This window comes from Carex rostrata, chromosome 25 (assembly GCF_964058835.1).
Source record: "Carex rostrata chromosome 25, lpCarRost1.2, whole genome shotgun sequence".
NCBI classification, from domain to species: domain Eukaryota; kingdom Viridiplantae; phylum Streptophyta; class Magnoliopsida; order Poales; family Cyperaceae; genus Carex; species Carex rostrata.
Genome location: NC_135942.1, coordinates 7641063 through 7785241, shown reverse-complemented (window position 1 = coordinate 7785241; position 144179 = coordinate 7641063). Strand labels below are relative to the sequence as shown.

Here is a 144179-nt window from a genome sequence, read left to right as displayed (position 1 = left end):
ATATGTTTGATTTTATAAGATAAGTTAATACCATATCTTATAATATTTTTTTAAAAGACTCATATGTTGAAAATAATCTACATATACACTAATACTATACTTTCTGATCTTAGCAAATAAAATTTCACACTTAATTTTTTATTTCATATCATTTATACACATAAAAAATAAAAGTTATTCAAAAATTAAATAAAATTACAATTGTATATTTTACATAAACAAATAATAAATGAGAGTAAACAAGAAGAAGGAAGAGGGAGGGAGAGAGAGAGAGGGAACAAGTGGAGTCCACAAGAACATTTTGTTAAAGATTTTAAAGAAAAGTATTTTGTTCTATGTTTTAAAAAATAATGATATTTTGTAAAATTTTCCCTTTAAACACCCCCAGACCAATTATTTGAACAATTTTCTAAATTAATAGGACAATTATTCCAGACCATTTTGGTATTTTCTAAATTATTGCAAACCATTTTGGTATTTTCTAAATTATTCAAAACCATTTTGATATTTTTTAAATTATTCTAGAGCATTTTGGTATTTTCTACATTATTCTAAACCATTTTGGTATTCTAAATTATTCTACACCATTTTGGTATTTTCTAAATTATTCTACACTATTTTGGTATTTTCTAAATTATTCTACACAATTTTCTAAAATTCTAAATTATTTGGACATTATTCTAAACCATTTAAAATTAAATAAATATATTATAAATATAATTTTAATTTAAAAAAAAAACCTGGAAGAGGGATGTGAGTGAGGAGAGGAGACCGGGTGGGGAAGAAGAAGGACTCCGGGTCTTTATGTAGGGCATCTCTGAGTCCAGAAAAAAAAAATTCCGGTTTTGGGACCTTAGTTCGGAAAAAAAAATTCCGGATTTGGAGATCGGAAAAATTTTATCTGGATTTTGAATTTAATTTCCGAAAAAAAAAATTCCGGTGTTAGAGGTTGAATCCGGAAAAAAAAATTCCAGTTTGGGTACTTTTCGAATTACAACGCCGAATTGATTATTTTTTTAATATAAATAAAAAAAATCGGAGGATGTGATGTAATTAAAGACATGCTGCTAATGCAATGGGCTTTATGCTTTTTTTTTTCAAAAAAGAAACAAAAACAAATTGTTAAGACTTTTTATAGAGATAATATTTGAAACTTTAATATTGAAGATTACGTCATATACATAATTAATATATTTTTATTGAAGCATAAGTATCTTACTAAATTGTTCTTAACTTGTGATTGATAAAATTCTTATAATTGTGACAACCAGGAAGATGAAATTTTATACTGAATAAACTAGATAGAATGTCATATGTTAAAAATATTTATATGTTTGATTTTATAAGATAAGTTAATACCACATCTTATAATATTTTTTTTAAAAGACTCATATGTTGAAAATAATCTACATATACACTAATACTATACTTTCTGATCTTAGCAAATAAAATTTCACACTTAATTTTTTATTTTAAATCATTTATACACATAAAAAATAAAAGTTATTCAAAACTTAAATAAAATTACAATTGTATATTTTACATAAACAAATAATAAATGAGAGTAAACAAGAAGAAGGAAGAGGGAGAGAGAGAACAAGTGGAGTCCACAAGAACATTTTGTTAAAATTTTAAAGAAAATTATTTTGTTCTATGTTTTAAAAAATAATGATATTTTGTAAAATTTTCCCATTAAACATCTCCCCCCCCCCCCCCCCCCCCCCCGAGCTATGCCTGATTCTAAAAAGCTTAGCTCAGAGTCTTACAAACCATAAGCCAATGATTGAACTTTAACAAATAATTGTGCACAACGCGCCTAATAATACTCATTTTCATTCCTTGTATTCAGAGAGAACCTTTCCATCATAAAGAAACATAACTAATCCAGATTAGAGAGCTCTTTGAAATAGACATTAACTCCTATTGTTATGTTATTTCACCCAGATATTAATTTAACCCCGCTATCAAGCCAAACACACCCCTTGATTATTTTAAGCTGTTTGATCCTACAAATCTACCATACGGGCAACCAAACGTTCAAATTGTGGTACTTATCAGCTGTGCGTATTTTATTACTGAAGAAAATACGTGAAGATACCGTGGAACCAACTAAGATGTGTGCCAATTTCCATGATGGTATGAGGTCATTCTCTGCTATTTGTTTACAAAAGTGTAAATTATGACCAGTTTAACTACCACTGATACTGGTAACAGTGGTTTACTTACTGCACATTGGATGGATCAAGAATAGCACTATTCTTTTGAGCTATTCGATGATTGGATAGAGCAAAAATAACACTAATCCACTATTCTTTGTTTGTCTTATATGGGTTAGCTCACTATTCTACTAACCCAACCAAAAATTGGATTAGCTACTATTCTCAAATTTGAGATTAGCTCTATTCTTGCTCTATTCCTTGTTTCATCGAAACGTGAAAAGAAGAAATGTATCAGCATAGGCATTCAAACTCAACACACCATGTAAACCTGTTTCCAACTTTCTGCTACACAGAAATAACAACTCTTCAAGAGAAGACCGAGTTCAAAAAACAACACTTTTCATGGTTCAACGGAAAGAAATGTTATGATTCATTACAAACTATTAGCCTCATTTTGACAATCGTCAAAAACAAAATTCAAACATCCAATCTTTATTATGATCCATTTGGTCATATGACATGCATACAATAAATGATAAGATTTATTGCACCTTTTACCATTTATCAAAATTCAAACAGAGTTGAACTTTCAATAATCAAAATTTAAGGACCCTTTATGCTTATTAAGCTACACATGAATTGCATGAAGTTTGATAAAAAAAAAAAGGGCCATCTAATGTCAACAACACATACAAATTATTTTGGCAGATTTTGGAAAAAACTGTCAAACTCATAAAATAATTCCACTGTTCAATGAATGAGCCAAAAATATGGCATATCCATAATTATAACTTTTATGCAGTTCCCACAGTGTATTTGTATTTGAATTCATGAACACTGGAATTAGTACATAAAAGAAAGGAAAAACAAAGAACTGAAGATAAAAAATCCTACAAAAAGCATGTTTTTTGCATTCACAGATGCAACTAGATAAATTTGTTTTCAGTACACTTCACTGACATATGACATACCATTTCATGAACAGAAGTTGAGCTTTTTTATAACCTTGGCATAAGCTGCATGAACAATTGCTGGCCGGCGGAGCCTTCTCTTTGCCGACTTTGACTGTAGATTTATTTATAACAATATAATTTCAATCAAACAAATGCAATTATAGTCAAAACAAGCACACCACAAAAAATGATAATGAAAAGAAAATTCAAATCTGCTTAGTAATGTTCCTTGGTGGGTCTTTCAACTTTGAACTTTGAAGAGGTAAGATCCAAACAGTGTAGTACATAAACATTTGAGCACTCTGCTTGCCACATTTACCTGGACTTTTGTTTTTTTGTTTTTTATTCCTTTTTTAAAGTGCTTTAATTCAGGTTTAATTCCTAGTTGTCAGAAAATAAAATCCTATAGACTAAACTGGGTCTTATCAGAACGAATCAACCTCCACAAGGTGCATGATTGATGTTTATTTCTTTTTCATCTTGGTTCTAATTGGTAATAGTGATGCAATACCAATGTGAACCATTTAGAGGCTTGACATGAGAAATCCTGATTGATCGCATAGTTGATCCAATATCTTATAATCTGCTTGCACAGCTCATGTCTACATAGCTTATTTTAGCAAATCTTAAATGGTTTAATATTTCAGAACCTGACTATGTCAAATAAGTTATTAAAATCAAATAAGCTGCTACAAAAATACCATGCATTTGGTTCTACAGTGGGAGATGATCATGAGTGAGATAGTTTTATAAAGACTAAATTCAACAACATAACTAAGCAAAACCTGTCCAACCAAATTCCAAAAGAGCGCCTAATTCCCTTATTCCATAGCCAATGCAACAAGCATAGTTGTAAATTAAAAGTTACGCACCTTTAAGTGAGCATTGTGACGCTTTCCAGCCCTCCAACGCCTGATCTGGCCATCTTTCATTGTCCTAAATCTGAACTTGAAGGACCTAATACCCAACCAAAAAATGAAATGAAATGTACATAATGACTGCACTGCACTGCACTGAATAACAATTGGAATAATAAAAAAAATAAAAAAATCAAACCTACGAGGGAGCCTTGAGTTTGTATTTCTTGACTTTAGATGTAGTGGGGGTAAGAGGAGCCCTGGATCTGTCTTTGGACTTCCCTGCATAGTCCCTCACTTGCATCCACTGATTCCAATTTCAATAAGTAATAATTAAAAGTTGATCTAATCGATTCCCAAATACCAAGTTCCATTCAATTTCAGGAAAATATAATATTTACGTTAATGAAACAATGAGATGGACGGGAAAAGCCTGCACACGGGAGCTGGAGCTGGAGCTGTCGATTGGACATGAAACAACGAGTCGAACCGGGCAGTATTTTGGGAGAAATCACGGGAAATGCCCCCGAGTAGACGTGTCCAACGTGCGACGCATCGAGAGCCAAACGGGAAGAGGAAAAGAAACGGCGGCCGAGACTGGCGCTCCATCGTTGCATCCTCTCTTTGCTCCGCTTATCTCCGTTTCTTCTTCTTTTCCAAGTTTTTTTGTTTCTAGGGTTTTGTTTTGAGTGTTGATACCAGTTGATAGTTAAGATACATGGGCTAAGACCGAATTAGATCAACGGATCAACATCGTGGGCTTTATAAGGCCTTTCATGTGGTCCACTTACCAATTTGAGATTTGGGAGTCCACGTTGGATACCAATTATAGTCAGAAGCCCAATATGATTGAATATTCATTTAAATGGAGATATTCATTTTTGGACAAATCTGCCCATTTCTTTTAAATGGAGATATTAATTTAAATTAGCAATATGATTGAATAGAAGTCTACAACAAGGTTCCCAAAAAATGAAGAAAATTGCTAACTACCAATTTTGATTTCATTAAGGACCTGTTCAGCAGCCCAATAAGGAATAGGAATTGAAAATTTTGAACTGGATTTTACTGTTCACGTGGGAAAAAAAAATTCAGTCTGAGTGAATTTTTTTTTCCCACGTAAACATTAACTTTCGAGATTACTGCCGAACAGGGCCTAACTGAGAATAAGGAGGAAACTGAGGGGACACATTGCTTGATTAGAGGACACGACAAACTGGGCTCGAATATCAGGTCGGTCAGCCCAAAGCAACTCTTGGCTTGTACCAAAACATCAGTTTGAAGATAGAAGAGATCCTCAACCAGAATTTTTTTAGGTTAATTTAAAGGAGGTTAATAGAAGTACCTGCACTACAGTACCCGCACTGTATCTGCAGGGACCACTGAAAATTAAATGTTGAAAGATAATTTTTTGTGGGGATCGCAAAAACTTCACAATTCGAATTTTTCCTAAAGTATTAATACCAATGCACAGAAGTATTTATACCTAAGTACGAAAATATTTATAGCTATGAGGTGAATAATTATTTATTGTGCGAGTACTGTAGCGTGAAGATAATAGTACCTGCAGTACTGTACCCGCACTGTACCCACACTGTACCCACGGGGGATCACTGAAAATTAAATGAAAAAGATAACTTCCTGTAGGAACTGCAAAATCTCCATAATTTTAATTTTTCTTTCAAATGAGATCCATGATGATCTACTTTCAGACTTGTCATCGCGCAAGTATTTATACATCGTCGTACAAGTATTTATACCTATATTTACAAGTATCTTTTACATATGATACTGAAAGTATTAATATCTAAGTATTGAAAGTATTTATACTTATACACTGAAGTATTTATACGTATGAGAACTATTTTCGTTTGAGGAAAGCTGACGCGAGGATGATTAGAGAACTCGAAGTATTAATATCATAACAACTTATGCATCAAGGTATTAATATTTTTTTTAAGTGTTAATATCTTATTTTCTAAGTATTTATAACTACAAAGGTATAAATATCTAAGTGTTTTTTTTACATATGACACTGAAAGTATTAATTCTAAGTACTGAAAGTATTTATATCTATGCACTGAAGTATTTATTCCTATAAAGTCAACTATTTTTGTTAGAGAAATGGTGATGCGAAAACGAGTGTGGAGACTATAAAAGAGAAACTATATAATTAGTGGTGACCATAGAAAAATTGTGTTGCTAGAATTTTAGAATAATAATTAGTTGAGACTAATATTTTTTAGAATAATAATTAGTAGACACAATATAATTAGTGGAGACCATAATGCATTATTTCTCTAAGTGCGGGTACCTTAGCATGGGTACAGTGTGGGTATTGATGTATTGTAGCGCGGGTATTGAAATAATTATTATAATTTTAAATACTCAAGTAGAGTTAATTAAAAATCCATACTTCTCCATCTGTTTCAATTTAATTGATTAGGAAATTTGAAATGCATTGTCTCATGTAATGCATTGTACGAGGATTTGCTTTTAGTGAGATTCACTTGATACTGATATTCAATGCATATTCGGTGTTGTAAAAAATGACCGTTTAGACTTTAGACCGAATTGGCTGATTAGTCGTTAGTGGCAAACAAATTGCTATGAATTTTCTCGACTAATCGATCGATTATTCCTAATTAATCACTTGGTGATATCATATCTGTCTAATAAACGCATACCGTTATTTACAACACCGTACATACTAGTTAATGCAGGATTTACTTTTACTTGAATTCACTGGATACTGGTATGTATTACATACTCGCTATTTGATTTTTTTTTTTTGCTTTACTATAGCCCGTAGGCCTGCTATTTGAGTTAAGTGTCGCCCAAAGGCTTCTCTCTCAAAGGAAAAAAGAAATGATGCAATAATTAAAGCTGTCCTTTCTCCATTAATTAAAAACAAATCAACACCAATAGAGAGAGAAAAGGATATATTTATTTAAAAAGAGAGAGAGAGAGAGGAGGTATAATTATAATTGAAATCCATTGTCAGTTATTTCTAAAAAAAGAGAGAGAGAGAGATGAGTATAAATTATGGGAAATTTTATATAATGCCATTATTTTTCAAAATTTAGAACAAAATATCTCTGTGCACCCCACTTTTTCCCTCCCTTCCCCTTCTCTCCCACTTCTCCATGTTTACTTCATGATGATTGTCATTAATTGTCCCACGATCAATGCACCCACAAGACTAATCAAGCTGCTGCCATAATTTAAGCTACATGGGAGATAAGGGTAAATGGGTCAGACTTGCAAAAATTCAAGACCAAAACTGAATTAATGCATGGCCGGCTACGAGAGTGGCACTGTCAAAATTTTGGGGAAGTAGAGAGGCAGCTCCTTAATTGCAAGCAAATCTTGATGTTTTTTGACCGAATTGAAGAACACAGGTGTTTAGAGGGGTATGAAAGGAAATTCAGAATAATGATCAGAGAAAGGGCATATTACTTAGCATGCATTATTGAGACTCGTTGGCATCAAAGATCTCGATGTAAGTGGCTGTAGGTGAGGGATAAGAACACTCGTTATTTTCATGCGGTGGCTTCTTCGTGTCACAGGAGAAATTAGGTAATTAACTTCTATAATACACCAAGATCAGTTACTTACAAATGATGTGAGGATCAGAGATGTTTTTAGATCTTAAATGGAAAGCTTACTGGGAGTTGAGAACTATGTCATTCCTTTTAATTCAGCCAGGTTGTATCCTTCAAACTCGAACCTAAATTTTTTGCAAGACCCTTTCACAGTGTGTGAGATTGAGGTGGCAGTTAGACATTTAGCAATAAATAAGGCATCGGGGTCTGATGGGGTTCCGAATTAGTTTCTTCATATACAATGTCCGAATGTGAAGGAGGAAGTGATTAATATTTTGCAAGGTTTCTATGATCATTCAATTGATTTAACTAGCCTCAACCAAGCAAATATTATCATGATTCCTAAAAAGGACATACCCGAGAAGGTTGGGGATTATAGTGTAGGGTTTTCGGATACCACTTTTGGGGTTTCGCGGTAACCAAAACCCGTTTAAGCTTAAGGTGCGGAATGACCGTAGAACAAAAATTTCTACAGCCAACTTAAGCTCAGGATTAAACGGGGTATGTCAGGAAACTTTCCAAGGCGGTCCACCTTCAGTATTCCTTTGGCATCAAAACCCAATTTAATCCTTTTACAGATCTACTCCATGATTGATTTCTAAAACTTTAATCTACTTACAAATTAAATAGATTAATATAACATATTTATACCTTGTTTCCAAATCACAGTTGGAATGCAGACCGAGCGAGTAGAGCCTCACCAGGGAAGGAATCGACTCGAAACGGAGCATCAGACGTCTGATGCCTCTATCGGTTGTCCACCAGGAATAACCGGAGAGCGGTTTATTTCTTCTGCCAGAAGTACCGTAAACCGCGGAATTCTGCAAAAACACTATTCACGGGGAAAAGACGAAAACCCGTAAACACGAATTTTCGGTTGCTCAGTTTCATCAATATGCAAAACTGACATACCGCGAAATTCGGTAAAACACTATTCATCGATCCCGTAAATATTCTCCACAACAACCCGCAAGATTATACGTTAACTACGTATAACTTTCTTTTCTCAACCGAAACACTATTTGGGAGAGAAACCGAGAAATAGAGAAAATACCGATCCGATTCTGCACGAAACGGTATGTGTGAATTGGTGAATTTCTCTCTACCCCTCCACCCCTATTTATAGGGTTTAGGGTCGGTTGCCAAAGGACCAAAATGCCCTCCAAGTTCAGCCTATTTACAGGATATGCCATTGAATGGATAAGGATGACATGTCATGTGGATAAGATCGATGACGTGTCATCTGGATAGGATCGATGACATGTCATGCGGATAAGCACGAATCTGAAAAGACCCGAATGCCCTCGGCCCGAACACAAATAATATTCGTATAATTATTCTGAACAATTATATATATATTTTTCTTTCGGTTATTTGTTTCGGTATCGATGACATGTCATCTGGATAGAATCAATGACGTGTCATGCGGATAAGCTCGAATCTGAAAAGATCCGAATGCCCTCGGCCCGAACACAAATAATATTCGTATAATTATTCTGAATAATTATATATATTTTTCTTGCGGTTGTTGTTTCGGCAATTTATACAATGTGTCCTGCACATTTATAAATTAACCGGTTAACTTTTATACAACGTGTCAAACACGTTTATAAATTAACCAATGTTTTTGCTTGTTATTTTTACATAACATTTATAATTTAATTATAACACGTATAATTAATTATAACCATCTTATCATTGATCATAACCAATTTATAATCAATCAAAATAAGATTCTCCGATTAACTCCTATATGGTGTGACCCAATAGGATCTGTGTTATGTTGGTAAACAGAGTTAAAACTGTTTTAACTTCTGTTAGTCATGGGTGGCGTCTGGCAACACATCATGACCATCCAATTACACAGATGATGCTGTACTGTACAATATCACGATCCAGTAAACAATTTACTTGTGTCTGTTCTTCTGTCTCATAGCTATCAGATCAGTTTCAAGGTAGATGTGTGTCATCCTTGCTAACTGAATCTTTTCTTGATCTTGAGCAGATTATCAAATATGATTACTCTTGTAATCATACCGCGCGCTGATAATCTTACTCTATCAAGGGGCCCAGTGATGCTATAACTCGTATAGAGATACGAGGGACAAGTAGTACTTTTGGTAGACTATCACTTCCTCAGCTAAGCTATATATATCAAAAAGTTACCGTTATGACTGCTTTTTACGGACAGTGTTAGATAGCAATCACACATATATATTTCTTAGTGGGAACGATAAATACCTCATACTTTAGAACTTTGACACTGAATGAAAAACATAAATGACACGAACACAATTCTATTTAATGTTTTCATTCGGGGTCTGTCAAATACCATGTTCCTAGAACATGTATCTATGTGATTAAAATGACATCTCGTGTCAAATGGTTTGTAAAACTTAACCATCTTTTAATCCACATACTAACCTTATAGCGGTAATCAGTGTTCCTGCTAATTACCTTGGTTAGTGACCTTTTAAGATTAAGAGTATATATCATCTATATTATGGAGTTTCACAATTTCAGTCATGAACTCGAAATGATCCATAAATTCAATAATACTCAAGGCAACAAAATGATATTAATCATCCAATTCATGAACAAAGCTTTATGATAAATTATCGTATTATTGACTGCTAGATTATTACAAACTAACAATCTCCCACTTAAGCTAGGAGTCAATCATCGTAGACCCTACTTATATACAAAACTCTATATTCTCTAAGATCTCGCAGATCCTGAGAAAATCTCACAGCCAATCTTCTATGTGTTCCAAACTCATAGAAGCATTAAGCATCTAGTGCTTGGCTTGAGGAAGAGATTTTGTGAGTGGATCAGCTGTGTTGCTGACTGTGTCAATTCTACTTATCTTTACATCACCTTTATATTAATTATATCTTTTATAATTAATTATAAACATCTTATGATGTTTATGATCTTTCGTATTAGGTGATAACGTTGTAGACGAGAAACATATCCTTAGTTCTTCTCAAGAACTTAAGGACATTCTTTACTGCATTCCAGTGCTTTATGCCTGGATTAGCCTGATATCTACTCGTCACACTCAAAGCGTACGAGACATCAGGGTGAGTGCACAACATGGTGTTTATGATAGAGCCAATAGCCGAAGCGTATGGTACTCTACTCATAGTGCTTTGCTCATCAGTTGTCGAAAGACACTGAGTCTTGCTAAGCTGTGCACCATGATTCATTGGCAGGAATTCTCTCTTAGAATCCTGCATGCTGAACCGATTCAGCACTTTGTCAATGTACGTGCTTTGACTTAATCCTATAAGTCTCTTTGATCTACCTCGGTAGATCTTTATGCCTAGTATATAGACATCCTCGCCCAAGTCCTTCATCGAGAAAACTTTTCTTTAATGAAGACTTGGCTAATTGCAATAGAGGAATATCGTTTCCTATTAAGAGTATGTTATCTACATATAAGATTAAGAAAGGCGATGACACTCCCACTAGTTTTTCTTTACACATAAGATTCTTCTTCGCATTTGATGAAGTCAAGCTTTTGACTTCTTCGCCAAATCGAAGATTCCAACTCCGTGATGCATGCTTCAATCCATAAATGGATTCAAGAAGCTTGCATACCTTCCCAGCATTCTCTGGATCTTCAAAACCCGTAGGCTGTGTCATGTACACATCCTCTTCTTAAATTTCCATTTAAGAAGGCGGTTTTGACATCCATTTGCCATATTTCATCATCATGAAATGCAGCAATTGCTAGGAATATCCGAATTGACTTAAACATAGCCACGGGTGGAAAAAGTTTCATCAATTCTCAGAATTTGTTTGAAACCTTTTCGCTACTAGCCGTGCTTTGTAAATAGTCATATTGTCATCCATGTCTGTTTTCCTTTGAAAACCCACTTGTTAGCTATGGGCTTCACCCATCAAGTGGTACAACTAGGTTCCAAACCGTGTTGTCATACATGGACTGTATTTCGGATCTCATGGCCTCCAGCTATTTATCAGAGTTAGGCCTATCCATTGCTTCCGCATAGGTCAGAGGATCTTCAGTTTCAAAAACTGAGATCTCGTGCAGTCCCAAGTACCTCTCGGGTGCATGGACTGTTCTTATTGACCTACGTAGCACTTGTTCTTCAGGCTGTCGAACTTGATCCACAACTGTCTGCGGATCCAGTTCTACTTCAACTTGCGTTGAAGCACTTGAGCTCGAGACTAGAACCTTATCCACAGCTACTTGTGGACTTGGTACTTCCAGATGCTCATCAGCCAAAAATCAAGAGGTGGGTTAATCTGATCTAGTTCAGATATTGTATTGTGTGATGTATCTTGAATTTTTTCAAGTATTACATTACTCCCACTACTTCCTTTTGCGAGAAACTCGTTCTCCAAAAGTATACCATGACGAGCAACAACTAATTTGTTCTCGGACTGGTAATAGAAGTAATATCCTTTCGTTTCCTTAGGATACTCTACGAAAAAGCACTTGTCAGATTTGGGATCAAGTTTGTCAGACGTCAGGCGTTTGTCAAATACTTCGCAACCCCATTTTTAAGATAAGACATATTTGGGATTTCCCAAACCATAACTCGTATGGAGTCTTTTCAACTGACTTGGATGGAACCATATTTATAGTTAGTGCGGCAGTATCTAGTGCGTGTCCCCAAAATGATTTTGGAAGGGTGGCGTCACTCATCATGGAACGAATCATGTCCAGCATGGTTTGTTTCATTTTCTTGGCAACACTGTAACATTGCAGTGTTCCTAGAGGTGTAAGTTATGAGACTATCTCACATTCCTTTAAGTACATTTTGAAAACCATAACTCAAGTATTCGCCTCCACGGTCCTACCGTAATGCCTTAATACTTTTGTTCAGTTGATTTTCTACTTTAGTCTTAAATTCCTTGAACTCGTCAAAGAATTCAGACTTATGTCTCATGTAAGTCAATACTTTCATGAAACGTTTTGAGTCTTTTGTTATTGATGTTAAACACGGGGTTTTCCATTTCTAGCATATAAAGACCATTTAACAAGTAAGATGGTCCATAATATGTCTCATTTTTATAAATAGAACATCTATTGTCCTTTTATAACAAACGAGAAACCATTCATCTCTAAACACGAGATTGATATGATATTTCTAGAAATGGTAGGAACAAAATAGACATTTTCTAGTTCCAGAATAAACCCGCTAAGCAAGTACAATTCTATCCTACCGACTGTAACGGCTGCAACTTGTGCTCCGTTTCCAACTCGGAGTTGTACTTCCTTATTGCGTAACTTCCTCTTAGTGCGTGCATATTCGTGCAAATATGAGCACATGATCCAGTAGCCAGTACCCAATCATTAACAGAGGTCGCAACATTAATTTCAATAACATAAATACTTGAGACTGAGACTTTTGAGACATTCTCAAAATTCATATCTCCAAGACACTCCGGGCAGTTTCTCTTCCAGTGACATTTGCTATTGCTAAAATAGCAGTCAGAGTTAGCAGAAACATTTATCTTGGGAGAGTTCGTTCCTGGAACCAACTTCCCTTTGCCTTTGTACTTAATCGCCGTTTTTCCCTTTTGCTTTCTTGATCTTCCTCCCACCTTCTTGGATCATGAGGACATGAGAGCTATTCTCAATGTCTTTATCAGTGATCCTCAGCATCCCTTGGAGCTCCTGCAAGCTCTTATCCAACTCTTGCTTATGGGAGTTCACAATGAACTCCGAATAGCTGGGAGGAAATGAGTTCAGGATAACTTCCGTGGCCAACTCGTGGCTCCACGGACAGTTAAGCTTCTCCAGTTTCTCATCATCGCTTGTCATACGAAGCGTGTGAGTACTGACAGAGCTGCTCTCTACTATTTCAGCAGGGACCGGTGTATTTAGGATATATTCCCTTTTCTCACGCATGTCTACTTTTTCGAGTAAGGAGCGTAAAGAAAAAGACGTTTCTTTAGCCATATTTCTACAACGTTTAAAGTAAAGATTTTAGCTTTGTTCATGTAATGTTTTATTCAATGAATAAAACTCCCACTGCAAATTTGTTCTATTCCCGTTTGCAGTAGGACCAAGATCCATGTTTTCACCAATAACCAAGGCAGTGTATGCATATCATGGCTATCAGTTATCTTAGGTAAGCAAACATGCTAATCACATCTCTTTGTGATTCTTAGTTTCGTTAAAACATCACGTGTATTTAACGAAGACTTTGCCCCGAGCCTAAAACTCTTTTAGAAATCATCGGTAAGTAACCTCACTCTATTTTGTTTTGTTATGTCTCACATAACCCTCGACCACCAAAGGTAAAAGGCGATGCCCACTGAGCAGGTTAATCATCAACCAATGAACAATAGTTTGAGGAGGATAGAGTGGGAAGGGCATACTACTTAATATTTAATGGGTTGGTGTTTATGCTTAACAGTGCCAGCAATATTTAAAAGGAGGTTTGCCAGAAAGAACGACTAATGTGATTTTATTCATATCTAAAGAGACCTCTTTCATATGCTTCATTAAGCAGTCGTGGAAAGGAAGTCTAGAAAGAATACCGAATGTGATCCCCATTACTTTCTATCCTTAGCAATACCATTTCGCCAGAAAGAACGACTAATGTGATTCTATTCGTATTTAAAGAGACCTCTTTCATATGCTTCATTAAGCAGTCGTGGAAAGGAAGTCTAGAAAGAATACTGAATATGATCCCCATTACTTTCTATTCTTAGCAGTACCTTTTCCATATGCTTTGACTTGATTAAGCAGTCAGTTCTTGTAACTAACTTTAGCTACCGTCTATCTTGTAGAGGTAGTTTTTATGGTTTCTTATAAAAATGATAGATCTAATCTATACGTTTTTATATGATAGCAGTAAATCTAATTTACCTATATATGTGACCGAGTCACGTATATTTCTTTCAGTTCGTAATGTTGACCTTGGTCAGCGTTACGGACACGTGAAAGTTGCTTGTCAGAAAAAATACCGATTGTGATCCACTTCCTATCTTCCTCAAAGACCTCTTTCATATGCTTCAGTAAGCAGTCGTGGAAAGGAAGTCAGACAGAAAGAATAGTGAATACGATCTCATTTACATTTTCCTAAAAGACCTCTTTCATATGCTTCAGTAAGCAGTCGTGGAAAGGAAGTCAGAAAGAAACAATGTCAAATGTGATCTCACATTCATATTTTTCTTCAAAGAAAATTTTCTTTCACGGTTCCCTGGAAAGATGGTAAATCTAGTTTTACCCATTTTCATTTTAAAGCAGTAAATCTAATTTACTCTAAGCTGTAAATCTAATTTACTTATATACAGGACCAAGTCGGGTATATAATATATCAGTTACCAATTCTTTGTTTTGCAGCTATGCTCAGTTCTTATTTATACCATTTAAAGCACATAAACAATTTATATGTTTTAAAATCAGATATTCTTTTCGGTCCATAAAGCAATTTGGTAATGTGACAAAGTTCCTTTTGGGCCAGCCATTAGGACACGTGAAAGGGGCTCCCAGGAAAGATCGGGGTCACAAGGACCGCTAAGACTCAATCTTTCCTAGACAGAACCATCTCTTTCTTGTGTGGAAATGACAGCTCTTACTCAGGTACTTTATTGCTTCATCACATTCTTCGATGAACTTTACTTATCCGAAGTTGAAAGTTTTGAAAACGAAAACATAAAGAAAGCATAAAATCCTATTTTATCTTTCTCGGTCGGAAAACCGATCCAAGAAATGTAAAAGTTTACATTTCATAAGAAAGCATAAAGAAAGCTTAAATCTAATTTAACTTTCTTAGTCGGTAGAACCGATCCAAGAAAATCTCATTTCTAATCGGTTTTGGACTTAAGCTGCAAATGTAAGAATTAAACTGATATACGGTATATGCACCTAATTTGCATAAGTTATAACTTTTAGAAAATCAATCAGCGGGAGAGCCTTGTGCTCTGATACCACTGTAGGGTTTTCGGATACCACTTTTGGGGTTTCGCGGTAACCAAAACCCGTTTAAGCTTAAGGTGCGGAATGACCGTAGAACAAAAATTTCTACAGCCAACTTAAGCTCAGGATTAAACGGGGTATGTCAGGAAACTTTCCAAGGCGGTCCACCTTCAGTATTCCTTTGGCATCAAAACCCAATTTAATCCTTTTACAGATCTACTCCATGATTGATTTCTAAAACTTTAATCTACTTACAAATTAAATAGATTAATATAACATATTTATACCTTGTTTCCAAATCACAGTTGGAATGCAGACCGAGCGAGTAGAGCCTCACCAGGGAAGGAATCGACTCGAAACGGAGCATCAGACGTCTGATGCCTCTATCGGTTGTCCACCAGGAATAACCGGAGAGCGGTTTATTTCTTCTGCCAGAAGTACCGTAAACCGCGGAATTCTGCAAAAACACTATTCACGGGGAAAAGACGAAAACCCGTAAACACGAATTTTCGGTTGCTCAGTTTCATCAATATGCAAAACTGACATACCGCGAAATTCGGTAAAACACTATTCATCGATCCCGTAAATATTCTCCACAACAACCCGCAAGATTATACGTTAACTACGTATAACTTTCTTTTCTCAACCGAAACACTATTTGGGAGAGAAACCGAGAAATAGAGAAAATACCGATCCGATTCTGCACGAAACGGTATGTGTGAATTGGTGAATTTCTCTCTACCCCTCCACCCCTATTTATAGGGTTTAGGGTCGGTTGCCAAAGGACCAAAATGCCCTCCAAGTTCAGCCTATTTACAGGATATGCCATTGAATGGATAAGGATGACATGTCATGTGGATAAGATCGATGACGTGTCATCTGGATAGGATCGATGACATGTCATGCGGATAAGCACGAATCTGAAAAGACCCGAATGCCCTCGGCCCGAACACAAATAATATTCGTATAATTATTCTGAACAATTATATATATATTTTTCTTTCGGTTATTTGTTTCGGTATCGATGACATGTCATCTGGATAGAATCAATGACGTGTCATGCGGATAAGCTCGAATCTGAAAAGATCCGAATGCCCTCGGCCCGAACACAAATAATATTCGTATAATTATTCTGAATAATTATATATATTTTTCTTGCGGTTGTTGTTTCGGCAATTTATACAATGTGTCCTGCACATTTATAAATTAACCGGTTAACTTTTATACAACGTGTCAAACACGTTTATAAATTAACCAATGTTTTTGCTTGTTATTTTTACATAACATTTATAATTTAATTATAACACGTATAATTAATTATAACCATCTTATCATTGATCATAACCAATTTATAATCAATCAAAATAAGATTCTCCGATTAACTCCTATATGGTGTGACCCAATAGGATCTGTGTTATGTTGGTAAACAGAGTTAAAACTGTTTTAACTTCTGTTAGTCATGGGTGGCGTCTGGCAACACATCATGACCATCCAATTACACAGATGATGCTGTACTGTACAATATCACGATCCAGTAAACAATTTACTTGTGTCTGTTCTTCTGTCTCATAGCTATCAGATCAGTTTCAAGGTAGATGTGTGTCATCCTTGCTAACTGAATCTTTTCTTGATCTTGAGCAGATTATCAAATATGATTACTCTTGTAATCATACCGCGCGCTGATAATCTTACTCTATCAAGGGGCCCAGTGATGCTATAACTCGTATAGAGATACGAGGGACAAGTAGTACTTTTGGTAGACTATCACTTCCTCAGCTAAGCTATATATATCAAAAAGTTACCGTTATGACTGCTTTTTACGGACAGTGTTAGATAGCAATCACACATATATATTTCTTAGTGGGAACGATAAATACCTCATACTTTAGAACTTTGACACTGAATGAAAAACATAAATGACACGAACACAATTCTATTTAATGTTTTCATTCGGGGTCTGTCAAATACCATGTTCCTAGAACATGTATCTATGTGATTAAAATGACATCTCGTGTCAAATGGTTTGTAAAACTTAACCATCTTTTAATCCACATACTAACCTTATAGCGGTAATCAGTGTTCCTGCTAATTACCTTGGTTAGTGACCTTTTAAGATTAAGAGTATATATCATCTATATTATGGAGTTTCACAATTTCAGTCATGAACTCGAAATGATCCATAAATTCAATAATACTCAAGGCAACAAAATGATATTAATCATCCAATTCATGAACAAAGCTTTATGATAAATTATCGTATTATTGACTGCTAGATTATTACAAACTAACATATAGACCTATCAGTGTCATGAATGTTGTGCCAAAGTTAACCTCTAAATTATTATCCACTCGGCTGGCGAGTGTTTTGCCATAATTGATCTCTACTAGCCAGCCTTTGTTAGAGGCCGTCAAATAACTGAAAATTTTAACGCAACTCGTGAAATCTTACATCATATCTCTACTTGTGAAAAACCAGCTTGCTTTATTAAAATTGATTTTGCTAAAGCTTTCGATTCGGTGAATTGGAAATATTTGTTGAAAATCATGCTCTCAAGGGGATTTCCTTCAAAATAGGTGAGGTGGATTGAACAGCTTCGTCTCCTTCAAAATGGGTGAGTCAGATTTTTTTCTTGCATGAGAAAGGATTGAGACAAGGAGATCCGTTATCACCCATGTTATTTGATATAGCAGTGGATGTGCTACAGCGGATGTTTGAGGTATTTAATTCTTCGGTACAGTCTAGAATTTTGAAAAAAATGAAGAAGGGCATAATTATTCATCAATACGCGGATGACACTGTGTTCATTGCAAACACATATTACACCACTCTAGTGTCTCTTAAGATTATTTTGAGACTCTTTGCGGCTGTCTCCGGGTTAGAAATCAATTATGACAAGAGCTCATGGATTCCCCTAAATATATGCCCAACTCAATTGCCGATTATTTCAGCAATTCTTGGATGCTCTCAAACTGACTTACCGATTGTGTATTTGGGTTTGTCACTCACTATTTCACAGCTGAATAAGGCACTTTTTCTCCCTCTGATTGAAAAGGTGGAGTCACGGCTAGAAGGCTGGAAAGGTAGATTTATCTCGAGAGGAGGTAGACTCGTTCTAATGGATTCCATTTTAAGCTCGATACTGATTTATTTCATGTCTGCATTTTTGTTGTCAAAATGGGTACTAAACATAATTGATAAAATTCGTAGATGGTTTTTATGGGAACATTTGAAAATTAGAAAAGGTATCTCACTGCTTAATTGGTATGAGGTATGCCTTCCTAAAAAGAATGGTGGAATGGGAGGGGCTAATTTACAAATTAGAAATTGGTCTCTTCTGCTTTCGTTGGTGGTGGCGGTTGTACTGAGTTCCTAACTCGCTATGGGCTCTAACTGCCAAGGCAATAAGGTCAGTGAATGGGGAACAACAACCACACCGAATTTGGATGATTAACGGTTCCTTTTTTTAGAATCAGTTAGTCAAACTAAGGCCTTTGTTTGATTGGAGCACTACATGGAGTGTGGCTAGAGGCAGCAATATTTCGTACTGATTTGATTCATAGATGTATCCAGTTATGTATTCCTCTTATTTGCTCCTTTGACTTCTAATCGAAACTGGTCTTTACAACAAGCTACAAGCAATGGCCTCCCTCACAACACACCTCTTTTGGGGTCAGGTTCGGATCACCTGATGTGGAGATGGAGTGCAAATTATGAGTACTCGGCTCAATCCTTCTATGAAGTGGTAAGTAATGGAGGTAAAACAAGTTGGATATTTTATTATACTCGGCAACTAAAAAACCCTCCTTCTATCAAGGTTTTTGTGTTGCTATTTTTAAAGGGTAAAATCCTTACACATGAGGTATTGGCTATTAGGGGTTTTCAATGTGAATTAAGATGCGAGATATGTCGATGTTATTCTTTGGAGACTGCAATGCATCTGTTCTTTGAATGCATATATGCGAATGAAGTTTGGAGAAGGTTAAGCAGGTTAGTTGGATATGATATACTGCATAGGGGATCATCGGTACAAAACACTGTGTACCGGTCTTGGCATAATTGTAACAGGAGAATATCTAGGAAGACATGGGGTGCTTATTTCTTCTCAACAGTATGAATGCTGTGGAAATAACGAAACAACAAATTTTTTGAAAGAAGCATGCTGAATTCTAAATCGGTTGCGGAATCTGCTTGGAGAGAAGCGGTTTTATGGCTAAAGCATTGTTGATGAGAGGCTGCTGTTTTAGATTGTTTTGATATGAGGTTGTTTTTTTTAATTTTTTTAAAATTACTGTAATTACTGATAGCTTCTATCAGTTTTTCAAAAAAAAAGAAAAAAAGAAAGAATTTTCTTAATAAATTTGCAGCAGATGATGACAAAAATTGACTAACGGACTCAAGAGATCGCCACATTTCTCTAATTTTCCAAGTCTGTCACTTGAAATCTAGCTTTTTTAATGACCGAGATGAAGAAGAAAAATGGCAATTATATTACATGTTAACTCTCATGTTAACTTAATTCATTTGATTAATCAATTTCATTGAGAATTAAGTTAGTTAACTAATGGTATTTGTTGTAAATTAATAATAAATTAATTTTATCCGTAGTGAAATTAATTTACTGCTAAGTGAATTTGCAAAAAAAAGAAACTACTTTGTTGTTAAATTGTATAAATAATTTATGTACTTGCTGTAAATTTGATAGTGCATTTGCTTATTTTATAAGGAGAATAATTTTATCTTTTTGTTAGTATATACATGACAGTATTTTTTTAATACAACAATTATAAGTTAAACTTTTACAGTATTTTCTTAGAGCGGAATAGATTATACTATGAATTTGTTTATTCCATGTTAAAACAGTTACAATGTATTGGTACCAAATACCAATGTATGGCTCAAGTATTGCTCAGTTCAGATTATAGAGGGTTTCTGATCTCCTTTTAAATTCCTCTTTGTATTGTGCTCATTTTTCTTTGTATTGTGCTCATTATTCGAAAACGACAACCAATCAATTTATTTATTATATTTATTATACAGCAAGGTAGGGTAGGGTGTACTGGTTTACTACTTTACTCTGGTGTACCCTTTGAAAGCGAAACTTAGCTGAATATTAATTAATTAGTACACAGACACAGCGTTAAATTATTAACATTTAAGAAATAAAAATATAATAAAGATATTTGATAATTTGAATCCTTCACATCTTAGAATATCATTTTAAAATAAAATAAAATAAAATATGATAAAAACATGAAAAGATGGAGACATTTACATCCTCCTTTTCTTTTCTTTTATTAAAATAAATATTATATATTTGCAGCTGGGTAATCCGGAATGTGTTCGGAGTAGGTCCGTACTTTGGTTCGATCGGTGTAGTGACCATCCGATTACATCAAGATTCGTGCACTTCGTATCAAAATCAGTGCGTGTCTGTATCAATTTCCGTGCGCACAGATCGTAATGGTAATCGTACGGTGTTAGAGCGACTATTAGTCAACACCTACCCCGGCCTTACACGAAAAGTCAGGATCTGACCTGACCGGCTGACCCCACTCTTTTTGAGTATTGCCAAGACAATAATTTCCATTCCCCTTTCGAGTTAGACAATATTAGAACTTAGAACACAGGCAAGGCAAGAGATACTGGAGTCTGGAGGGGAGCGCCATGGAGAGAGAAGAAGATCACAGGCCTCTACTCGATGGGGTTGCGTTGCAAGCTTCTAAATTTCTCATTTCTCCCTTTTATTTTATTTTCATTTCAAACACAATAAATATCTTTTCTATAAACCAATTCGGACCTTCTCCTTCTCCTCCTCCTCCTTCTCGCAAAACATATTTTTTAATTAAACAAATAAATAAAGAAAAAAGATACCTAAAACCCATGCCATGATATTGATAGTGATAGATCTCTTTTCTATCCTTGGATCAGCAGGGGTAGCATTTGGCTCAGTTTTGGTCACTTTTAACAAATTCCTCTTTCAATTGAACAAAACAGAAACCATTATATCTAACTTCTTCTGTAGTGGGGTTGTTGCATTTCTTGTATGATTATTTCAATTGCCCAGTTCATGCTTGCCAGAATAAGAGACCGCTTTCCGTGAAAGTATCCTTATAGCCTTCTAAAGATTGTCTGTACACTGTTCTTCAAACATATTGATTTTTGGCTTTTTATGTTTTGTGTTTTTCTCGAGTTGGCCATTAATTTTAAATTTTTAATACTTCTTATTATTTAATTTTTTTAAAACATAGAGTCCTTCATGGAGTTACCATGATAATAACACCTCGGTGGAGGAAGGTAACGCACTTCGCTGGCGCTTAAGAAAAAAGCCTTTTGACTGGAAAGCTCCAGCAATCATCTTAGGTATGTTTATGGGACCCTCTTTTGTATTGAATATGTAACAGAAAAATAGGCATTATGCTTCAATTGAAAGCCACTTTCACACTGAAAAGAGAGAAACCTCAAGTAAGAAAGTAGAGCTCTAGAATTTCACTATTTGCAACAAGAATATTACATACAACTTTTTGAGGAAAATGTTGATAAAATATCACCTTTATATGACCCAGATATAAGGACTCAATTTCCATGGTTTGAGGTTACCATTACCACAGGAATCCTGGTTTAGAGCCCAGTAAATTTTTGAAGGACCTGACATAAAAAATTTCGAGGTGCAAGTGTAAAAATAGAATTCCTGGCAAATTCAAATAACTTTCTACTCATGCAAAGCCCGTTAGAGAATTAAGGAAAGCTAAGAAGTTACTTAGTTTGATTAAACTGTAAGGACCATATTTGCATTTTTTTTAGGGTCCCAACAGCAAACTCTAGTTTTGAAGATGTTATAAACTTTTATTTATGCTGTTTGTTTAGGCAAATTATAGTGTACAGATGTAACTCTTTCAACTATTAAACCTTACATATCCTCTAATATAAGAGAACCATTCCCCCGCCTCTCTAGAGAGAGAGTGTGCGAGGGAGCGAGAATGGAGGAAAAGTTGATGTATATCAGATAAAACAGAAGCCTTTGAACTTGAAAGCACCTGCAATAATTTTACTATGTGACTATTTTGTCCCTGCACATAACAATGGGTGCAATATGTGGGAGTTTCCTTTTTTTCTCCTTTTCTTTTATTAAATTTTCAGTGTATGGAGTGTTTAGTTATGTTCATTAGTACTAAACCAAACCAGTGTGCCTGACCACAAGCTATTGTATCCTGCAACTTTGTCCGTTTTCGAGGTTAAAACGCAAAATCACTCAAAAAATAAAATAATCCCCTAATAAACTCCTGTTTTGTGACTTCATGTAGGATTTGAATTCTTGGAGAGTATAGCATTTGCCGGTATTTCTCTGAACTTGGTGATATATCTCGCTAACGTTCTACATGGGAGTACTGCCTCGAATGCTGCAAATGTGGATACATGGAATGGTACCACTTTTCTGGCACCGGTGCTTGGTGCCTTCTTGGCTGACTCGTACTTGGGAAAATACAAGACCATCTTCATTTCTGTTATCCTATATCTTCTCGTACGTCAAATCACAACTATCATATAATAAAAAATAAAATAAAAAAATAGAGTAAAAAGATCATAACTATTCACCTTTTGTTTACTTAAATCAACTTGTGTGCTGTAACTATGCTACTGGTACATGTCAAATCTCTATTTGATAAACTGGTAACTGTACCACACAAGAATACTGGTACGAGAAAATAGCTATCATTCTGCTCGCACTTGTTTATTAACTATATAAATTAATTACTGCCGTAACAACCCTTGCAATTTTATGCTATATCACTGTAACCTCTTCAATTTTGTACCACTGAACAGGGAATGCTAACAATAACTGCATCAGCAATGATCCCCTCTCTCCAACCCACCACGTGCACGGGCATGTCATGTCCTGCAGCAACCGAATTCCAGTATGCTGTATTCTTCATCGCATTGTATCTCATTGCCATTGGAACTGGAGGTGTCAAGTCTGCCTTGATGCCTTTTGGGGCAGATCAATACGACGAAGCAAACCCAGATGAGGCCCAAATGAAGCAATCATTTTTTAGTCTATTTTTTGTGGCAGTAAATCTTGGGGTTTTCATTGCGGGCACTGTTGTGGTGTGGATACAACAAAACATTGCATGGGCCCTGGGCTTTGGTATATCTTTGGCTTCCTTGGTGGTTGCTGCAGTTGGGTTTTTTGTGGGCACACCTATTTACCGGGTCCAGATGCCAACCGGTAGCCCGTTAAAAAGTGTTGTGCGGGTATTGATTGTGGCTTTCAAGAAGAGGCATTTGGAGTTGCCGAAGGATAGTGCACTCTTGTATGAAGGAGAGATGGGGCTGGGAATGGAGAGGGAATACAAGCTAGAACATACAGATGGGTTCAGGTAGTTTCCAAGTCGTTAACAGTTTTATAGCTTTATTTTAGAAAAGAGCCACATTTTTTGGTATTAGTCGTGCAATAAGAATAGTTAATATCCGCTATTAAGTTTATCTGAATAAGTTTAATTGAATTACATTACCATGCTAGTCAGTTCATACCATTTCAGTACAGTAATGTGGAGTGTCGACCTACATGGCAAACAAAAAAGGTAAAAAAAAAAAAAAAACTATATAAAATGTTGAGAAAGGGTCTCCATATCATATTACAAAAGAATCAATATATATTGGATTGAATAAATAAAAATGAGCAAACTAAAAGACCATGGTTCTCTAATCCCCCTCCTTCTATTGCAGTTGCTTAGACAAGGCTGTGATAATGGCCGAGCCATACTCGACAGACCCTGTCCCTGCAACAACCTGGCTCTCTTGCACCGTTACCCAGGTCGAAGAGGTCAAGATCCTCCTCCGCATGGTCCCGATTTGGCTCACATGCATCTTATACTCAGCCTCCATGTGCCAAACAACAACCACCTTCCTCCAACAAGGCGTCCTGATGAACTCCATGGTTGGCTCCCTCTCCATCCCGGCCGCCTCTCTCAACTCAATCGAAGTCATTTTCATGATGATCTTTGTGGTTATCCAGGACAAGATCATCATCCCTATCTGTCGAAGACATTTCCAGAATCCATCTGGGCTTACTCAGCTTCAGCGCATGGGCATTGGTAGATTCCTAATTATCTTCTCCATGGTTGCCGCTGCCTGCTTAGAGGCCTGGCGCTTGTCCTGTTATAAGGACAAAAAAAGCTTGAGCATTCTCTGGCAGGTGCCACAGTACTTGATTCTTGCTTGGTCTGACGTATTTTGTGGGATTGCACAACTTGAGTTCTTCTATGGGGAGGCTCCTCAGAGCATGACAAGCGTGTGTTCTGCTTTTTCATTTTTGGCAATTTCTCTTGGGTATTACTTGAATTCTTTCCTGGTCACTTTTGTTGCATCTGTTACTAAGGTGGGTGGTGGTGGGGGGTGGCTCCCAACTGATCTGAACATGGGGCATCTGGATTATTATTTCTTGCTTTGGGCTGGGATCAGTGTCCTCAATTTTGTGGTGTATGTTGCTCTTTCGAGGAAGTATACTCACAAAAAGACTGCGTTTCAGTGAATTGGGAATAAAGTAGGGTCTTAGTTAGGCACAATTAAACAATATTTGATTGAATTTGAGACGTTGTTTTACTGAATAAGCAGAAATATCCCCATCCTTTTATTCTACTCTGGTGTAGCATGAAAACTGATACTACAGTACAGTTGTATTATGGTTATCATAGTGTATAATATAAAGTTTGTGATGCTTATTGCTGGAACTCACCCATGTATACTGGTAAATAGAATGCCGAGAATTACATTGATGCCACTGAAAGAAACTACTATTCCAGGATATTATAAGGGAAAAACCCACAGACAACACCTAGCATTATCTGACAGTATAATATTACAAAATTACCTCTACTCCAGGATTATGATTGTGAAAACAAATCCAAAGTCTCCTGATAAACTCTACACTGATGGGAATGAGTATCGGTACAAGAATAAAAGGTAAAAGTAGAAGCCCCTCCACCTTTTCATCTGCGGTACAATTTAGTGAAGACTCCTATCTGGCAATGCAAACTGTATAAAAACCCCAATTTCCAATAAAAAAATTTAAGCACTGTAGCGTACTCTTATAAGGAATTATATTTTCAATAACATTCAAAAGAGACTCGATCGATCGAGTGACAACCATCAATTTTTTTTTTTTTTTTTGAAATGAAGGCTGTATAAGCCAGATTACCATAATCTAAGAATGTTTACAAACTCGCGTTATTTCTCTGATAAATAAAAAACCCATTGCCAAAAAATTCTCTAGTGATATCCAATATGCCTCGGTTACACACACCTGCATTCTTAACTAGCAATTAGGCAAAACCAACTGTTACCATTGGATCTGCAGTTGCAAAGTTTCAACACACATTACCTCATCAGCAACACATATATCTCTAAAACACAAAATCCTACCCAAAAGAGAAAACACTAGTGCTAGTTTTACCAGACATATGTTGACAAAACCAAACCATAAGCATCAATGCATCACAATGAATCAGCACACATGCTGTCAATTTATTAAAGCAACTAAACAAAAGTATTAAAACAACTATTGTAGTTTGTAAACTCAGTCTTTTGTCAATAGTGGTACCACTGGTACACTGGTATGGTCCATCATTCCTTCTGGTAATGCTCTAGCAGGAGATAAGTTCTGAAGAGGGATCATGTCAAGGTTCTATGGCATTCACCTGAAAAAGCATGTTTTAACTTGCTCTTTCAGCGCTCTCATGCAGCCATGCTTCCACCTATAAAATGGCTTTCGGAGGAGCTTGAACAACATGATAGGATGAACAAAAATCACGAGAAAGGAGAGTGGCCCACAAGGCAGGGTCCTGCTAAGAACCTTTCGCTTGACAAAATATGTAGGGAATCTAAGAACGGTTCCTGAAGATATTAATTTTGGGTCTTAACTCTTAACCCATTGAAACCATCATCTAATAATTTGTTTCTTCCTTGGCAGCCCAAAATAGCAAGCGCCAAGCGGCCTGTAGTGTGTGCTATTTTCTCTTCTTTCTTCTAAAAATACAATCTGACCCGGTCCGTCAGATACAGATTGGATCTGTCCCCAATTTCCTCATCTCCTTGTCTCGTCTGTCCCCATTTCTCCTCATCTCATGTTCTCATCTCGATCCCTTCACAAAAATCACAACCAATTCACCAGCGCCAACGCCTGACAAGTTCCTGACTCGAAGTTTCTATCCGATAAGGACTTCCGATTTTTCCTAAATAGAAAAAAAATAGAAAAAAAAAGGTTTCAATTTTCAACGGCTCACGAACAATTATCTGTTTCCTTTGCTGTTCCTGCAGTCAAAATAAATAGATCCAATCCAATCCAATCATCCTTTCTGTGATCATTTTTTGTCGGGTTTAGATCTAAAGGCGCTCAATTTAGAGGCCAGTTTGAAGGTTGACTTCCATTGCTATGGATCGCGCTGAGCTCACAACAGAACAGGTCGGTCATCTGTTTCAATTTTCTTTTGGATTACATTTTTTCTGACAAATTTTGTTGGAGGAAAATATCCGCTAAATGTGTTTTTCTATTTTATGAACATAGTAGCATACTGATAGTCTGATACAATAAGTGGAGGTGATGCCACTAGTTAGTTCCTTCTGAATATACACATGTACATTCATCTGGAGACAATATATTAGATTCATTAAATTACTAAAAAAATATATTTGGGGTTGTTAGTAGCTTTTTCAATGCTTGCATTTGCATTTATTGTTTTGTTTTATGCAATTGCAACTACTGTAGGGGTAAAAAATAATAAATTTGGATTGTCATGATTAAAATTAAATCAATAAATTAGAATTGTTTTCGGATTGTGATATCACTATCTTTAAGTGTATTCCGTCTCTGTTGTGCAAGACTCGTGGAATTGCTGCTTCTTATGGCACCACCATGGAAGTGACTGATGATAATTCCATTAATATCCAGCAGTAACTTATCAGAACTAATAATTGGGTTGGATATATGTTGAAGAACAAATTGGATAGATAATGGGAAGAGGAATTAAAAGTGCAAGTGTTGGGAAGTAATTTGTAAGCCAAATAATGAAGTTTTGGCTGTGACAGAACTCTTGCTATGTGCGAGAGTATGTGTAGGAGTGAATCAATTGCCAAAGTGTAAATAGTATTTATAAGTTCATAACAGCCAGTCGGTTCTCTAGGTTCTTGACATGCCAACTTATTCTAGCGTGCATACTCCAGTGAAAAGGTACCAATCAAATAATCAGATAAGTATCATTGGCCTCAACTGTCTCCAACTGTACAAGATGTTAATAACTGGAATTTACAATTTAACCCTGAGAGTTCAAAATATTATGAATAGGTTCAAATGATTAAAAATAAATATAAGTAATTCAAACAAATTATGTAATTGTCAATCAAAGGGAGATAATTAAAAAATGAATTGAAATAGAAATTTTGAGTTTTCTAATTTAAGTTTCAATTCCCTGTCCAGTTTGTGTAATCTAGTAAATACCAGCATCCCATAAAATTTCCATTGGCACCAGTCTGTTCCATTTGAAGATGATCGTCTTGGGTTTTTGCTACGTATCACCTGTTTTTTTTGGTGCTCGAAGCCTTCCTTTTGAATTTCATGCTAACATGTAACTGGTGCCTTCACCAATGCCAGATTGTCTATCACAAATAAATAATTAAAGCACTTTGGCATTAGCTACTTTTTCCTTGGGTTAATTTCCTCATAATGTTTGTCAGTACTATTTTGACTGTTAATTAGTATTTCCTTTTGGATTTTTGAAGGTGCTGAAGAGGGACATACCATGGGAGACATACATGTCAACAAAGCTCATCACTAGCACATGTCTCCAGTTGCTTCGCCGATACGACAAAAGACCTGAAAGCCAGAGAGCTTCTTTGCTTGAGGATGTGAGTTTTTTTTTCTGCTGAGGTTCATTTAGGTCATGACACATTGTTTTTGCTTAAGGTCAAATTGAGTCTTGATTGAGCTTAATCACACAATATAGTTTAACGACAAAAGTTGGCTTAAAGTCTTGTTCAGTTATAGAAATGAGGGTCAATTTGAGCTTAAATACAAATGTACTGTAGATGAGAATCCAGGGCGATTAAATAGGGCAAAAATGTGGCGAATAAATTCTTACTCCATAGGTACATAAGTGTTAATTTTTAACTCAATATTTTCAGGATGGACCTGCATATGTTAGAGTTTTTGTGAACATCCTAAGAAATATTTCTAAGGAAGAGACTGTGGAGTACGTGCTAGCACTCATTGATGACATGCTCGCAGGTGATTACTAATGCTAAGGCCAAATGGACTATTTTACAGTATTGAATATTGCTTTTTGACCCATCAACGGAAACTTAAGTTAGTTGTCTGAATTCCAGTTAGGTTCTTGAGATTTTGAAATTCAAATTTTGCCCAAAAAATTGTAAAATACTGTCAGAATAAGTGCACAATTCTTATACTGTTCACCACTGGCACTCTACATGGCTACTTACTATAGCATGGTACCTGTTTAAATAATTTGTTTCAACTGGTCTTATGTTTTTTTTCCAAAACAAAACTCGAGTAAGTGGTCTTGCTCTTTCCTGGACTGCAACAAGTACTGATCTTGTGCCTACGGGTTTACTAAATAGCAAGGTTGTTGTAAATTTGCTTATCTAATTTCTTTTTTTTTAAATTTTTTTAGCAAACCCTAAGCGAGCCAGATTGTTTCACGATAAATCCCTCTCAGATGAAGATACATACGACCCTTTCCTAAGGTGCCCTTTTTCTCTGTCTTTTTTTTTTTTTTTTTTTTTTTTTTAATTCAGTTCTTTCAAGTGATTGATGCCAATTTTTTTCAAAATTGGTGGTTTAAGTTATTCTGATACCAGTCCATACATTGGATGTAGTAATGGAAAGATGATTTTTTAAAACTGTAGCAATAAATAACTCCAGGAGCTATACTTATTTCTTATTTTAATTATGCGTGATACATCATAGGTTTATAAGATGCATTGATGATAAACTATTGTATATAATGATTTTATTGAATAATTTCTTTGATAATATTTACAGGTTATTATGGAAAGGTAATTGGTTCATACAGGAAAAGAGTTGTAAAATTCTGTCAACAATAGTGAGGTAATAACATATTTTTCTCTTCTATTCCGCCCTTTGTAGCTTCTACCTCTCTACATTTACTCTCCGGAGCGCCTTAATTTCACTTACTTTTTTGTTAACTTTCACATTTCAGCATGCGCCCAAAAGTTCAAAATGGTATGATGCCGAATGGGGAATCTTCAGATTCAAAAAGCAAACTCACCACAATTCATGATGTGCTAAGGGGTCTTGTAGACTGGCTTTGCTCTCAGGTTAGATGTTTCTCTTTTTAGTTTCAAGTTCCTATATGCATCTTCTGTAAGCATGCTATTTGGAGTATCTTTTCTTTTTCTTTTTCTTTTTTTCCTTTTTGCTAACTATGTCAAGCTGTACATTGTGGGGTATGGGCAAAATGCAAAACATGATGCTAGCAACTATAATGTCATGTCCACCTGTATCAGCCGAGACGATATCCTATACCTGTTCTTATACAACAACAACAACAACAACAACCAAGCCTTTAGTCCCAAACAAGTTGGGGTCTATACCTGTTCTTATGGTTTACTCAAAACATGCCAAATACCTCCTTGTTCCTACCTGTCTGTCTTCTACATGAGTGTGAAGAAAAATGCGAGTTTGTTTTAAAAAAATGTTATAGGAGGGTCGTTAGTGGTGTGTTTCTGTTTTTGTTGCAGCAGATATGAATATTTTTCTTGCTTTAAACAGTTGAGGAACCCATCACATCCCACACGCTCTGTACCTATTGCAATAAACTGTCTCGCAACTCTTCTAAGAGAGGCATCGGTTCGTTCTCTGTTTGTGCAAGCTGACGGCGTGAAGTTGCTGATTCCTCTGATCTCTCCTGCCTCTAATCAGCAGTCTATTCAGGTGCAATTAATACAGACTTCGCCTTTTTTTCAGTCTTTTGAGGTTCTCTGGTTTATCTACAAGGAAAATAATCAATTGCCAGTCATAGTTTAAGTCAACTTCATGATTTTATATAACACTTCTGTATAAGTTCACTACATCTTGCTGACCAGGATGTAAAAGTCACAGTTGTATGCTCTTTTTTTATGCAGCTTCTTTATGAAACATGCTTATGCATCTGGCTGTTGTCATTCTTTGAACCAGCCATTGACTACCTGTCAACTACTCGGGTCACACCGAGGCTTGTGGATGTGGTCAAGGGATCCACTAAAGAGAAGGTGAGACATCTTGTTTAGTCAATTGTCTACTAATAACTAGTAGTTGGATAAGAGAACCAATTTAATTACTGACCTGATCTGGGTCCTTTCTTTCTGCTTTTCTTAGCCTTTTGTCTTCTTGTTATTACTAAATGATCAATATTTAAGGCTTAAGCATGTCTGACTGAAGCTTGACATACAGTTATAACAAAATGGTTTAGTTGAAACTTAAAATGAAATGTAGTTGTGACATCTTTTGTGCTTAAGATGCATAGAACAAAAGTTGGGATGCTAATCATTGGTTCAGCACCTACTTTATACTGTCAATACGGTGAATCTTGGTTCACATCAGGTCCAATTTTCACCAAACCAGATGCATCGGTACTTTGATCTGCTTCATTAATGAACAAGTAATGCAATGGGATTTTAAATAGATTATGTTTTCACTTTGAAGGTTGTTAGAGTCGTTGTGCTAACCTTCAGAAATCTAATTCCAAAGAGTGCATTTGCGGCCCAAATGATTGACCTCGGCTTGCCCCAAATTGTCCAAAGCCTTAAAGCACAGGCTTGGAGTGATGAGGTAACTACTAATCTTCTACTTGAAATCCTTTTTAATTCACTTGTTCAAGCCCAGCTGCCTAGCAAATCTGAATTTTTTTTACCGCCTACTGCCTTTTCAATCTCCCTTACTCAATGGATGAGTGGCAAATGAGGGCTGTGTCAGTTGGAAATAGGGAAAACTGGAAAAGGATGAAGCATCTGGGGGGTTTAGAGTGGGAACACCCTTATGTAGGCAGTTTGATTGTGTGTATTCAGTTTTGTTGTTGGATTAAGGTTTTTTAGCTGTCAAAAAGTTTGTTTTTTCATTAGACTTCCCTATTTATATTTGCATTCAAAACTTCGTTCTTTTTTAAGTCAACCAGTCAGCTAAAGCTCAAGGTGCACAATCAAATTGTCATAGATAGAGTTCTTTCTTTGATTCTGGATTTGAGAGATCATTTTAAATGTTTGCAGATATACATGGGACATTCCTTTTGTTATACAGGGTTATAATTAGAATTTTCAAATGAATTTGATGGCTTCAATACACCTATAAATTTCTGGAACGCAGGATTTGTTGGAAGCACTTAATCAGCTAGAGGTAGGGCTTAAAGACAACATCAAACGTCTAAGCTCCTTCGACAAGTACAAGCAACAAGTCCTTTTAGGGCACCTTGACTGGTCTGCAATGCACAAAGACCCAGGATTTTGGCGTGAGAATATTAGTAATTTTGAAGAGAATGATTTCCAGGTATTACAATGGCAATTTGTCGGGCCTCAGTTGCAAAATCTCTCTTATTTTCTTTCATTTGTATTTTTATTCTTTTGGTGCCCTATTCTTTAGTGACATCTTATACACTATTATAAGCTGAGGTATAATATTCGAGCTCCACCTAGATTAAAAACAAAAGCCTTCTCCAATTTATTAGTTTCCCTGTTAGGCCAGAAACACTAATATATAACCCTTAGCTTTGGATCATGATGAGAAAAAAGAATGACAAAGATTATGTTTGGTGTTCATGTAGTACCAAAGCAAACATTAATGTATGTGCCGGTGCAAGTATAAAGCATACAATGATGAGAAAAAAAATGACAGAATGATGATGATTTTTTCTGTACATCGGTACAAAGCATACAAGGATGCTTTACCAATATACCTTTTTGTATAATACAGACCATGGTATTTGCTTATATATCTTCTCATGTGAGACTACACGATGATCATGAACTGTCTTGATGGTGCTTCTTTTCAAGGTTCAGTGTGGCTCTAGTGCGTCAACCCCTGATTGCCCATGTATATATTTTGGTGCATGTACCTAACTGTTTGATAGTTTTTTTTGTTTGAACCGCAGCTACTTATGAGTCTCTGTTTCTGAAATATTAGATTATTTCATTAACAATTACAAAGTTCCGCCTACACATAACAATCTGCAGGAGTTAACTTTATTTTATTTATGAATGAATTATACTCAGGTTCTGCGGGTTTTAATGACAATCCTGGACACCTCATCCGACCCAACAGCATTGGCTGTGGCCTGTTACGACCTTTCGCAGTTCATCCAGTATCACCCAGGTGGGCGCATTGTGGCATCAAACCTAAAGGCAAAGGAACGAGTGATGAAGCTCATGAACCATGACAATGGTGAGGTGAGAAAGAATGCTCTCGTCTGTGTGCAGAGGCTATTTCTTGGTGCCAAGTATGCCAGCTTCCTGCAGGCTTAATAAAAACAAGCTCATGTTATTTATATGTATATGTGACATGTCTTTGTCCAATAATAATGCTTAATTTTGATTAAGAAGCGCTGTGTTGCATATTTTTTTGCTTGTATTTCATTGGCGTTCCCTTGTGTTATGTTTTGTTAATGGTCCGATCTGGGAATGAACAGGAACTTCAGAGAATTTCTCATTTTTTGTTCTTTAATTCATGATAGATATGCGTACGGATGGATGATAACTTGCTATATTCCTCCTTCGGCATGTAATAAAATCTTACAATTTTATTAGAATTTAATTAATGTGGTTGTGCTAATATAATTTATGCTATCTATTTCGAGATTGCAAGACATAATTTGTTGTTTCTTTGTAGTTCGCTTGGTTCGATTGTTTGCGCCTTTTACACCATTGTCCGTATTATGATTAGCAGTTGCCTACTACTGCTAAGATGTCCCTGCTATTCCAATCAGGACGGTCCATCCTAAATTGGATCAAATCGGATGGTGTAGATTTAAATAAGATCTCTCTCTCATAATTACCGATTTTTTTATTAATAGAAAATAAATTATTAAAAGATATCGTGAAATGGGTTTGTTTTGGAAATTTTTCGATATGTAGTTAGACTGGGAATAATTATCTCATTCAAGAGACGGGACAAATTATACCGTCCGGATTACTAAATGAGCTAATCACCCACTTAGCACTTAGCGGTGAGAAAAAAAAAAGAAAAAAAAAGGGCCCTGGTCAGGGGTGCAAACGGGTCGGATATTACCCGTCTGAATCCGGATCCGTATTTGAATTTTTGTGGATTCGGATATTCGGATACGAATAGTTGCGGATTCGGATACGGATACGGGTTGAGTTTCGGAATTGGATACGAATACGGATAATTATCCGGATCCGGATATTTTAATTTTTCGGATATCCGGATATGTTAAGATTTGAGAAAAAAAATTTGTGTCTATTTATCTTTTGTATTAGAATATATTTAAAGAATATCTTTTGTGTTGGTATTTTTAATTAAAGTTATAGTTATGTTGATAAATTTTAGTTAATCAAATATATATTTTGTAATGGTGTAACAAGTTAATTAGATATATATTTTGAATTAGAAATCCGAATTATATCCGTATCTGTATTCGTATCCAAAAATATCCGATCTGTATCTGTATCTATTTAATATTCGATCCATATCCGTATCCGATTATTATCCGATCCGTATCCGTATCAGAAAAAAAATACAGATATGGATACGGGTTGAGCACTATCCGATCCGTTTGCACCCCTGTAACGGGTTGCTTTATACCGACCAGGCGGTATAGGATAATTAATTAATATTAGTTTTTATCATTGTGTGGCTGACTGGCACTGGCTGGTAACTCTGCTACGTTGTTAGACTTAGACGCTGGCTGTTCTACTTTTAGTCTAAATGTAAATATTAGTCATCGGCTCTTTGCCAAAACGAATATATTGAACTTGACCTCGTTTTCAAACGGATGGATGATCTGCATGCGCCTTCCACGTGGTGCCATTGGGTTTACATGAAGCGGTAGTGTGGATCTACTGTAGCACGAGGGCAGCTGTCCTCTATGGATTTCGATTTTTTTTTTTTTTGAGAAAAGTGGCAGAAGCTGTCACCTGATGGATTTCGAATTTTAGTGGTGATTTATTGATATCGATTGACTTTGACTCTCTCTGAAATTTTTTTTGCCCCTCTCAATGTTTAATTTATAATCCTGGTTAAATTTAATGTTAAAATCAAAATAAATTTCTTGAATTATAATTGATAATGTTAATTATAAGTTATAGAATCATAAATTATAAATCAGGGTATTGAAAAATATAAGTCAAAACATAATTTCTTTTTATCGAGTACTCAATTAGTTAATGGGTTTAAATCCGATAAACTATTTAAACTCGATTCAACATTTTTTTGTACCTCGACGAAAATCCCAGGTCTGCCCCTGTCACACCCCAAACCAGGAATTCTGGATTAAGGTGTGATCAATCTCATCTTGTGCTTAATTAATCATTAAGCACACAAGGCTAATCATAAGCAAAGTAATAAAGCAGCGGAAGCATAATAATATAAGTATCATAAGCAAAGTAACATCGCAAATAAATAAACATACATATCATACAATATGATCCGTCTCGGATCCAAAATAACATCATATAATAAAAGGGGATACATGATCTATCGAGCCCGTATATATAAGACAAGAAATACGGGACTCGTAAACCTAATCAAAGTCTAACCCTAGCTAAGTCAAGCGGCGTGGCCATCGGGGACAGCTCCTGGCAACTCCTGCTGCGGATCACCAGATGCTGTACCTAAAACCCACGAAATAACTTGTGGGTGAGCGACTAATCGCCCAGTATGTGACACAGAATTATCCCCTCAGGGATCCTCTATGGTCAAAACACTTTAATTTATAAATCGCGTTCAGTTATGAATATAATTTAAAATATGCACAAGTGTGAACCTATATCAATATCTAAAAAAATTTACAATACTTAATTAATGTCATGATGCAGTTAATCTATTATGCCAACATGCGAAATAAACCCAAAGTCAAAATACAACATCAGATAGAAATCAAGTCGGTATCCAGTCCTCCTCCTCCTCCTTTCAATATGGAGATCACATCTAACAGTTCAGATCGATCGTTTGGATTTTCAAAATAAAAATATGGCGGCGTGGAGCACCAACTTATTTTACTCCATGGAGTAGCGTAGCCCATCCCATATATATATATATATATAGAGTTAGGCTGGGGTGCTATGGATAGCATAGTGGCCTCCCGTGCTACGGCTCAATATTCAAGTTTTCAAAATCCAAACGGTCGATCCGAACCGTTCATCTTATTCTCCATATTAATATCTGCTTGGAGACCAAATTTTATAATTTTCTGAATTTTTTTACTATTTATTAAGCCACTTTGAAAATCGCTAATCCAACGGTTTTACTGTTTTGTGCAGCCACCGTTGGATCAACAATTTTGTAAAATACTTAATAAATAGTAAAAAAATTCAGAAAAATGTAAAATTTGGTCTCCAAGCAGATATTAATATGGAGAATAAGATGAACGGTTCGGATCGACTGTTTGGATTTTGAAAACTCGAATATTGAGCCGTAGCATAGAGGCCTCTATGCTATCCATAGCACCCCAGCCTAACTATATATATATATATATATATATATATATATATATATATATATATATATATATATATATATATATATTATAAAAAAATGAGTTTATAAAAAAAAAACCCAAACGACGTTTATAAACAAAATACCGATCGTTGTAAGCCTACCGTTTGCTCGGAGATAGGCAAACGAACACAATAAATAGTAAATGCATTTTAAAATAATAATATGAATAATTCTTGAATAATCTTAGGCTTTTGACTAAACAAAATACCGATCGTTGTATGTCTACCGTCGAACAAAAACTTAAACTGGATTTTTGAGGCCCTAAACGATTTTTTTTGAAATTCTGATGCTTCAAATATTCTAGGATGATCCCCGAGGTGATATTCGAATCTGTCTTGTCTCCCCTTTCCGAAAAGTCATCATATGTACAAATCCGACTTTCCTAGCCAAAGTTATTGCTGTTTAAAGTTTTTTCGAAAGCTAAACTTCAGAAATTCAAAACTACCTGTAGAAAAATTCAAATAAATTGAAATTTGTGTTAATTCTGTATATTTTTGAATACTCTACATGTTGGTATAAATCACTTTTGCAGTTTGATCCCTATATCAATCCATACTTGCTGATTTACCAGCAAAGGTCAAATTTGATGTTTTTAGTGCGTTGCACTATACCAGCGGTCTTTGCCTAGTGCTTGGTTGCTGAGTTTGGACTTGGTACCATACCAGAGGTCTAGGGTGCTATAGCGCGCTATTGTGCGTTATTGCGCCGCTATAGTGCGCTATTTAGAACCTTGTTTTAGGCATACAATGATCGGTATTTTGTTTATAAACGTCGTTTGGGTTTTTTTTTATAACTCATTTTTTTATAATATATGTATATATAATATAATACATGTATATATGATATAATACATGTATATATGTATATGTATAGTAAATGAGTTTATAAAAAAAAGGAAAATCTCATTTTCGGAATTTTTTTTTTCTGATTTTGGGACCAAAAACCAGAAAAAAAAATTTCCGGATCCAAAACTGAAATTTTTTTATCCGGTTTTAGATTTGAGTTTCCGTAAAAAAAATTTCGGTTTTGGATGTTGAAACCGGAAATTTTTTTTTCCGGTTTGGATAGTTTTAGAAAAACATAACCGAATTGGTTATTTTTTATAATTTTATTTATTTTTTAGATATAAATAAAAAAATCAAAATCTAATTACTTCTCATATTCAAAAAAATAAATCTAACATATTTTTTAACCTATTAAAAATAAATCCGAATTTAAAAAATAAAATCTAACATATTCAAAAAAATAAATCTAACCTATTTTTTTAACCTATTAAAAATAAATCAACCTATTCGAAACAAATATAATTACTTCACATATTCAAAAAAAAAATCTAACCTATTTTTTTAAACTATTAAAAATAAATCCGAATTTAAAAAATAAAATCTAACATATTCAAAACAAATCTAATTACTTCACATATTAAAAAAAATCTAACCTATTTTTTTAACCTATTAAAAATAAATCCGAATTTCAAAACAAATATAATTACTTTACATCTAACAAATCTAACATAAACTAAATAAATCTAACATATTCAATAAATCTAACAAATCTAACATAAAATAAATATAACAAATCTAACAAATCTAATTACTTAACATTCAATAAATCTAGCATAAACTAAATCTAACATTCAATATTTCAATCTAACAAAATTTAATCTAACCAAATTTAATCTAACAAAATTTAATCTAGCAAAATTTAATCTAACAAAATTTAATGTAACATGAAATAAATGTAACCTTTAATCTCACGGGAAAATCTTCGAGAATACCTTCGTAATTCTGTTTGCGTTTGCGTATTTGTAAAATGAATTAAATTAACAACTATATTTTTTTTAACAATAAAATTAAAATTGGAGAATAATGAAAATATTGATATTGAGATTGAGAGAATGAGAGATGAAAATATTGAGATAGAGATGTGAAAATTTGTGAGGGATTGGGGGTTTATTATAGAGTTTTGTTTGAAGGGATTGAAAATTTGAAATTTGAATTAAAAAAAAAACTGAAAAAAAAGGGTCAAATCGGGTATGGGGCCAGGTAGGGGTCCGGTTGGGGGTGGGGGGAAATGTTTAAAATTTGAATTTAAAAATAAATAAAAAGGGTGTCACGGGCACGGGTACAACGGGCACAGGCATAGTCACAGGTGTAGTTCGGTCCGGATTATCACGGGTTCAATGAAAAAAACCCGGGTCCGGCCCTTCTCATATCCATATCCATGCCCATGTACCTGTGCATACTCGGGGCACAGGTACAGTCTGGTCGGGTAACGGGCACGAGCAGACCGGACTTGGTTCGGCCCCTGGGGTATTAGCAAACAACTAGTTTAAAGAATCGAAGGAAGAAATTTACAGACCAATCTGAAGAGGGAGGCAGAAAGAATTTTTAGAAGTCAAAAGTTCATCCAATTAGAGCAAGAGATAAAATAAATGAAAATATATGGTCTTTCGTTGGGTCCTGGGCTCCAATTGATATTGATAAATTTCTAAATTAAAATTCCAAAATTTCCCATTATATTACATATTAATCATAAGTCTGTCATTTATTTATTTAAATGTTAATTTAAAATAATTATATTCCCATTAATTTAACGGGACTTGTAACTAATTTTCAATTTACGAATCTTTCGAATAATTAGAACTAGTTTATAATTTGTCACGTAGCGAATTCATGATCAGATTCAAATTTTTGAGTCAACGTAACTTTTAGTATGCATAAATTTTATTAATAAATTTCATTTACCTCTAATTAATATCATCACAATTATTTAAGTTTCAAATCTTATATATATATATTTTATTTTGAAAATCGCTGATCCAACGGTGGCTTCTGATTTTACTGTTTTGTTAAGCCACCGTTGTATCAACGATTTTCAAAGTGGCTTAATAAATAGTAAAAAAATTCAAAAAAAAATGTAAAATTTGGTCTCCAAGCACAATTTAATATGGAGATCAGCTTGAATGGTTTGGATCGACGTTTTGAACTTTGAAAATTGAAAAACAAATTGGTAGTACCAAAGCTCAGGAACTACCACTTTGATCTTAGCCAACCTCATATATATATTATTTATACATGTTCATAATTTCTAAATAAATAGTTAATATCAAATTTTTAGAATTTCGTGAATAATTACACAATTATTATTTTTTTTGAAAAATTGGTAGTAGCTACCAAGGTTCGTGAGGGGGAATCGAACTCTCGACCTTTGGGTATAACAACTCTAGGACATTTTCCTAGCCAATTGTGCTACCTCCCATTTCTCAATTACACAATTATTATTGGTTCCATAAATTGTTTTACTTCTAACTCCTATAATTCGAATGTACATGATTTATAGTTTGTTTATATTTTGAAATTTTAGATTCAATTAAAATTAATTAGACAATCTGATCGATCATTAATTTGGATAGAAATTTTTTATTTAGTATAAAAACCAATTTAGCAATAAATCACGTTTTTAAAATTTCAGAATATAATAGCCCTGCACCGCTTTATTCAGAAACGTCATTGTTGATATGGAGGACATTAATTAAATAGCCTCACAGGTCACAGCTAAGCCTGCTAGTACGTACAATAGTATCAGAAAAGAGGCCGAAATCAGTCCAAAATTCACAAAATTAATGTGTTCTAACTTCTAAGCAAACAGAGATCTATTCGTCTCGATCTCTCTTTATTCAAACAGATAGATGCTATTGTTATCATATCCAATTTAAAACCTTTGGAAACATATAACTTTTCAATTCTAAGACAACATACAAAACTACCTTGAGTCGAGAGAGAGAATACAGTTGAGTTGAGAGATGTACAAATAAACATTTTTCCCATGAAAATCCTTAATTTCTATCTAAGATTAATTGTGGCTTGTGCACCCTTTTTCTTTCCCAAGAAGCTTTGATGCCCATTTTTCTTCTTTTTACAGATTCAACCCGGCACATGAAAACCTCTTTTAGTATTGTTTCCTACTCAGCAAGTGTCACTGAATTCTTTTTTTTTTTTTTTTTTTTTTGGTTTCTAGTGTCACTGAATTCTGCCTGTCGAAATTTTACATTGTCGGATGAGCAGTAAGACATGAACCAAGTGTCATCATTCTTAATAGACATCAACTTTATATCATTTAAACCACATTAAAAGGTTGGATTGTGTACTTTGAATTTATTTATGCTGATTGTTGACATTGTGAAGTTACTTTTATTGTCAATGGATTCTAATCTTTATTTACTTTTTTTTGCTGTATTTTTTGCTTACTCATTTTTAATTAAGCCACCGTACTATTTATCTTGTGCAACAGGACCAATAGCCATAAATAAATTCAGGCAAGAAGAAGCTAAATATTATCCAATATGCAATGCCAATTAGCTTTTGGAAGCTGATAACAGTACCAGCAGGGGGGACCACCGAACATTAAATGTGAAAAAATAACTTTTTGTGGAGATTGAAAAAATTCTAAAATTCGAATTTTTTTTCCTAAAGTATTAATATCTATGCATGGAAGTATTTATACCTATGTACAGAAGTATTTATAGCTATGAGGTGAATAATTATTTATTGTGCGGGTACTGTAACGCGAAGATAATAGTACCCACAGCACTGTACCCGTGGGGGGACCACCAAAAATTAAATGAAGAAAAATAACTTTCTGCAGGGACTGCAAAATCTCCACAATTTTTATTTATTTTTCCATATTTTAAATACCTACGCAATTTTTTCTTTCAAATGAGATCAATGATGACGTACTTTCAAACTCGTCGTCGCGCAAGTATTTATACCTCGCCGTACAATTATTTATACCTATACTTGCAAGTACTTTTACATATGACACTAATATCTAAGTATTGAAAGTATTTATACTTATACACTGAAGTATTTATACGTATGAGGTCAACTATTTTTGTTAGACAAAGGCTGATGCGAGCATGATTGGAGAACTCCAAAGGGATAATCATAACAAGTCATGCATCAAAAGTATTAATATTTTTTTAACTACTAATATCTTATCTTCTAAGTATTTATAACTACAAATGTATACATATCTAAGTATTTTGTACATATGATACTAAAAGTATTAATATCTAAATACATAAAGTATTTATATCTATGCATTGAAGTATTTATTCCTATGGAGTCAACTATTTTTGTTAGAGAAATGTTTGACGCGAGAACGAGTGCAGGGATTGTAAAAGGCAAACTATATAATTAGTGGGGATCATATATAATACATTATTTCTCTAAGTGCGGATACTGTAGCGCGGGTACTAAAATAATTATTCATTAGCTTTTAGATAGTTATCTGCATATTTTGTAGCTATATTCTCAATTAACAAATTAAAGTTCGAGCGAGGAAGTGCAAAAAGAAATTAAAAAAAAATTCTGGATGTGCATGTCATAATTAGTCAAAATAAAATAGTTCTATTTTTCAACATTTTCCTAGAAATTGATAGCATTACTGCACTTTCAAGCCGATCTGTTCTCTCCTTTGACTCTTGCATTCGCTTATGCTGGCGGACTAAATGCTTGCTCACGCTCTCATTCAATGACTCCACTTCTTCGGCCAACTGTTCAACCTTTCTGTAATTAAGGAAAATCACTAACTGTCAATAGAGGTAACAAAAACTTTCATTCCCAACTATCCCACAGTTTCATATAAGGTCTCATTTCAAGACTTAGGCCACTTCTCTAGTGAAGATAACTAGTCAAAAGGAAATGGAGTATAGTTATTGTAGTCGTGGAAACTACACCCTTTAGGCCTATTCGGTTGGGAATGAATAGAAGAATTGATTGGAATAAATCTTCTATTTCAGCTGATGCGGCTATGTTTTCAAGGCCCTTTAAATGTCAACATAGGCCATGAATAAGGTCAGAATTCGGACCTCGTTAAAAGGCGAGTCCGGGATAAGAATAAAAAGCCTATGTTGAAGCCTAAATTATGAAGGCCTTATACTACCCGAAGCATATGGGCGGAATTAACAGTCTGCTTGGCTTCGGGTAGCACCATAGTAACATGATTCGCGTTTAATTCACGAATAAAACATGAATAAAACGTATTTTAGAGGTTACCGAATTGAACAACGAATAAAATTATTGACCGAACTTTTTATCGATTTATTTGCAAATAAAACACAAATAAAATGTTTTTAAAGAATTTTTCACATTTTATTCAAAAAATTCGTCGCTAAATTCTCTTGATGGCGCATGAGGAGAGGAAAATTTGGTCTGCGTGTTTTTTTCACTTGCCATCCTCCTTTGAGTTAATAACGTGGGTTAGTACTTAGAGTGGGGACCACTTCACACTTTAATATGGCACATTGAATGAGAAACACATTTAGATCTTGTATTGCTTGAATTATGTATTTATTGATGTGTGCATTGTTTCATAAGCACATAATCCACTTCATATTTTCATAGTTCATACTTCACGAGTTCATATGTATCGTAATTTGCTATTTTTTGTTTTTGCAATTCTTGTAAATCAAGATCTCTGATTTAGATTCAATGTATAATTCTGAATCATTCCCGAATTATACCAAAAATTATACCCGAATCATTAATTTTTTATCATACCGAACATTTCTCGTATTATTGAGTTGTCACTATGGAGCACAACACCGCCTTTAGGCAACATAACCGCTCACGAAGTTGGTTATAACTATTCCATAATCCCACAATCTCATAACCATCCTTTAAACTTGCTCAATGGGGTGCGCATGGAACGGCTCAGAGGATGAAGGTGGTTATATAAAGCCCCTCATTCGACAGAAAATGGGCCAACTTCAAGCTATTCACACTTACACTGAGAGATATCACACATATCAGGGTACGATATCTCTGAGATCACCACCAAGTTTCCGAGATCCCTTCACACCTTGGCCTGCAACCTCGAGCAGGACAAGTCCAATTCGAAGCCTTTTCAAGCATACAACTTACTCCCCAGAGTTACCCTGTATCAACCACATTGGGACCCTAAGCCTTACCAGAGAGCAAGATGAAGTCGAAGGAGAAACATCGCAAGTTAGTTACCATTGCTTCGGACCTTGCTCGCAAAGCTGCGACAATTGCGCAATTGCCCGGCTTCACCACCGATGACACCCTGTCGCCTTCCGGGGTTGCCAACAAACAGATAGACGGCACCAACCCTAACATTTCGTTGGACACCAACGGATGAATCTATTGACTCCTGATCTGGCCTTAGGAAATTCAACAACGGATGAATCTATCGACCCCGCAACGAACCTCGGAGGGAAAACCACCAAACCTCCAGACAGAACGGTTGACCTAAGGGCAACAAATCTAGTCAACGCAACGAAGCCTACCTCAAGGAGGGAGAAAAGGCAACCTAAGACAACAGCGGAGACGAAAGCAGAGACAGTTCACATCGAAAACCGACAGTTCGAAGCCTGAAAAATAGTCCAAGTCGCTTTTGACAACTCCGCAGGGAACCTCATGTTTTCTCCATCAGGAATCGCCGCAAGCCCAAATGATGGTGGACATGGCATTTGGGATTTGGTCAGAAATAGAGTAGCCCGAGAACTGGCCGAGATGGACATGGGAAAGAACAAATCACGTAATCAGTTGATTAATATTCATGATGGGCCGTTATCTAAATGCATTTACAGAACGTCGATGGCGGACTTCAAATTTCCAGCTACTATGTCGAACTTCCGGGGTAGTGGAGACGCTCAGGATCATCATAACTTCAAAAACGGAAAAAAAGAAGACTGGTGACACACACACACACTACCATGTCCCTTTCCCAAGAAAGAGACCGGTCACACGCCAATTTGAATGAGAAGACCGACACAAATTCTAAGCATTTAATGAACAAGATTTTTAATCATGAAAACTGCCCCTAGTTTACTCAACACAAGTGTCAATCCTCTCCATTTGAACACAAAATATACAAAACCCCGGAGAGGTATACTAGAAGTAAAGAAAAAAAAATAAAGAGCACCACTACCTATAATTAATATATATTCCAGACACTTTCTTAATTAGAAGTTATTTGGTTTACTCTTTTGACCGTTTAACTACTTTAATTAACATCTACATTCCAGACACTTTCTGTTTATAAACTAGTACGTAGCTGTGTTTTTCAAAATAATAATTGAAATAAACTGCGCAGCCAACTAGTTAAGCCACACCACACAATTGGGTGCACTACCAACTAGTTAAGCCAAAAAAAATATGAACAAGAGTTATGCCAAGCTACTTTAAAAAAGTCCAATTTGTTCCTTAAAGCAAATATGTCACGTGTTAAGTCATATCACATCACAAGTAAAAAACATAAACAAGAGCCATGCCAAGCAAATATGTGACCCACAATAAGTCATGTCACATCACAAGTCAAATGAATATGTAAATTAATGTATTAAAAGGATTTCTTAAATTCTCATATAGAGTTTTTCCCTTATGAAGGCGTGGCCCATAATAAGTGCCATGTTATGCAAAAATAGCTAAGACAACCTCTCCTCCGTAACATATGGAGCAACTGGCCGGTCGACGTGTAATTAACAACAAAAATTAATTTATATATTTGAAGGATTATATAATAATAGTGAATTAGTTATAATTAAATACTTTTGTATTTTTTTTCAAACAAAATCAACATTCTATTTGTGTGCTTAGGAGGCAACCCAAGGGTTTCTCTTTCCCTTATGTTTTACTTTTACTCTTTTACCATTTTTCTTACAATTAGTTAAAATTAAGTCGAAACATAATAGAACTTACAATTTAGAAGGTTAAATTAGATATGCAGGAAGTAGAGAAGAAGCATCAACTGATTGGAACTCTAAATCTCAAAAAATTTGATCAGGCAATTATGTTAAAAATTCGACAGAAACTAGCCACACCGTGTACGGTTTAGGTCCCATCCGCATGCTATTGAGTGAACTTCAAAAAATCAATGTCTCCCTATAAATAAGAAGCAGATCTCACTCGCACACGGATGATCCAGCCGCACATGGATCTTAATAAGCATAACCCCCTTCGAAAGACCAAAATTCTTCAGCCGTGTGAATCACCCAAGAAACGCATGCGACCAAAGATCTTCTCGTTGATTGATGCCCTGAAAACTAGTTAATACCAAAACGCACACGATTCCCCTCAATCGCATGCTAGCTCTGAAAAGGTAAAACCAGTCACACACGACTATCTCAACCTCACATTGGCTTTGAAGAAGGTAAATCCAATAGCATACGGTTTAGCCGCCAAACCGCACATGATTTTGGTAAATGTGCGGATTGAGAGGGAAAATTCAGAAAATTTCTTAGTACTGAAATATTACACTAATGTTTTATTCAGTAACTGCACGAAGTTATTACAGGAATTTGAAGACACTTGGAGGAAGGATTAATTATGAAATAACCACATTTGAGAAATTATTTGAAAACTCTCAATTTTTAGGGAAAATAACCAACTATTATCCAATAATCGCCACTCCACTACTTCACTTTCTTACTCTATTAATCCTTATAAATATTCTGATCAAATCTTCTGGAATTCTCCCATTCTATCAATACTTAACAAATTTTTTGAAATTTCCTCTAAGTCTTCCAATTTCAGAAATTCTGCAAGTCTGCCAACACCAGAGTCAATAGCACATGGCTTGAGTCAAACCGCACGGCCATCCGTACGAATCGCATGAAGTTCAAAAATGACCGGCAACCCTGATTGGAACCTAAGTATGGCACCATGGAATGCACTAATAGAAGGAGGACTCAATTTCACATCCGACCTCCGACAAAAATGCTATTAAAGAAAGTAAGGACCTTGTTGGCCAACATCCACATATGGGGGTTAGCCGATAAGTTACGATGCGAGAAATCTTACATTTGCCTTACTTTTGAGTTTCTTTCAACCATCCATGTGGAAGGAAGAGTCACATCATTCGCCATCTACAACAAGGGCTACAACATGCTTGATCTCAACGAAGCACTAGGCACCCCTAAAAGTGGACATACTGACTATGGGCCATGCATGGTGAGGCAAGCCTTTTGGGAAGAGATTTCCATGAAGGTCGATAACCAACATCCAAAGAATGCAAATCACATCATGGAGGCACCCCTACGGTACGCCCAAATCATTGTGGCCAATTCTATCTTTGCCACAGGAGAGGCCAACAACGAGGTAACAGAACGCGATATTTTTCTCCTACAACAAATGAAAAATGACTCTTGAATGTGGAAACCGAACATCGGATACTTTGTTCGATAGTACTTGAGCGCGCTAGCCATCGACATATGCATGGACCGAGTCATTGCAGTGGGAGGAATCATCACCATGATATGCGAACTGGCACATCACACGATATGGGTAATGATGCTCAATGATAACGCTAAAACATATAGTGAAAATCACTACTTTTTAGTACGAAAAATGATGAAAAAGCGTATGCAAAGTATCCATTTCCCCGAATTATTCACCGCAAACGTGTTTTTAGGCTATTTTGGCAGGTTTTGGAGAAAGTTGTGTATTTATGACAAAAACAGAGCAAAAATGTCATATTTAGGCGATTTCTGAAGACGACGTCTAGATCAGGCATTTCATAAAGCATGCAACACCTCCCACGAAGTGTATAACATGCAACAAGCCATGCAACATAGAGTAGAAGAGCTAAGGATCAGCTAAATCCAGGAGACTAGGTGAGGTGTGGCACATGTAGTAGCACGGCCAAGCCATGAAGTTTAATAAAGTCCCTCACTTTGTATGAACTTCAAGGTATCCTACACACCAATTCCAGAATTTAGAAGTAGAATAAGAGCGTAAATTTGGGAGAAGAGAAGGGCGGCTCTCATGGTCTAAGGCGAGAGAAGAAGGCGTCATCTAAGGAAGAGATCTCTATTTTAGGGTGATTTTAGGTTATGTCTTTCTTATTTAATTCATTTTATTTTGTTATGGCTTTGAGAAGCTAATCTTCTCATCTCTAGGGTTTAGGTGTATCGAATTATTTATTATGTTTTAGTATAATTTATATTTTGTTTATGTTGATTTGAGATTTCTTTATTTCTTGAATTGCCTTTAATAAATATCTTTGCATACATAGTTTCGTCTACTAAATGCCAAAGTAATCTACATGCCATAATGTTGCATAGTCGTTTCGTCCTTGTGTGTGGGATACACATGTAAGTAATAGCACCTAAACTAACGATTCATGGCATTGGTTCAAAGACTAGGGTTAGAAATCGGAAAACCCTTCAAATCACATAAAACATAAATCACAAGGAGTCTGCGGGTAGTGACAGTACCGTATGCGAGTTACCTTGCGGAATAATCTATATCGCAAGCGGCAGTGACAGTGCCGTATGCGAAGTAGATAAATGTCAAAATTATACTTAATTAATTTAGAAGGAGATTACCTAAACCCTAGAATTAATTATACTAGCACCTCTACCCATCAATCTGCTAGAATAAACTGTAAAATTGTTATAACTTTACTGCTTATTTTGATTAATTAATTATTACATATAAACTCCCATAAATCGAAGAACCTAGACTAGTGCTAAATTATTAAACTACTAAGATCTATCTCTGTGGATCGACACTCGACACTACTACACGGTAGGATTATGCACTTGTAATCCGACAGAGTAACATTAGGGTAACTAAGTATATATTTATATGTACTAAAAGTTAGCAGTACTCATTTATAGTCATCAATGATCAAAAGTGCACAAGTGGCACACGGGCTAGCCATACACTCCTTTCGTTAAGAACTCGTGACGGCAGCTTACACAGTATCTAATTTAACATCGCTTTGTAAGGCTCTCATTTTACCGTGTAATCTTCGAGCTTCTGAAGTTCATTGCTGAAGTAACTAACTCCACTCCGATGGTGACCTACACGATAATCATGGAGACTACACCACTTCTCTCCGAATGCTGGATACTTTTGTTGATCCAGAATGCCCCAATTTGGAGTCCAATTATGCAAGGGACGGTGACAGCCAGTTGGTAAACTAGACCAACACCAATGTTGTAGAAGCACAGTCGGCCCTGACATAAGCTTTGTTTTACGCTGACCGCAACACAAAGGCTTCTATAGAGATATGCTAGAACAGCCCCAGCCCAGTTATATTGATCCGGTGAATCAAGATTTTGTAGAAATTGTAAATACATTGCCGAAATCGAATCACCCGACGAATCAGCAAAAAACATAGACCCAGACAAGTCGAGTACATATGCCCTTATGTAGTGGCGTACTTGCTCCTATATAAGCTCATCCGACTGCGTGTTTGGCATTGCAATAAATCAATTACGCAAATCCTTCAATTTATAGCATACCCAGAAGTCATTCGAACCTCATTCTCGTCGTTTGGCCCTGATCTCTTCTTCTTTTTAAGCACCGCATTTGCATCCCCATCTCTAAGAAGCTAATTGTTTGCGTGAAAGCGCAACGCAAGTTTCGGTACGCTTGGGAGCGTACCTTTTAAAACCGCGGTTACACCTTCCGATTAGGGTTGCAAGTGCACAACCCTATCGAGGAGTATAATCGGGTATCGATCCACAGGGACGGTTCCTTTATCTAGATATTTACTTATCTCGACTAAAGACTAGAAGTGAGAAAGAGGGAGTTTTGGTACTTAATTTTCCTAAAGAATCAACTCAAGCAATCAAACAATGCAATAGAATAGTAAATGTGCAAGGAAAAGTATAAACTGTGTTTTGATTTGGGATAAAAGATGTTTCAAGGGTTTCAGACTTCATCTCTGATTTGCCTCTAGTGGTACGGGTCTTACCAAGTTGGTACGGCTAGGCCGCACCAACCTGGTCCGACCAAGCCGAGTGGAGCTTGGTACGGGTAGGCCGCACCACTCTTGTAAGACCCGTACTGATGTACCAGTACAGAGCTTACAAGTTCGAGTTGATGCATTTCTTGCTGGTACCTCGTATTAAACTCTTCAGAAAGGTTCAATTGACCATACCTAAGGTTCCTAAACCTCAACTCTCGTTTGTTGGCTCAAGATCTAGGTTTTGGAGTCAATTCTTCACCTTCTAGGGTTTCTAAACCTCAACTCTCGTGTTTTGGTCCAGATCCTCTAGTTGATTGATTGGAGATCTAAGGTATCCTCTAATCTGTCAATTAGGGGAGAATTCAACCTTTCGGCTTCAATTCGAACAAGTCTACCTAAAGGGATTGGTTTGGTTGAGAGAAAGCAATGGTCACATGACCTTGTTAGGGTTGATTTACCACTATAGGCACACCATATGCAATCACAGAGAGACAAAGCAATCAAGACAAGCAAATACACAATCAATTCAATCAAAAGAGTTCATACAAAATCCAAATCAAGAAAAGCAACACAAATCAAGAAAATCCATCTACAAACCCTAGAAACAATGATCTACTACTCACAAGTCATGGATCTGTCTAGAAATACAAGTAAAGAGATAAAAAGAGGCATGATAGAACTAGATCGAAGATCGGATGTGGAGAAGAGGTTGATCCGTCGATTTTCGCCTCTTCTTCTCCATTCTTCTTCTCTCCTTGCTCCTTTGCTCTCTTTCTCTCTTTCTCTGAGCTCTCAATCTGGAATGGAAATGGAATCCTCGAAAATGGAGAGATCCCTCGCTTTAAATAGCCTCTGCCAAGATTTGAATTCTGTCAGGCGGCATCTATGTACGGCCCGTACCAAGGTGGTACGGCCAGGCCGTACAAGATGGGAAAGAGGCTGGATCGGCTAAGTCTGGCAAGGGCCGTACCAAGTCTGGTAAGGGCCGTACCAAGTCTGGTAAGGGCCGTACCAAGTCTGGTAAGGGCCGTACCAAGTCTGGTAAGGGCCGTACCAAGTCTGGTAAGGGCCGTACCAAGTCTGGTAAGGGCCGTACCAAGTCTGGTAAGGGCCGTACCAAGCCTGGTAAGGGTAGGCCGTACCAAGTCTGGTAAGGGCCGTACCAAGCCTGGTAAGGGCCGTACCAAGGTGGTACGGCTAGGCCGTACCAAGGTGGTACGGCTAGGCCGTACCAAGGTGGTACGGCTAGGCCGTACCAAGGTGGTACGGCTAGGCCGTACCAAGCCTGGTAAGGGTCGTACCAGGGAGTCCAAAAACGCCGTTTCTTCGTGTATTTTGCTCCAATCCTGCAGAAAACAAACAAACTCTCAGCAGTACCAAATTCTAAGGATATATCAATGAAATGCACATGATTTTGACAATTTAGAACGTGAATTTGGTACGAAATCAAGTCAAATATAGGCTAAATATGCGAGGTATCAAATTCTCCCAAGCTGAACTCTTGCTTGTCCTCAAGCAAAGATCTGTTCTTTGTTACCGGGTTGAACTCTAAATGCAAGTTAAGTTCCTAAATGTGAAAATTTACATGAATTGCTTAAATCAAGAACCTCGAGAATCTTTATGGTATGATTTGGACTTTCCTTGATCAATTTTGATTCACCCCACAAATTGACTAATCAAACTTCAAGTTCTAGAATGTTTTAATACTTGCAAAGCTGAATACTCGAATTGATCAATCTATCATTCTTTTACTAAAATCAAGCTCTCATTTGTGGAGATTTTCCCTTTTTCTCCCCCAAGCTTGGAACAAGCTTAGGTTAGCAAGTCACGGACTTCGTGTGTTGATATATGCAAAAGTTATTTTTCTTTTCTAAAATTGGGAGACGAGCTCAAAGGCGCCCAATAGGACTTATTGCCAGTACTCTTATTTTCTCCATCTTTTCTTTCTTTCTTTCTTTCTCTTTTTTTTTTTTTTTTTTTTAAAATTTGGGAGACGAGCTCAAAGGCGCCCAATAGGACTTATTGCCAGTACTCTTATTTTCTCCATCTTTTTATTTTTTATTCTTTTGCTTTTGCACATACCATGAATACACACATCCATTGGTATTCATTCATACCAATGAATATCCAAATCTTTCTTTATTTAAAATCCCCATTTTCCTATTTAAAAGGCACAGTTCAGTTTCAAAAAAATTGATTTTTGATACAATTCAAGTTTCCATCCTTTCAAGTTCTCAAAACATCCCTTCCTAATCAGTTCTTTGATCGATTATGAGGTTAGTTCTAATTTTTCAAAGTCATCCAAATCACAACCAAAATTGTTCAAACAAGTCCTCAACTCAAGTAATCACACAAATTTATCACCTAAAAATGCAAATTTTGGAAAAATAAACATGACCTAAATGCAGATACAGTTTTCTTCTATTCACTCCCCCAAGCTTGAATGAAGCATTGTCCTCAATGCTTGAATTCACACAAGAAAAAGTAAGTAGAAGAAAATATGGAAACTAACCAGACATGGAGTGAGGGGTGAGGCGGGGGCGTCTCACAGGTTGGTGGAAGGTGGATCAGGCGGCACTGGGGGAAGCACCCACTTCTGTGGTACACGGACCATGCGATCAAACCCTTGCATCAGGAGAATCCACAAGATTTCTTTCAAGGTCATGATAGAGCACCTGATCGCGCCTGTGTTAGCTTTCAATTTCTCCAAGTGCGTGGCAGTCCGATCGGGTTTGAGATCTGCACTTATGATCACAAGACAAGATTTATCTGGGACTAGGAACTCATACCTGAAGTTAAAGTCAGCTTGGAGAGTCTTGAGTTCAGAAGTCGGCGCCTCTGGTTGGGCTTTGACGCAACCCGCGTCTGGTGCAATCGGCTCGCGTGCGGACCCCGCGTGGGTTTCATCCAACCCGCTTCCTCTGGTCTCCAGGTCTTCAGGTCGTGACACGCGACTCGCGTGAGATTCATGCGGCTCGCGTCCAGGTTCCCCCAGGTCAACAGTTGTCACCTGTGCTCCATACACTGGTTTTAACTCGTTTGTTTCAACCTGCAACTCATCAGGGTCATCTTTAACTGAACTCTCATATCCCTTGCGGAGTTGTCCCTTAACCAATTGATCCATTAGCGTATTTATAATCTTGCTTCGAGAAGCTAATTAGGCATTGATCGCTTGCATCTGCTCGAGCATCATCTGATTCATCTTCCTTTGCTGGTGCATGAAGTCACTCACAGCGGGATCAATGTACGGCTCGGGTGGATCGGATTGGAATGAGCAGTTGTTTGAGTTGTCGAATGGTGCATTATTGTAGAAGTTGCGACTGTAGTTGCTGAGATGGTTGACCAGTTCGGGTTCCTCATCCCATTCCGCCAGTGGGCAATACTCGTAAGAGTGCCTCCTATCCCCACATATGACACATGGCTGTGGTTGATGGTTACCGACTGCCTTCATGCTCATTTTGATTAAAGCTTCCTCCAGCTCGGCAGCTCTAGCAGATAGAGCTGCGATCTGATCAACCCTGTATCGACCGCCTCCTCCTCCTCGAGAATTGTCGTGGCCGGACCACTGTTGGTATGTTGCCATAGCGTCTTGAGCTTCTCTGTCTCTTCCACGCGAGTCGCGTCGGTCGTGATGCGGGGCGTGTCGAGAGGTGGTTGTGCAGGAAGAGCTGTGTTCCTGTGGTAAGAGAAAAATAAAAGAAAAAGATACAAATTAAAATCTAGATTAGCTAAGATAAGCAAAAATCCAGAAAATGGTAGCCGTCCCCGGCAACGGCGCCAAAAACTTGTTCGCGTGAAAGCGCAATGCAAGTTTCGGTACGCTTGGGAGCGTACCTTTTAAAACCGCGGTTACACCTTCCGATTAGGGTTGCAAGTGCACAACCCTATCGAGGAGTATAATCGGGTATCGATCCACAGGGGCGGTTCCTTTATCTAGATATTTACTTATCTCGACTAAAGACTAGAAGTGAGAAAGAGGGAGTTTTGGTACTTAATTTTCCTAAAGAATCAACTCAAGCAATCAAACAATGCAATAGAATAGTAAATGTGCAAGGAAAATTATAAACTGTGTTTTGATTTGGGATAAAAGATGTTTCAAGGGTTTCAGACTTCATCTCTGATTTGCCTCTAGTGGTACGGGTCTTACCAAGTTGGTACGGCTAGGCCGCACCAACCTGGTCCGACCAAGCCGAGTGGAGCTTGGTACGGGTAGGCCGCACCACTCTTGTAAGACCCGTACTGATGTACCAGTACAGAGCTTACAAGTTCGAGTTGATGCATTTCTTGCTGGTACCTCGTATTAAACTCTTCAGAAAGGTTCAATTGACCATACCTAAGGTTCCTAAACCTCAACTCTCGTTTGTTGGCTCAAGATCTAGGTTTTGGAGTCAATTCTTCACCTTCTAGGGTTTCTAAACCTCAACTCTCGTGTTTTGGTCCAGATCCTCTAGTTGATTGATTGGAGATCTAAGGTATCCTTTAATCTGTCAATTAGGGGAGAATTCAACCTTTCGGCTTCAATTCGAACAAGTCTACCTAAAGGGATTGGTTTGGTTGAGAGAAAGCAATGGTCACATGACCTTGTTAGGGTTGATCTACCACTATAGGCACACCATATGCAATCACAGAGAGACAAAGCAATCAAGACAAGCAAATACACAATCAATTCAATCAAAAGAGTTCATACAAGATCCAAATCAAGAAAAGCAACACAAATCAAGAAAATCCATCTACAAACCCTAGAAACAATGATCTACTACTCACAAGTCATGGATCTGTCCAGAAATACAAGTAAAGAGATAAAAAGAGGCATGATAGAACTAGATCGAAGATCGGATGTGGAGAAGAGGTTGATCCGTCGATTTTCGCCTCTTCTTCTCCCTTCTTCTTCTCTCCTTGCTCCTTTGCTCTCTTTCTCTCTTTCTCTGAGCTCTCAATCTGGAATGGAAATGGAATCCTCGAAAATGGAGAGATCCCTCGCTTTAAATAGCCTCTGCCAAGATTTGAATTCTGTCAGGCGGCATCTATGTACGGCCCGTACCAAGGTGGTACGGCCAGGCCGTACAAGATGGGAAAGAGGCTGGATCGGCTAAGTCTGGCAAGGGCCGTACCAAATCTGGGAAGGGCCGTACCAAGTCTGGTAAGGGCCGTACCAAGTCTGGTAAGGGCCGTACCAAATCTGGTAAGGGCCGTACCAAATCTGGTAAGGGCCGTACCAAGCCTGGTAAGGGCCGTACCAGGGAGTCCAAAAATGCCGTTTCTTCGTGTATTTTGCTCCAATCCTGCAGAAAACAAACAAACTCTCAGCAGTACCAAATTCTAAGGATATATCAATGAAATGCACATGATTTTGACAATTTAGAACGTGAATTTGGTACGAAATCAAGTCAAATATAGGCTAAATATGCGAGGTATCACTAATCCACTAAGATAGACCAAGTACCGTCTAAAGGGCCTATCACCAGTAACTCTATGATCGGCAGCACCGAGAGACAAGAAACATATTGCAGCGTAATTGCCATTTCTCCTACGAGAAGATCAAAATTGTAGGTCTCTAGTCTCTATCGCTCCACGAGACCAACAAGGAGTGATGAGTCAATATTTATGTTATCCATTCGAGAAACCTGATACAAACTGAGCATCAGCAAGAATGGTTCGCAAAGGTTGTGGTACGCAATCCTAGTCCAGAGATGTCGATGATCCACTCCTATATCTCTGTAATGCTGTTAATGTTATACAAATTGATTAAAAAAAATATTATAATGCAAACATTTATATCATTTTATATAAAAAAATATATTATATGATTTATGGAGTAACTTACATTATTATGGATTTGTGAGACCTTATGTTGGCCATCCGGCATCCATAATAAATTGGTAAAATTATTTGCTGACAATGTTGGATAAAAACAACGTCATCATATGCAGCTGCAGCATTTGCAGGGCCACACGGACCACGACTGCTTGACATTCTGCATGCATAACATTTTGAAAGAATTATATATAACTCTAGAATTAATAAGAATCTAAATTTACTGACCACTCACATGATTAAATAAATTACTAAATTAAACAACATGTGAACTCTAAAACTCACATGAATAAATAAATTAATAAATAAATAAAATAAGAGATGAATAAATTATCTAATTTACCACTTCTTGCAAAATACACTTAACAAACTAATAAAATAAAATCTAATTAATTCAATTTATTTTCATAATAGATTAAGAAAATAAGAACCTACATTACCTAAATTACTTGCATTACCAGAAATCCAAAATGGATGAACTATCTACTTTTATTTTGTTTGAAGAGCTTTAGACTAAAATAGTGTCAAATAATACTATGAATTATTCATATCTAATAAATTGCAACTAATAATTGAGAGTAGATAATTAATCTCAACAATAATTAAAAGAATGCTATCAATACTCTCAATTATATGCTATGGACTAATTAAAATTAATTATACCATATCAAATGAGCCGAATTTTTTATTAATATCCAAATTTTATATTAAATTTTAAAAAATATCCGAATCGGTTGTTGTTTTCGAAATCTACCCATTCCGGAAAAAATATTTCCGGAATTAAACTCTAAATCCGGAAAAAAAAATTTCGGAAACTCGGTTCTAACTCCAAAATTTTTTTTTCCGGATTTAGGATTTTTTTTTTTGCTAAATCCGGAAAAAAAATTTCCGGATTTAGGAATTTTTTTTTTTTTAGGAAATTTTTTTTTTCAGTTTTGATTTATAATTTATTTATTTTTTGTATTGAAGTATTACAAATATTTAATATATTTTTAAAAAAATAGATGGAATACTATATAATTTGATTTATTCGAAAGACTACTACAAATAATCCGGATCAACATTTTTCATGCCGGATTTTTTACGGCCGTAAAAAAAAATAATATAATATAATATATGTATATGTATATGTGCTGTGGCTAATTTGCTGCCGGCAGCATTTCTGCCGGCGGTGCTGCCACTGTTTTTTCTATTTTTTGATGTTCAAACGACAAATCTAAACCGTTAGATGTTTAATCTATATTATAATCTACTTGGAGACCAAATTTTACATTTTTTGGAATTTTTTTACTATATATTAAGCTGGTTTGAAAACCGCTGATTTCAATGCTGCAGAAATTTACTGAAATCAGCGGTTTTCAAACCAGCTTAATATATAGTAAAAAAATTCCAAAAAATGTAAAATTTGGTCTCCAAGTAGATTATAATATAGATTAAACATCTAACGGTTTGGATTTGTTGTTTGGACATCACACGGCTAAATATAGCCCCGGCAGCACCTCTGCCGAAATGCTGCCAGCAGCAATTTAGACAGACCCTATGTATATGTATATATAATATAATATAATATATGTATATGTATATGTATATATAATATAATGGGTCTGTCTAAATTGCTGCTGGCAGCATTTCGGCAGAGGTGCTGCCGGGGCTATATTTAGCCGTGTGATGTCCAAACAACAAATCCAAACCGTTAGATGTTTAATCTATATTATAATCTACTTGGAGACCAAATTTTACATTTTTTGGAATTTTTTTACTATATATTAAGCTGGTTTGAAAACCGCTGATTTCAGTAAATTTCTGCAGCATTGAAATCAGCGGTTTTCAAACCAGCTTAATATATAGTAAAAAAATTCCAAAAAATGTAAAATTTGGTCTCCAAGTAGATTATAATATAGATTAAACATCTAACGGTTTGGATTTGTTGTTTGGACATCACACGGCTAAATATAGCCCCGGCAGCACCTCTGCCGAAATGCTGCCAGCAGCAATTTAGACAGACCCATTATATTATATATACATATACATATACATATATTATATTATATTATATATACATATACATAGGGTCTGTCTAAATTGCTGCTGGCAGCATTTCGGCAGAGGTGCTGCCGGGGCTATATTTAGCCGTGTGATGTCCAAACAACAAATCCAAACCGTTAGATGTTTAATCTATATTATAATCTACTTGGAGACCAAATTTTACATTTTTTGGAATTTTTTTACTATATATTAAGCTGGTTTGAAAACCGCTGATTTCAGTAAATTTCTGCAGCATTGAAATCAGCGGTTTTCAAACCAGCTTAATATATAGTAAAAAAATTCCAAAAAATGTAAAATTTGGTCTCCAAGTAGATTATAATATAGATTAAACATCTAACGGTTTAGATTTGTCGTTTGAACATCAAAAAATAGAAAAAACAGTGGCAGCACCGCCGGCAGAAATGCTGCCGGCAGCAAATTAGCCACAGCCATAATATAATATATGTATATGTATATATATGTATATATAATGAGGAGGGATCGAGTTACAACACTCTTGAGTTACAACAAAGTTACAACATCTATTTTTTTCATTTTCAAAGTCCAAATCATCGATCCAAACCGTTAGATATTCAATCTATATTAAAATGTACTTGGAGACCAAATTTTACATTTTTTGGAATTTTTTTACTATATATTAAGATGGGTACAAAATCGCTGTTTTTTAATGGTGCAGAATTTTAATAAAAACAACAATTTTGTACCCATGTTAATAAATAGCAAAAAAATTCCAAAAAATGTAAAATTTGGTCTCCAAGCACATTTTAATATAGATTGAATATCTAACGGTTTGGATCGATGATTTGGACTTTGAAAATGAAAAAAATAGATGTTGTAACTTTGTTGTAACTCAAGAGTGTTGTAACTCGATCCCTCCTCATATATAATATAATATATATGAAAATGAAGATATAAAATATGAGGTATTGGAACCCTCGGTTAGTGCCTCAAAAATTCAGTTTAAGTTTTCGTTTAACGGTAGGCATTCAACGATCGGTATTTTCAAAGTTTTCAAAGTCCAAACAGATCGTTGAATGCCTACCGTTGAAACGAAAACTTAAACTGAATTTTTGAGGCACTAACCGAGGGTTCCAATACCTTATATTTTTTATACCTCATCATACCTCATATTTTTTATACCTCATCATACCTCATATTTTATATCTTCATTTTCATATATATTATATTATATATATGTTGGGGTTTTACGGTGCTAACCAAAAATCCGTTTAGGCTTAAGTTGCGGAATGACCGTAGAACAAAAATTTCTACGGCCAACTTAAGCTCAGGATTAAACGGGGTATGTCAGGAAACTTTCCAAGGCGGTCCACCTTCAGTATTCCTTTGGCATCAAAACCCAATTTAATCCTTTTACAGATCTACTCCATGATTGATTTCTAAAACTTTAATCTACTTACCAATTAAATAGATTAATATAACATATTTATACCTTGTTTCCAAATCACAGTTGGAATGCAGACCGAGCGAGTAGAGCCTCACCAGGGAAGGAATCGACTCGGAGTATCACACGTGTGATACCTCTATCGGTTATCCACCAGGACTAACCGGAGAGCGGTTTATTTCTTCTGCCAGAAATATCGTAAACCGCAGAATTCTGCAAAAACACTATTCATGGGAAAAAGACGAAAACCCGTAAACATGAATTTTCGGTTGCTCAGTTTCATCAATATGCAAAACTGACATACCGCGAAATTCGATAAAACACTATTCATTGATCCCGTAAATATACCTCAAAACAACTCGCAAGATTATACGTCAACTACGTATAACTTTCTTTTCTCAACCGAAACACTATTTGGGAGAGAAACCGAGAAAGAGAGAAAATACTGATCCGTTTCGACACGAAACGGTATGAGTGAATTAGCAAATTTCTCTCTACCCCTCCACCCCTATTTATAGGGTTTAGGGTCGGTTGCCAAAAGACCAAAATGCCCTCCAAGTTCGGCTTATTTACAAGATATGTCATTGAATGGATAAGGATGACATGTCATGTGGATAAGATCGATGACGTGTCATCTGGATAGGATCGATGACATGTCATGCGGATAAGCATGAATCTGAAAAGACCTGAATGCCCTCGGCCCGAATATAAATAATATTCGTATAATTATTCTGAACAATTATATATATTTTTCTGCGGTTGTTTGTTTCGGTATCGACGACGTGTCATCTGGATAGGATCGATGACATGTCATGCGGATAAGCATGAATCTGAAAAGACCCGAATGCCCTCGGCCCGAATACAAATAATATTCGTATAATTATTCAGAACAATTATATATATTTTTCTTGCGGTTGTTATTTCGGTAATTTATACAATGTGTCCTGCACATTTATAAATAACCGGTTAACTTTTATACAACGTGTCACACACGTTTATAAATTAACCAATGTTTTTGCTTGTTATTTTTACATAACATTTATAATTTAATTATAACACGTATAATTAATTATAACCATCTTACTATTGATCATAACCAATTTATAATCAATCACAATAAGATTCTCCGATTAACTCCTATATGGTGTGACCCAATAGGATCTGTGTTATGTTGGTAAACAGAGTTAAAACTGTTTTAACTTCTATAATCATGAGCGGCATCTGGCAACACATCATGACCATCCAATTACACAGATGATGCTGTACAGTACAATATCACGATCCAGTAAACAATTTACTTGTGTCTGTTCTTCTGTCTCATAGCTATCAGATTAGTTTCAAGGTAGATGTGTGTCATCCTTGCTAACTGAATCTTTTCTTGATCTTGAGCAGATTATCAAATATAATTACTCTTGTAATTATACCGCTAGCAGATAATCTTACTCTATCAAGGGGCCCAGTGATGCTATAGCTCGTATAGAGATACGAGGGACAAATAGTATTCTTGGTAAACCATCACTACCTCAGCTAAGCCATGTATACCGAAGAGCTACCGTTATAACTGCATTTTACCGACAGCGTTTGATAACAATCACACATATACATTTCTTAGTAGGAAAGATGAATACCTCATACTGTAGAACTTGACACTGAATGAAAACATAAATGACACGAACACAATTCTATTTAATGTTTCATTCGGGGTCTGTCAAATACCATGTTCCTAGAACATGTATCTATGTGATTAAAATGACATCTCGTGTCAGGTGGTTTGTAAAACTTAACCATCTTTTAATCCACATACTAACCTTATCGCGGTAATTAGTGTTCCTGCTAATTACCTTGGTCAGTGACTTTTTAAGAGTATATATCATCTATATTATGGAGTTTCACAATTTCAGTCATGAACTCGAAATGATCCATAAATTCAATAATACTCAAGGCAACAAAATGATATTAATCATCCAATTCATGAACAAAGATTTATGATAAATTATCGTATTATTGACTTCTAGATTATTACAAACTAACAATATACATATTTATACATATATTATATTATATATACATATATTATATTATATATACATATATTATATTATATATACATATACATATATTATATTATATATACATATACATATACATATATTATATTATATTATTTTTTTTTACGGCCGTAAAAAATCCGGCATGAAAAATGTTGATCCGGATTATTTGTAGCAGTATTTCGAATAAATCAAATTATATAGTATTCCATCTATTTTTTTAAAAATATATTAAATATTTGTAATACTTCAATACAAAAAATAAATAAATTATAAATAAAAACTGAAAAAAAAAATTTCCTAAAAAAAAAAACAAAAAATCCTAAATCTGGAAATTTTTTTTCCGGAGTTAGAACCGTTTTTTCGGATTTAGAGTTTAATTCCGGAAAAAAAATTTCCGGAATGGATAGATTTCGAAAACAACAACCGATTCGGATATTTTTTTAAATTTAATATAAAATTTGGATATTAATAAAAAATTCGGTCAAATGAGCCTAAAAATAAATCAATTTTTCTAAAGCCTAAACCCTAAGTTATCAATTCAAATACAATTAAAAAATTAATAAAATTAAATATAATCATTAGTTTGATAGCAAATCAAATTAGAAATTATTATCAATTGACTGATTTCTACAATAATTGGTTTTAATTTTATATATAAAAAAAATTACCTTGATTGAGAGATGGGAGAAATGGGAGAGGCGGGTCCGACAGAAGAGGGAATGGAGGAATTCGTGAATTCGGATGGGTTGTCTTATTCTGTCCTAGAGAAGGCATGCGCGATGTGAATTCGGACGGGACAACGTGTATCGTCCGTTTTTTTTTTCTAAGCTGCGAACGGGAATTATCTTATCGTTCCGTGTTTTTCTTTTTTTATTTGTGTCGGACAGGATTTTCCTACTGTCCGGCATATATAATTTTTTTTAATTAATTAGATTGGCGTAGGGACTAGCAGTTGGAAGAACCGGACGGTATAACTTGTCCCGTCCCTTAGATGGGCCAAAACTATCTCTTTTAATGATATTTTATTTATTTATTTTTTATTAATATAAAATTCGGCTCATAATTATATTACCTTCGTTTTTTGCTGAGAAATGATATAGCTCACTGAAAGTTTTCAACTTGATCTTACTCATCAACAGAAACGCGCCACGTGAGCAGTCAATTCTTACTTATCTTGATGACTAGCAAGCAGCAAGCGATTCATTTTTTTTGTTTTCCAGTTGAGCGGATAGAGCGGTAACCGGTAAGTTCTTTCTCTATTCATGGAAGGGGGGAAGGCCATCCTCTCCATTTGTCGCTCACCCTTTAGGCCTTTCTCTCCTCCAGTTCCGCAAACTACAATTCATATTCGCCATTACTCTCGTCTCCCTCCCCCTCCCCCTCTGAATGCTGTTTCCATCTCATTCTCATCTACACTTCCCGAGCCCCTGCCCCTAAAACAGATACACAAAGCTCGTGTCGTTGCTTGTCTCCGTGCTCAAAAGTAATCTCTCCTACTCTTATTTCCTACTTAATTGTTGAATTTGCTGATTTACCTTTCTAGGAAAATTGAAATTGGAAAAATGAATATGAGTTGTTATTATTATCTTTGGTAAAGAAGTGCATGTGCTATATATTTAATAGTGTGAAGACTGCAGTGGATGCTGCTCATGCTGCCCTGGCTGGAGGTGTATCTGTCGTATGTACTAATCATTACATTTAAAATAATAATTACACTGAACACGAGAGTTGTATCTGCTCCGGGCCGGATAATATCTTCATCTTGCTGTTTCATTTTTGTAGCTGGAGATAGTGATAACCACTCCAGGAGCACTAGAGGTGACTTCTCTTCCATTCCGTTTAATTATTTGCTAGTCTCATCCCGCATTCATTTTCTGCTCATTGACTCATTTTATATCTCTGTCTTTGATTTCAGATAATTAAGGTGCTTTGCAAAGACTATCCTTCAGTGAAATTTGGGGTAATATATGTCCTTTTTTTTAACAATATACTCCAGTTGCATTCAGAAACTAGTATATATTTTTTAAATCTGTTTTATTCCATGCAACCATGAGTTATATAGTTCTCTTTTCTTTGTTGAAGAAATATTTGGGTGCATGTGGCATGCAGAACATACATGTCTGTCATGCACTAAAAAAAACAACCTTGTCATGAGGAATGCTTCAACTTGGAAGAATTGAAATGCAGTTGTAATTGTTTGAGTTTAACTTGTTCTTTTTCTAGGTTGGCACAGTATTAAATATCGAGGATGCAAAAAAATTGACAAAAGCTGGGGCTCAATTTCTCATGAGCCCTTGTACAGTCATGGTACAACAAAAACTATTCATTTTTCTATATTATCCTTTCTGTAAAAGATTTCCCTGACTACCAAAATTTCATACTCGAAATGTCATAACTAAAATAGTTTCTTTGCTTATGGTATAACTGTTATTCCAGCCATCCTTGTGATCTTAGTCTAAAATCTAGTATTTGGATTAGTTAAGAATCCTTGAATTAATAATCATGCTCTATAGCATATTTATACTAATACAATAGACATTTTTGTACTGATACAATATAAAAAATCTAGTAATCAATCAGTTTTAACACGTTTTACTGAAACAAAAGACATGATAGATATTTTAAAAAATTTGAAAGTGGCATCTCATGGTAGGTTTTTCTGGTAAGATCATGATGAACAGCTTAATTGTCATTCAAACTTTGAAAGGTATAATATGGAGTGTAAGTTTTAACCCCTTCATACTAAAATTGGTACTTTGGCCATGCCTTTTCAAATTGCATGTGTGAAAGTTCAGTAACTGCATATGTTGTTCTTGTTTTCAAGGAAATTTTGCACTGGTTTCGAGGAAGTGAAATTCTTTACATTCCAGGAGTGATGACACCCACTGAAGTATATACATCTTATCTTCAGCTGCTCTTTTATGCTTTTCTGCTACATTATTTTAGTTCTGTTATTATTCAAACTCCGGAGCTTTTCTATTTTATTTGTTAATGCAATTAGTAAATTGCAGATATTTTCTGCATATAATGCTGGAGCAGAAGTTGTGAAGGTGTATTTTCTTGTTCACTCTCTTCTTTTTTCCCTGGCAAAGTTTTTTTAGTGAGTGTTTAATGGATAATGGGTTTTGTAAATAAAACTTGCAAAATTGCCCCCAATTTTCTTCATTCACAGGTCTATCCAGTTTCAGCATTGGGCGGAGAGAAATACATATCTACTCTCAGAAAACCCTTTCCCACTATACCAATGATAGCTTCACAAGGCATCACAATAGGTCAGTTCAACAAGAGAAAATAATTAAATTGCAATGGCCAGGCTAAGAAAACTATAAATGAATTTTTTTTTTGCGATAACTGTTTTCTTTGCCCCGCAACCTCTCCCCCCTTTCAAGTTCTGTTATTGAACAAAAAATTAGTTACCCAAATCAAGGTATTGAAGTCCGGAATTTCACACTATAATGGTCAAAATCTGTAAATAACTGACTAAAAATTTATCTTTTATTATCATTATCTTGAAATCCTGTATCATTGGATGTTCTACTGAGCAGCCATTAAAAACCTAATGATGGCTTAACGAAGGAGGGTTTGCAGTAAGAAAGATTTCTAACTTCATTTCAACCAACAATCAACAATCAAGCCTTTAGTCCGAAATAAGTTGGGGTAGGCTAGTAATGAAACCCACCGGAGTCACCATTCGGTAGGGTTTCATTTCCATAAAGAGGCTGTTTTTTTACGTTGGCTCGCCACGCCTTATCACAGCCCTCCTTTTTCGTGGCTTGGGACAGGCTGTGCAGAAGCTATACACAGACGGAGTTGTTTTATCAAATTGATATATATATTTTTTTTTATAAAAGTGGGGATGCCCACCGATTTCATTAGAAATCAACATATGTCTGGGTCAGTACCAAACAGCTGGTACTGATGTTACAGCATCATTACAAAACTAAACATCATACAAAACCTACTTAATACACATTTGTTCCTGGGGATTATTAATTTCCCATAATATTTCTGCAGGATCAGTTGGGAAATACATAAATGCTGGGGCCTCAGCAGTTGTTTTATCAGATGCTATTTTTGATAAGGAAGCGATGATAAAAGAGGATTTTGATGAAATAAAGAGACTGGCACATCTAGTGACTGTAGAGGCATCACTCGGTAGAAAAGGCAATAGCAAGTTCATTCTATTTTAAACTGAATTAAGCAATTTCCTTCCATTTCAAAATTAAGTTGTGAGATCTCATGCAAATCTCAAAGATGCTTAGTTTGAAGTTCACTTGAAATGCTAATGCATGCTTGCTGACATTAAATTCTAGCGAAAGAACAGGTAGAAGTTGTTCCTCTTCCCTTGTGGGTTAGGTGGTAATAATAGTGATACTCTCTGGTTTATTGATTAAATTGGGTTACCTGACTATTATTCTCAACCATATATTTTTATAGTTAGACACTCAGACTAGGTAACCCAAACTCAGATCCTGGAGAGATTGCTAAATGATAAATACTTAATAATTCCAGTTTAAACTTTCTTGGTTGTGATATTAGTTTTGTTGTTGAAGCTTTCATTTCAAAATTATGTGACAGATTAAGCAACAAAAGAAGCAATCTCGTGCCCTGTTACATGTTGTCCATGATCAGGCATCCATCTTAGGAGAGGAAAAAGTTGGATAGTATTATATCTAGATTCCTTTGGTAAAGGGTAAATCTGGAACACAAAAAAGTATGGCCTTGTCAGTTGGAAATAGGCTTGCTGGAAGGAGAATGGCGGTTAGGGATCTTCAACTTGGAAAGGATGAAAAGCATTGCTCCTCCTTGGAGTTAATGCATCTATTGACATAATGCGGTGTTTATCATTGGTGATTTTGTTACCAGAATATGAGGTTTTCCCCAGCAACTCATTGAAGTTGACCTCCTCTGTATATTTTGTATGAGGAGGTGATTTATTGGTGAGAAAATGAAATCAAATGTCTTGAAATAGACCCTGTTATCTCAAGGGAGGTAAAAAGTACCCTGCGGCTTCACTTATTTATTTTTTTTTTGGCTCCCCATCTTTGCCCTCTCTTTCTCCTGCACGCACGTAAGCATGCACACTCCTTTCTCCTTTCTCCTTTCTCCTTTCTCCTTTCCCTTTGTGCAAATTTTATTGTTCTTTTGAATACTTGCATATAATTTTGGCATAATATTGAACTTACCTACGACTTTTTACTGATATCCTCTGAATTCCGGTGATATGGTTATTTTGATTTGGGATTAGTGTTTCTAGAAATGTTGCACTCATTTTTCTCATCATTGGGTGTCAGGAATCTGTTATTTGTGGCGATAATATGAGATATATAGTTGGATCAATTCTACTGAGAATTTGGGTGCCAGAGCGATGTCTGTTTGTATTCACTGTTCAGTAGTTGTTATACCTCCATCACTCATCAGCCCATCAGGCAGCTAGCACATGGCAAAGAATCAAAATAATGACATGCCACCTAAAAAAGGCCTCTTACAAATTGCTTGCATTTCTAAGGTTTGTAGCTTTGATTAAATTGTGTACAAGTCTTATTTATATCATATCCAAAATAAATAATTATATTTTTAGATTATATTTGAGTTCATTACTTGTACGGCATAATGTGAAGATGAAAGACGAATATACATACCAATACCAATATACCATACGTCAGTCAAGTCGAATTGGTAATTAAGTCGCTTGTAGCTTAAACCAAACGCAAACACTAACTAAATTAATTAAGCCAGACCCAGACCCAAATTCTTTCATTCATTTTCTAAACCAAAATAAACTATTAATTGAAAGAGGGAAAGACTGTTTACAGTTACTTATCTTTTAATTTAAACACGAGTGACGAGTCAATATATAGAAAACTTTTATTTATTTTATAAAAATATCAATATCTTTATTAGTATTTATATTATGAACTTTTATTTATTTTATAAAAATATCAATATTTTTATTAGTGTATATATAATTATATATTATAAAACAATATAATAAAATATTTTCAATTTATATTTATATTGAGGTATATCCGAATAGAGTATACTATTTTAACCTTTCAGACGCTACTAGCTAGAATGACTTATTGACTTGGCCGCATCAAATTGACCCGCTACACGTTTAGTTGCATAAATTGTCCTTGATGGATTCAGAATGGATGCTCTCGCACGCACAGACACAAACACAAACACAATCACAATCACTCGCATAGGAAAGGAAAGGAAAGGAAAGGAAATTGTTCTATCTAGCATTCTAGCTAAACGAAGCAGATCAGGGTGAACCGATCGAAGATTTCCTAAGATCTGTTCAAAGATCAGATCACTCGCTTAAGAAAGAATTCTAAAAGAAAGGCGCCAATTTATATTTAGGGGTTGATGGGTCAGGCTTTTCGCAAGCTCTTCGATGCCTTCTTTGGCAATAAGGAGATGCGGGTGGGTTTGATTTTTCCTTCCTTCTCTTTTTCAATCTTTTTCTGATTCTATTTTAATTTACGATGCGATTTTTATCATGTTATAGGCGCTTCTCCGGTTTGTTTTCATTTCTTAGTAGACCTTAATTTCAGCAAAAAAGTTTATTCACTTCATATTATCAATTCCCCCAAACAACTGTCAGAGTTATTGAATTCAGTTGCTATGTTGTTCTATCTTTGCTTCACTAGAGTTGCATCTGATAAGATGAGTACGGTTCCATCTTCTACTAGTTTTTTTAGATTTGAATTTCTATAATATCTATCTAGTTGCACTTTACTAAATTATTAGATAAATCTTCAAAGAACTCCTAACTACTTTTATAACATGATCTTTTTTCTTATTCCTGTTTCAGGTTGTGATGCTTGGGCTGGATGCTGCTGGTAAAACCACCATACTTTACAAATTGCACATTGGTGAAGTCCTGTCAACTGTTCCCACAATTGGTGTGTGCTTCTTTCTCAAATTCAAATAATTCAAGAGTATTTTACAAATCATTTGCAGTTTATTTGATGCTGCTATGTGTATTTTTTTTTTTTTAATGCTTGTAGGGAATTTCTGTTTGTAGTTTCTTAGATTTTCTATATACATATGCAGTAATCCATCTAACTTGAAGTTAACTCTTGGCATTTAAATACCAGATTATCAGTACTGGACTACTGGTGTTACCATCTTTTCAATCCCATTTTTAGTCTATCTGTTTTTCTCTTTTGCCAATTCTTAACTGAACAAATGGGGTATTTTTGCAATTGAGGCTTCCATTTGCAAGCTAATTTTAAAGTTGTCATAACTGTATAGGTTCATGCATAGAGAACTTGTGATGTAAAAAAATTTACTACTACCTTTAATGTAGGCTTTAATGTGGAGAAAGTACAGTACAAGAATGTAATGTTTACAGTGTGGGATGTTGGTGGTCAGGAGAAATTGAGACCTCTCTGGAGGCATTACTTCAGCAATACTGATGCTTTGGTACGTCAGAATTTATTTTTGTGATTAATTTGTTAACTAATTTGGTGTGAATTTGGAAAAGTGCGTCTTGTTCTTAGATGAGTGGGGTTGACCTTTCTTATCTGTGCTCTGGCATTCAATTTGTTGTTATCCTAATGAGTGCATATACTTGTTGCTAATATTTTTATACACACACAATGAGACTATTATTAAGATTTTTGCTGTCATATACAACAAGCATTAGGATTTGTTAATTGTTATTATTTACTTAAAAGCATGCTAAAAATTAGGATTTTTGCTGCCCTTTATATTAAAGTAAAGAATAGCAATAAAATTGGCCCTTTTGGATTTCTAATCTTTGAATTCCTTCTCTACTTTGTGTTCTGTGTCGATTTTCCTAATTTAATACTGATGTAATTAGAAGAAAGTTAATTAATGTTATATTATGCAAATATAATGGAAGGGGCCAGCTTTTCCACGAAAAATGAAGTTACGAGAAACAAAAATATTACATTAGTGGTAATCCTGTATCTATTTAGAGATGGGTAAGTAGGTCAATTTTCTTTAAGGATGAGTCTTTCCTGCAGATAATAGAGTGGTTGTTTTTCTTTTTCTTTTTCTTTTTTTGGCAAAAGACCCTTTATTTATTGATATTACTCTGGTTTTAATTAATTACCTTATTACCTTCAGATCTATGTAGTTGACTCAGTAGACAGAGAACGTATTGGAAGAGCAAAAGCTGAGTTTCAGGTACCTCTATTTTTATTCCCTTTTCAGAAAAAGGATCGACATTTGTTAATGTAACCAAGAGATGAAATTAGAATCTAACAGTTTCTAGTTATGTTTCAGGCCATAATAAATGATCCTTTCATGATGAACAGTGTCATCTTGGTCTTTGCAAACAAGCAAGACATGGTATGTCCTGTTGGTATATTTCGTAATCTCTACATTTTGTTGAAGGAAAAACTTCAGTTTTCGACAGAAGCAATCAGAACCTTATCTTCTAACTCAATTGACAATTTCTTTAGTAATTTTCTTTTTAACTTAGTATCATGTGCAAATGTAGAGGGGGGCACTGAGCCCAATGGAGGTATGTGAAGGTTTGGGGCTATATGACCTAAAGAACCGTTTGTGGCATATACAAGGAACTTGTGCTTTAAAAGGAGATGGCCTCTATGAAGGCTTAGATTGGCTTGCTAGTACTCTTGATGAGATCCAGGCATCAGGCCGTACCACTTCGGTTGGCACCTCTTTCTGATCTGCTACCGTAAGTGGTTTTATTGCTGTTTTGAATTTTGATTGATTAATTGCATATTCAAAGCCCAATACTTTTACTCTGTTGTTACATGCCATTCTAACTGTTCTGTTTGTCTTTTATCTTTTGATATTTGCAGACAACCTGTGGGCTTTGAGAGAAGATTACAACTTTTGGAAGTTGACTTTTAACTGATATTATAATATTACTTTGGCGCAGCTGTTTTTAATGGATCTTTGTAGTGTATTATTGTATGTAAATGTCTCTTCAATTTTCTTGATAAAAAATTATGACATAAATTCATGTTGATCCTACCTACGTAAGCCAAGCTCTGAGATAAGATGGTAGTTAAACTCTTTTATGTTTGTTTATAGCCAAGAAATGAGGCGCAATGTTGAGTTCAAACAATTAACCAGATTCATCATGTTTGAAATGGAGCCGATGGATTTGGTGGTCTCCAGAACCGAAATGAACAAGGAATTTTGAATGTACCGTGCCAGTGCCAGTGCCAGTGCCAGTGCCACCCTCCAAAGTGCGTTCACTTTCTTGCATAGCAAATTTTTGTTAGGAGCACTACCAACCTGAAATTACTAGCTTGGTTGTATTTTGCCCACAAGACACATAAAATGTGTTGTTTCGATTAGCTAAATAATTTAATTACTAGTAATCGTGTCCGTGCACAGCAACGGGAGCAAATTATGTAGTAGAAAACATTAAGCTCCTTAATAAGGAGGAGAGATAATTTAAATCAAATTTATAGAGAAAAATAGTTAAATATTATATTTATCTATAAAATAACATATGTAAACTCTAGTGTAGTGGTAAGAAATTTAAATCAAATTTATAGAGAAAAATAATTAAATACTATATTTATCTACAAAATAACATATGTGAACTCTAGTGTAGTGGTAAGAATTTTGAATCCCACTTTTAGCAGAAAAAAAAAAAAAAAGGGTGCGCGGTGCACAGACTCGGTCGGCAGGTGCTGTGCGTGGTTCAGAGGCGCGGTCCACGGGTGCAGCGCGCGGTCTACGGGCACTGGGATATGCGGCACGACCAATGCATACTTAAGTGTTGAAGCTCATAATTTGGAAAATTCAACGGCTGAGCATCATTTCGAAAAAAAAAAGTAAATTAGAACTCTTGCGGGATCTAGACATTAAGCTCGGAGGAGAGATAAAAATTGCGAGCTTAAACAATCCCGTATTTCGTCATAGATGCGTAGCTCGGAGGAGAGATAAAAATTGCGAGCTTAAACAATCCCGTATTTCGTCATAGATGCGTGTCCTGAGGCCACATTGAGCACAGAGGTTGATGAAGACCGTTGGGCCCATGGGCTTATTTCGAAAGCCCATAATACCTCCGGTTATTCTTTCACGGATAAGATTAAGAGCGCGAGCACACTCTTAAGTCTCTCTTATCCCCTTGCAATTCGTAAAACAAAACCCCCACCAAAACCATGGCCATGGCGACCACCTCCGTGGGTTCGACCCCTCTCCGACCTTTCCATTTGGCGTCTCCTCTGAGAAGAACACCGTCCTTGAGCGTGCGCGCTTGCACCATGTTCAGGCGATCGGTGGAGGAGAACTACAACGTGCGTGTGGAGAGAGGTGTGAAGAAGGAGCGTTTGAAGGAGCTGGGCGTGTTGAAGTGGTCCACCTGGAAGACGGGGAAGTGCCGGGTCCCATGGGACTGGCAAGTAGACCAGGAGGTTTTTATAGTGTCTGGAGAGGTGCGAGTTGTACCACATGGTGCCAAATCAGGAGATCGATACATGCAGTTTAAGGCTGGAGATTTGGTAAGGTATCCCAAATGGTTAGAGGCAGATATGTTCTTTAATGGACCATATGAGGAGCGCTACCGCTTTCGTGCTTATGGCGATGATAATTGATTCGTATTATTAGCTCTACATGTCACACACATTTCCCCTTAATAACCAACCTATTGTAATAGGCTTGGATTTAGAATTAGCATTTGTTTGTTGTACTATTTCTATTTTTGTTTTAGAGTTTTAGATTTTTAAAATATTTTGATTTGTTTGTTATGGCATGAAAACTTTCTTAGCAAGTTGATGTTTTTAAATGTATCAAATGCTTAATTTAAGTTTTGCCTCATTAATAATACTACACATCTTCTGTAAAATGTTTGAATGCCAAGATGCAGTATAAGATTGTTCAGACAGTTTATATGCAATTAGTGATTACACATTTTCATGTTTTAAGTTTTGGTGAGCTCACTTGTGAAGTTTGGTTTAAGATTGACATTTGGTGGAAAGAATTTATGTTTTAAAAATTATGAAACATTTTATCATAAATTTATTGATTTCAATGCTTCTTCATATATCAATATCTGCTGCTGATGCTTACTTTAGTGTTCAAATAAATTCAATGTTCTCAGATCGTGTCAATAAATTAGTGGACCGCATTTACAGATTTATAACCAATTTATTGGTATTGTACTGGTACCTCATACGTTTTTGGTAAGCCAACACTGCATCAGAAATGTACATGCTCACAGACAGAAATACATACTTCATAATTAAATCAAGTTTTCTAAAATGTTGATGCCAGCAAATAAAGTATGGATAGAGCAATGCAACATGTCAATAATTCTAGAAGTCTTCCTTTTAAAGGACTATATAGCACTCTGATCATTCTAGACAATAAGGAGCACCGGGCCATAACAAACAAAGGACTAAAATCGCCTGACAAATTGAACAAAAAGACAGCATCATATAAGAGTAGAGACTCAGCAGTTAGTTAAGAGCCAGAGATACTAAGATCGGCATTTCCGAGATTTCCTTGACCTCTTAGCATCCTGTGTAGTTTCAGGAGTCTTCTCTTTGCATTCTTCTCCTCCCTCTTTTGCTAATTCAATAGCTTGGTTCAACCCTATGTCAGTAACTTTTTGGTCTGCATCTTCACCAAGATCTTCAAGTGCTTTTACAATATAAACCTGTACCAACATGTAAACCAATAACTAAATTGATTGTTTCATTTAATTATTTACATAAAAAAAATCAAAGGCCATGTTTGGTTGCTACTTAAATTTAAGGAGGATTAAGTTACTTACTCCATCTCACTCTCATTTTACATCTCGTTTGACGGTTTAAAAATCATGGCTTAGGGTATCCTACAGGCGAGGTGTGAAGTAAGTTAATCCATCTGGAGAGGTGGTTTAACTTACTCTGCCTTTACTTCATCTTAGTCTTGTTTTGCTTCTTGTTTGACAGCTTAAGTGTGGAGAAAGGGTTTTACTCCACAACCAAACAAGGTCAAAAGGACTTAAAAACCAGAATATGCCAAGCATTGGAGATTGTTATAGTAATAATTGATTACAACCTTAAAGTGGTCCGGTGCAGTCAGCTCAAAAACCAAGGCATCACCGTCTTCTAAGTTGTGATGCATAGCAAAGCCCCTCCATCCACCACTGAGACCAGCGCGGGACCCAATGTAAACTGTATCAAACTCCAAACCATTTTCATCTTCCAAAACCATCCTTGCCTCTCCCGCTGGCAAGTAGTCCTTGCAGAACCTTGATGGGAGCCCCTTGCATTCAAAAAATAGAATTATATTTTCACATAAGTTCTGTCAAATTAGTCCAAAAATTCATCAAAACTCTGACAAATAAAGATATCATACATATTTGGGTAAGATGGTAAATTTATTAAAAGATGCGTACAAGTAAAAGAAAAAAGAAAAAGAAAAGAAAAGGGAATATTTCAATGGTAATGGCACTTTTCACTTTTGCCATTGTAAACTGAGTATTGGTTACATGTCCTCTATAACTTGCTAATCGTTCAACCATATTGTACCAGAAATGCATAAGAAAGGCACGATAAACTTGAAAGTTCTCTCTTCTTTTTTTCCAAAAAAGCAAAACAACTTTGTCAAGTAGAACCACTGTTTTATAATGAAATAAAATAATGACTTACTAGCCAAAAGCAACTAGATACGTGAGATCGGACCATCGCTTTGACAAATGAAGGGCTATCTAAAGAGTTCTGAATATCCTGAGCTTTCTGAAATGCTTCAGCTTGTTCCTCATAAGAAGAGAATCTTCCTGTATATTCTCTCCCACTTTCATTGCTCCTACAGTATCTGATCAAGAAATTATTCTAAGATTTTTTTTTTTTTTCGTGCTTTTGTAACAGTTATTGTTGTTGTTGCAGCAAAGAAATATTTAAACACAATTTGCAAAAAAGAACAGAACATTTTGAACATTTACAGTTACAATTACACTTGAAGCCTTTCAATAATTGCAGATGGACACAACTACCAAAACCAAGTTTTTCAAGCAGAAACTTCTCTACTTCAATTTGTAACATTTTCTTTAATTGATATTAGTTCATTTGGGCTATAGAATTAGAAAAAAAAAAAGTAATAATGAGTTATAGGGTAAAATTGTCAGTATTTGATGTAATATATTTTGTGCATCAGATAGTTGCAGACTGTTAGATATTTTTCAAATATATTTCAGACCAATGTTTGGTGCTAGATGAAAACATGAAAAGCATTGGATGTCATTTGCAAGTATTGTAAGGAGATAAAATATTGCAAGTACACACAAATTATAGAGCCCAAGATCGACTCCTCACCTTCTGCGGTATGAACTGAGTTCTGTCTCGTCAACCTGTTTGGAAATTCAATTACAGTGATATACATAAGAAACGATGCATGCTTGCACGCACAAGCAAACATAGAGAGAAGGCAAAAATTGTTCATTCCAAATATTTTTGGTTTAAGTTTCAGTTCAACAGTTTGTGATCAAGCCTAGCTAAGTTTATTGAAATAAATTAAAATTTGTTATATATAAGCTCAAGTTGCAATTAGTTGAGCATTTTTGTTAAAATGGTATTATAGAAGATAAAGATCACTTTAAAGTTTAAATGAATGAGATGAGGATGCTGACCTGTACAATTTCTACCAGTAACAGATAAAAAAATTATACTGCGTGTGGGTCAGGAGGAAAAAAAAAGGTTTGTCCTGACATGACCGGTTTCATCTAATGAGTCAGTAAGGATTCCTTAACCTGTTGCAGCTAGAGGATTCACTGAGTAAAAGACATGCACATGCAGATTGTTTAGGAGAGACTCACTTGATCACGGTAAGAAACAGGAGTTTTAGCTCTAGAAGAACGTCTCAGTTCAACAGCTTCAAATTTTTTCTTTGATTTTTCACTTGATTTAGATTTCTGAAATGATTTGAGAAGTTAATAAATGAAATCTATAGAATTATAGTTGACAAATTCGGAAAAGAAAATAAAGAGAATAGATAATTTCACTTTCAGTGCAACATGGGATTAAAAAAAAATACAAATCATAATTATACAATGATATGTACAAATTTTGAAATCGCAGATATGGAAACCACAAAATTGTCTTCCAAATACAATGTTATGTTTTCCAATCAACTAAAATTTATTTTACCCGAAATTTCCTACTTTGTGGTTGTACGATATCTTTTGGTACTGTCATTTATAAGACAATGTTTACTAAAATAAATACCAACTGCTTGCGCTCAGATTTTGCAACATCCAGTAGGCTCCTGGAAATCTTTGAAACTCCCAAGTTCTGAAATAAAATAAAAATCAACAATATTAGGAATCTAATTAAGACAGCAAAAATTATTCATGGAAGATGTTGATTTTTGTAATGTAATTATGCACGACTTGCAATGAAGGGTTTGAGTGAACGGCTGTCTTAGAAATCAATCCCAAAGCAACATTTGAACACAAGATGAGTTGCAAAAGGAGCACTAATACAAGATGAATCGACTGAGTAGTATTTGAGTGCTTCTTGTTTTTGAGTAAAGTAAGGGCTCAGGTCTCTTATTTATTTTTTTGTATTTTGAAAGAAATTGAGTCTGTTTGTGAAATTACCTCAAGTTGCTTGAGGTTTTCAAGTACTCTCTTTTTACGCGCTTCCTCGTAGGAGTTCTCTACCTTGACCTTCACCATTTCCGGTTTTCACTTTTTTCTTTTTCCCCTTTTTTCTTTTTGGTAGAAGTAGAAGCAGAAGTAGAAGTAGAAGTGTAGAACGGAACCCTTGTATCCGGACCGGAAAGAAAAGAGGGGGGAATGGGAATGACCGAATGGGAATATACACTAATTCCTTTGAATTTGGTGGGCTCCCCTATTACCATTGCGGCCCCTAATATCATTCATGTATACCCCCTCAAAAACTTAGAAATTACTAATTATGAAATTAAGAACAATTAAGAGCATGCTTCAGAAAACCAGTTACCAAGTATGTCATGTCATGTCATGATTAGACAAATAGCTATACTCAATACTCATTTTCTTTTATACTAATGCTCTATAATTCCAACTTATTTTTTACAGATATTTTAGCACGGACAAAAATAATATTTGTCGTCAGATAATTCTCTATTCCAAATATCTAATACAAAATAAGAGAGTAAAACTTCACAAATTATTATTTTGACACTTTTTTTAAGAAAAAATATGGAGGCCGAGCCCCCTGATTATATTATTAAAAAATAAAACTTAAATTTATAATCCAACATTATGAACATAATTTATTATATGCATATTAGTTCAATACAATATAATCATTTTTTTTTTTATGTATGTGCAGTGACTTGAAATTTTAGCAACCATACATCAACAAATAATGCTCTAAATATTTAAAATTTGATAGTTACACTATCTATTTATAATCCAATAACATATCTGCAAATTTACTTTTTTAATTTACAATTTTATTTTAATTTTGTAAAAAATTATTATCAAATATAAAAAAGAATAGCATTGTCAAGTGTATTCATAGAATGTTATCAAATAGTATTTCCCGGTCTTTCTTTGAAAAACGACGGATTTTCAAAGCCTTTTTCATTTCAATTTGATAGTTACACTAACTTGAATTTAAGCTTAGGGGAGCTACAGTAAGTGACTAGAAGAAATTGCAAATTATAGCCGTTAAACTCAACTATGACGACCCGACATAGTGAAAATTAAGTGACCACAGGAATCATGTCATTTTCATTCTCAGCTTCATTGTTTAAGCTCTCTACATAATCATCTAGATGAACATCAAACAGACCACTAAACACTACTACAAAAATATTTTATTTATTACAGTTGGCGATCCGTTTCTGGACTTGGCTACTTTTGTTATACCAACAACTCTGAAAGCATATGATGTATTTAACAGGTCAAAGTGGGTGCGTGCTTGGATGCGGAAAGTATTGAATACATCTGTAGGTTGGTTAACATCGAGGTCTAATACGAACAGAATGTAAAAGCAATCTCTAATACGGATAAGAACATGCATCGGTTTGGTGCCAATGCTTCAACTATTAACTTAAATATATGCCTGCCTTTACGCATTGGTCAATCAATATTTGTTCAACTTTGTTGCTACATCAGCCCATAATCACATATACAGAAGTATACACCATATACAAACTCAATAGCTCGCCTTTTCTACATATAGAAGGATACCATGTGATATGCTTCTGGTAAAGCCCAAAAAAGATCACAAAAAGGAAAAAAAAAAAAAAAAAAAGGCTGCAGGTTTGATATCTGAATCATTTCTCAAATATCCTTCTTTCCACAGAGCTATGCTTAGTAGAAGCTTCCCACCAAAAGCAACCGCAAGTAAGACCAACAAGCTCACAAAATCCAAACATCAACATCTAAATACAAGCTCTAATAACCTGCGCATATTTGTAAATCAATGATGAGACAGTATCAACAACAATATATTACTGTGCTGCTTCTCTTCATAAGTAGAACTTAAAATCTTTAGCTCCAGTGAAAAAGCACTCCCCAACTATGTTTTTTTATGTGATTATGTCATTTATACACAACCCCTTATATGAAATTCTTCTTAACAGGTGGAAACGGACTAACCAAAATGACAAAGCAAACATACCTGCCATCAATATACACCTAAATACATTCATACTTCAAGAGGCACAGATGAAAATATGATGCTATTCATGTGGCAGTTAATAAACACACACATACTGATCTGTACTAACTGGTAACATGCAATGGGTATATAAGAATGACTTCTACCTTGCACAAATGCCTAGACCAACCAATTTTGTTTCCTTGTTTTTCATCCAAGTACTTCATTCGGTAATCAACTTATACTTTCAGAATGAGCTTTCAGCGGACCAAACATGGAAACTAAGTACAAATTAAGTTAATTAGTGATAATGGATAGGTCAAATATCCATTTCTCAAGTAATAATGGATAGGTCAACTCCATTTCTTTTAATTACCCCAAGTTGCTCTCTTTCATTACTACAGGTGAAAAATATAGGATCCACATATTTGTAAAACTCAATATTCTTCCAACTACAGGTCTACACCTTACAGTCTCAATATATGTTGTCAATTCATAGATACAATAACGTACACACATATGCATATAAACCTGTGTCTAATAAACACACAGCGAATACCCAGACTGCTTTAGCACGTGCTTTGTTGGCACAAATAAAAAGAGATTGAAAGGCACTCACCAGCTTAGTGGCATGTCTACTTCTAATAGTTGTACTGGCTGCATCTGCAAATGCCTGAGCAGCCTCTGCCTCTGCCTCTGCAGACTCGGCCTCTTTGGCAGCTGCCTCTGCCTCTGCCATTATGGCCTCTGCCTCAGCCATTGCACGCATGGCAAGCGCCTCTGCTGCCTCCTTGTCCATGCTCCACATCTGAAGCAGTTCAGCATCCACCTCATCTCTTGTCAGAACTTTGATTTTAACCTCTTCTTTATCTGAACCTGATGGCTGCTCTTCTCTCTGACACCCTGCACCTTCTAATAGCAGCATCTTGGGGCTCCTTTGTTCTGCATAGTAAGGGTAGGGGGCGATTCGGTACTTCCGCTTCACCTACGAAAAGTAGTATGCAGTATAAAAATCACATCCTAAAAATCTTGAAACATAGGGGTTTATATGCAAAATTGATAGTATTACCTTCATTAATCTACCAGAAGCAGTCAAGGCTCTTAGTTTTGTAGACAAGAGCTCTTTGAATTCTGGTGGTGCATGATATTGCTCCTAAATTGAACAAGACATGTAAAGAGAGAGATCGAAAAGAGGCATGCCTCTGTAATTCAAGAAATATTAATGGTACCTCTATATAGTCGGCAATTGCAGCCTTTTGCGAACCACTAGGCTCATTCAAGGTCTTTATTGCTTCCATTATAATATGATCTAGCCTACACAAACAGCAAAAGATTTCATCAAAAAAGGAAATTAAACCATGAATTGAAAATCAGTATTTGTACTAAAATGTATTGATTACTTGGTGTCAGACCTTAGTGCACTTCCCCTATCTAGACTAAAAACGACACACACAATAGCATAACATAAAAATCATTCAATCCGACAGCATTTCGGAGTACAAGAAAATATATTTATGAAGGAAATTTAACCTTAAAAAATCTTTTTTAACATCTGGAGCAATCTGAGAAGGCTCGTAAGACATGAGAGGCATAACATCAACAATATCATCATCCATATCAGCAGCAAGCTCCGTGCTGATTGCCATGTCATCAATATTGTCTCCATCCTCGTGCTTTGGGTTAGGGCGGCTCTTCCTGTTGGAAAACTTCACTTTCTCCCTCGACCCGGATCCGCTAGCCATCACATTCATGTTCCTCCATTTATCCTGCTCGCAAATTATGAAGCTACTCAATCTCACATTTCCCAAATTACATACCAGGATATACAAAAGTATATTTAATTTATAAATAGACAACAGTAGTGGAGCCTCAAATTAAATTAGCATCTCCCCTATTTTTAGTTGTACCATGATAGCGCCTGAGAAGCAGCATAAATAAGCAAGAAAAGAAACCTTGAGGTCGACATTGGATCGAAGACTCAAAACATCACTGAATTCAGGGTCTCTGAGAATAGTACGCCATTTACCAGCACCATGTTTCGCTATTCCAGCCTTTAAAGCCGCCTCTTCCTCTGCTGTCCATTTTTGTTTAGGGGCACCCATCAACTTGCAATTACCTTCAAGTTTTTGTGAACAAGTAAAATTAGATCTAACATGTTCCAAAATTTCTATTTCTCGGTTCGCATGAAGCAGCACGCTGTTCACCAAAAGCAACGAAATAGAAAAGTGGAAAAGATTGCAAAATAAGCACTAACTACTACTTACAAGAAAGGCGAACTGAATTTTGGAATCGTTGAATTGGGGAGTGCGGAAAAGTGAGACGCGCTGGCCATTATTAGGGTTTCTTTGGTTTATTTCATGGGGTCGGTGGGGAAGAAGAGGGAAGGAAGTGGGCCAAAATGAGGCCCGTTAATTTTGTCACATTCATGAGTTTGAGCCTAAATTTCATTGCTTGAGCCCGTTTCCGATTAGATTTAAATCGGGCTGTGTAAATGACAGAGATAATGGGCAAGTACAGGATAGAATCATAGTCCATAGAAATATAGAATAGAGATGGAGCAAGCAATGTAATTAATTAGATGTTATTGGGATGATCGATATATATAATCATAATGGGTACCTGTACCTGTACCTGTCAGAGTGAGAGCGAGGAGCGGATTTGATTCAGAAGCCATTGCAATCTAGAAGAAGCCATGATAATTAAGATGGTTTGGAAATTGTTTTAGGGTTCATGTTCTTTGGCGTGGTAAATGTCTCAACGACCTATAAATGGTATACGCACGAGAGAAGTTGTCAAATTTCCAAATTGCGATACCTCAGGAGAAGCCAAATTTAGATAACAGTCAGCCGAGCTAGCTAGGTTTACAATTGAAAGGATGATATATATGATTCAGCCATTCTGAGTTCTGACTACACGTACAAAAACCTCGGAAAATAACCGTGCTCCATTTGACCTATATTTAGTAAAAAAAAAAAAAACGGGGCACTTTTTTTAAACCTTGCTGGCGATAAATTTAGCTAATTAAGACAAAAGTGACTGAGCTAGGGCTAGGCATTAATTTGTTGCACAGACGAGACGGTAAGCAGCATTTGGACAGGATCGGAGAGCACGTACTAGATATCAGGATTTTTTTTTTAAAATAGAATTACATTGAAATAATTTAATAGAACAAGCTCAGACTGTTGGAATTTTCGAAAACTAGCCTCCACCGATCCCTAGGATCGGTGGAGCAAAAAACACACATCCTACACCGATCCCTAGGATCAGTGCAGCCCATTTATCACTTCATCATTCTCTTGCCGCAGAATGTCACAGAAAATCAGAAAATCAAAACAAAATAGCCCTCCACCAATCCTGTGGATCGGTGTAGTTTTTTTTTTTTTTTTTTTTAACAGAAATTTCTAATTTTTTTTTTGTATTAAAAAATTAGAAATGTTGAATATATTTCTTTGAAAATAGATGAAATACAATATAATTTGATTTATTAGAAAGACTGCAACAAATAACCCGGATCAATATTTTTCAGGCCAGATTTTTCGCGGCTGTAAGAAAAATTAATATATTTCTTTATGTGTTATTGGAAAAAAATAAAAATGCTTAGATTCTGAGTTATTGATCCCGGTTCAAAAGTCACTTCTATGTAATCCAGAAAATATTGTGATCTTTCTAAGACATTTAATTTATAAAAAGTTGTATCTATTTTTGAAAAAAAACAAAAACTTTAATTTATTTAATGATTGTTTTTCAAAAAGAATTCTCAAAATAGAAACAATTTTTTATTAATTAAATGTACTAGATGGATCACAATATTTTCTAGATTACCTAGAAGTGACTTTTGAACCGGGATCAATAACTCAGAATCTAAGCATTTTTATTTTTTTCCAATAACACATAAAGAAATATATTAATTTTTCTTACAGCCGCGAAAAATCCGGCCTGAAAAATATTGATCCGGGTTATTTGTTGCAGTCTTTCTAATAAATCAAATTATATTGTATTTCATCTATTTTCAAAGAAATATATTCAACATTTCTAATATTTTAATACAAAAAAAAAATTAGAAATTTATGTTAAAAAAAAAAAAAAAAAAAACTACACCGATCCACAGGATCGGTGGAGGGCTATTTTGTTTTGATTTTCTGATTTTATGTGACATTCTGCGGAAAGAGAATGGTGGAGTGATAAATGGGCTGCACTGATCCTAGGGATCGGTGTAGGATGTGTTTTTTTTGCTCCACCGATCCTAGGGATCGGTGGAGGCTAGTTTTCGAAAATTCCAACAGTCTGGGCTTGTTCTATTAAATTATTTCCATGTAATTCTATTTTAAAAAAAAATCAGATATCAGAGTCAGAGTCAGAGCAGGAGGAATTTTTCTTATAAACCATAAATAATTAAATTAATTTTACGAAAAGAAGCTTTTTTTTTTTGAAAAACCACAAGTACTGAACGGGCCGTTCAGTCTCACAATTTCCTTTTCCCCAGACCGAACGGACCGTTCGGTCTCAACTTTTTTTTTCTTCAGTTTTTCCAAAAAAAATTCACGATTGCTGCACAATTTCTGTCACAGAAGATCCCATGATAATTTTTTCTCCAGACCGGATGGACCGTTCGGTCTCTAAATTTTTTCCTCAAGACCGGACCCACCATTCAGTCTCTATATTTTTTTTCTATTTCCCATGGCTCCCTTCTTCCTTCTCTCTGCGTACCTCCCTTCCCCCATTTCTTCTCTCCTGCTTCTTCGTTCTTTCTTTCTCCCTTCATGTATGTACTAATTGTTGAATGATTTATGTAGTAATTTATTTGCATGAAGTATAAATAAATGGTTTATGTGTATTTTTTTGTAAGTAGTATAAGTGGTTTATGCAGTATAAATAAATGGTTTATACAGTAATTTATTTGTATGTAGTTTGCATGTAATATAAATAAATGGTTTATGTAGTAATTGTAGTATATTAGATTTTTATAGTGTATTTGTAGAATAATGTAAAGTAATAGAATGAATGTTAATATTTTATTGGGTTTGCATGCCATGCATGTCAATATTTAATTGGATTTGCATATTAATTTTTTGTATATGTATTTATTTATATTGTAGTGAAAAATGCAAGGTGAAATGCAAGGTGAAGAATCTTTATTGCAGTTGCCTCATGCACAACATCAATCATATGCGGCAACTGTAACAGTATTTCTTTAATATCTGGTTGGATTTAAATTTACTTATTAAATTCTTGAATTCAAATTTAATTTTTGGTTAAACTTTTTCTGCATGACAATTATCGTTCCAGCCTAATCATTGGTTGCTACTGGAGCTTGCCAAATGCACATTAACTACCACAACAGTATGAAAGAAGGTTTGAAGAATTTTGGATTGTATCAGATGGTCGAAGTCCACCATTGTCAAATTGACAAAGGGTTGATCACTGCTCTTGTCGAGAGGTGGAGGCCCGAGACGAATAGTTTTCATCTTCCGGTGGGGGAGTGCACAGTGACATTAGAAGATGTTAGTTGTTTGTGGAGCTTATCTGTTACCAGTAAAATATTTTTTGCTACTAATTTATACTTTTGTTATTAATTGAAATTTTGTACTAGTATAATTTTGTTTAACATCTATGTTTACAGGGAAGGCTATCTCTGGATGTACCGATGATAATTGGTCACAATTGATCCTAGATTGCCTAGGACATGAAGTGTATGATAGTTATGAATGGGATGATAATGATTTTTATTATAAAAAGGTGGAGAATTCGGGTCTACCCAATGAGAAAATATGAATCTTACAAAACTATGTGCGTTTTGTATGGTTGAGAACAAATTTTGGAAATACGGATTTGAATGGAGTCAGTGACTAGTAGATAATCAATTGGCACACACGAGCATATGCAATGGAGTTGTTCGGGTCTATAATGTTTCCCGATGTGAATCCAAGCTTCGTTTGGTTAATGTATTTATAATTTCTGGAGGATTTGGGACCTCGAGGTGAGAACTACAACTGGAGAGGTGATGTACTTGCATGCCTGTATCACGAGTTGTCACGGGCATGTAGATATAAAGCAAGTTCAATTAATGGTCCATTACTACTGCTTCAGATGTGATCTTGGACTCGATTTCCTATAGGCTGGCCCAGACCATATGATATACCATTTGACGGTGAACTAGTGGATGAGAGACATGCTTATGGAGCAAGAGGAGGGTTCAAATGCCTCCATGTTTTTGTGCCTCCATCTCTCTCTATCATTTTCAAAGTTCAAACAGTCGATCCGAACCGTTCAACCTAACCTCCATACTAAAATATGTTTGGAGAGCAAATTTTATATTTTTAGGAATTTTTTTACTATTTTCTTAGATAGGTACAAAATCAGTAAATCTGAACCATCTAAAAACAGTATTTTTTTACCTATCTAAAAAAATAGTAAAAAAATTCCTAAAAATATAAATTTGCTCTCCAAACATATTTTAGTATGGAGATTAGGTTGACCGGTTTGGATCGACTGTTTGAACTTTGAAAATGATGGAGAGAGATGGAGGCATGATGGAGGCACAAAAACATGAAGGCATTTGAACCCTCCTCATGGAGCAAAATGGACTATTCTGCATCTATGGGAGGGTAAACCTAGGAAAGGTACATTTTAATAATAAATATTATGTTTTTTCCATATAAGTTTATGTTGAATGCACACTTATAATTGTCATGTGTTTATAACTTAAGGCACATCACAATCTCGGGGTCGAGCGTTTGAAGTCCAATGTTGTCAATTGGACGCCGTACAGAGGTTACCAAAACATAATGCATTGGCACGAGATAAGAGACTAGGCGTTCTTTCCATGTCGCGTGTGGTGCATCCATTTCTGGGAGGTAGAGTATCACCTTCCCGAGAGGGTTTTTCGACAGTTCGGATTATTGCAGTTCCTCCGCTAGCTCCGCCAGCCTTCAGCTATCTTGAGAATATTCACAAATGGACACGAGGACGAGGGTTGTTTGATGACGGAGTCTCTATGGACTGGAGCAAACATTTTCATCAATTTATCGTGGCACCTTCCCAAAATTTTGCACAGCGTTTGGAACATGGACAGCTTTATCCTTATCTTCCAGATAGGTACGATTAAATTTAAAATATAAAATAAAATATTTACATTTAACAATGCTATAAAATATTTATTAATTTTCACTTTTACCTAAGGTATCACGAGTATATGGAATAGTTCTTCCATCATGGCATGTTAAGTGTGTATCCAAAGCAAGACAATGAAGAAATTCTGAGACAGGCAGTACCTGAATAGGAAGGACACATAGCAGATATTGGGTATGTCCCAGATGTCATGATTCAAGCTCGTTTGGTAAGTATTTTAAAAATTTTTTTAATATATTTATTTTATTTTATTGTATAACACAAATTATTTTTTAAATATATAATTTTCTTGTAGAGATTCCGCCAGTTGAAGCAGACCGCAAAAGGAATCAGTATGGTAAAGACGCCTGGACAGAAGGCTTTTGGACTTATGATGCTTGAAAATAGTCGTGATCACCTATCCGATCTCGGGCATATTGCACTGTTCACAGCCATGCTCGAGTAGGCATAACTTCCAGTTGAAGGGTCATGGCTTGCATCTGATGCCCCTCCGTCTTGCGCCCCTGTCTTATGATGACGAGAGCACCTGGTTCTTCACCCAGCCTCTGTCAGACATGCCAGCACCACCTTCTCCTCCTATGCAGCACCACTCTCCCGCCCATGTTGATGTTCCCATGCCAGATGCTTATGTATCTCCTGCACACCCTCATGACACATCCACCTTCCATGCTGGCCCTTCCTATCCACCACCCATTCCCTCACCTACTATCCAGGATGTCTACAGCCTCGTCTATGACATGAGGCGTGAGCAGGGTGCCATTCTCTATGATCTACAGCGCAGGGTGGGTGACATTGAGGATGTTTTGCGCGATTGGAGGTTCGATCCCTCCGATGACTGAGCAGGTTTGTTTTTCTTCTCCCCTTTTCTTTGCTTTATCTTAGAGTCTTGAAGCATTGAGGACAATGCTCAGACTAAGCTTAGGGGGGTGACCTTTAGGATTTATTTGCTTCTACTTAGGCCATGTTTACTTGTTTATTGCATTTTTAGGTAGGAATTTGTGTGATTGTTTAGATTGGAAACTTCTTGAAAATTGTTGGTGTTGATTAGGATGACCCTAGGAGATTAGAACTATCCCATAATTGACCAACGAACCGATAAGGACGAAATTTTTGAATACTTGTAACAATGAAAACTTGAAATGTATTGAGAAACTCATTTAGAAATTGACTTGTGCCTTTCCAAACAAGGAAATGGGGATTATTGATAAAGAAAGATTTGGGATACTTATTGGTATGAAGGAATACCAGTGGGTGTGTGTATTCATGATATGTGCAAGTAAAAAAATAAAAATAAAATAAAAAAAAAGAGGAGAAAGAAAAATAGAATTGAAAAGACGGAGAACATAAGAGTACTGGCAATAAGTCCTTTTAGGGCGCCTTTGATCTCATCTCCCACTTAGAAAAGAAAGAAACTTTTGCACATATCAACACGCGAAGTCCGCAACTTTCTGACCTAAGCTTGTTCCAAGCTTGGGGGGGTAAAAATGGAAATCTCCACAAATGAGGGCAATGGTTAAATAGATAAATGATAACTTGATCAGTTCAAGTATTCAGTTTTACAAGTATTCAAACAGTTCAGAACTTGAGGTTTGGTTGGTCGGTTCGTGTGGAGAATCAAGGTTAAATAGGAAAGTCCAAGTTATACCAACATGATTCTTGAGGTTCCTAATTGAAACAGCTCATGTAAATTCTTACATTTAGGAAACTTGCATTTAGAGTCCAAACCGGTACCAATGTTTAGATCTCTGCTTGAGGACAAGCAAAGGTTAAGCTTGGGGGAATTTGATATCACATTATTAGACCTATTATTTCGACTTGTTTCCATACAAAAATCTATGTTTTGAACCAACAAATAGTGTCTTTTACATTGAATATCCCTAGAATGTGGTACTGCTATGTTTTGGTTCTTACTTTGCAGGAATCAGGCGAAATCGGATAAAATCAAGCAAATGACAGACTTCAGGAAGATCTGATGCGAGTCGCATTCACCTGATGCGAGTCGCATCAAAGCCCAAAGCGACCTGCGATGCGACCCTCATTCCTCACTTGAAGACCAGATGATGCGAGTCGCATCCACCTGATACGAGTCGCATCAACTGTTGCCGCCCAATTCAAATTCAACCCGATAAGCCCCAAGTCAGATCCGTTACCTATATAAGTAGGTCCTATGCCAGAATTTCGAGAGCTTTTTCCCCCTTTACATTCCAGGTCACTTAGAGAGTAGAGATCAAAAGAGAAGAAGGAGATTGGAGCTTGCTTGAAGAAGAGGAGAAGAGAAGATTGCAAGATCCTCTCCAATCCACCTTGGATCTTCGAGCTTCATCATGATCTGCCTATTCTCTCTCTCTTTTATGCTTTCTTTTACTATGCTTGAGTAGATCTCTAGTTCCTAGGGTTAGGATGTAGTCTCTAAACTTTGTCTTTGAGTTGCATGTTGTTTTGATCTAAGTTTGAACTTGTGTGATTCTTTGTTTGAGTATTTATTGATTGCTTGATTTTGATTGCTTGATTGATTCTTGATTGTCTACTGTTAGATGTCTATAGCATCTCTTCTAGTAATTTGGCCTTGATGTTTCTTGCAATTGAGATTTAGTATTTGAAGTAGATTTATGATCAATAGTAGCCGAGAGGTGAACTTTCCATTATCGAAAGGTTGTGGATACTTCTAGCAAACCAGACAATCAATTTAGGTTAGATACCAGTATGTGAGAGCTACAGGTTGAAGCCTCGCACAAGAAATCAACTTAGATACGAACACATGTCAGCTCAGCTTGAGGGCCAAGTGACCCGCATCAGAGATGATGCGAGTCGCATCATACGGGTCGCATCAGAGATGATGCGAGTCACATGATATGTCCAGAGAAGGCAAAGTTTCAGATGAAACCTGAGACCCTGGGAACGCCTTTTATCATTGTTCAAAACCAAAACCTTTAATTGTTTTCATTTACTGTTAATTGAATTGTCGCTCGAAATTAGGAAATATAAACAAACCAAACCCAACTTTTCACACTTCTAGTACTTAACTAGGATAAGTAGTGATTTAGACTCGAATTGTACCGTCCCTGAGGATCGATACCTGATTTTACTATATGAGCAGGGTTGTGCACTTACAGCCTTAATCGAGAGTAACTCAAGGTTTTAAACTGGTACAGTTAGCTGTACCTGAAACTTTGTAGCATACTTTTGTAAGCGAACATTGTTCAAGGATTCTGATCCATTTGTAGTCATTATACCCAACCTATTCAGGCATCCGTCATGACATTGTGTCCATTTATGGAGTTTCAAAGGCTCTTCTTCGAGATTTTGCAACCGTTTACCACACCACATGACATACTGATGACTAGTAATACTCCTACCTTCTATCAAATCCATACCCTCATAAACCTCCAAGGTTTCATCTTACACAAAAATTTCTTGAATAATTTTTTAATAATTTGGTCCTTGAACAACTTGTAAACATTTGACGCAATATGTTGAGAACATCATCGATGAACTGCTTCACCCCTTTCCTCACACCACCCTAAATCAGGTCTATCAAACACTAAATGGATTGCAGCATGCTGGTCTGATATAACGCATATCCGATCAGGACCGACAACATTTTCACGTACAAATTGCATAAACCAGCCCCAATTGGATGAACTCTCCTCATCCGCAATCCCGAACGCAATTGGCAATAATTGTTGTTCTACATCATAAGCGCATGCCATGAATAATTTTCTTTTATACCTGCGGATAGGTGTCCAACATCTACAATTATAACTGGTCGGAGATATAGCCAGGATTCAATGCATGAACCGAAAGCCCATGCCACACGTGTGAAGATACGGATACCCATTTTTGTAGATGGTTCGTGCTCAATTACGTATTTTGTGCCTGGGGTAGATGTATGGATTGCATCGAGCATAGAAGGTAACAGTTCATAGGCTTTTTTCCAAGAACCAAATAAATCAGCAATAGCCAACTCCCTCCCCCTCCAAATCTTGTTGTATGAAGGCTGAACCATTTTGTATTGATTTCTAACTACAAATCGACATGCTTTAATTGACATCTCCAGGTCCTCTTTTAGACCAGGTTTGATTATATATGCAATCATCCTGGCAGTCAGCTGACGACTGCCTACTTTACAAGCAATACTGTAACAATTGTGCTTGTCTGGGTTTGTTGCAATTGTCCAATTTCCCGTCTCAGTGGTTTTTGCGTATAACCTCTATGGACACCTTTCTGCTCTACATACAACTACATAGCCAGTACGATTGGTATATTTTTGTTTTAACTCTAAGTTATTATCTAGGGCAAATGCACCCAACTGGGATTTAAGATCGGCTTTCGATTCAAACATCTGTCCCGCTGAAAATTGACCGTCAATTCTGGGTAGATAATTAAAAAATGTTTCATCCTTGTACGACATCGACACATCGTCATTAAATGTCGGAAAAGGATGCTGCAATCCTCGATTAATAAAGGGAATATAATTTACCCACTCCTTCATTACATCTTGTATTCTAATTTAATCCTCCATTTCAGCCATATCATCTTCCCCGACAGCTGAGCCACCAAGGTCAGAGTTTGTGTCTGAGCTAGAGTTTGTGTTTGAGCTAGTATTATTATTCAGCTCGTCAAAACAAGTTACCAAATCATCCACTATCTGTATTTCGGGTGGATCATCACAGTATATGGGTGAATCAGACACCGTTGTGTCTCTGCTACTTCCAGGTACACTAACCGGATATGGGTCATAATTGGTCTGACTAACAACTGGTACTGACTCAACCACTAAATCAAGAAGTTTAAAATTCAGTACCGGAGTGGCATATTCAAGCATCATGTGCCATATCGTTTCCTCGTCTACGCTAAATAACTGGTATTTTTCTGCTGAGCCAGGTGGTGCCGTGTTCAAATGAGCCTTGATTGTCAGATCGAACTGGCTAGGGAGAAAATGAATGCTAACATATATATATTTTCTTAGCTCATCAAGACTCGTTAAATTAGTAACAGGAAATGTGCAGGTCGGTGCGTTTGAAATTTTGCGTGCATAATAAACATTTATTATCACTTGAGACATTATTTGAACAAAAAAAATTCACAATCAATCGTCGATATCATTTTCAATTTTACAACCTAAAATATGATCGTAATTGAAAAAATAAACTTACTACAATCTTTAGATGAAAGCTACCAATACAATGCAGAGGCCGATCCGTAAAAATACAATATTTTGATAGAGCTTGGTTTTTAGCTGAAAATGGTGAAAATGGTGGAGAAGAAGAAATCAATTGTCTGTTGGAGGAAGAAAGGAGATGGATATTCCAATTAAAATTCTCGAGTCAATAATAACACTTGTTCAGTCAAACTAATAATTTCTTTAGAAAAATTAAAAAGTTTACTTTATCTTTACTTTAAAATTATTTACAAAAAGCCATAGCAAACAAAAAAAAACTGGTTGCAAAAATGATGAAAACAGTAATATTAATAACACTTGTTCAGTCAAACTAATAATAATTATTTCTTTAGAAAAATTAAAAAGTTTACATTATCTTTACTTTGAAATTATTTACAAAAAGCATAGCAAACAAACAAAAATCGGTTGCAAAAATGATGAAAACAGTAATACAAGGAGAAAAAAATATAGAGACCGAACGGTGGGTTCGGTCTGAGAGAAAAAAAATATAGAGACCGAACCGTCTGGTCTGGAGAAAAAATTATTATTGATGGGATCTTCTATGGTAGAAATTGTGCAGCAATAGTGAAAAGAATTGGAAAAATGAAAAAAAAAGGTTGAGACCGAACGGTCCGTTCGGTTTGGGGAAAAGGCCAATTGTGAGACCGAACGGCCTGTTCGGTACTTATGATTTTTTTTTTTAAAAAAAACAATCATGTTGGTTCTGTAAAATTGATTTAATTATTTATGGTTTATGCTCCTTTTTAGAGCAGGAGAGGAGCCAAGTAGGAATGGAAACATAATTCAGATCCAGTGCAAAACCTGAATGAGTACGATGAGATCTGAATCATCAGTTTTAATCTTGTACGAATCTCAAAATGGATCTCCCTATTTTAAATAGTATTGTACAGTCCGGTACCTGAGAGGATACAATACATAAGAGATGTACTAACATTACTTCCAACTTTAGCAGGAGATCTATGACTCTGTGCTTTTATTAAACAATTGAATTGCTATTACATCTTATTACACAACCCAACCCAAAATGCTATTTATATAATAATTATTATTTTGCTCTCAATATGACGTAAATTGGTTTTTCAGAGCAACAGAATCTCAGCGTACTAATTAAGTACTGCTGCTTATTCTTTTATTTTTTTCAATTATGCATTTTATAATTTAGTTTTCTTGTTCAAATTTTGTAATTCCGCCTCTAAATAAAATTGAAACCTATTAGCATCATGTTGATCAAATGAGTGTCTTTCTGTCACCCACACTTTGACTATGGACGGACATGTTTTCAAAATTGAAACGCAAACTGACAAGAATTCACATTGAAATCTATCAAAATTTATTACCGAATATCTTTTTTTTTTCCCTCTCTTCTTCATAGTTCAATTACTAAAGAATACTACTCATTTAGTCCATAATATTGTTGAATATTGTGTCGGCCTAGAATTCTCGATACAGCCATTAACATCTAAAATAATAACAAATATTTCTGAATAACCAACCGACCATAAATTAAATTAAGAAAACAATAAACATCGAGTTTTTTTGAGATAGAATGATGAAAATCTAGCATACTAGTTTTATTTAATTGTTTATCAAGAACTTTTATCGGAGTACAATCTCTCACGCGGAGAATGTTGTCTTTAACCACTAAATCTTTTTTTTTTTTTTAAATCCTTAACAGTGACATCTTTTATCACTAAATCAAAAACTAATTCTCAAAGAAAAAGATTCGATAATTAATCTTCCATGAACTTACATATACCTACGAAGCCAACCATTTTCAAAAGTTACTTTAAATGGAAAAAGCTAGCTAATATGAGGTTAGAGGAAGAAAAAAGTCCTCATACTCTACGTATTTTATTTGTTTGATTGAATATTTAATTAAGAGAATAGCATCAATGAACAGTACTCTTTAAATTCCTATGGCCTACTAAAACTTTATATTATTGAATTCCTTCATTAAAGTTATGATGTTTAAAGAAAGACCGGATCTTTTTCTAATTAACTGAAATAAAAATAAAAGGCCTTCTATATTTTTTGCGACATTCAAAGGCTAACACTATAGTTATGGTGTTCAGAATTTTTTCTTTTTCAATCCGGTTTTTAGAACTTGTTAAATTATGATGTCCGCCATAATTTATGATGTTAATCCAATTTCTTTTGATTAATTTATTTTTGTTTTCATTAATAATTGGGGGAATTTCATGTTGAGAAAAGGTTTTCATCCACATATCTTTGTCTACAAAACCTTATCTACTCTCGTTTAACTAATTTTAATGGACTCCACCTTCTTTTTATAAATCAGATCTCTTTTTCTCCCAATTCTCTGCTTCTCCCTACTTTTTTCCTCTAGCAGCTTCTTTTTTCTTTTCTTTTTTTAAAATCTTGACAGCGATAGCAGCTTCTCTCTCTCTCTCTCTCCCCCCTCTTCTAATCCGGCAGGGACGGCAGACGTTTCAACACTGCCGTTAGGAACTCAAGCGAGGAGATCGATCAGGCGATGGGAAAGTGCAGAAGAGGCAACAAGAAAACGAAGAGAGAGGAGCGATACAAAATCCTGTCCGCGGCTTTCCATTTCGCACTATTATCCTTCCATATGAGAAAAGGTCCCCCATTCCAATTATTTCAGTTGTTTTTTGCTTTCGATTCTATTGATCTGATATATGACAAGGTAAATGTTTTTAGACCTGAGATCAAATTTTGGAATTATAATCGAATGATTTTGCCATTTAGTTGTGCGATATCTTTGATTATGCACAGAAGCACTTAGGCATTTCATTGCAAAATGTTAATTTTTGTGTCTTCTCTTTTATTTCAACGCAATCATTTCTATTATGTACAGTCAGATCGGCGGTCATTAGATCATTTTTTTTTGCTCGCAGGTCAATCATATCATTCCAGTAGCACATGAGAGTTGCGAATTTGTTCACGGGCTAGGTCAATTTGTTAGTTTGATATTGCTACCGCTTTTGGCAGATTCTGATCCGATCTGGTAATATTTTGAGGTTGATCTGATCTAATCTAACAGATCAGCTGTCGATCTCGTTTGATTTTGTATATTTTTTTATCTCAATGTCTGATTTGAATTTGATATTTGATATTTGAATTCAAAATTACATAGATCGTTTTTGTAATGTCGTCGATTTGATTTTTTTAATTTAAGAACTTACATGATTCAATATTTTATTTTACAATATTCAATTTCACTTTTGAAAGAAGAACACGATGAATCAATTTTATAGATTAAATATATTTGATTTGATATGTTATTTTTGTAGGATATTTTGTTAATTTCATTGATTAGATATGTTATTTTACAGGATTGTTCTTGTCATCTACATAGAACACATTAGTTAATTTTATTAGATATATGAATTAATTTTACAAGATACATTAGTTATTTTGTTTGAATGATTTTAATCGTTTGATTTTGCAGATATTTTACAGTATTGTTATACTAGTTTTTCTTTCTTGTGGCAATTAACTGTAGGTTTAAGAATTAAAGTTTTTATTAATTGCTGGTATCAAATTACCTTTCAACCAAACCTGATTGGGTAGATGTTGCTGTGGATTATAAGGACTGCCCAAAACAGGGAGAGCAATCACAGGACTGCGCTATCTTCCTCTTGCGTTTTGTGTACAATATTATCACATACAGTCCTATGATTTTCACTCAGGTAACTAACTTGTAAAATTATTTTGTAATTCTTATCTATAATAAATCCAATTTGTTTCATTGTTTATTTTATTTTTATGCAGGATGATATCTCAAAAGAACGTGTGGTTCTTGTGATGGGGCTTCTTACTCATCCCAACAATGAATACAGGAGGTTTTTAATGTAGAAGTTATTTTTCCATAGTTTTTTTATGCTATTCTAAATGTTGAATGATATAATTAGGTTTTGTTATTTTGTGGTGAATATTATGGTTTGTGTTGAACAGATGATGTGTGTGGTGAATATTATGGTTTTGTTGAACATATGATGGAAGTATGTTTAGATTTAAAAAATTTACAGTATACATGGAATTGATTTATAGTTTAGATTTAGAAATTTTACAGTATTGATTGTTTGTAGGTTGTATGTTTTATTTTTGTAGTTTAAGTTGAAATTTTGTATTTTTTATATTTTATTTTATCCTTTTCATATGCTTATTTTACATTATTAGAATTTTATAGTTTTTACATTTTGTTTTCACAGTTTAAATTCACATTTTTACAATATTGAAAATTTATATTTTTTAAATTGTATTTAATCGTTTTCATATGCTAATTTTACATTGTTGTAAATTTATAGTTTTTACTTTTTATTTTCACAGTTTAGGTTTACAATTTTACAGTATTGAAAATTGACATTTTTTAAATTTTATTTAATCTGCTAATTTTACAATTTTGTAATTTCATAGTTTTTACCTTTTGATTTCACAATTTAAATTGATATTTTTACAGTATTGAAAATTGATATTTTTCAACATTTTATTTTATCGTTTTCATCTGTTAATTTTGCATGTCTGTAATTTTATAGTTTGTACATTTTATTTTTATAGTTAAAGTGGTCAATTTTACAATATTCATTATTTTAATGATTTATTTGTGCATTCATTAAATCGAGAAAAAAAATAAAAAAAATAATAATCAGAAAATTTAATTTTGCCTTTTTATCATGTTTTTTGTCAAAATAACTGCTAATAACTAACACTAACTGCCAATAACTTCTTATAACTGTAATTTTCAAAAGTACAGTTTGAAAGTACAATTTTTTTGTCCTGTTGTGTAAGTTGCAATATGTTTTTAACTATCATGGGACCACTTCAAATAGTTACTGGATGTTTTGTGATTAACTAATATATTTTATGTGATATATTGTATAATTATACAACATGTAGAAGTAGTTTTACAGTATTCGCGCAAGTCAAATATGTGGACAAAAGTCTGTAGACAATTAGACGCTTCATTTCATGTTATATCGTATACACCTAAAAAATATATAACGTATTCCCTTCTCTAAAGTTGATAATATCATATTTACTCTTCTAAATTTCAAAAACTCACAAATGTACATATTTTATTTCCTTTTCATAAAAACTCATTTTATCCCTTTATTAAAAAAAGAAAAAAATATATATAAATGTAATATGTTTTAAAAAAATGTTAGTTTTCTAATTGATCTAAATCCGAGAACAAATGAGTAGTTTTTCTACTTCTGACGTTTACAAAATGACATTTAGGTATATCTGTATGTGCTTGTGTAATCGTCAAATGTAGAGAAATTATTCATTTGCACTTAGTAATTGATTAATTAGGAGACTAATATTTTTTTTGAAACATGCTATATATATAAATATAGAGTGGCTAATATGCATTCGGTTGCATATGGACCGAAGTGCTTACGGTCCAAATTTGATTTTTCAAAATCCAAATGGTCGATCTGAACCGTTCATCTTGTTCTCCATATTAATATGTGCTTGGAGACCAAATTTTATATTTTTCTGAATTTTTTTACTATTTATTAAGTATTTTACAAAATTGTTGATCCAACGGTAGCTGTTGATTTTACTGTTTTGTTAAGCTACCGTTGGATCAACAATTTTGTAAAATACTTAATAAATAGTAAAAAAATTCATAAAAAATATAAAATTTGGTCTCCAAGCACATATTAATATGGAGAACAAGATGAACGGTTCAGATCGACCGTTTGGATTTTGAAAAATCAAATTTGGACCGTAAGCACTTCGGTCCATATGCAACCGAATGCATATTAGCCTCTCTCTCTATATATATATATAATAAAAGATAAAATAGATATTTTATAAATTTAAAACGAGTTTCAATAAAAGAGAGTCAAAAGACAATAAAATGAATTTTTTTTTGAGTTTTTAAAATTTTAAAGGTTAAATATGATATTATAAACTTTAGAGGAGAATACGTAATTTTGCATGAATATAAAGTTTTTACTCATATTCCTAGGGTCCCACCTGACAGATTCCCCTTCCATTTGCCATTTGCATTTGGTCTGCATTGGAAGGAAGTCCAGAGTCGACTCCAGTTGACAGACAGGAAGGTTCCTCCATGGCTGGCGACCAGCAGCTCTCTCTCCTCCTCGACTCCGCCGTGCGCTTCCCTCTTCCAAACGGTCGCCGCCTTTCTCCTTCTCTCTCTCTCTCATATCTACCACCCCTTCTAATAATATAATCTTTCTTTCTCTCTTCCACAGGATTGCGCTTTTCGTACGGAACATCCGGGTTCAGATCCGATGGGTCTCTTCTCGCTTCAACGGTGCACCGATCGGGAATAGTAGCAGCCTTGAGATCCCTCAAGACCGGGTCAACGTCGGGCCTGGTGATAACAGCTTCTCACAATCCAGTGTGCGATAATGGCGTCAAGATCGCCGATCCAGATGGGAGCATGATGGACCAGTCATGGGAGCCTTTTGCCAATGCAGTCGCCAATGCCCCTGATCCTAATTCCCTTGCTCAAGTTTGCTTCCTCTTAATTTTTTTTTTTATTAATACCTGCTTGCAAAATTAAGCTTATTTTGCCGTTTCAATGCACCGCACCCTGTGAAATGTCTGCAACTTTCAACAGAAAAAAGTATATATTGACAACTGTGATGTCTGACGACGGAGAAAACTATTATGAAAAGTATAAAATAAATAAAATTGTAGATATGTTGTCTATAAAGTAGATAGGATGTCTATCAAATTGTGAAATTCATTCAATCACTAGTAGGCTTTCACTAAACTGAGACTATAAAAATACTCAAGTAAACACCAACAGAAACCAATGCTTTTGCTAAGGCTTTATTTCACCCCTGAAGAGGTTAGCTATGATATGATCAATGGACCACATGCTAACATAACTAATACAGGTTGACTAAGTTTATATTATTAACATCTATCAGAAAGTATGGTCCTGAAACATCTCATTGTCTACTATTGCTGATGTCAGCGCCTAGCAGTCATAGGTCTTTTTTGATCATTTTGGCTACACTCAGGAGATACTAAAATGGATACTAAAATGGAAAAATTACTTTTGGCAGTTGGTACTTCAATTCGCAAAGGATGAGGAGATCCCATTAGGAGGTGCCCAATCTGCAGAGGTTCTACTGGCTAGAGACACTAGACCTACTGGAGAAGCACTTCTTGAAGCTGCAAAACAAGTATGTATTTTGTGTTTAGTTTTTCCTTGTTTCAGGAAAGGGTACATGGAATTTTTTTTTTGTGCATTTTTTTCCTTGCACCTCCTCTATCAATGAAGCAGCAATAAGTAGTTTGCATAGTTTGAGACTGGGCATGATAATATTATCAGAACCATGTTCTATTGGTAGCTTTGCAAATCCTGTAACTGTAATTGCTTCCTTGCTGCCTTCCAGATATGAAAGGGTGATATAGTAAGTTATTCTTTCATAAAATCCAGGGCATTTCTTCTATCATTGGTGCTGTCGCAATTGACATGGGGGTATTAACAACTCCAGAATTACATTGGATGGTTAGGAATTGGAACAAAGGCACGAAGGCTACTGAATCTGATTATTTTGCACAAATTTCTAACTCCTTCAGGTTGGTTTCTTTTCATTTTAACCATAAGACATAATAATCTATGCAGTGGCACCAAGCAAACATTACCAATAACAATTATAGTCTAGATTCTGTACCAGCCTTCATGGCACCTAATGGTTTGACTATGCCTTCTAATTTATCTCTTCACTGTATTGGCTGCGACTCGATTTGGAGCTATCAGAAGCCCCAATCTGTAAAACCAACTCAAACATAAACCAAGTAATATTAGTGCTGGTCTGCTTCAGCGCGTATGTCCATATAACATTAATTTTGTGCAAATAGAACATGTTTTTAACAATGATATAAAATAGGCAAAAGCATGCGGGGTACAATTTACTTCCTGTCAAGAAACAATGAGATAGAACACATTCAAGTTTCTGTTCTTTATTGTTTCTGTTTTCTGAACTTGTTAATTTTTGAGGCAGGAGCTTGATGGAATTAGCACCAAATGAAAATCTGAATCTCAATGCAGTTGAAAAGAAACTGATTGTGGATGGTGCCAATGGTGTCGGTGGGGCAAAACTTGAGGAGATTAAGAAAAACATCATAGGATTGGAGATAGATGTTAGAAATACTGGTAAGGAAGGAGAAGGACTACTCAATGAAGGATGTGGTGCTGATTTTGTGCAAAAGGAGAAGTTTGCGCCCAGTGGGTTCTGCTCAGATGACCTAGGTATCAGGTGAGCTATGTCGTTCCTTCAGTCTCAACCAGTATGGTACAGCACCGGTATAAAACTAGTTGAAACAGATTTTTGTTCTATACCTGGGGATTACTCCTACCAGTTCTGTAGCTGGACTTACCTCACAATACTTGTACCAAGTGGTTACCAGCCAGGTTCCATATTTTCAATATTTTTTTTGGTCTCAGCTATGGACGACAATAAAGAAACAAAGCTGAAAACTGAAGGACACATAAGTAAAATAAAACACATCTGATATCCATGTACAAATTAGCATTTCAGGTGTGCAAGCTTGGATGGTGATGCTGATCGGCTTGTATTTTTTCGCCTTATACCGAATACCAACAATAAAATTGAATTAGTTGACGGTGATAAGATTCTCTCCCTCTTTGCAATATTCATACAAGAACAGTTAAGCCTTCTTGAAGAACTCCCCACAAGGCTAGGTGTCATACAAACTGCGTATGCTAATGGGGCTGCTACAGACTATCTCAGAAACCTTGGTCTGGAGGTGATATTTACGCCGACTGGGGTTAAGTATTTGCACGAGAAAGCATTGGAATATGATATTGGGTTGTATTTTGAGGCAAATGGTCACGGAACTGTTCTTTTCTCAAAGGAGTTTTTGTCTCAGCTGGAATTGGTGAATAGCGAGCTTACCTCAAAATTGCCAGGTTAATTTTTTTGTCTCATCCAATAAAACAAGTTTATGTTTATTTCTCAATGGAATTCCCGCGGTTTTTTTGCAAGTTCAACTAATCTCCTACTTCAAATGGCACACACCTTCACTGTAACATTTTCAATAAACATCCGAACTGTGATGAGTCATTTTGAAATATTGACCTGTTAGAAAATCAAAAGTTCTATTCGTTGGTGACTACTTTGTCATTAGTCTTAGTGAGCTTTACTTTGTTCCAAGCAAGAACTGAGATATAATCAAATCAAGCAAATTGGTTTACTTAAAACGATTCACTATCCAAATTGAGAAACTTTTAGACAGAAATTCAAATTGAGCTTTTTACTTCGCTATCTATCTTTAGCAGTTTTTTGGATGCCTTTCTTGAGCTGTTCATTAAATAATTTGGTTAGATAACAATTGGCTGTAAAGTAGTCAGCTTGGAGCTGATAACAAATTTATGATTCAATTCAGTTCCAAGTAATGCCAACAGAAGTTGGGTTTTTAATTGCGTAACTGGGAAACATGCAAATGTCAGGTGATGGGTCTTATTTGCAGCATTTGCATTTCCTTCAATTTTTTTTTAACAAAAAAAGAGAGGGTAGGTATTGGTTTTGTGATGCCCCTAAATCCCTGATATAGAGGTAAGACCGGAAATTGCAATTGATGTTTAACATAATTTATGCAGGCTCTGAGAAGCAAAGGGCTGCATCGAGATTGGTGGCAGTGACACAGCTAATAAATCAAGCAGTAGGAGATGCATTGAGTGGGCTGTTTTTGGTAGAGGCAATACTTCACAACAAAGGATGGTCTTTCCAAAAATGGTGTGATCTATACCAAGATTTGCCAAGCCGTCAACTAAAGGCATACTTCTCCATCTCCTTATTAAAAGTCTAAGTTACTGTGTAAGGCAAGGGTTTAGCTCAATATGCATCCTACTTGAATCCTTTATTGTTTGAACTGTTACACAGGTGAAGGTTGCAGATCGGACTGCTATTGAGACAGCTGATGCAGAGACAAGGGTTGTGAAGCCTTCAGCTTTACAAGAGTTAATTGATACAGAGACAGGTGGCTTGTCCTTTTTGAATCCTAAGAATAAGCTTTTATTCTCCATAAAAATCCTTGTAGCAATTTGTTTGTTTCAACTAAAATGATTCTCTATAAGCTTTAGCCGTGAGAGATTTGTTCATGAACCTGACAGTAACTTTATTGAAACTAATTAATTTGAGCAGCCAAGTACACCCATGGACGATGCTTCGTTAGGCCTTCTGGCACAGAGGATGTGGTACGCATATATGCCGAGGCTGCAACGCAGGATTCAGCTGACAGCCTTGCAAATTCTGTGGCTCAGCATGTCAATAGCATTCTTGGTTTTGACATTAAAGCTTAGAGTAGCTGACTTTCACCTTTAGTACAGAGTTTTCTAATTCTCAAGGAAAAATCCGCATTTGGATTGCTTTCTTGAGTGCTCCATTGGTGCTCTGTAATTCATCTCAATTTGGTCTTCAGTTTCTAAATTATTATTTTGTTTTAACTTTATATTGTTTGCATGTACTTAATTTTTGCATGCATTCTAAATTATAAATAATGTGTTAGTTTATCAAAAATTGAGTCTTGAGTTTATGACAGTTGAGGCTGATTGTAATATTTTTTTTAAGTTTATAGAATTTGGCAGAAATTTAGCATGTTTTCAGTTCGATCCATTGTCCATCCTTTTATTGAATATGGTTCATTGAACGGGTCATTAAGTGCTCATGAATGCATTATTTGCTGGCTATGTATTGTAACGACATGCATTGGAAGCTAGAAGAATTGACCATAAGCTGAGATAGCAATAGTCGAGTAAATTTTACATTTACATTTGGCTGACAAAAATGAAGAACTATACTTCTTTCATCAAATTCAAATCTATTATAACCTCAAAACTCTATTTTTTTTTTCCCCTCTACGCTGCACTAATATACCCTGAAGGCTTCAACAAAAGAAACCTGGTAAATGAATTTTTACACATCTTACATTCATATAACCCCTTGTTATACAATCTAGCTACATAATCAAGTCTTAGTCAGACTGGATCATTACCTAATCTCTGCAAAAGCATTGCAAAGAGGATCTCATTCCATGCATCAGGTACACCAGGGAGGCACCAGTGACTACAGTCCTGAACCACGTTCTTCTTCCTTTCTTTCTCCGGGTAACGATACACAGATGGATGACCATCCTTTCTGTAATCCGTCATTTTTGTAATATTTAAATACAGAACTGGTGTTTTCATATCTAGGAGAACCGAATTGAGGATGTGAATGAAAGCAGGGTAGCTTCCTAGGTGCCTTTCCTCAGTTATAGGCTGGGTCTCTCCATCACAGCTCCCACCTGAATTCCATTGGCCACCACTACAGAGGAAACAATCAATCAATCGTATATTATTAAGTCTTTTACTTTTCTCCATTTGCTAGCGGTGACATATATATTTCTCATCAATTCTAAGCAAATATTAATTGCAGGTACATAAGAAAAAGAAATGTATGCAAAAACTTTCACTCGATCGGTATGCTTGACTTGGGGCACCAACACTACTTGCTTGTCTTCCATTGAGAAAGTTAGCTACATCAAATGTATGATTCAGGAGCAGATATCTACTTAATTATGTTTTCCTTATTTAAATAATAGGCTAGGCCTCTCTGATAATTTTATTTGCCAAGTAATATATAGTTACCTATAGTGAGTCCAGGAATAACCCCGAAATAAAACATGAGTCCTGTCAGGGTCGATATTGGCATCGATCCATTGGGCCCATGTCATGAGTGCCTTCTGGTAGGCTTCTTCTGAGGTCATCCTGGGGTGAATCTTATCACCTTCCTGATAATAATTCAACCTAAAAATGGATAGCATGCAAATTAATTAATTAATTACCAGCTTAATTTTATTATAGCACAAGTTGATGTAATTAGTAATTGATTACACACACACATATATATATACCCTTTAGAAGTCTTTTCATGTGTCCACCAGTGACCTGAGTTGAATACAATTATGTCTGCATCTCTGTACTTGTCTGATGAATTATCCACTTTATCAAGCCTAAGCGTCTCCCATTTGCGTCCTGAGGAGTCCTCTATCTCCCACGGTTGCACCAAGAAAGGTGATCTAAAGAACTCAATTGAGCAGTTATATTCCTATATATATATGCAACCAACACAAAGCCAATTCAATGACCAAACTAAATACTCTAATTAAATTTACAAATAAAATACCAAAAGTCCAGTATGCCAATGAGCAGTGCTCCTTAATTGGTTCTTATTAGTGGCATATATATAATACATATATATATAAAATTGATTTGATGCTTAATAAATAAACAATTAATATTAGAAGAATTAAGGTTAGCTTACAGTGAAGATGAATGAGTAAAAGCTCTCAGTTTTGAACTCTTTTCGGCCAGAAGCCTCAAAAACCGTACTCTTGTTAGTAAGAGAATGTGTTAACATGCAGACCAGTGATTCCCACATGTTTCGGTTTAGAGAGTCTCCAACAAATGCCAATCTCTTTCCTCTCAACAAATCCAGCATTTGCCTCCCATCCATCCTTGGTATGTTGCAACTCTTTGGCTGCCAGCGGAGTTTTGTATAGTTAACATCTCTACGACCATTTGCGTGGCAATCAAAAGCAGCATCAATAAAGGGGCATGAGCCGGGGAGATAACTCGGCAAAGAATCATCGAACACCCACATTCCATCAAACACATCACACCACTCTAACTGATCTAGGTCATCTCTGTTTGCATCTTCATCAAGAGGATCTGGCGGAGCAGCAGAGAGAGAGAGAGAAGGAATTGGAGACGGGTCGTCGTAGAAAGAAATAAGGAGTTGCGGGTTGAATATGACTGGGGGGAGAGTAGGCGGTACACGACTGGAGAAGCTTAAGGTTAGGAAAAAGAGGAGAAGAGTTACTGAAACAGCGCTAATGGCAGCCAAGGAAAGTTGAAGGAGGATCTGCCTATTCAGATTAGGCGCAGGCGCTTCTCTTGGGAGGTTCTTGAAAAAACCCATGCTTGCTTCTTGCTTTGGTTTGGGTTAAGCCACATTTTGTTTTGGAGAAATTGGGAAACCACAATAGACACTAGGGACTGATCTTGGAGTCCATATGCTCTGAGGTACCATAATATTTCTGATTTTATCTCGACCACCCGATTAGAATATTCATCAATCCCGTCCGAGGTGGAATGCAGCGAACCTCTTTAATATTCGTGTGCGAATTCGGTCAGACGGTCCAGATCTAAAAATAAATATTCTGTTACCTTAGGTGAAATGAATTCCTGATTTTAGGTGTAACCGTCTTGTCGGTTCTCCTCCCCGCACGTAGGATTTATTATTAATTATTTTATTGCCTGTTAGAAATCCTGGGGTCCGCCCGCTGGGGTCCACTCTCAGCCGATTTTTTTAAAAATACCCAAAACAAAAAATAAATTATTAAAAATAACCAGGTTTTAGACAAAATTTTAAAAATGCCCAAACGGCGTCAAAATTCGGCGGTCCGGAATTTTAATTCCTAACCGCCCCAAAATTCGGTAGTCCGGGCCTATATATACCCCCAAATGGCTGTTTCTCTCTCCTCACAATTCATTTTCTCAAAATCTCACTCTCTCTCCTCCCCACCCGAATTTCTTCTTTCTTTTCTCCTCTCTTCTTCTCTCTTCTTCCAATTTGCAAGTAAGTCCCTATATTTTTTTGAAATTTCATTTGTAGTGTAAAAAAGTTGTAGATTAGTCCAATTATGTTAGTAAGGTACCAAAATTAGTATTTTTTTTTTTAGTTAGTTGAGTTAGTGCTAATTAGTTATAATTATGATTAAATAATTACGGTACCAATTTAGTGGTAATTAGTATCAATGTAGGTACCACAATATTTATAATTAGTGATAATTATGGTACCAAAGTTAGTTTTAATTTTAACTTGAATTATTTAGTCCAAAATTTAATCGTAATTAGTGCTAATTAGTTATAATTAGGGTTAATTAATTACGGTACCAATTTAGTGGTTATTAGTGTCAATGTAGGTACTAAAATATTTGTAATTAGTGATAAATATGGTACCAAAGTTAGTTTTAATTTTATTTTGGATTATTTAGTCCAAGCTATGATCGTAATTAGTGTTAATTAGTGTTAATTAGTTATAATTAGGATTAATTAATTACGGTACCAATTTAGTGGTAATTAGTGTTAATTACGCAGGATGAGAGCTTGACTTTCAGCCTTGCAGATTTTGTTCCAGAGTATCAGTTGGACACAGCCACCTCCCCGACACCGCGTCAGCCGTATCCAGAGAGGTCTCATGATTGGGAGGCCTCTAGTAGCGGGACTCAGCCTGACTACGGTTCCCAGCTTGCGGCATCCTTGTTCCATACCCCCCCGCCACCGCCAGCTACCCACACCGTCGATGATCCATGAGGTACAGCACTCACGATGAGCAGAGAGGCTGAGCCCGAGGAGGAGATCACACCAGCTCGCGTGGCGCAGGAAGGAGAAGTATAGTGGAATGACTGGCATCAGGCTCGGGTTTTCACCAGAGAGAACAGGGGCCAACCAGCTGACCGATATACGCCTTCGCAGTATCGTTGAGCGCTTAGTTTTGTTTTGTTTCTAGTTAGTTTTATTATGTTTTAGAGCTCGTGGTTTTTGTTTTATAGTTTTATTATTTAGTGTTTTATATTTTATTATGTTTTATGTTTGTAGTTAGCTTATTATGTTTTATGTTTTAGTTTTTAGTTAGCTTATTATGTTTTATGATTTATCGGGCATATTATGTTTTATGTTTTATTATGTTTTATTATGTTTTAGTTTTAGTTTTGGGTTGAACTATGTTTTATGATAGTATTCGTACAATAAAAAAATATTAAACAATTTTGGAAAAAAACACTAAAAAAATAAGAACAAAAAAACACTTCAAAATAAGATGTTTTGCTAAGGAAACCAGAGGTGCAAAGTTGGACCCCGGATGAAACATTCATCGGTTGGGGCTATTTTTGCGAGCTTATATCTCACGTTCTGTTCAGAGATTTTGTATAAAACTTCACAGTCCTGTTCTACCATGTCAAGACTGCATGTCGGTCAATTTTCACGATTTTTGAAGGTGTTTTGTTATGTTAACCAGAGGTGCAAAATTGGGCTGAGAATGAAATATTCAGCAGTTCGGGCAATATTTGAGAGCCGATATCTCACGACCTGTTCGGAGATTTTGTATGAAACTTCACAGTCCTGTTCTACCATGTCAAGACTACATGTCGGTCAATTTTCACAATTTTTCAAGGTCGTTTGCTATGTTAACCAGAGGTGAAAAATTGGGCTGAGAATGAAATATTCAGCAGTTCGGGCAATATTTGAGAGCCGATATCTCACGACCTGTTTGGAGATTTTGTATGAAACTTCACAGTCCTGTTCTACCATGTCAAGAATGCATGTTGATCAATTTTCATGATTTTTCAAGGTCGTTTGCTATGTTAACCAGAGGTGCAAAATTGGGCTGAGAATGAAATATTCAGCGGTTCGGGCAATATTTGAGAGCCGATATCTCACGACCTGTTCAGAGATTTTGTATGAAACTTCACAGTCTTGTTCTACCATCTCAAGACTGCATGTCGGTAAATTTTCACGATTTTTCAAGGTCGTTTGCTACGTTAATCAGAGGTGCAAAGTTGAGTTTCCTTGAAAAAAAAAAAAAAAAAAATTCTCGGACCGCCGAATTTTGAGGCGGTTAGGAATAAAAATTCCGGACCGCCGAATTTATTGGCGGTTTGGGCATTTTTAAATTTTTTTTCAAAAACCTAGTTATTATTAATAATTTAATTTTTCTTTGGGGTATTTTTAAAAAAATCGGCACTCTCAGTGTCTCACCTTCCTCTATTGTATTTAAGTACGACTGGATTATATGCAGCTGTTAGAGAAAAAATTAAGGAAAACAAAAAAAAAAAACTTACGAATACAAAAGAGATGAGGATAAATGTAAACCAGGGCAATGCAAGTTAGGTACATTGGAATTGGACAAAGTCTGGTATAATTAAATTGGTACGTGGAATTAATTACATGCAACACCTTTTTTGTTGTTATTAAATCATAATATCAATTGAAGATTAATTACAAAAACTAAAATTTACAAGCATTTCAAAATCCTTTGTACTCAAATGTGAAGTAAAAAAATAAAAAATAGCAACCAAGAGCTGAAAATTGTTTCCCGGTCATGTTGTTGAGTCGTGAGTTAGAGAGCAAAATCAAAATAATATACAACTGAAAAGGTACAAATTAAATTAGCCTCCGTTAAGTAGGAATGTAAATATGTAATGTATCATGCTATGATCATAAAATTTTTAATTATTTTTTTCTATAGTTACTTGGAAGGGTCGCACATCTAATTTCCTCTGTGGGACCGTCCATGTATAACATAGCACGTGTATAGAAGTACATGAAATTTCGTACAATTAAACTTCAATGGCAGTAATATATGCTAGGTGTCTATGGAAGCCGAAAACTTAATTTCCATTTCGTAAAGCTGCAATTCGAGAACTAGAAATATTAATTATATGGCACGTGCACGTACCTAGTAGAGGAAAAGCTAGCAATCGTTTTATCAAATTAATTATCTTCAACTACTGAGGGAATGCCCAATTGGTGTTTACCAGAATATTGCATGGACGACCTCTAAAGCCACAAAACCACTCGATCTATAGAGAGTTAGAGACAGCTTTACTTGCATGCCATTACTCTACCATGACAATCTCAGATTTACTAGTCCTGCCATTACTGGACTGTTACAGATCATATAAAGCTATCTGGATCCAAGACATTAATCTCAATTAAAAAGGTCATTATTACGGGTACATTTTAGGAAACTGATTGTCTCAGAGAGTTATCTTTGAGGAAACCGGCCTTCCCATTGATCTTCTGCTTATTTGCCGACAACTGGACTTCTCCGGCAATCTTCTCCTTCAGGCTGCTGATTGTCTCAGAGAGTGACTGCACTGATATCTCTAGTACTTGGCCCTTCAAATTCCCTTCTTCCAAATTAGGAACTGAGACTGAGATGCATGCGAGTAGGTCTCTGCATGCCAGGACAAGGGAAGCATCGTCAATCTTCTGCCTATTGGGTTCTGGCTCATCAGGCAGTGGTGGTGGTGGTGGTGGTGGCGGCGGCATCCCGAGTGGGAGTGGTGGTGGTGGTGCTGGAGTCGATGCCATGTTAGGCATTGATAGTGCAGCCATACCCATACCCATGGGCATAAAACTATAAAAGGACGTGGTGGTGGCGCTACTGGTGTATACTGGGACCCAGGTGGTGGTGGGACCATTTGGGGCATTCCCGGACGGCCCATCATCATCATGGGTTGTGGCTGACCTGAACCGGGGGGCATGGGTGGCCTCATGGTTTGCATCATCATCTGTGTGTGGGGGTGGGGCAGGAGGTGCACCGCTAGCAGGTGTTGGGATACGTGGGATGTTCAATGCAAGACCAGGTGGTAGGTTAGTACCGCTCATCAGTAGGAGGCTTCACCTCAGGCACCCCATCTCCAGTACCATCAGCATTTTTGTCATCCAATTTAGCTGCACGCATGCCTTCTTGCACAAGTTGGATCTCTTCTTCATCCATGTCAATCTCCATCTCTTTTCCCGGTTCAGCAGCCTCAATTAATACTCAATAGGTAACTCAGCTTCCTCCAAAGCTGACAATTTGCTTCTCCTAATTGTGACATCTGTTACACCAAAAGATAGTACAAAGTTTCAGTAAGTAAACTATACCTTTTAAATCTTGACTTTATTTCTGATTCAGACTGCAAGTGCACAGTCCTATCGTGTAGTATAATCAGGTATTGATCATGAGGACGGTTCAAATCTAAACTGGATTCTAACTAAATTAATTGAAAACTAGAAGTTCTACAAAAGGTTGATTTTGATATTTATATTACCTAATCAATTCAATAACAGAGATTAAAAGCAAGAAAGTAAATAAGTTTGGTTTTAATTCAATAATAAAAGACGTTTCCAGGATTTCTGATTTCATTTTCAACTCTGTCTCTCGGTATCGACGCAGGCCGTGTACTCTCATACACGGTTCGTGTGGCCCTCGAGTTAATATAGCAGTTATTCGTTTCAGTGTAGGTAGCTTTGTGTAGGGTTCTATTGACCATACCTGATGTTCCTAAACTTCAACTCTCGTTTGTTGGCTTAATAAATTCGGTACTGGAATTACAATTTCTGCCCTCTTTGGTTTCTAAACTCAACTCTCGTTTGTTAGTGTTCTACCTAAGTTACTTGTTTGGTTTACTAAAGGTATCCACCGTCTCTCGACGCATGGAAAGTTCATCTCTCGGCTACTAATTGGTTTCACCTCTCGGCTCACAAACCTACCTCATGTAGTGTATTGCTGTCGGGTAGGGGCCGGGCGGGCAGGGCAAACCCGGGCACGGGCACGGTTAGGGATCAGGCACGGGTATTACGGGTAGACAGGTACCTCGGGCCGGGCATCACGGGTTTTTTTTTTCAAAAACTGTGCCCTGCCCGTCCTATACCCGTGCCCGTTGTACCCTTGAGGGGCAGGGCGGTCCGGTTCGATTTTTTTTTTTTTTTTTTTAACAGCGTCGTATAAATATTATTACGTGTTTATAATTCAACTTTTAAAATCTGAATAGTTCAATATCAAATAGTGTATATATACATAAAATTATCAAGTCACATCTTTATAATTCCTAAATAAATAAAAATTATTCCTGCGAAAATTATTCTTGCGAAAATTTGTATGTTTATTCGGCTAAGTACAAATGTATTTATTTATTCCTTTACACGAGTCATTTTATTTTATTTTCAAATTCTCATTCTAATTATATAGTTTCATAATTTATTTATATCTCGAAATTTTTAGTTTACATTTTAAATTAATAACATATTTTCTAAACGTTCATTTTAAATTGATAATATATTTTATAAATAAAAATTACTAATTATTTTAAAACAATGTTGCTTAAATCAATTACTTTAAATATAAATAAAAATTACTAATTATTTTAATACGATGTTGCTTAAATCAATTACTTTAAATATAAATCAAAATTACTAATTATTTTAAAACAATGTTACTTAAATCAATTACTTTAAAAGTCTATCTGAACCGTATATGTATATGTATATATAATATAGAGGTTGGCTACTCTACTTACATAAGCATATGAGGGTATATGGTTATAAGTCATTTTTTCATTTTCAAAGTCTATCTGAACCGTTAGATGTGATCTCTATATTGAAATATGCTTGGAGACCAAATTTTATATTTTTATGATTTTTTTTTACTATTTATTAAGCTACTTTGAAAATACCGATCATTGTACGTCTACCGTCGAACGAAAACTTAAATTGGATTTTTGAGACACTAAATGACGTTTTTTTGAAATTCTTATGCTTTCGATGTAATGATGCCCAGTGTATCACCCAAACAAAATCGATCCATCTCATCCTCCCCTTTCTGAAAAGTCATCATACGCGCAAATCCGACTTTCCTAGCCAAAGTTATGGCTGTTTAAAGTTTTTTCGAATGATAGAACTTTGAAAATTCATAACTAATTGTAGAATAATTCAAATAAATTAAAATTTATGTCAATTCTATATATTTTTTAATGCTCTACATGCTGGTGTAATCGCATTTTTTAAAATATATCAAACCCATCAGAAACTCAGATTAGTCAAGTTTAAACTAAAATGACAACTTTTATTAATAAATTAATTAGACACTAAATTATACTTTTTATTTTAAATCCATGCTGGCATCAAGAAAAATGATGTTAAACTTCATATAATTATACACTAATTATAATAACTTTTATGTATGAAATAAATATAAAGCTTGAAGTTTAGCTTAAGATTTGAAGAAAAATATTTATTTGTAATCATACATGAAGATTTTCTTGGATATACTCATATACATATATATACACATGTGCAGTCACAAGAAAAATTGTATTTTGAATTATATATGCACACCCGTGATATTATAATTGCATTTTGAATTATATATGCATTTTAAATTATATATACATATAAGCCCGTGCCTTTTTTTTTTCTAATGAATGCAATAAAGAGAGAAAAAAATTACATATGTATATATAATATGAGGGTTCAAATACCTCCATTTGAACCCTCCTCATATAATATAATACATGTATACTATATGTATAAACATATACATATACATATAATATATATTTATTTGTTTACATATTGAACATATTTGTTAAAAAAAATTATATATGAAGAATTGGGGAGAAATTTGGTTTAAATTTTTAATTTTAAAAAAAAAAAAAAAGGGCATCATGGGTACGGGCACGGGCACAGGCGCGGGTACACGGGCACGGGCTGCCCTAGGCGGGTTTTGTCAATCCACTAACCTCATGTACTTAGTCTGGTTGAGAGAAAGATCAATGCCAAAATACAAAAAAGATGCTGCATTTCATCTAACAGTAAACCAAGAATAATTCAAATAATTTCAACTAAGCAATTAAAATATTACTCAAACAAGCAAACACAAACATCAACACAGATTCAAATAGCTTGCATATAAAACAAATTATTCAACTACATTATAACACTAGAAACTAAGAAATCTACTCAGACATAGTTTTAAAACAAACAAAACAAATGATAAAATAATAATTCATGACAAAACCCGAAAAATAGAGAAGATTCGTCGCAAAACTCGCATTTTCCTCCTCTCTACTTTTCCTTCGTGCTTAATGGTCAAGTCCCAACCCTAGAAATCCTTCCTTCGCTCCAGAATATCCAGAATGAATCCTCTCTAGCTATAAAAATAGAAAAACAAATAAGAAAAAAAGAATTACCTGAACTTTATCTTATTAATTGCTCTAAACTGTCTAATAATACAAATAATAAGTGTTATAGAGACAAAATAAGACAATTACCTAAAATTATGTCATTAATTCCTCTTAACTGAGAATCAATATGCTGAAACTTAGCGGAAAAGTTTTCTCATTAGAAGGACACAACTGGTAACATGGTATTGGATCTTGACTCTTGAGGAATCAAAAGCATTTCACAAGACCATCACAGGTTGATGGGCACGAATTTTGACGCAAGATTGGACGGTGGATATGCCCATTGAACCAGACTTGGTCCGATGTGCATTTGAACGCCTTAATTCGCTGCCGTATAATGGGTCGGTGTGATGGTAATACAATTAATACTAATTGGTAAACGCAGGCTCTGTGTTGGGCCTATATACTAAAGCCCACATTTTTTGGTACTTGTTTGATTATTTATTTCGGTCACTTATTTTTGAATCTTAACTATCATTTTGCGAATCTCTTCTTTGATTTTAAACAAATTTATATGTGAAACATTGATGGTGCCCGAGTAGGATGACTGGAAATAAGATTGATCATTAGTGAATAGTGATTAAATTGGTGACACCATTAGACAGTAAGGTAACATATTAGAGTTGTCAAAACAAATTCTAAAAGAGCAGAATTGAATTGAAGCATACATATATATAAATTAATGTACAACGTTTATCTAAATTTGTAAAGGGGCTTTGACGAGGGATAGCTACCAACTTCCATCATGAATCTCAAAGGAAACTTTAAAGGGGATCAGTAAATATACAGTAGTAATTAATTTATGCACTTGTTCAAAAATTGTTTGTTTTAGCGACTTATTTTGATGCTATTAATGTGCTTAAAGGGAGATTTAAGCACCAAAACTATTTTGAAAAAAAAGAAAAGAAATTAAAGCAAATTTAAGCAGAAACATCTTCGGAACAGAGACTTGAGTGTTTTTTTTTTTTTTTTTTTTTTTGCATTTTATCCAAAAAAAAATTGCACGATGAAACTTTCGGCCTGTAGGAAAGTGAGCGATCCACCCTCCACGTGGCAGAAAATGGTTTCACACATACAAACGTGTCAATCCAAGAGAGGTGCCACCTCATTGTGAGCTAGTTGCTTCGTCTATATTTTCTCCCGCTCCTCTCCCTTCCAGTGCGGTCTGTTTCCTCCCCCAACCGAAACAAATATCACAAGAAAAAGGTCATTTTTTTTTTATGCCTAAAATTTATTTTACTTTTGTCCTAGATTTGGAATTTGGACCGCTATGAATAGTTCAAATTTTCAATACAAAGGAATTGTCATTGCTCTCCAATTAATTTTCACAATTACAAATACAAAGTAATTATACAATAACTTATGTATATTTTTTGAAAAGGTAAACAATTAACTTATGACATATGCAAATTACATAGCATGCATACATCAGTTCTATTTGTGAATAATTAATATGCAAATAATTAAGAGAAGTCTGGCAGTGACTTACCTTTCTATGTTTGATTTGTCTAGAAGCCTCCAATAAAGTGGCACCAAACTCATCTAATTCTCTACCATCCATCTCATTTATATTTGTATAGCTTGACCTCCATAACAATTATTTCATATAAATTAAACTTGATTTAAGCTATCATCATTTATTTTTTTCTAGAAAAATGAAGATTTATTGTACCAGCGAGAAAAATCACTAATTAGATTATGGAACTTGGTCGAGGTGGAAGCATCTTCACAATTAATCTGCAATAGCAAAATAAATAATTTATATGGTGGTAAGGAGTCTCACATTTCAGCATATATAACATCCTACTCCAAAATCTATTGAACCGACTTCAAACGGTGATTCCAAACTGTTTAAATTGATCTACTTTATTAGTTGTGTGTTTACATCAAAATTTATAATTTTTTGAATTTATTTAGTATCAAGTCAAGCGGTTAAATGTATGAGTTTTTAAATTAATTTTAATACATTCATTTTTCAACATTTTTACCGCTTGATTTGTTACTAAAATAACACGAAAATATAAAAAAAAAATTATATATAAACACATCACTTATAAAATAAATCGGATTGAACAGTTTAGATTAGTCATTTGAAGTCTATTTAATTGATTTTGAAGTTACTATCATATGACACCGATATTATACTAGCCGAACTCGGTGGTAAGATAGTGTTTTGCCAATAGAACTTAACACAGCTGGAAAAAAGAAAAGAAAACTGTCAAGTCCTCAACTTTGGAGACATTTTACAATTTGACCTAAACTAATTAGAATTCAATTTGCTTGACTTCATGAATTTCCTTTTTATGTTTTCCAGGGTTTGCTTTGGTAATTGCAAACTAGATATACTATACAAAATTTTGATTTGTATACCCCCGGACTTTTTTACATGTGGAATATCTTCAGGCCCAAATTTAAAATTTGATTTTATATCAGGAAATGTAAAAATATAATTTCTTTCATGCCAAACAATACAAGACGATGTAATTTATAATAATATACCAGCAAATCATCAGTATCTTCATACATATATATTTTTTCTTTTTAGCATCTCCAACTTGCATAAATTGCTTAAAACATTAGAATAATTTTTGTTCGTATACCCAAACTTTTAAAAAATAACAGCTATATCCCGAGTTGTAAAACGCAGCAGCACTATATATGTATGGTTTTCAAACTTTCTAAACCAAGAAAATTAGTATTATCTTCTAGAAAAACCCAAATCTACAGGTAAAAATTTCTTCAGGCCCCAAATTTACAATTTGATAAGGTATAAGCAAAATAAAAATAAAAATTTCTCCATATCAAACATTACAAGATAACACAATTTATAACAACATACCTGCAAATCTCCAGTATCTTTGTCTATATTTTCTTTAGCAGCACCTTCAACTTGCATATATTGCTTGTACCGGTTGTATGTGGCGTCAATGCTGGATTGACCAAAGCAATACCCCAGGACAAAATTATTTAGGCAGAAATTATAATAATTTATTTAAGGGTAAATTTCGCTGGAGGTCACTAAACTTTGTTATTTGTCACGAATTGGTCACTCAACTTTGATTTGTCCCTTTTGAGTCACTCAACTTTGTTATTTGTTCCAATCAAGTCACTCAACGTTTTCCATCCAAATTTTTAACGGAATATTCCTATTCCGTCCAAAAAATTAACGGAATATACCCATTCCATCCAAAATTTTAACGGAATTAGCATATTCCATCCAAAAAACTAACGGAATTAGCATATTCCGTTAAAAATTTGGATGGAAAACGTTGAGTGACTTGATTGGAACAAATAACAAAGTTGAGTGACTCAAAAGGGACAAATCAAAGTTGAGTGACCAATTCGTGACAAATAACAAAGTTTAGTGACCTCCAGCGAAATTTACCCTTTATTTAAAAAAAAGAAAGTACTCCACAATAACTACTGTATGAATACTTCTTGTTAAAATTGAAACTCAAATATAAATTCAAAGACTCTCTTGTAGAGCACAGAGTACTTGCAAGTCCCTGTAAATGGAAATACAAATACATGAACAGTATATAACGGGGAAAAGAGTGTCCGATAGGCTTTTATGCCGTCTGATTTGCTTTATGATCTGTGTGTGTGCTTGATTTGCACAAATATTGAAACGAATGTACACAGATCTTAAAACGAAGCAGACGGCATAGAAACCATTGGACACAAAATATTGTAACGAAAGCATAATGGAAAAGGAAAAAAAATATTGTAACGAAAGCATAGTGCAAGATATGCACAAGCATAATAACAAATTAACTGCATGCCTAGTGCTAGATATATAGTTCAGCTGACTAAGGTATATGTTCTCCTACAGTCTACAGAAGAACCTAGCTAGGTTCAAATTTTGCAGGACGCACAAATAGAGAGTGTGTGTTGTGGGTGTTGTATGCATGCCTACGGGCTTTGATAAATAAAAATACCAAATTAACTGCCTATCTATCAGAATATTTCCAATTGAACTAGAAAATTAATTGTCGCTCTATCATCTAAATAAGCTTTAATACCTATAGCTAGAACTCAATGAAACAGGGACTAGATCCTTGTTCTTTTCTCAAAAAAAAAAAATGTAGCTAGAACTGTTAAAGGCCCTGGTTCCACCGGTTATACATAAGATGTGAAAAATGCTGCATCATATCTAAAGCAAACTTATAAATTGAGCAATTAACCAAAGAAATGAGGTGAGGCTCTAAATGTAGCCAATGATTTACTAGATTGGTACACAGCCCTTCTTTCAACATAAGAAATTAAATTAATTACTACCATCACAAAACATATAGAAAATTTATTCATGCATGCTTATTGCATACAATAATTAATAGGATATTTAGTTATATTTGTCCTCTCCTAAAACCTCTAAAACAATCCTATCGCAAGTAAATATCATGAATGTCCTCATCAATTACTTCCCGTTAATTATCTCCAAATTCTATCACTATTTTTCTTTTTAAAGTTAGTGAAAACTGACATTTTCATTGATTAAGAAAAAGTTATTTACAGAAAAAATTAGCTAATTATTTACAAGGTACATATAAGTATATATAATAAAGATCTCCTCCTCCACTCTAGTGACATATATTTTTTAATCAGGCTCGCCTATATGTTTCTGTGCCAATTTGAAATTTCTAATGCGGTGTGGTTGACAAGATTCATCATCGTCTTACTCTGTCCCGTGAATAGTCTCCTATTATGCTCTGGCCACAACGCCCAACACCCTGATGCCCATAGAGTGTCCAATAAACCTCTTTCTTGTTGTGCCATGTTTTTTGACAAAATTATAACATCATCACAGATAATTGATCAAGCAAACACAGAGATTTTAACGTGGTATCGCCTATAGCGCACTCCACTGATCAAGACACACACACACTCTTTTATTTCATAATAATTTCTGATTACAACTCACTCAACACTAAATTGTATTTTTCTTTCTTAATTTTTTTCTGCATAGAGGAACTTAGATTTATAACCCAAGTTGTACACGTTCTCTTATTTAGGAAATAACCAAACATGGTATTTGATCAATCAATCAACCAAACATAGTAATAATCATCCAATTGCAGCAGCAAATCAATCAAGGTAAGCATGGTAATAATCCAGCAATGATATCAATCAATCCAACAGGACTTGTAGATCCGGTGTGACACTAACTACACGTGTCAACTTGTAGTTCCAACATCCCCCCTCAAGTTGGCACGTAAATATCGATCATACCCAATTTGCACAGAGACTCATTAAACACCTTGCTTGATACAGCTTTGGTTAACATGTCTGCTAGCTGCTCACCCGACCTTACAAACGGAATTTCAATGATCTTTGAGTCTATTTTCTCTCTGATAAAGTGCCTACCTACTTCAATGTGCTTTGTTCTGTCATACTGTACTGGGTTATGAGAGATGTCTATCGCAGTCTTGTTATCACAAAACAATTTCATTTCACTAGTTGGTTCAAAACCAAGTTCGGTTAAAAGTCTTTGTAACCACAATAATTCACAAATACCTTTTACCACTCCTCTAAATTCTGCTTCGGCACTGGACAAGGTTACCACATTTTGTTTCTTACTTCTCCAAGTAACTAGGTTTCCACCCACAAATGTGAAGTAACCAGCCGTTGACTTCCGGTCACTCACACTTCCAGCCCAATCTGCGTCGGTATAGCCAGCTATTTTGAGATGTCCATGTTTCTTAAACATTATCCCTCTTCCAGGGGCGCCTTTTAGGTACCTAAGAATCCTAATTACCGCCTCCATATGTTCTTCACTTGGAGAATGCATGAATTGGCTGACAATACTCACTGCATAAGCTATGTCAGGTCTTGTATGAGATAAATAAATCAATTTTCCAACTAACCTTTGGTACCTTTCTCTGTTGGCTGGACTCTGATTCGGATCTAACCCCAACTTGTGATTTTGGATCATTGGTGTGTCAGCTGGTTTGCACTCTAGCATTCCAACCTCAGCAAGTAGGTCGAGAATATAATTCCTTTGAGATAGGAAAATACCTTTGTTACTCCGAGCTACTTCAATTCCTAGAAAGTATTTCAAGCCACCCAAATCTTTCATTTCAAATTCTTTAGACAGTTTTGTCTCTAGCAATTTGATCTCCTCATGATCATTACCTGTAATAATCATATCATCCACATATATGATTAGAACTGTGAGTTTACCTTGGTTCCGTTTAAAGAACAGAGTGTGATCGCAGTTGCTTTGTTCGTACTCATACCCCTTCATTGCACTGCAAAACCTACCAAACCATGCTCTAGGAGATTGTTTCAAGCCATACAAGGACCTCTCTAATTTGCACACTTTCTGTTTTCTTTCAGAACATTGGTACCCAGGTGGAAGATCCATGTAAATCTCTTCTTTTAGATCACCATGTAGGAAGGCATTCTTTACATCAAATTGGTGTAATGGCCAATCGAAATTTGCTGCAAGGGATAAGAGAACTCGCACAGTATTTAGTTTAGCAACTGGTGAGAAAGTTTCTTGGAAATCAATTCCATATGTCTGGGTATATCCTTTGGCCACGAGTCGTGCTTTATATCTCTCAATTTTTCCCTCTACATTGTACTTTATAAAGTAGACCCATTTACATCCCACAGTTTTCTTTCCCTCGGGTAAATCCATTAACTTCCAAGTTTGGTTTTTTTCTAGTGCATCCATTTCTATTTCCATTGCTTCTACCCATTTTGGATCTTTAATAGCCTCCTCTACCCTTTCTGGTACAACTACCGAAGAGACTTGATGGGCAAAACTTCTCAAGGGGTCAGAGAGTCGGTCAGTTGTTGTGTAATTTGCAATAGGGTAGTTATTTTCGTTGTTTGTTCTGTTTTCATTAATGTACCGTTTTGGTGGTTTACCTCTATTGGTTCTTGGTGGTAACCTAGATTGTATAATAGAATTTGAGTTCTATGGATTTACCTCATGAATATCTCCGGGAGACTTCGGGCCATGTGGTTGCGGTTCAGATTGTATTACTTCTGCATTACTCATATCCAGTTCAATCCAGATGTTAACTCCAGGAGACTCTGCACTATGCTCTGTTTCGGTTCTGTTTCTGACTAGGTCAGTTTCTGAAATTTCAGGTTCTGCACAAGGGTCTGTTTCTGAATGTGCTCTGTTTTGGATTTCTGCTGGGTTTGGTTCTGTTTCAGCATGATTCAGCTCTGTTTCTGAAATTTTAGGTTCTGCACAAGGCTCTGTTTCTGAATGTGCTATGTTTCGGTTTTCTACTAGGTTTGGTTCTGTTTCAGCATGATTCAGCTCCGTTTCTGAATATGCTCTGTTTTGGTTTTCTGCTAGGTTTGGGTCTGTTTCAGCATGATTTGGCTCTGTTTCTTTGGCTGACTGGGTTCGGTTTGTGACCGAATTCATATGATCACAACTTGGGCCCATTAACTCACTAAACAACAATTCTGGTTCATACTCTGTTTCCCCCTGAACGGGAACTTGGTGTTTATTAAAATAAGGTTCTGTTTCAAGGAAAGTTACATCCATTGTTGTGTAGAATTTCCGAGTGGAAGGATTATAACATTTATACCCTTTTTGTTGTGACCCGAAACCCAAGAAAACACTTTTCGGCACAAGGTTCTACTTTGGAACGAAAATTCTTTTGGACATGAACATACACGGTACATCCAAATATTTTTGGGGACAAGTTTAGGATAGACAGAATGTTTACATGATCAGCTAAACTTTGTAACGGGGTTTTGAATTGGTTGGTTTTTGTAGGAGTCCGGTTGATCAAATAGATAGCAGTGGAAACAACATTATCCCAAAAAATTTGTGGTACATTATTTTCGAATAGAAGTGATCTAGCGGTTTCAAGGATATGTCTATTTTTTCGTTCTGCAATTCCATTTTGTTGGGGTGTTCCTACACAAGAGGTTTCATGTACTATGCCATTGTCTTTAAAAAATTCTTGTAGATTTTTGTTAATGTACTCCCTACCATTATCACTTCTTACCACCTTTATTTCTTTCTCAAATTGTGTTTTTATCATTTTGTAAAAAACTTTGAACACGTTTGGTACTTCATCTTTGGACTTGAGAAGATAAAGCCATGTCATACGAGTACAATCATAAGTAAAAAGGATAAACCATCTACAACCAGATTTAGACACAACTGGGCATGGACCCCAAACATCGGTATGAATTAAATCAAAAGGAATAAGACTTTTATTAAAGCTATCAGGATAAGTTGCACAATGGCTCTTGGCCTTAATACATGTTTCACAAACAAAATCTTCATTATTTAAACCCAAAAATAACGTAGGGGATAATTTTCTCATGTACCCAAATGAGGGATGCCCAAGTCTCCTATGCCATAACCAAACTTTGTTTTTCAAACTTTCGGATTCACTTCTAGCAATACATGTATGTCCCATTTTTGAGTTGTCCAAGTAATACAATCCTCCCCGCTTAGTACCACGCCCAATAATCTCCCTCGTCAGAACATCCTGGAAGATACAAAATTCAGGAAACATTAAGACTGCACAGTTCAATTCCTCTGTAATCTGACTAACCGATATCAGTCTTGTAGACAACGATGGAACAAATAGGGTATTCCTAAGAGTTATATTTTGAGAAATGGGTACATCTCCAGTTCCTTTTACTGGATAAGAAATTCCGTTTGCATTTAGAATCTCATTCTTCCTAGGTCCAGTAATGTTTATGAGGTCTTTTTCTGAAAAGGTCATATGGTCAGTTGCTCCAGAATCAATCACCCATTTTTGCAAATTTTGAAACTCACAATTATTTTCAGAAATTGAAACATTACCTTGAGCTGCGACAATTGCACGCCCTTTTTGACCATCTTGTTTCTTCTTTTTCTGTTCTTTCCACCAATCGGGATATCCAACCAACTTAAAACAATTTTCTCTGGTATGCTTTAAACCCCCACAATGAGTGCAAGTCAGATTATTCTTCGGTCCTGTTTTAGTAAGGGTCAAATTTACCTCAGCTAGCTTGTAGTCACGGGAGACTAAGGCCATCGGATTGTTGCCCACCTCGTCTCCCTTCACCATCACCATCTGACGCATCTCTTCCCTTCGAACTCGTGCAAAGGCTTGTTCGACAGTGGGAAATGGTTTCATTTGAAGCACATCAGCTCTCACGTTGTCGAGACAATCGTCAAGTCCGTCTAGAAAAGTGTATACCCTGCTCTCTTGAATATAAGAGTTGAATTTCTCGATGTCGCTGGAGTACTCCATCGGATTAGGACGTCGAAAATCTATCTCCCGCCAAAGGGTTTGCAACTTGCTATAGTATCCTTCAACTGGCCCCCCTTCTTGCTTGAGTTTTGCAACCCTCTTGTTCAAATCATACACAAGAGATGCATCATTGCCGTCGAAGAATGTTGTAGCTATTGCGTCCCAAACATCTTTTGCAGTTGGGAAACGGATGAAATTGCCAATTAACCTTGGTTCAAGCGAATTAATGAGCCATCCCTTCACAATTGAGTCATCAATACCCCACTTTCGATATAGTGGATCTGTTGGCAGCGGTTGGTTCGGGATGCCGGTGATATGTCTCAACTTATCTCGTCCTTTGATGTGCATCTCTACCACCTGAGACCACAGCCCATAATTTGTACCATCTAGTTTCACGGAAATAGGTAGTGCAGATCCTTCGGTTGAGGGTGTAGTGCTAGGGGATGTTTGTTGTAGGATGAGGAGTTGAGTTAATTTTTCTAAGAGAGCGGTAGTAGTTGAAGGATCTCCTAATTCAATGGTTGGAAGGGGTTTTTCAGGTGGCTTCTCTGCCATTGTTTCAATGACAGAAATTGCGGGTTGGTTTTTGTGGTTTCGGCAAGATTAGTCGAACACGTTCGGACCTAGAATCCCTGCTCTGATACCATGACAAAATTATAACATCATCACAGATAATTGATCAAGCAAACACAGAGATTTTAACGTGGTATCGCCTATAGCGCACTCCATGGATCAAGACACACACACACTCTTTTATTTCATAATAATTTCTGATTACAACTCACTCAACACTAAATTGTATTTTTCTTTCTTAATTTTTTTCTGCATAGAGGAACTTAGATTTATAACCCAAGTTGTACACGTTCTCTTATTTAGGAAATAACCAAACATGGTATTTGATCAATCAATCAACCAAACATAGTAATAATCATCCAATTGCAGCAGCAAATCAATCAAGGTAAGCATGGTAATAATCCAGCAATGATATCAATCAATCCAACAGGACTTGTAGATCCGGTGTGACACTAACTACACGTGTCAACTTGTAGTTCCAACATTTTTCCTCGGAATCCACCACATATCAAATACTATGGCAATGTTGTGGAAATCCGGTGCGAAGCCATGCCTAAAAATTAATGAAGAAATATACTCCAGAATCCTATCGAGTAGGAGCATGAGTATAGAATATGACTTGTCCCCACAACCTATCAGGACAAAAATGGCAGCCCGCCTCGACAATACATCCTCACATTCTCAAGACATAGCGTGAGTAACCTATCTTGAATCGCAATCGTACTTTGTGTGGTACTTTGAGTTTCCAGACCAACCCATTCAAAGGGCATATTACATCTCATTTTGTAACGTCTTGGTAGGCGGATGATGTTGCGAACTTGTCTTGAGCACGTAAATTCTATCTCTAATTTACGTGCCCCAATCATGCGTCACATCCTTATCTCCGTTTTTGAAATGCAAACAGTCGATTCAAACTGCTCAACATGATCTTCATATTAAAATGTACTTGAAGACCAAATTTCTATTTTTTGGAACTTTTTTTACTAACTTTTATATATGTACAAAACCACTGTATTTGGATGGTAAAGAATATTTCGAAAAATAGTGATTTTCTACCTATCTAAAAAATATTAAACAATTTCAGAAAAATATCAAATTTGGTCTCCAAACACACTTTAATATGGATATCGTGTGGAGCGGTTCGGATCGATTGTTTAGACTTTAAAAAAGGAGATAAAAATGTGATGCATGATTGGAGCACGAACGACTTCTTCAGAACTACTTTGTGATTGGTTTCAAAACCGACTAACTAGATTTCACCTTATGCTCTAGTCTTAAGAAGTGATGTTTGTCAATCCGTTGATATGCATTCATGACAGATTAATTTTATCTGTGAATTGTTAAGGATAATTGAAACAGCTCGTTTCATCCCTATCTCAATGCACTACCACATGATCACCTTGCCCAAGTTCTATCACATCTTTCGTTGTTAAGGATAATTTAAAAATTTAGATTGAGATGGATAGTGTTAAAATAACTATTCGATATATGATTCAGTAGAAAAAGTTGATTTTTAAAATTTTTGGATTCACACCTTTTCACCCGGATAAAAGACATGCATGAAGCTGCTTAGACCTAACCTGAAGTCAAGTTGGTTGATCATGGGAATTTCCTCGAAGAATTCTATTGTTATGGTATGAAAACCATTTTCGCTCCGTTGACCATCAGTAGTGTTGAGTATAGAAACGGAAGCATACCTTAATTCATGCATGTCTCCCTAAAGCGTTAGAGCTACTGTCACTGATTTGATCTTCCAAACTAACTTCAAATACTCCTTTGATTATGTTCTTATTCCCAAAGTCCATCACACTTGTCCATTGAAATGACAAAAGTGAGTTCAGGAATCCTAGAACCAAAATGCCAATATAACCAAGCTATTGGGAATTGCCTAGTCATTAGTAATTTTCATTTAGGTTGTCATTAATATAAAAAATATATTCTAAGTTGTACACATTAATATTCAATATAGTCTAAACTATACTAATTACTTCTGATTGAGGATAAAATTGACAATGTACAACACATAATTATTTTACAATAAATTAACCCAATGTTAAATTAACAATATTCCACGTATGTCAACACCATGATGTTCGATTTCTACCACGACAATTCAAGCTTGTCCTATGGTGTGTCAATAACGCCTCATATATATATATCATACGGTACGTAGGTCGAAACCTATTGATCAAAGACTTGTTACCAATTAGTATCATAAGCAGAATAATTAATTAAGGTTATCCTTCTAGAGTTCTAGTTGATTAATTATCTCACCCCTAGTGAACTTTATCCGCCCTAACCAAATTATGATCCTTCACTAATTAAAAGGGCACATTATATATATATGAAGAATTAATGTGAGAATCAAAATCTGATCGATTAATTTGCTCATCTCTTATCTCACCTAGCTAGCTAGCTAGTCACCTATCTCATAAGATAAGATAGATGGCGTCCTAAACCAAAGCTCTTAATTATTTCTTTTTTCTTTTTTAACAACTTATTACTTTAATATCAACATTTCCTAAATTTAAAATGGACAGGACAGCTGATAGATATCAACAAAGAAATTTACACTCATATATATCTTATCTTATGTACGTAACAACTAGTTTGTAATCGAGTGTTCACATTGCACGTAACAAGTTACAAAAATTAAGCCAAATTTTAGTTAAAATAATAGGAGGCTAGGGGTTTCACACTTCCACTTTAATTAATTCAGGAAGAAAAAAAACGAAGCACGCATGAACTCTAGAAATTAACAGCTCAAAAAATTCATCAGCTCGTATCTATATATATATATCAGCTCCATAAATAAAGCTCCCAAGTGTAGAAGTGTCTCAAAAGTTGGAAGCATGCAACAACACGTGTACTCGTATGTGTGTGTCTATTTCAGAAAAACAGCGGCGCACTACAGGTCTACAGCACGCCATTTCAGAAACAGCTAGCTTACTGAAGTTAGTAATTAATTAGAAAGAAAAATAATAAAAAATATATATATATATAGCACGTACGTGTACGTACCTGGAGGAAGAGTACTCGTAGAGCTTGCCAGAGGGAGAGAAGACGAGGAGTGCCACCTGATGAGCATCGCACAAAACGGCGAGCTCGAAGGCTTTCTTGAAGAGGCTAGGCCACTCCGGCGCTTGCAGAACCTCACCTGCCGACTTGTCCTATCCTCGATCCGCCTCAGCTCCACTTTTCCCCTCTTTCTCATCATCACATGCACTTATATATATAGTTTCACTTTCAATTAAACTAGCTAGCTAGCTAGCTCGAGGATCGATCTCAAATAGAAGTGGAAGTAGCTATATAGGAAACCTATATATCTAGGGTTTAATTGCGTCGTCTGTGTGGAGAGGAGAGGAGAAAGGGGGTCCCACATTAATTAATTCTTTTCTTTTCTTTTCTTTTCTTTTCTTTTCTTTTCTTTTCGATATCCATATCCATATCCGGGCGGGCGGGCGGGCAGTATCTTAATTTTTATATTTAATTCTAACCGATAAAGCTAGCTACAAGTATTAATTTATAGTGTGTTCGATAGGAAAGGAAATTTATACCACATGATCAGAAGACGGATTTATACCACGTGTGCAATGCAATATATATATATATATAGTAGAGTTTGATATTGTTTATCGCTTGGTGCATCTCTCACGAAAAACTTAATTAATTTGGAATTTGCCAATGCAGCGAAACGAATATATGTTTGGTAGAGACGCGTAGCCCACATCATCTCGTACAACGGTACAAGTTAGAACAGAATTTTAAGTACTGTTTTTGGATGGATTGTTCTGAATTTACTGTTTTCAAAACAGTGATTTTCTATCTATCAAAAAAGTTATAATTTTTTTTTAAAAAATATATAAAATTTAATTTTCAGTTACATTTTTATATGGAACTTATGTTGAACGGTTGAGATTAAATAGTTTGGAATTTGAAACTGATAATAAAAATATGAGACATGATATTTAGAATTTGAAAATGATAATAAAAATATGAGACATGATAGTTGGAATGGTGAAGTACTGTCAATAAAAAAAATATTTAAAAGGGTGTAGGATACCAGCCAATATCATTATTGATATTGTATCTTTAATTGGCCTACAATATTTCATTAAACAAATAAAAGAAGTTTACAAGTCAGACTGGATTATGATGTACGGCTGTTAGAGAATAATAAAGAAGAATAGTAAGGAAAGAGAAAAAAAAAATGAAAGCCAAAACAATGGGGAAAATTTCATGAATAACTCTTAAAATTTTCAAAATTACATATTACCCATTATTGTCTTTTCTATTAAAACTCATTTTAAATTTATAAATTAATACCCATTTTATCATTTATTAAAAACAATAAAAAAAATATGTAGCCCATTTAAGAAAAATGTCAATCTTCTAATTAATCGGCTTCCGAGGGCAAATGGTTAATTTGTCTACATTTTAAGTATATATAGTAATATTTAGGTATACGCTTGTGTATGCATGAGAAGTAATGCGTAAATGAACTATTTGTTCACAAAAATTGAAATTAGAAGCCTTATATTTTCTTAAACATACTACTTTTTTTAATAAAGGATAAAATAAACACTTTATAATTTAAAGTGGGGTTTGATAGAAAATGTAATAAAATATATAAATTTGTGAGTTTTTAAATTTAGAAGATAAGTTACTTAATATTGAAGATTTTGAGGGGTATAGATGAAATTTCCCCAAAAAAGTGAGCCCGTGCAATGCAAGTTAGGTACTTGGGTACATTGGAATAAGACTGTCTGGTAATTTCCACATGGAATTACATGGTTTTGTTGCTATTGTTCTTGTTATTAATTATAATATCAATTCAGATTAATTAGAAGAGGAGGGTTCTAATAACTCATGTTTTTTATATTTCATCGTATCTTATATTTTATATCTTCGTTTTCAAATTCAAATTATTGATCCGAACCGGTTAATATAATATCCATACTAAAATATGTTTGGGATGAAATTTTATAACTTTTGAAAAAGAAATTTATATTTTTTAAGATAGGTTAAAAATCATTGTTTAAAATTTTCAAAAATAATTAAATTTTATTCCATATTTAGTATGGATATCATATTGAGCAGTTCGGATCGACAGTTTGGACTTTGAAAATGAAGATATAAAATATGAGATATGATAAAGTATGAAAAACATGAGCTATTGCGAGATCTAGGTAAACTTCAATTTCTGAACAGGCCGTTATGGTGGTTATATATACAAGTTCTAGTTTAATTTAGATCAAATGAAATCGTTGTCACAAATAGCCTAACAGTTGTTTCTAGCAATAATCTTTTTTATCTATTTGACTAATTTGCAAAATATACAATTATTGAATTTTACGATTTCTTCTATTTTAGAGTTATGCAAGTTCAAGTCAATTGGAATTGCAATGTAGAATGCTTGAACTGAAAAAATCATGAAGACATTTATCAAGAATTTAAATTGCATAATTATAAAATTGGTAAAGTGTCTTTGATGTTGTTTTAACAGGATACAAACATTACTAACGTTTGTAAAACATTATAACGATTATACCTTAAGAAAACGCTGTGAAACAACTTGATCAAAGTCGAAAGAATCAAAAACGTTGTCATAATGTTTTAAATAGTTGGTAACGTTTTAAAAAGTTGGCTCAATGTTTTACAAAAGTTACCAACGTTTTAAAAAGTTATAACGTTTATGAAAAAGTTGGTAATGTTTTAAATAAATTCAAATTTCAGAAATTCTTGTTTTTGATCTAGTTTTCTGATGACTCGAAATAAGACTACTAACTTTTAGTATATATAAATATATACTTAGTTACCCTAATGCTACTCTGTCAGATAACAAGCGCATAATCCTACCGTGTAGTAGTGTTGGGTGTCGATCCATAGGGATAGATCTTAGTAGTTTAACAACAATAACACTAGTCTAGGTTCTTCGGGTTTGTTTAGGTTACGTGAATACTAATTAAAATAAGGTAAATAATAATAATAATAATAATAATAATAATAGGTGCAGTTTGATTTTACAGTTTACTCTGGCAAGGATATAGGTGGAGATGCTAATCGCTATAAACCAAGTTTATGGAGTCTCTAGGGTTTTGGAAGAATTCATTCTAATTAACTCAATACAATATTTATGGTACTCATGTCTACCCGTATACGGCACTGTCATTGCTGTATATGGCCTCGCCTACGGCCTTCTGTCACTGCCGTATGCGATATAGACCACCCTGTAGAGCAGAGCTGCATACCGGTACTATTATTTCCCACTGATTACTTGGGTTCGGTTCTATGCGTATTTGAAAGGTTCTCCGACTCTAAGGTCAGTTTATGGAGGACAATTTTGATTATCACAGGATATAATGTAATTAAACTACTCATACCAATCTAATTAATTATATTCCCCTATTACTCGCTAAGTAATAATCTTAAACCATATTCATTACAAGTGATAGCCCAATGCTATATTGCTTAGGTGCTAGTATTTACAGGTTTGTCACGCAAGTGCTCATCACACAATGATGCAATGACTATGCAACCTCATAGCATGTAGGATACAAATAACAAATAAATTCCTAATTAAACCTCGAGATGCTATCTAATCTATGTCCTGCCAAGGGAGCCCACTGGATTTGAACCCTAGCCTTTGAACCGCGGCCAGGCCTCGTTAGCCGAAGTATTTATAGTACTTACATGTATCCCCTCTTACACCGAGGTAGAACGACTTATAACACCTATTGGTATATGGAGGACACTGGACCATCTGTAGACAGAACTATGTATGCAATGACATATTTCAATAGCATTCTAAGTATAACGAAATCTCAAATAGACATAAAAGAAAAATTAATATTATAGTAAAGAGCAATTAGAATTCATTACATCCATCCCTAGAGAGGAGGAGCTTAGCTACTCAAAGCCATGACAAAATAAAAGAAGTAATAAAAGAAAGACATAACCTAAAACCTAGACACCTCTTCCTTAGAAGACTCATTCTTCTTCCGCCTTGGACTTCGAGCGCCTCTTCTTCTCCACGACTCCAAATATTTCACGCAATATTCTGCCCTAAACTATGGACTTACACAACTAAATCATGCACACTAATTACTATTACAAGAGGGGTTTATATAGCCTAGCCTAAGGGTGAGGAGTCATGGAGAACATGGAGATCATGGGTGCCAAATATAGCATTTTAGCATAAAATGCTATATTTGGAGAGCTAAACTTGGACTTCAAGGCGAGGCAAGGCCTGCCACATCTGGAAACACGTCCTTCTAGAAGCTTGTTGTCCAACGGCTGAGATTTAATCCAAACTAGACAATCCAAGGATTCAATCCATATGCCCCTGCGGAATAGGCTTTTATGCCGCGTGCGACATACCCGAGGTCGTAGGGCACTGTACTTAGCCGAATATCAGTGAATTTCGCCATGTTGCATGTTGTGCACTTCGTGTGAGGTGTTTGCATACTCCATGCGTTGCCCTATTTTGACGCCTTCTTCAGAATTGGCCTAAATACGACATTTTTGCTCCATTTTCGGTCTAAATTCACAACTTTCTCCAAAACCTGCCAAAATAGCCTAAAAACACGTTTGCGGTAAATAATTCGGAAAAATGGGTACTTTGCATACGCATTTCCACCATTTTTCATACTAAAAAGTAGTGATTTTCGCTATATATTTTGGCGTTATCATTTTCACAGAATGAAATATCGTTGGTAATGTTTGACAAAAGTTGGTAACGTTTTACAAAAGTTTATAGAAAAACTAAATCCTAAATTTTGAATTTTAAACTAAACATTGTAATGTTTTAAGTCAAAAAAAACTATTTCTGGATCTATCTCTATAAATACGGCTTTAGGCTTTTTCCCCAAGCCAACTCAGCTGCCCCAAACTTCAAAAAGCCAGATCTCTGTGAACTTGAGTTCCTCCATTGTTGTGAGAGCTTAAAACTTCAATATTCCTCAAACAATCTCAAATCCACTTCACTAATCTTGAGTTAGATTAGGTTAGAGTGAGCTTTTGAGTGTTTCTCTTGCGAACATTGATTTAGAGACTTCGTTCTCTTCTTGAGTTATCCGTGTGACTTCTCTTGATTGTAAGAGCTCATTAGTTCACAAGTTGTAAATCTTTCATATTAGGTAATAGAAAGGCGCACCTAGAAGAGGTTGCGACGCTCCGGAGACGTAGGCCTTTGTTTTGCCGAACTCTGTTAACACCCCCATGTCAATTTTCTCTAAACTCATCTATTTACTTTTAATTGCAATTATTTTTCAATTTTTAGCGATTAGTGGTGCATTTAGTATAACAAAGTGGTATCAGAGCAAGTTACTCAAATTAAAACATACTTAATTCAAGTTAGATCAACTTGGCAAATGACACCATATAGATCCATGAAAGAAAAAATGGTTTTTGGGAGTACAAAAAAATTCATGCATTGGAAGAAAATCATGATTAATTATTTGGACATTCTTGAGATATGGGATGTGGTTGAAAATGAATATACACCAAAATTTAATACCCTTGTTACCAATAGTATCGATGATGTAAAAGTCGAAACCCTTGAATCCAAACTAGTAAAGAAAGAAAATGTTCTCGCAATTAATGCCATATATAATTTGGTTAATGAATCGGTTGTCTTAATCTTTGGTAGCACCTCAAGTGCAAAAGAAATGTGGGATGCCCTTGTAAATCGGTATAAGGAAAATATCCAAATTAAAAGAACCAAGATAACCGGTTTAGAAGCCCAATTAGAAACCTTTAAGGTAGAAGATGGTGAAAGCATCGAGGATATGTATAATAGACTTATAAATATTCAAAATAAATTTACTGAATTGGGAGAACCACTTTCTAATAATAAAACTGTAGAAAAGCTACTAAGAGTCATGCTTAAGAGGCATAGGTGGGAAGGTTTGGTGAGTGCCCTAGAAATAATCCAAGGAACACACGAATCATTCACATCGGATGATCTCTATGCACACTTTTGGAGTTTTGAAGAGAAACTTCGACAATCCGGAGAGTTAAAAGCAAAATTCAAAATCAAAATCCATAGCCTTTCCGGTACAAAACCGTAACATTTCTAGCTCCTCAAATACCCATCTATCAAATGACACATTTCTCAACAAGAATGACCATGAATCATCCAAAGATGTCATTCTCATATCCAAAATATTCCAAGGCATACTTGATTTCGAAAGAAAGTACAACAAGGAACGTGAATAGAAAAACAAACGAGTAATATGCTTTGCATGCCATAAAAAGGGACACACCATCCAAACATACTTAGAACTATTTCCACACATGAAGAATATGGATGGTGAAGGGAAACAAGACCGAATACAAAGACAAAAGTATGATGGGTACAAAGGGAGGAAAAAGGCGAAAGCAATGCAAGCCTTGTTTTCTGCCAAAAGTGAGGTGGAGGAATCTGACACCGAGTTGAAAAATGAACAAGAGATCAATCTTGCATTGGTGGCAAATGTAGATAAAGGTCCTTCAACAATTGGTGTCAACTCAATCATCGCAAGCAAGAGCATTACCAATAATAAAACCATTGTAGTTCTAACAAACATTGTCACAACTAAGGATAAGAAGATGGACTAGAATGATTCAAGTGAAGCATCAACAAGCTCCGCCGATGAGGTAACCCTAGAATTTGAAAATGATGATTTTGATTTAAAAATTGATTATACAAGTAGCTATTTTGATAAGGGTCAAACACATAGGGATGAAATTAAATTGAGGCCTCTTCTTGATAATCAAAAAAATAAACTTCAAGAAGTAAAATACAATTATCTTGCTACTTACACACAAGGTTTGATTATTAAAAAAAAATCAATTACGTTTTGTAATTATTGTTGTAAAATTGGTCGTATCTCTTTAGAGTGTAGATTTTGGTTTGAAAATTTTTAGAAGAATCAAAGTAATTTATGAAACTTGATGACTTTACTAAGTAAATAGAAAATCTCTAAAATTATTGATATTTTAATGGGATTAGATATTTCTAAGTAGTTTATTTTTTTTTTTTTTTTGCTTACCTAGCTTTAAACAAAAATGCACATTACGAAACTCACATCTTTAGAGTTAATCACGCATTGTTAAGTTGTATCCAGTACTGATGAGGGGCATAAACAGATATGGTATTCGGTTCTATGACACAAAACAGATATGGAATCCATTACATAATTGCATTCTTCTGGTTGGTTCCAGTAGCCCAGCCCAGTCCAGCCCAATTTAAGTAGGCCCGTAAGGTCTAATTCAACCCAATTCGGTTTACATGTCTGCTTTTTTTATTATACATGATGATACCAATCATATGAACATAGTTTTTTACTTTTTTTTTTTTGGTAAATTGACCCTTAGAATTCATTGAACATGTATCATACAATACATCTTGATTGAACTCCCTGAAAATATAAGAACTTGGCATCCCCATATCTCAACCATTTACAGCAGAAATTAGCGAGACCTAATATTACATTAGATATTATATTATAGATGCCATATGAACTTGATCTATATCAATTTAATTCCATGCGCCTGCTTCCAACATTTTTTTTTTTACAAATTACATTAAAATCTCATATTCAATTATTTATTCATTTTCATATTTATCTAAGAATATTTGTTTCCTATTCATATTTAAATATGTATCCATAGATTATATCCACTCTGTATCTGTTTAAGACAGATTTAATTTTAAATTTTAATATATGTTTACAATCTATATTTGTATTCGTATTCGTATCGGCTCATCATAAAACGGATAGGAATTTAATATTAGCATTATCCATTCCGAATTTCCTCCGTTAACACCACTAGGCTCACTACTACAGAATAAGTGATTGTACACGGACATAAATAGAAGAGCTACATGGATATTTACCCGTGTGCGATTATCGAGAGCTACACGGATTATTACATAAACAACCGTGTACAAACGCTTGCCAGCGTCGCTCTCAAAATAACCGAGCTACACGGATATTTACATAAACAGCCGTGTATGATTACTCTTTCTACACGGACATTTAGCTAAATGTCCATGTATGATTACTCTTTCTACACGGATATTTAGCTAAATGTCCGTGTAGCTCTCTTATTTTTTTATATGTTTAAATACCTTTCTACACGGACATTTAGCTAAATGTCCGTGTACAATTACTCTTTCTACACGGATATTTAGCTAAATGTCCGTGTAGCTCTCTTCTTCTTTTTTTATATGTTTAAATACCTTTCTACACGAACATTTAGCTAATGTCCGTGTACAATTACTCTTTCTACATGGATATTTAGCTAAATGTCCGTGAAGCTCTCTTATTTTTTTTTATATGTTTAAATACCTTTCTACACGGACTTTAGTTAAATGTCCATGTAGAATTGTTTTTTTTTCAATTTTTTTAATGTTTAAATACCTTTCTACACGGACTTTAGTTAAATGTCCATGTAGAATTGTTCTTTTTTTCCCATTTTTTTTTGTGGCTAGCTTCCAATTTTGTTTGCCATTTAAAATTAGAATTCCAAAAACAGAGAAACATTAAACAGAGGTCTTTTAAACTCATAATTCCAAAACTATACAACAGTATAAATAATTTATGTACACTAAATTATACAAAATTATACAAATCCATATTGAGCATTACAAAATTTAAATTGAAACTGCCTTGTCCACATACATCTGACATCGTCAATTTGCTCCTTGATGTAACACTTTTGCTTTGGTCCATACTACAATTATAATTTGGTATTAGTTAGTAACAAGAAAAGGTAGAAGATTACAATTCATGCAACATATATATATACAAAGCCTTTTGTACATGCAATCTCATGTGATAAAACATAACATATACTCCTCAGGATCCAATACAATGTTTGTATAAAAGTTATATCCTTACCACTTAGTAATCACATGATCAAGCTTTGACCCAAAATTCGTCAAGTTGGGCTCAAATTGCCAAAACTCTTGGTTATGATCTAGTTTGGACCGAAATTTCATACAAACTAAGTCGTATTAGATCCAACATATCAAAAAAGGAGCTCCCATGTGATCCATGACATGATGCCTCTTGGTTAAAGGTCTCCAACATATTGCATCTCCAATAAGAATCCATTGATCAACATATATGTGCATACATAATAGAGAATAAAAATTCTTCTTTAAAATTTTCATCCAAAATTATAAGAAAATATTTATATATAAAATTAGTTGAATCTGTCTAGCTTTTATACGAACCATTGAAAATCAATTTCGTAAAAAAAAATTATTGCATCTTATATGAATTTACGATGGCTCTGATACCAAATGATAGTCTTAATAATTCATTACGTGTTTTGCAATTAAAAGAACACAAGCAATCCAGAATCTGTAAATTCAAAATAAAATAGCAAAGTAATTTAAATCTTACAGTTCTGAAGTGCAGACATCTTTAGGCGGAAGCGTTAGTACTGATCTTCAACGGTTTTTCTCAGATCTGATGATGGAGACCTTAGGCGTTTTCTTTACTTCTCACTTTCAAAAAATGGTCCACATTACACTAATTATTTACATTATCTTAACAAATCAAGCATGCATGCATTAATTAATAATTGACCTAAATAAGCAATAATAAGCTAGTAACAGAAAAGAGAAATATATATATATACATGACTAAGCTTAGCAAGATAGAGAGGAGAAATACAAATTAACTTCAAAGATCTCAGATCCTAGCTCTTTGTGCACAGAAATCAGAATGACACTTCTGGAAGGAGAGAGAGAGAGAGTATTAATTGATCAAAACGGCGCTGCTAGAAGGAGGTCTTTTATATAACCAAAATCCTAGAATAACCTTTCTACACGGATTTTTTACTTAAAAATCCGTGTAGCTCACTCAAGGCTTTCTATACTGTTATTTAAACAAAAAACCGTGTACAATTTTCACCTTTCTACACAGCTCTTTATTAAACGTCCGTGTTTCTCTCTCAAGTTTTCTACACTGCTATTTAAACAAACATCCGTGTACAATTCTTACCTTTCTACACGGTTCTTTAATAAATATCCGTGTAGCTCTCTTAAAGCTTTCTACACTGTTATTTAAATAATAATCCGTGTACAGTTCCTAATAAACGTCCGTGTAGCTCTCTCAAGGCTTTCTACACTGATTCTTTAATAAACATCCGTGTAGAGATCCCACAGATATTTCGGGCTTCCAAAAAATTACAATTTCTCCACGGTTTTTAGGTAAAATTATCAAATCCGTGTACAGTGTGCAGTTTACAATGACCATTTTTGTAGTAGTGGCTTTTTGTAATCTTCCGATTTTTAAAACAAAAATCGGTGTAAATTTACAAAATCAATACATGAATAGATGATGGCCTTCTATTCCTTCATAATAATATAATATATAAAGTATATTTATATTATTCTTTTTTAATTATACCTCATCAAAATTATTCTTTAATTTGAAAAAGGCTAACGAATATTATTCTATTTATTCTATATTATTCTTCAAATTTACGAATTTTTTTTTGGTTATTTTCCATTAGAAAAAAAAATATTATTTATGAATTATATCAGTATTGTATTCAAACCACGAACTTATTATTATTGAATTGTTGTACGATATTTGATATTAGATTCAAATCGAACTATTATTTGATATTAATGGTACTTAAAAATAAAAAATCATCACATCATCAAATTATTATCAGAGATCACGATTCAAGTTAATTAAAAATACATAATCATATAAATTCTCTATTAACATGTTTCTTAATTCTTGGATAATTATTATTTTCATTGATATATTTTTTTATAAAAATATTTTTCTTATATGATATCCTGTTGCAACGCACGGACACGATACTAGTATTTAATTATTTATGAAGGGAAGGGTTAAAATGCACCATTGGTTTTGTGCCCTAACCATACCCCATGTCTCTATCTCCGTTTACAAAGTTCAAATAGTCGATCCGAACCGTTCATCTTGTTCTACATATTAAAATGTGCTTAGAGACCAAATTTTATATTTTTTAGAATTTTTTTTACTATTTTTTAGATAGGTACAAAATTACTGGATCTCGACCATCCAAAAACAGTGATTTTTTATCTATCTAAAAAATAGAAACAAAAAAATTCTAAAAAATATAAAATTTGGTCTCTAAGCACATTTTAATATATAGAACAAGATGAACGGTTCGAATCGACTATTTGAACTTTGTAAACATAGATAGAGATGTGAGAATTTTTTTCATAAACCATAATTAATAAATCGAAAATTAGGAAACCAATATGATTATTTTTTTTTTTAAAAACCATAAGGACCGTATGGTCCCTACGGTCTCCAAAATTGCATTTCTTCCGACCGTAGGGACCATACGGTCTTACCATTTTTTTTTTTATAAAATAGAAATTTTTTAAATTTTTGTATTGAAATATTAGAAATATTGAATATATTTCTTTGAAAATAGATGAAATATAATATAATTTGATTTATTAGAAAGACTGCAACAAATAAACCGTGCTTAATATTTTTCAGGTCAGATTTTTCGCTGCTGCAAGAAAAATTAATATATTTCTTTATGTGTTATTAGAAAAAAAAATAAAAATGCTTAGATTCTGAGTTATTGATCCCCATTCAAAAGTCACTTCTAGGTAATCCATAAAATATTGTGATCCTTCTAGGACATTTAATTTATAAAAAGGTGTATCTATTTTGAGAATTATTTTTGAATAACAATTACTAAATAACTTAAAGTTTTTGTTTTTTTTTTCAAAAATAGATACAACTTTTCATAAATTAAATGTACTAGAAGGATCACAATATTTTCTGAATTACCTAGAAGTGACTTTTGAACCGGGATCAATAACTCAGAATCTAAGCATTTTTATTTTTTTTCCAATAACACATAAAGAAATATATTAATTTTTCTTACAGCCGCGAAAAATCCGACCTGAAAAATATTGATCCGGGTAATTTGTGTTAGTTTGTAATAATCTAGAAGTCAATGATACGATAAATTATCATAAAGCTTTGTTCATGAATTGAATGTTTATTTATATATCATTTTGTTGCCTTGAGTATTATTGAATTTATGGATCATTTCGAGTTCATGACTGAAATTGTGAAACTCCATAATATATATGATATATACTCTTAAAAAGTCACTGACCAAGGTAATTAGCAGGAACACTAATTACCGCGATAAGGTTAGTATGTGGATTAAAAGATGGTTAAGTTTTACAAACCACCTGACACGAGATGTCATTTTAATCACATAGATACATGTTCTAGGAACATGGTATTTGACAGACCCCGAATGAAACATTAAATAGAATTGTGTTCGTGTCATTTATGTTTTCATTCAGTGTCAAAGTTCTACAGTATGAGGTATTTATCGTTCCCACTAAGAAATATATATGAGTGAGTGTTATCTAACGCTGTCCGTAAAAAGCAGCCATAACGGTAGCATTTCCATATGTATAACTTAGCTGAGGAAGTGATAGTCTACCAAGAATACTACTTGTCCCTCGTATCTCTATACGAGCTATAGCATCACTGGGCCCCTTGGTAGAGTTAGATTATCTGCATGCAGTATAATTACAAGAGTAATTATATTTGATAATCTACTCAAGATCAAGAAAAGATACAGTTACCAAGGATGACACATATCTACCTTGAAACTGATCTGATAGCTATGAGACAGAAGAACTGACACAAGTAAATTGTTTACTGGATCGTGATATTGTACAGTACAGCATCATCTGTGTAATTGGATGGTCATGATGTGTTGCCAGATGCCACCCATGACTAACAGAAGTTAAAACAGTTTTAACTCTGTTTACCAACATAACACAGATCCTATTGGGTCACACCATATAGGAGCTACTCGGAGAATCTTACTGATTAATTATAAATTGATTATAATTAATATTAAGATGGTTATAATTAATTATACGTGATATAATTAAATTATAAATATCATTTAGAATGACAAGCAGAAACAACGGTTAATTTATAAACGTACACGTTACGTTGTATAAAAGTTACCGAACAATAACCGAAAAGAAATATAATTGTACATGACAATTATATATATATGATTTGGAATTTTAATTGTTAATTATGGGCTTGAATTATGGATTTAAAAGCCCAAAATAATCAAAGCCTTAATTAAAATTAAAGGCCCAAAGTCAAAGCCCAAAATCAAAGCCCAACACTATTCATGCCTTAATGGGCCAAGGGTATTTTGGTCATTTCCACCCTATGCCGACTTCCCTTGTGTTGACATGTGTCATGTGAGGTGGCAAGGGTATTTTGGTCATTTCACATGATAAAAGGATGAGGTGTCAAGGGCTTTTGGTAAATAGATTTGTTTTGAGGGGTATTTTGGTCTTTTGCCAACCTCCTCAAAAGTCTATAAATAGAGGGTAGGGGTAGAGAGAAAGACTTACTAATTCACGTGTTAATCTAATTACTTCGTTAATCGGTTTTTCTCTCTTCCTTGATTTCGATTATTTCGAGATTAGGAAATAATATATTTTGTGTAATCCTGCGGTTTAGCTTTTAAGCAAAACCGAGTTACTTCGGGACACAAATATATTTATTTCATCATTTTCTCGGTGAATAGTGTTTCTGCAGAACTCCGCGGTTTACGGTATTTCTGGCAGAAGAAGTAAATCGCTCTCCGGTTAGTCCTGGTGGATAACCAATAGAGGTATCACACGTGTGATACTGCGAGTCGATTCCATCCCTGGTGAGGCTCTACTCGCTCGGTCTGCTTTCCAACTGAGATTTGGAATCAAGGTATAAATTGTTATATTAATCTATTTAATTTGTAAATAGATTTAATGCTTTAGAAAATCAATTATGGAGTAGATCTGTAAATGAATTAAATGAGGTTTTGATGCCGAAGGAATACTGAAGGTGGACCGCCTTGGAAGGTTTCCTGACATACCTCGTTTAATTTTTAGCTTAACTTAACCGTAAATTTTTGTTTTACACACTTCCGCTGTTAAGCTAAACTAATGGGTTTGAACCGTTCCATAAGACCCAACAATAGTTTACCAATAATATTATTTGTCCCTCGTATCTCTATACGAGCTATAGCATCACTGGGCCCCTTGATAGAGTAAGATTATCTGCTAGCGGTATAATTACAAGAGTAATTATATTTGATAATCTGCTCAAGATCAAGAAAAGATTCAGTTAGCAAGGATGACACACATCTACCTTGAAACTGATCTGATAGCTATGAGACAGAAGAACAGACACAAGTAAATAGTTTACTGGATCGTGATATTGTACAGTACAGCATCATCTGTGTAATTGGATGGTCATGATGTGTTGCCAGACGCCACCCATGATTATAGAAGTTAAAACAGTTTTAACTCTATTTACCAACATAACACAGATCCTATTGGGTCACACCATATAGGAGCTACTCGGAGAATCTTATTGTGATTGATTATAAATTGGTTATGATCAATAGTAAGATGGTTATAATTAATTATACGTGTTATAATTAAATTATAAATGTTATGTAAAAATAACAAGCAAAAACATTGGTTAATTTATAAACGTGTGTGACACGTTGTATAAAAGTTAACCGGTTAATTTATAAATGTGCAGGACACGTTGTATAAATTACCGAAACAACAACCGCAAGAAATAAAATATAAATATATATATATAATTGTTCAGAATAATTATACGAACATTATTTGTGTTCGAGCTGAGGGCATTCGGGTCTTTTCAGATTCGTCCTTATCCGCATGACATGTCATCGATCCTATCCAGATGACACGTCATCGATATCGAAACAAACAACCGCAGAAAAATATATATAATTGTTCAGAATAATTATACGAATATTATTTGTATTCGGGCCGAGGGCATTCGAGTCTTTTCAGATTCGTCCTTATCCGCATGACACGTCATCAATCCTATCCACATGACACCTCACCCCCTAGGTGGCATGCCTTGTCATAGGGGTATTTTGGTCTTTTCACACCATTTTAGAGGCTATAAATAGAGGGGTGCATGAAAGGATTAAATTACTAATTCATTCATACCGTTTCATGTCGAAACGGATCGGTATTTTCTCTCTTTCTCGATTTCTCTCCCAAATAGTGTTTCGGTTGAGAAAAGAAAGTTATACGTAGTTGACGTATAATCTTGCGGGTTGTTGTGAAGTATATTTACGGGATTGATGAATAGTGTTTTACCGAATTTCGCGGTATGTCAGTTTTGCTTATTGATGAAACTGAGCAACCGAAAATTTGTGTTTACGGGTTTTCTTCTTTTTCCCTGTGAATAGTGTTTTTGCATAATTCCGCGATTTACGGTATTTCTGGCAGAAGAAACAAACCGCTCTCTGGTTAGTCCTGGTGGATAACCGATAGAGGTATCACACGTGTGATACTCCGAGTCGATTCCTTCCCTGGTGAGGCTCTACTCGCTCGGTCTGCATTCCAACTGTGATTTGGAAACAAGGTATAAATATGCTATATTAATCTATTTAATTGGTAAGTAGATTAAAGTTTTAGAAATCAATCATGGAGTAGATCTGTAAAAGGATTAAATTGGGTTTTGATGCCAAAGGAATACTGAAGGTGGACCGCCTTGGAAAGTTTCCTGACATACCCCGTTTAATCCTGAGCTTAAGTTGGCCGTAGAAATTTTTGTTCTACGGTCATTCCGCAACTTAAGCCTAAACGGGTTTTTGGTTACAGCACCCCGAAACCCCCGAAACCCCAACAATTTGTTGCAGTCTTTCTAATAAATAAAATTATATTATATTTCAAGTAGAACTAGGGTGCTCTTAAGCTCACCAAAGTTTTGGTGAGCTTAACTCTAAAACTCATCAAATCGATTTCAAACGACGAATCCGAACCGTTGAAACCCGCCTACTTTACGTGTGATGCATCTACATGTGAAATTTTTAAACATTCAAATTAATTTAGTATAAAGTCAAGCGGTCAAAATTAGAAGGTTAATAAATTAATTTTAGTGCATTCATTTTTTGAACGTTTTTTACCACTTTACTTTATACCAAATTAATTCGAATGTTTAAAAATTTCACATGTAGATGCATCACACGTAAGGTAGGTGGGTTTCAACGGTTCGGATTCGTCATTTGAAATCGATTTGATGAGTTTTAGAGTTAAGCTCACCAAAACTTTGGTAAGCTTAAGAGCACCCTAGTTCTACTCTTATATTTCATCTATTTTCAAATAAATATATTCAATATTTCTAATATTTTAATACAAAAAATAAAAAATTTTAAAAATTTTTGTTTTATAAAAAAAAATGGTAAGACCGTATGGTCCCTACGGTCTGGAAAAATGCAATTTTGGAGACCGTAGGGACCATACGGTCCTTATGGTTTTTCAAAAAAAAAATAATCATGTTGGTTTCCTAATTTTCGATTTATTAATTATGGTTTATGAAAAAAATTCGAGATGTGAAGTATGGTTGGGGCACAAAACCAATGGTGCATTAATTTTTACCCTACTCATTTATGAACTATCTGATTTGAAATATATTATATGTTGTCATAGTACAGAAAATCGAAATTATTGAATGATGTAGTGTTTACTTTGACATTTTAAGATATGAACTTGTGATATACATTTACTATCTATATTCGTATTCGTATAGGAATTTAATATTAGCATTATCCATTCCGAATTTCCTCCGTTAACACCACTACGCTTTGTAATCTTCCGACTTTTAAAACAAAAATCGGTGTAAATTTACAAAATCAATACATGAATAGATGATGGACTTCTATTCCTTCATTCATAATAATATAATATATAAAGTATATTTATATTCTTCTTTTTTAATTATACCTCATCAAAATTATTCTTTAATTTGAAAAAGGTTAACGAATATTTTTCTATTTATTCTATATTATTCTTCAAATTTACCAAGTTTTTTTTGGTTATTTTCCATTATAAAACAACATATTATTTATGAATTATATCAGTATTGTATTCAAACCACAAACTTATTATTATGCACCATTATTTCCATTTCATTATTAAGCACGTTGGGTGTCCAATCCGCCAATGGCTACGATTGAAAGATGAAACGGCTACGATTATTTATTGAATTGTTGTACAATATTTGATATTGGATTCAAATCAAGCTATTATTTGATATCATTGGTACTTAAAAATAAAAAATCATCACATCATCAAATTATTATCAGAGATCACGATTCAAGTTAATTAAAAATACATAATTATATAAATTCTCTATTAACATGTTTCTTAATTTTTGGATAATTATTATTTTCATTGATATATTTTTTTATAAATTTTTTTTTTTATTATATTATATCCCGTTGCAACGCACGGACACGATACTAATATTTAATTATTTATGAACTATCTGATTTGAAATATATTATATGTTGTCATAGTACAGAAAATCTAAATTATTGAATGATGTAGTGTTTACTTTGACATTTTAAGATATGAACTTGTGATATTGATAAACAAATCATAAGACTTGAGAAACAAGTTTGGCGATTCCGTTCATATTAAGATTTTTTAAGTTTGATAAATCGTTTGAGGCCGTATATATATTATTAATCAATAGCCGAAATTTTAAGAGCGGTCCAGTTAACACACAAATAAAATAGGATTATTTAAGTGAAGTCATCGCCGACTTGTTCATTCAAAATTAGCTAACTGATATCAGCAACATGGTTTTTCACAAAAAAAAAAAAGAAAAAAAAAATAACTAGGGGCGTCAATGATACCTTTCGTACCGTGTTTATATAAGACGGTTACGAATAAAGATTTTTTTTATTAGTTTATCTAATATGAATAAGAAAAAAATTTCGTTAGCAAAACGAATAAAAGTTATTTTATACCCGTAATTACATAAAATAAAATTATATAATAATGTTTGAGCAATAATTAGTAATGGTGAAACTTATTTGTGTAATTATTAATGTAATAATGTTTTAGCAATAATTAATCATGTACTTTTATTTTTTGGTGTATGATTTTTGTTATAAGGAAAATGTTAAACATATTATTTTTTATCTGCATGTCTTTATTTAGTTAAATAATTGAATTTGTTTGAAGAGATATTCGTGTTTTTTAATTCTCTTGCTTTATAAAAAAAAATTTAGTTGGAATTGATTTCACATTTGATTTTTTTTTTATTAGTAATGTGGTTGTATATGTGTGAAATAAATGAGTTTGATGTTCGATTTGTAAGATATAATGAAAACTAATTATTATTTTAGTATTTATTCATTATTTACCTGCTACCGTTTTGTTATCCGATAATTTTAACAAATAAAAATAGAATAAGATAAGATCAATTCTTAATGGATAAGAGCATGATATGGATAAAGATAGAATATAGATAAGATTCAATTCTTAGTAAATATGAATATATAACCCCGAAATTTTTAAAAATACCATTTTTTTAAAATTATTAAACCAAAACACCAATTTTGGCTGGAAATTATATTTTTCGCATGGCCGCTTCCCGGGGAAGCGGGCACTTGGAACCGGGCCGCTTCGGAGGGAAGCGGGGGCTTATTTGGGCCGCTTCTGGGCCCAGCGGTCACCTTGATTTTTTTTTTTTTTTTTTTTTAAAAACAGAAAAAAAAATTTTGTATTAAAATATTAGAAATGTTGAATATATTTCTTTGAAAATAGATGAAATACAATATAATTTGATTTATTAGAAAGACTGCAACAAATAACCCGGATCAATATTTTTCAGGCCGGATTTTTCGCGGCTGTAAGAAAAATTAATATATTTCTTTATGTGTTATTGGAAAAAAATAAAAATAATTAGATTCTGAGTTATTGATCCCGGTTCAAAAGTCACTTCTAGGTAATCCAGAAAATATTGTGACCTTTCTAGTATATTTAATTTATAAAAAGTTGTATCTATTGATTCATGCAAAGTCACTTCAACATATGTATTATATTGATTCATGCAAAGTTTTCTATAAAAATTCGCACCCTCATGAATATTAGATTACATACCAGTGACCAAATGGTGTTATCTTTAATACTATATGCTAATAGTTCCAGCGACCATATGGTTTATTTATGGGTTGAAATCCCTTGACGGAGAATATTTTTTTTGACAATCTTGAGCCTTGATAATGCCGACATTTTTATTTTTACTCAATTAAAAAATTATTTTAATAATAATAACCAAGGTTTATCAAAAATTTTAAAACTACCCAACCCGTGGAAAAATTCCACGGGCCCAACTTTTTTTTTTAAAAAAAAAAACAGAAATTTGTATTTATTTTTTATTTTTTGTATTGAAATATTAGAAATATTGGATATATTTCTTTGAAAATAGATGGAATACAATATAATTTGATTTATTAGAAAGACTGCAACAAATAACCCGGATCAATATTTTTCAGGTCGGATTTTTCGCGGCTGTAAGAAAAATTAATATATTTCTTTGTGTTATTGGAAAAAAATAAAAATGCTTAGATTCCGAGTTATTGATCCCGGTTCAAAAGTCACTTCTATGTAATCTAGAAAATATTATGATCTTTCTAGTACATTTAATTTATTAAAAGTTATATCTATTTTGAAAAAAAAACAAAAACTTTAATTTATTTAATGATTATTATTCAAAAATAATTCTCAAAATAGATAAAACTTTTAATAAATTAAATGTACTAGAAAGATCATAATATTTTCTAGATTACATAGAAGTGACTTTTGAACCGGGATCAATAACTCGGAATCTAAGCATTTTTATTTTTTTCCAATAACACATAATAATCTAAGCATATGTTGAAGTGACTTTGTATGAATCAATAGATACAACTTTTTATAAATTAAATATACTAGAAAGGTCACAATATTTTCTGGATTACCTAGAAGTGACTTTTGAACCGGGATCAATAACTCAGAATCTAATTATTTTTATTTTTTTCCAATAACACATAAAGAAATATATTAATTTTTCTTACAGCCGCGAAAAATCCGGCCTGATAAATATTGATCCGGGTTATTTGTTGCAGTCTTTCTAATAAATCAAATTATATTGTATTTCATCTATTTTCAAAGAAATATATTCAACATTTCTAATATTTTAATACAAATTTTTTTTTCTGTTTTCTAAAAAAAAAAAAAAAAAAAAAAAATCAAGGTGGCCGCTGTCCCCCAAAGCGGCCCAAATAAGTGCCCGCTTCCCCCCGAAGCGGCCCGGTTCCAAGTGCCCGCTTCCCCGGGAAGCGGCCATGCGAAAAATATAATTTCCAGCCAAAATTAGTGTTTTGGTTTAATAATTTTAAAAAAATGGTATTTTTAAAAATTTCGGTATATAACCTATTAACAAATAAACCTCTACTGAGAGAGTAGATATTGTTCCTCTTTCTTTTTGGATCAGTACATATTTGCATGATGAAGATGGGTGATGGAAAACAATTTTTTTTTTTTTTTAATTTGTCGGTTTGTGATTATTGTGAAGATTACCAGACAGTCTTATTCCAATGTAATTCCATGTGGAAATTACCAGACAGTCTTATTCCAATGTACCCAAGTACCTAACTTGCATTGCACGGGCTCACTTTTTTGGGGAAATTTCATCTATACCCCTCAAAAAGTCAAAATCTTCAATATTAAGTAACTTATCTTCTAAATTTAAAAACTTACAAATTTAGCTATTTTATTGCCTTTTCTATCAAACCCCACTTTAAATTATAAAGTGTTTATTTTATCCTTTATTAAAAAAAAGTAGCATGTTTAAGAAAATATAAGTCTTCTAATTTCGATTTTTGTGAACAAATAGTTCATTTACGCATTACTTCTGATGCATACACAAGCGTATACCTAAATATTACTATATATACTTAAAATGTAGACAAATTAACCATTTGCCCTCGGAAGCCGATTAATTAGAAGATTGACATTTTTCTTAAATAGGCTACATTTTTTTTTTATTGTTTTTAATAAATGATAAAATGAGTATTAATTTATAAATTTAAAATGAGTTTTAATATAAAAGACAATAAAATAGGTAATATGTAATTTTGAAAATTTTAAGAGTTATTCATGAAATTTTCCCCATTGTTTTGGCTTTCATTTTTTTTTATCTCTTTCCTTACTATTCTTCTTTATTATTCTCTAACAGCCGTACATGATAATCCAGTCTGACTTGTAAACTTCTTTTATTTGTTTAATGAAATATTGTAGGCCAATTGCCTAACATATATATATATATATATATAGAGAGAGAGAGAGAGAGAGAGAGAGAGAGATGGGCTATGATGCATTGCAATGTATGGAGAGGTTTGTGCATTGGACCATAAATCTAAAATTCAAAATTCAAATGGCCGATCCAAACCGTTCATCTTGTTCTCCATATTAATATGTGCTTGGAGACCAAATTTTACATTTTTCTGAATTTTTTTACTATTTATTAAGTATTTTACAAAATTGTTGATCCAACGGTGGCTGCTGATTTTACTGTTTTGTTAAGCCACTGTTAGATCAACAATTTTGTAAAATACTTAATAAATAGTAAAA

General features: G+C 34.9%; 10 protein-coding genes and 1 pseudogene across 17 annotated transcripts; 6 read left to right on the top strand and 5 right to left on the bottom strand.

The window, feature by feature from the left end:
- Positions 1-2908: 2908 nt before the first annotated feature.
- On the bottom strand, positions 2909-4646 carry LOC144543860 (Ribosomal protein L35). 2 transcript variants are annotated; one of them, XM_078292301.1, is made up of 4 exons: positions 4371-4646; positions 4173-4276; positions 3985-4069; positions 2909-3224 (listed from the first exon to the last, which is right to left on the bottom strand). In XM_078292301.1, exons 1-4 carry the CDS (start codon positions 4584-4586, stop codon positions 3135-3137), a joined length of 495 nt encoding a protein of 164 aa, XP_078148427.1. In that variant the 5' UTR covers positions 4587-4646; the 3' UTR covers positions 2909-3134. The 2 variants fall into 2 exon arrangements, with proteins under 2 accessions (XP_078148427.1, XP_078148428.1); XM_078292302.1 differs by lacking the exon at positions 2909-3224 and adding an exon at positions 3573-3714.
- Positions 4647-21028: 16382 nt separating this feature from the next.
- On the top strand, positions 21029-25197 carry LOC144576098 (protein NRT1/ PTR FAMILY 8.5-like). The gene is made up of 5 exons (XM_078326353.1): positions 21029-21181; positions 21727-21838; positions 22780-22997; positions 23300-23853; positions 24203-25197. The coding sequence occupies exons 1-5, from the start codon at positions 21143-21145 to the stop codon at positions 25005-25007; spliced, it is 1728 nt and encodes a 575-aa protein (XP_078182479.1). The 5' UTR covers positions 21029-21142; the 3' UTR covers positions 25008-25197.
- Positions 25198-26536: 1339 nt separating this feature from the next.
- On the top strand, positions 26537-33287 carry LOC144576190 (putative V-type proton ATPase subunit H). The gene is made up of 11 exons (XM_078326475.1): positions 26537-26936; positions 28250-28375; positions 28652-28754; positions 29158-29230; positions 29529-29594; positions 29707-29824; positions 30279-30440; positions 30632-30757; positions 31191-31316; positions 31848-32027; positions 32750-33287. Exons 1-11 carry the CDS (start codon positions 26907-26909, stop codon positions 32996-32998), a joined length of 1359 nt encoding a protein of 452 aa, XP_078182601.1. The 5' UTR covers positions 26537-26906; the 3' UTR covers positions 32999-33287.
- Positions 33288-61453: 28166 nt separating this feature from the next.
- Positions 61454-65515, top strand: LOC144543821 (uncharacterized). Of its 5 annotated transcripts, XR_013508083.1 has the most exons (11): positions 61455-61731; positions 61872-61926; positions 62031-62066; positions 62164-62208; positions 62472-62555; positions 63073-63138; positions 63260-63298; positions 63421-63520; positions 64263-64425; positions 64478-64572; positions 64827-65515. XR_013508083.1 is itself a non-coding variant. In XM_078292234.1 (10 exons), the coding sequence occupies exons 1-10, from the start codon at positions 61511-61513 to the stop codon at positions 64829-64831; spliced, it is 801 nt and encodes a 266-aa protein (XP_078148360.1). In that variant the 5' UTR covers positions 61454-61510; the 3' UTR covers positions 64832-65515. The 5 variants fall into 5 exon arrangements, 1 of the variants encoding a protein (XP_078148360.1); XR_013508085.1 differs by lacking the exon at positions 62472-62555 and having other exon boundaries at positions 61454-61731; XR_013508084.1 differs by lacking the exon at positions 63073-63138 and having other exon boundaries at positions 61454-61731.
- Positions 65516-66384: 869 nt separating this feature from the next.
- Positions 66385-69308, top strand: LOC144576217 (uncharacterized). Its single transcript, XM_078326519.1, has 7 exons — positions 66385-66677; positions 67069-67159; positions 67567-67682; positions 68352-68411; positions 68511-68576; positions 68728-68928; positions 69056-69308. Exons 1-6 carry the CDS (start codon positions 66621-66623, stop codon positions 68917-68919), a joined length of 582 nt encoding a protein of 193 aa, XP_078182645.1. The 5' UTR covers positions 66385-66620; the 3' UTR covers positions 68920-68928; positions 69056-69308.
- Positions 69309-70336: 1028 nt separating this feature from the next.
- Positions 70337-70983, top strand: LOC144543590 (uncharacterized). The gene has a single exon (XM_078291911.1). The coding sequence runs from the start codon at positions 70376-70378 to the stop codon at positions 70805-70807; it is 432 nt and encodes a 143-aa protein (XP_078148037.1). The 5' UTR covers positions 70337-70375; the 3' UTR covers positions 70808-70983.
- Positions 70984-71410: 427 nt separating this feature from the next.
- Positions 71411-74981, bottom strand: LOC144543606 (AP2/B3-like transcriptional factor family protein). Its single transcript, XM_078291932.1, has 7 exons — positions 74797-74981; positions 74423-74488; positions 74014-74109; positions 73514-73548; positions 72851-73016; positions 72258-72464; positions 71411-71871 (listed from the first exon to the last, which is right to left on the bottom strand). Exons 1-7 carry the CDS (start codon positions 74872-74874, stop codon positions 71692-71694), a joined length of 828 nt encoding a protein of 275 aa, XP_078148058.1. The 5' UTR covers positions 74875-74981; the 3' UTR covers positions 71411-71691.
- Positions 74982-76235: 1254 nt separating this feature from the next.
- Positions 76236-79159, bottom strand: TRB1 (telomere repeat binding factor 1). 2 transcript variants are annotated; one of them, XM_078326351.1, is made up of 7 exons: positions 79057-79159; positions 78745-78908; positions 78323-78558; positions 78022-78106; positions 77862-77945; positions 77412-77777; positions 76236-76595 (listed from the first exon to the last, which is right to left on the bottom strand). In XM_078326351.1, exons 2-7 carry the CDS (start codon positions 78892-78894, stop codon positions 76575-76577), a joined length of 942 nt encoding a protein of 313 aa, XP_078182477.1. In that variant the 5' UTR covers positions 78895-78908; positions 79057-79159; the 3' UTR covers positions 76236-76574. The 2 variants fall into 2 exon arrangements, with proteins under 2 accessions (XP_078182477.1, XP_078182478.1); XM_078326352.1 differs by lacking the exon at positions 77862-77945.
- Positions 79160-95077: 15918 nt separating this feature from the next.
- DRT101 (phosphoglucosamine mutase-like protein) lies at positions 95078-99691 on the top strand. Its single transcript, XM_078326620.1, has 9 exons — positions 95078-95227; positions 95309-95571; positions 96134-96253; positions 96511-96653; positions 97079-97333; positions 97616-98007; positions 98698-98873; positions 98981-99077; positions 99242-99691. Exons 1-9 carry the CDS (start codon positions 95164-95166, stop codon positions 99397-99399), a joined length of 1668 nt encoding a protein of 555 aa, XP_078182746.1. The 5' UTR covers positions 95078-95163; the 3' UTR covers positions 99400-99691.
- Positions 99692-99821: 130 nt separating this feature from the next.
- On the bottom strand, positions 99822-102058 carry LOC144576182 (protein trichome birefringence-like 1). The gene is made up of 4 exons (XM_078326466.1): positions 101402-102058; positions 100992-101185; positions 100726-100884; positions 99822-100402 (listed from the first exon to the last, which is right to left on the bottom strand). The coding sequence occupies exons 1-4, from the start codon at positions 102056-102058 to the stop codon at positions 100075-100077; spliced, it is 1338 nt and encodes a 445-aa protein (XP_078182592.1). The 3' UTR covers positions 99822-100074.
- Positions 102059-110850: 8792 nt separating this feature from the next.
- Positions 110851-122888, bottom strand: LOC144576055 (MADS-box transcription factor 51-like; annotated as a pseudogene). The gene is made up of 5 exons (XR_013518595.1): positions 122693-122888; positions 112714-112804; positions 111547-111611; positions 111364-111460; positions 110851-111039 (listed from the first exon to the last, which is right to left on the bottom strand). The product of XR_013518595.1 is annotated as an MADS-box transcription factor 51-like (transcript).
- Positions 122889-144179: the final 21291 nt, after the last annotated feature.

Bases quoted from the DNA above. Each gene is read 5' to 3' on its own strand.
- LOC144576182 (XM_078326466.1), bottom strand. From the start codon at position 102,058: ATGGGTTTTTTCAAGAACCTCCCAAGAGAAGCGCCTGCGCCTAATCTG. The intron at 101,186-101,401 runs GTAAGCTAACCT...ATATATATATAG, and splicing joins TTTACTCATTCATCTTCACT to GAATATAACTGCTCAATTGA. The intron at 100,403-100,725 runs GTAACTATATAT...TTTCCTCTGTAG, and splicing joins TATTCCTGGACTCACTATAG to TGGTGGCCAATGGAATTCAG.
- LOC144576217 (XM_078326519.1), top strand. From the start codon at position 66,621: ATGGGTCAGGCTTTTCGCAAGCTCTTCGATGCCTTCTTTGGCAATAAG. The intron at 67,683-68,351 runs GTACGTCAGAAT...TATTACCTTCAG, and splicing joins TCAGCAATACTGATGCTTTG to ATCTATGTAGTTGACTCAGT. The intron at 68,577-68,727 runs GTATGTCCTGTT...GTGCAAATGTAG, and splicing joins TTGCAAACAAGCAAGACATG to AGGGGGGCACTGAGCCCAAT.
- LOC144543860 (XM_078292301.1), bottom strand. From the start codon at position 4,586: ATGCAACGATGGAGCGCCAGTCTCGGCCGCCGTTTCTTTTCCTCTTCC. The intron at 4,277-4,370 runs GTAAATATTATA...AATTGGAATCAG, and splicing joins CATCTCATTGTTTCATTAAC to TGGATGCAAGTGAGGGACTA. The intron at 4,070-4,172 runs GTAGGTTTGATT...GTTGGGTATTAG, and splicing joins TACAAACTCAAGGCTCCCTC to GTCCTTCAAGTTCAGATTTA.
- LOC144576098 (XM_078326353.1), top strand. From the start codon at position 21,143: ATGGAGAGAGAAGAAGATCACAGGCCTCTACTCGATGGG. The intron at 21,182-21,726 runs GTTGCGTTGCAA...TTTAAAACATAG, and splicing joins ACAGGCCTCTACTCGATGGG to AGTCCTTCATGGAGTTACCA. The intron at 21,839-22,779 runs GTATGTTTATGG...GACTTCATGTAG, and splicing joins AGCTCCAGCAATCATCTTAG to GATTTGAATTCTTGGAGAGT.
- LOC144543606 (XM_078291932.1), bottom strand. From the start codon at position 74,874: ATGGTGAAGGTCAAGGTAGAGAACTCCTACGAGGAAGCGCGTAAAAAG. The intron at 74,110-74,422 runs GTATTTATTTTA...AAATCATTTCAG, and splicing joins AATCTGAGCGCAAGCAGTTG to AAATCTAAATCAAGTGAAAA. The intron at 73,017-73,513 runs GTGAGGAGTCGA...TTTCTTGATCAG, and splicing joins CTCAGTTCATACCGCAGAAG to ATACTGTAGGAGCAATGAAA.
- LOC144543821 (XM_078292234.1), top strand. From the start codon at position 61,511: ATGGAAGGGGGGAAGGCCATCCTCTCCATTTGTCGCTCACCCTTTAGG. The intron at 62,209-62,471 runs GTAATATATGTC...TTCTTTTTCTAG, and splicing joins ATCCTTCAGTGAAATTTGGG to GTTGGCACAGTATTAAATAT. The intron at 63,521-64,262 runs GTCAGTTCAACA...ATATTTCTGCAG, and splicing joins TTCACAAGGCATCACAATAG to GATCAGTTGGGAAATACATA.
- LOC144543590 (XM_078291911.1), top strand. From the start codon at position 70,376: ATGGCCATGGCGACCACCTCCGTGGGTTCGACCCCTCTCCGACCTTTC.
- LOC144576190 (XM_078326475.1), top strand. From the start codon at position 26,907: ATGGATCGCGCTGAGCTCACAACAGAACAG. The intron at 28,376-28,651 runs GTGAGTTTTTTT...CAATATTTTCAG, and splicing joins GAGCTTCTTTGCTTGAGGAT to GATGGACCTGCATATGTTAG. The intron at 30,441-30,631 runs GTGCAATTAATA...TTTTTTATGCAG, and splicing joins CTAATCAGCAGTCTATTCAG to CTTCTTTATGAAACATGCTT.
- DRT101 (XM_078326620.1), top strand. From the start codon at position 95,164: ATGGCTGGCGACCAGCAGCTCTCTCTCCTCCTCGACTCCGCCGTGCGC. The intron at 96,254-96,510 runs GTATGTATTTTG...CATAAAATCCAG, and splicing joins TTCTTGAAGCTGCAAAACAA to GGCATTTCTTCTATCATTGG. The intron at 97,334-97,615 runs GTGAGCTATGTC...TTAGCATTTCAG, and splicing joins TCAGATGACCTAGGTATCAG to GTGTGCAAGCTTGGATGGTG.
- TRB1 (XM_078326351.1), bottom strand. From the start codon at position 78,894: ATGGGTGCCCCTAAACAAAAATGGACAGCAGAGGAAGAGGCGGCTTTA. The intron at 77,946-78,021 runs GTACCATTAATA...TGTTCAATTTAG, and splicing joins CAATTGCCGACTATATAGAG to GAGCAATATCATGCACCACC. The intron at 76,596-77,411 runs GTGAGTGCCTTT...AAATATGCGCAG, and splicing joins GTAGACATGCCACTAAGCTG to GTTATTAGAGCTTGTATTTA.